Below are 144179 nucleotides of genomic sequence, written 5' to 3'. Positions count from 1 at the left end.
GAAAGCGGCAACTTAGTTTAGCGCAGCGGGACGAAAGTTGTCACTTTCCGCCCGGTGGGCAAAAGAAATAAATAAAGTATTACTTACTGCGAACAACTGCTTGATCAACAAGGATTTCTTATTAACTGTCAACGAACAATAAATATTTACCACTAGTTACTATAAAAATATCTGAATGAATAAAACAGTATAAACAAACACGAGGTTATAAAATACATAATAATAATAATATTTAAGAGCAGTGTACCTACAGTCTAAAATACAACGCATGCGCACATGAAAATAATATTTCTATAGTGTAAAAGTATAGTTTTCCTTTATATCTTTATCTTTTTCTCTCCGACTACGTACATATATGCGTCCTTTAATGTGACGCTCATATTATGATTATTGTGACGCTCATATTATGATTATTGTGACGCTCATATTATTATTATTGTGACGTGACCTTGAAATTTTACCTTCAACGCGCGCAAAGAAGTTTCACTTCAAAAATATATCAAAAATGCATGTGGGTACTCAAACGAAAGCTCTTGATGAGTGTAACATCGGGATGAGCTTATATCTTCAAAAATGTAAATAGTTTACCAGATACAAAGTCATTTCTTCATTATGTATCTAGACACAGAGCATTTTCGAATGCAGCTTAAATTCTTATTATAATAAATTGACTATTTTGGTGAGAATGATATGAAACCTTGAAAAGGCACAACTCCAAGCAAAAACCCATTTTATCACAAAAATACACTGGCCACAAAATTTTCCTTATTCTCTTAATAATATAGATTATTATTATGATTATTATTATTTAATTATTATTGTTGTTTGAACTATTATTGCCTACAACATGAAAATCATGTGGCTGCCCCAATTTTTTTTTCCGTGTATATATTATAGGAATCATTTCGAACTCACTCCGCACGAAGATTTTATCTTTATTTTATTTTGAGAATGATTCCCATAATGGTATAGGAATGATTCCTATAATATTCTAGGAATCCTTCCTATACCATTATGGGGATAGTTCCCATAATGATATAGGAACCATTACTATATCATTATGGGAATATTTCCCCTGTCTAGGAATCATTCCTATAATTATGGGGACAGTTCCTATAATTGCCTGGGAACTGTTCCCATAAAATTATGGGAATAGTTTCCATATTTTTCTTTCCGTGTAATTCTATCAACAATAAATAAAAATTTTAGATAGTTATTTGGATTGTATTCAATGCTTAATTTCAAAAATTAAATTAAAAAAAAAACAATTGATAGTAGAAAATATTGCTTTTTTTATCGTTAAAATGTTCTTTAATCTATATATTAATATTTTGTCTGTATCCAGATTCAAATATTCTAAATTCTAAAAGTTAACCAAAATTTAAGTTTGTACATCAGTTAATAGTATATTACACACCTAGGGAAGTAAAGTAAGAAATGTTGTGTAGAATATTTAACATTTTAATATATTAATTAAACACAATTATTTGTATTGTTAGATTGATCCGTTTTTTAATGCAAAATAAATATTATTCGATACTTAATAAAACTTTTTAAATGTTACTTTAATACAGAGCTGTGCTATTTTATCGTTACACACACGAATTGTGATGAATGAACACTGAATTTGTGTAAAAAAAGTTATCATAAAACAAATTTTTATGTTGAATGTAACGAAAAAATTTTTACTGTGTGAGCATTCTTTGTACTTAATAAAAAATTTCATTTTGATTAGAGGTATCATTAATTATAAAGGAATAAATATTAAAAATTACAGATTTATACAAGAACACATTTTGTACACGATAAATTATTTCGGATAAGTATGATGCAACCTATAGTCACCCTAGTAAAAAATACTTACCCAGTTTACCAATCGAGAATACTAGAAGAATATAAATATAAATATAGTTGCTATCCATTTTAATAAAAAAATTCGATCACAAAAAAAATTTAACAATTTACAACTCACAAAACTTTTTACGTCTTCAAAGACTAACTGAATAAAGACTTCTTCTAGGCTGGTATATAAGATCCGCTTCTTCTTGTTTATCATTCGTAATCACGCTACAAGACAGTGATTCATGTGTGTCAGAGTCATTAAAGAATGAAGATAATTTTTTAATCTACTATCAAAGCAGTTTAATAATAGAACATGATTGTATATATGTATATTTAAATATATTTGTATAGTACAGTATTTTTAAGCATGTTTGTGTTTTTGAGGCTTCTATTATTATGTTCACGTGAACGCCCTTTGTTGTTCACGTGAATGAACTAGAACAACTTAGTTCATTTTTTAATAAAAGCATGCTTGTAGCACGTGGGCCATTAAATGATTAGTATACTATCGGATAGGCAGTGGTTAGTTTAATAACAATTAAGATCGCTTAAAAAATATTAATATTGGAAAAAATATACAGAAATTTTGAGTCCTTATAAAAGTTGTGATTTGCCGGTAATAAATATATGTATTAAGAAATATTATTGCATACATTAGCAGAGTGTTTATGCTATAAGAGTAAAAACAATATTGTTTACGATGTGAACTTTCAATATCAACTTTTTGCTTCACACCCTCTTATGTCGTCATTTATCATTGATTATTACATATTAAATGTGCATAAAAAAATATGAGATAAGCATGAGTTGCGATAATAAAACATATTTTAATATCGTTAAAAAAAATCGTCATACTTTTCTGTTACGCCTGACCGTCACGCGTTATGATGGTTACCAAAATTCAGTAGTGATTAAAAAAAAAATATTTTCAATAATAAAGTGGTATGATAGAAGGACTTATTTAAATTCAAATGAATTTATAAGAGTGATAATATTTTTCTTTTAAGAGATCCAACACGTATGTGTAATTATGGTATTTTATGTTATCCTCATTTTTTGATTGTAACTATTACACAATGTATATAAATCCATTGACATTAGCCAGTATTATTTAATATGACTGTAAATCTAGTAGATATTATTTAATTTTAAAAATAATAAAAAAAAATTAGGAAAACGGTTGACCCTGAAGGCTATCCCTGCAACTTCCCGCTAATTCCATACTTAGGCGCTTAAAATTGCACCAATGATGTTTTTGAGCTCTTTGAGCTTAAAAATACAATTTATGGGTTATTTTGAGCTCTCCGAGCTCAAAGAGATTGCTTTCCTATGCTTTTGAGCTCTTCGAGCTCAAAAGTCTGACAGAGATTTGATAAGACACTATTTTTTGAATTTTTAAACCGCAATAACTTTTGAATGAATAAACCGATTTTCACGCGGCTGGCAGCATTCGATGCAGTTTTTTAAGCCTCGCAAAGAATTTTAAATTTTGAATTGATCGCGCTAGGAATTTCGGAGTTATTCCGAAAAAACACTTTTTTCGGTTTTCTTTCGTTCACGATATCTCTCGAACGAATCAACCGATTTTGACCGGACTGGTGGCGATCGACGTGGTTTTTTGAGGTTAAGAGCTGATTAGTTTTTGGAATTGAACCTTTAAGCCGTTTAAAAGTTATTCCAAAAAAACCACATTTGAAAAAAATTTTTTTCAGTTTTTAAGATTTCTCAAAATCTATTGATCTGAATCGGTCCAAATAGTTTTCAAAATCTAAGTTTAGTCGAGCCCTTTCGAATGGCACCAACTGCGATGAAATCGGTCATGCCGTTCAAAAGTTATAAGCGGTTCACATACTTTCACACACACACACACACACACACACACACACACACACACACACACACACACACACACACACACACACAGACACCGTGACAACCTCGCGGGGATAGTCAGGGAAGCTTCCTGTGACCTTCAAACGTCGAGATCTGATGAAAACTCGATTTTTGCAAAACGGGGTGAAAACAATAACTTCCCGATTTTTGAAAATCTTCGATTTTCTTAGCGGGAAGTTAAAAATCATAATGAAACTATGTATACATTGTTTTGCTTAACCCTTTGTTGGTCGCGCTATGAGCGAATCGCCGCCTAACAACTACTCAACCTATAGAGACTCGCTATAGTGCGAGCAAGAAACTAAAAAAGCGCGACAAACGAAGGGTTAAAAACTGCGTCGAAAGCTTTTTTTAAAATGAAAATCGAACGACGCAATTAAAAGTTATAGTTGTTTAATAGAAATTAACAAAATTTTTTTTTTCGATATTTTTTTAAGATATTTTCCAGTTTCTTCAACCGATCAATAAAAACTTGTACATTTTCTTTTTGTGCTTTAAAAACTGCACCGAATACTTTTTCAAAAAACAAAATCGAACGATGCATTCAAAAGTTACAGTTGTTCAATAAATACATTTGGAGCTTGAGGAGCTCAAAATGTGAAAAACTGCGCTTTGAGCTTGAAAAGCTCAAATATTAATCAAAAAACACATTTTAAGATGCTTGAAATGCAAACTTAGCAAGAAATTCTAGGGTTGACCTGCACACTTAACCAATTTCCAGATTTATTTAATTATGTAGAAATAATTTTTTCATGATATTTAAATAAACTTTATTTAACTAGACAATGCGTTATAATAAAACTTTCAATGTATTAAATACCTTTTCTATTATTAGTGTCGTTTTTCTACAAACGTAGAATTACGCGATAGATAAAATATTTAGAAAGATTTTTATCTTGTTACGTCAAAGAAGTATAACTTCTAACGTGCGTACATAAGTACACACACACTATTTTTTTGTTTGTTTTCTTTTTATTATTATTTTAATTTTCTTTATTATTATTTATAATTTTTGTGTGCTAGGATATAAGGTCGGGCATCCGGATCTTGAAGGCTTTGGTGCGCCCAATTAATCCAGCTAAGGGGGCTGCGTTTAGCGTCTTCCCGACTAGAAATTATATTGGGAATACCCAAGGTATACATCTGGGCCCCATTGGGTTCCAATGGGGCATGCCCAATAGGGAAATCCCAATAAAGCCTCAATGAAGAACCCAATTGGAAATCCCAATTGAAAACGAAATAAATTATTGTCAATTTCTCTAGTTGGGATTCATATGGGATCTAAATGGGAATACCCAACGTGAAAACAAAAATTTTTGGCACTTTTTCCAGTTGGGATTCATGTGGGACCAAAGTGGGAATGCCCAATGTGAAATTAAAAATTTTTAGAAGTATTTTTCTAATTGGGATTCATGTGGGATTTAAATGAGAATACCCAACGTGAAAATAAAAATTTTTAGAACTTTTTTCTAATTGGGATTTATGTGGGATCTAAATGGGAATACCCAACGTGAAAATAAAAATTTTTGCACATTTTTTCTAGTTGGGATTCATGTGGGACCAAAGTGGGAATTCCCAATGTGAAATAACAAAATTTTTAGAAGTTTTTCTACTTGGGATTCATATGAGACCAAAGTGGGAATACTTAGGGTGAAAATGGAAAACTATCAGTTTTTCAATTCATCACTTGCAAATGCATTATGTGAGCTTATATTCTTAGCATATATTTGCTGTAAATTAATTAGAAATACAAATAAAATTTGCCGTTAAGTATAGAAAAAAATTAGAAAAAAATTCATTCAACATTGTCAAATAAAAACAATAAAATTTAGTTAAGCTTTTCAAATTTTTCATAACTATATATTTTGAAAAATTTAGTTTTACGAGATTAAAAATAAATTGTAAAAATTGGGATGAATTCGAAGAAAATTTTAATCCGAATTGAAATTTAATCCCATTACTCGGAGTTTCGGAGTGAAGTAATTAAGCAATTCGCGCACGGAGTGAATCCGGAGTTTTTAGCAGACTCATCCCAGATTAATTTGGGATCAATTTCAGATTAAATCCAAATACTAAGTTGTTAGACTGAAATACACTTTATGTTGTTGAAACAAGATTCATACGTGAAATTTTTTCTTCTCACTACAAAAAAATTTTAATTGAAAAAAATTTTTATTATCAATATGTAAAAATTCAATTTTTGAAGAATATCCAACTTTTGAGAAGATTCACATTTGCAAAATAATTTATGTTGTAAAAATAATTAAAATTTTTGATAATGAAATTTTTATCCATATAGGAAAATTTGGTAATTACTTACAAGTGAGGTCAACCCAAGCAAAGCTGTGTTAAATTTTTTTTTTTCATCAAATTGAACAATTGTTTTTTAAATTGTTCGTTTTTTTATGTACTTTAAAAAAAAATCAAAAACATCAAAAAAAAATAAAATAGAAATTTTATCCAAAAACATGAAAGCCAAAATTTTTTCTAAATATCAAAGGCAAAAAAGCTATCGAAACCTTTATTTTTTCTTTCACTACCTTTTTTTCATCATAAATGCGCCGTAAAAACAAGCAGAATCAAAAATCGAAAATGTAATGTTTCACCTAGTTATGGCCTAATATGGGGTTGACCCTACTTGTAAATAATTACCAAAAATTTAAAAAATAATTGCGTTTCAAAAAATTTTAATTTTCTAGAAAAAATTTTTTGCTAGTAAGGTAAAAGCTTCAATAGATGATCATGTACCAGTATATGATTACTCCATGTATTTGTATACCTATATTTATGAATATAGATATACAAATACATGGAGTGATCATATACTGGTACGTGATCATCTATTGGGGCTTTACCTTATAAGGAGGATTCCAAATTAATCGGACAGTTTATATCAGGAAGAGGAACCGCCGCAGTGCTTTGGAAAAATTATCCTGGATTGTTAAGATGTGTACGTTTCCGTCGGGGGTTATGGGTAGAGGTTCTACCGTGTCTATACTAATTTTTTCAAAAGGGTTCGAAAGGTGTATCTGTGATGGACATAGACTGTTTTGTTTTTATTCGCGTAAGTTTATTTTTCTGGCATATCTCGCATGCTCGGATGTAATTATAGATTTTATCTTTCATTTCCGGCCAGTAATATTTTTTGCGAATACGCCAATATGTTTTACCACACCTTTGTGGCCCCTATTAAGCTGTTATGATTTTCTTCGATTATTTTTGTTCGAAGGGATTCGTCTGGTACTTCAATGTTCCATTCGCACAAAGTGATCGTTATCGGACAGTCTCTTAATTCATGTGATAAATAAGCTTGAATATCAAGATCATCGAACTCGTCCCCCTGTTTTGCACAGCGTAGCGAATGAATGTCATGTTTGTGCATCGACTGTCGAAGATTTCTCGATCCTTCGATCAAGTCGATTGGGTCTAATTTTTCGAAATGTTTTGTTTTGATAAATACCGTAAAGATTTTGCAACGACCTAGCTTGGTGACAAATACGTCTCCTTTTGTAGGTTTCGAAGCATGAAGATCGTCGGCATTTATAAATTTTAAGTTGCGGAGCAGCTTAGCTACGGGTTTTATTATTTCGTAATCGGCTGCTAAAAAATGTACTAAATGATCTCGGGCATAAGTAAGCCCGTCTCGGCTGATTGAAAATTTAATTTTAATTTCAGGACCTTTCGGCGGTATACTTTCGTCTGAACTGGAGGGTGAGGATATCCTTGGCCGATGACGTCTTTCGGCAAAGATATCTTCCGCCTCTTCAAAAGTTGGAGTGTCAAAGGCGACAAAGGGTGGCCCGACACGGCGGTTCCTTACGTCATCCCCCACTGTAATGTTCCCGCTTGTAGTTGGTCTATCGTTTGATTTTTCTGAGCTGCTGTGCGATTTATTATTGTTATTATTGTTTTGTGAACTCATCAATTTAGTTATATTTGACGATTTTTCGCTTGATCGTCCCCGTTCCGATTCGATAAGGGTGTTATTGGGGTTAGCCGATTCGGTTTCGGCCGTTTCATTTATTCCTTTACCGTTTTCGTCTACGATTTGGCGGCTTGCGTGGTTATAACGGATACCCATAGCCGCTAGTTCATCAGGTATGAGGACTCTTCCAAAGATTGGGGTTCGGGGTTCTGGACCGTCTCCTAAATACCCTGTGAACCGAGATCGATTTGCGTTTCGAGGAGTTAGAGTATTTTTGTTTGATTCATTTTCTTCATTGCATGTATCGATGACGTTTCTTGTATTGATGTCGTCGGCTGAGGTCGAAAGGTTCTGTCTCTATGATGATGGGATTCTCCGCTTCGCTGGGATCTTCGATTCTTCCGGTTTCTTCTGGGCTGATATCGCTACTTGATCCTTTCTCAGGCTGATCGCTGTTATCTCTCAGAAATTCGTCAACATTAATTTAAGGTGTTGTGTCTTCATTTAACGAATCTTCTTCACTTCGCCAGAGAGGTGGGTGTTTGCTTAAGGATTGACGAATTGTTTTTGCGGTCTCTGAACTAGTTCGTTTTATTTCAGCTAACTCTTGGGGAGTATGACTAAATATTGCTTCTTCTCGACGAATTTTTTCAAGAGCTCTCTCCTGGTAGGTATCTTCCGATGGGGGTCGCCTTTGGAGGAGTTCATCGAACATCTTTACTAGTTCGCGAGTTTTTCACCGTTGTTTTTGTGGAGCGATCTTTTCGATGTCTTTTTCTGCTTCGTCGTCCCCGTCTTGGCCAATGTCTGGAGTTGGATTACTCGTTGACGGTCCTGGTGTGGGGACTGGTAAGAAGACTTCGTCGTCCCTCTGTTCTTCATTTACGGTTGGTTGTGTCTTGGGATCTTCTGAAGTTATATCAAGATTGCTAGTTTCACGATAATTTATTTTTGGTGGGACTCGCGTTTTTCCCATCTCCCTTTTCCTAAGACGAGAGGTAATTGTCTCTCTTACTTCCGGAGCGCTGCTGACTCTTGGTCTATTTTTAGATCCAAGGGGGCGACCAGGGCGTTTGACCGCTTGAATCGCCTCTGAGTCAGAGAGTTTTCTACTCGACCCTTTTGATCTTGGTATAGCAGAGATTGGTAATGCTAGAGGATTATTTTCGGTGTTATTATTTATCGCGTTTTCTGAAGGTTCGGGACAACCTTCTGGGTTATACGAGAGCCCTTCGGCGTATTGTTCGGTAATTTTATGGCTGACTACGACATTAAATTTGTATCTACTTAATTTAGAGCGCTATTTAGCTCGTTTTTCAGTGACAGTCGCGCTATCTCTTAACCAGGTTACGCAAGGGCTACTAGTTATGAGAGTAAAATGTTTCTGGAGATACGGTCTGAATTGTTGAATTGCGTAGACTACCGCGAGGCATTGTTTTTCGACGTCTGTGTATCGGGTTTCAGTGTCGTGAAAGACTCTTGAGACACACGAGACTATCTTTTCTCCGTCTCCTTCTGGGTCATCGTCCCCCACTGTCGTTGCTTGACTGAGAATTCCGGATATTCCCGAGTCTGACGCGCTGACGGCTAGGGGAAGGGTTTATTAAAATTTGGATATTTTAGAAAAGAGTCTTCGCAGAGGGCAATTTTGATATCGTCAAATGCCGTTTGCACTTCCTCTGTCCATATAAAGGGTTTAATTTTTCGCGTAAGATCTGTTATGGGCTTAGCCCTTTCGGCGAAATTTTGGATAAATCGACGGTAATAATTGGCAAGTCCCATGAATTTTCTGGCTTCCGTATGATTTCTAGGTCGCGAGGCATTTTTAAGTGATGAAACCTTTTTCGGGTCGGGTCTTATGCCGTCTTTTATTACATGACCTAAATAATCTACTTCCGGACAGAGAAATTTACATTTTTCCGGTTGAAGCGTGAGACCTGCTTCTCTCAATCTATTAAATAATCTTTGTACTCTTACCCCATGCTCTTGTAAAGTTTTGCCGTAGCTAACTAGATCATCGATATAAATAAAGAGTTCCGTCCCTTTTTAACCCGCTTAGCGTGGAGAAAATGCCGTTTTCGGCGCATCTTCGGGATGCATTGGGACCTGGTGGAAACCCATGGCGAGATCAAAGACGCTGAAGAAATTAGCGTCGCCTAACTGGTCTAAAATATCGATGATTAGGGGTAGAGGGTAGGCATCCCCTCTAGTTATTTTATTTAATTGTCTAAAGTCGATAACCATTCTATATTTTTTTATAGAAGGGTCACTAGATTTTTTTGGTACAATCCACAAAGGTGAATTATACGGAGAATTAGATTTTCTTATTATTCCTTGCTTTTCAAGATTTTCAACCTGCCTGGCGATTTCCTCCCGATGTTCTGGGGGAAATCGATGCTGTTTTATTCTCACCGGTTCATTGGTGATAGTTTCGATCCGGCAGGTGAAATTTTTCGAACAACCCAGCTTATCTCCAGGAAAATGGAAGACATCGTGGTTGTTTCGAATAAGAGTTTGGACTTACTCTTTTTCTTCCTCAATTTAGATGACCTAGAGGTAATTTCTGAAGTACGGTCTTAATACGTTCTTCCGGGTTGGCTATACGACTGGAATTTTCGATGAAAGGATCATCGGACTCGTCTTCGTCTGAGCTAGGGTTACTGAACTCGAACTCTTCGAGGGCTTGAGGTCCGATATTGATGTCAACTGAATTTGAATTAAAATTGATAACCATACACGTGGCGTATCCATCTTCTACCTTGACAACAGCCTCTCCTCCGAGCACTCCGTCCGGAAGATTCATTCGAGGGAGGCACCCCTCGTTTTTCTCGGAATCTTGGACTGGTACTACCATTTTCATACGAGGCGGTAATGTGTAGCTTGAAGAAGGCTTTGTTTCAAGGCTAAAGGATGTTGTTTTTGTTGGACAAGATAATAAAACTAATGTTTGATTATCGTAGGAAATTTCGGCTTTTTCGGTTTCAAGGAAATTATTTCTCAGGATTCCTACTCCGGGGAATGGTAAATCCTCTCGACAAACTTGAAACTCGACTTCGATATTAAGAATTTTTTAATTTAACTACTCCTAGGGTCTCAAAGGTACTGTCGCTGAGACCTCGGAATCTTCTAGCTTTTCCAATATCGATAATTGCTTCGGGTTTTAAAGCGGATGCATTGATCAGACATACATCCCCCCGCCCCCCGGTATCGATGAGGAATCGCTGATAATTACTATAATGGTCTTTTCACCGGCACTGGCGTCGACAGGGCCGGAGAGCACCACCTAAAATGGCTTACCTGGGTTTCGAAGGTAGTTGGGCATCAGAAACTTACCGTTCCACGATTCGAAGTCGTTGTCGTTTGTCGTCGGGCGGCGGGTCGATGACGAAGAGATTTAAAATTCGAATGAACGGCGAAACGTAAAATGCTTAAATCTAAGGAAGCTCGGGAAAAGAAAACAAAAAAAACAGTAATCGCCGAATGTCTAGTCAACAATTTATTTTAACAGTCGCCAGGAATTATTAATAACTTTCCAAAAGTTACTATAATAACAGTTAATTCTTCGCCGAATGAACGAACAATAATAACTAAAAGAAACAACAATAATATTGATACGTCGGTGGCTCGCAGATAATAATTTAAATGACTTATAATTAATACTACGATGACGGAAGCAATTAATCGATCTTCAAATTAATTAATCATAACCAAAAATTAACTTCGGTCCGTCACCGGCTCGTAAAAATCCCGAATTAATTTATAATTACTTATACGATGAAATAAACAATTAATTTTTCTCAAATTAATTAATAATAAAACAAAATAATAAACTCAATTCGGTCCGTCGGTGGATCGCAAATGCTCAAGAGCAATTTTACTTCATAATACAATACTCTAAATAATTAATTTATCTCAAATTAAATAATAATTACTTATACGATGAAATAAACAATTAATTTGTCTCAAACTAATTAACAATTCAATCAAAGCTTAGTCGGTCCGTCAATGGCTCGCAAATTTCCAAATTAATTTATAATTAATAATACAATGGAATAAACAATTAATTTTTCCAAAATTAATTAATAATTAAACAAATAAATAACAAAATTTAAATTCGGTCCGTCAGTGGCTCGCAAATTCCCCAATTAATTTGCAATAGCAAATTAAACACCATGTAGCTTTAATTCGACGATGATTCGCAAAATAATAATTCAAAAATTCAACAATTTGGCGGGCTCGTGGCGGATAAATAATTACGGTCGGTAAATCGACTAAGCTTACGGGTAATTGAAGCTCGAGATAAGTTTGGGCCCGCGCTCGGAGATGGCGCGTCGGTCGGGCTAGCTGTCTTACACAGCTCCGAATTTCTCGGGCGTTACGTTTAATAACAACAACAAAAAGAAATCAAATTCAATTGTCGGCATCCATCAATGTTCCAACCAAGAAGACCATTAACAATAGTAATAATAATGTCACACAGTTAGTTCAATGACAGCGTCTCAAACAAAAAAAAATAACAAAAAAAATAAATAATAAGAAGCGAACGCTCGACTTTGAATCTACGTTTTAATTTGCGAACACACTCACAAATGCACCCCGATGGTACCGTGCCTCTGAGTGTCGTCACATATGTCTCGATAATCCGAAAGGAATTCAATAATTACTTTCGTAAAAAAAAATTAATAAAATTTAAAAAAAAAAAAATTTACACCAAAAATCAAACTGGTGAAATTTACTAAAATCGATCGCGATATCGCGGTGAGGACACCCTGGGGCTAAATTAGCGATCAGACTCACCCTGCGGCAGCAGTGAACCCCTCGGGTCGGTACTCGTCCAGGTAGCTGACTCTCAACGAAGTTGGCGGGATAGCAGGCGGAATAGCGTCGATGTCTCGGCGATGGCGTCTCCCACGTGCACGTAATAATAATAATTAATCGTCACTCGGCAATAATCCACACAGTGGTCGTGAACAATAGCTTCGACAAGGTACAATCGTAAAATAAATCTTAACAATGTGCAATATTTAACTCAGTAATGGTGGTTAATTGCGTTGTAAAATATTTTAATGCTTGTAGCGGAATTTGTGCGACTAACAGGCACGGCATCCAGATCAGAATCCCTCAATTATGGCTGCCTCCTCGGCAACATGTGTTCTCTAGTTTTCCGTTAGTTCAAAAAACTCGCATCCAATCAGCTCACGGCTTCTTCTAGCCGGCCGTTGTGTTACGGGATGCGTTCAGTACTCCGTTGCGATCGATGATTGGTCGATATGTCACTCGGTTCGGCTTACGGCATCCAGATGGTGCCTCGCTCGACTTAAGTTGCTCAAACGCCGTCGTCATTCGTCGGTTTCAAATTTTGCTTCGCTCTCGCCGAGGTCCTTCTCCAGATGTCACGCTGGTCGTTGATGGCTCTGTGTAAATTCGCGGGTTCGTCTGATCACTTAAACTTAATTTCGCTCTCACTCTCACATACTCTCTACAATAGTCACACTCATTCCTGCATACTTTTCAAATTCAGCGCGGTTTCAGGTATAAGCCTTATCTCGAGCTTCACACTCTGATCAGGAGGTCGCTTGGGGCGACACAGTCGCGTCGAATCTCCGCATTCCTTCAGCTGAGCCAAAATAATTAATAATGATAAAGAAAATTAAAATAAAACAAATAGCCAAACTAGTCTTTTAACATGGGGAATTTTTCTCGCATATTCTAGAGCGAGAATCTTTTGCTCAGGAAACCTTCGTGGGTTAATGATCAGTATTGGTTGTATAGGTCTATTTTTCATCACTAAAGTGTTCTAGTAAAACGAGATGGTTACACGATTTTTAACAAAGAATTCATTTCCGAGGATAGCTCTATAACCGCCTGGTGGTTCTGGTACGAGATGGAACATGATTTTTACTCCGAATATTTTTAGATTTATTGAACGGGTTAAAGGCATTGAGCTCGTAGCAATATCCCCAATTACTCCCGTATTTTCGATGTTACAAAGGGCCTCGTCGCGTAGTTCTTCTATGCAGAGTAAGTTAAGGTCAGAACCGGTGTCGAGAAGGGCGCTTACTCCCCCGTTTCGAAGTGCTGGACTTCGTAGATGGACTGTAGGGCCTCTTCCTGTTGTTAGACACTTTGGTTCGTCCCCGCCTGGGCTCGTAGCTCTCCTGCGGTCATCAATTGAGGGTTCTGCTGTCCTGGTAGTGACGTCGTGTTATTCTGGACTGGTTGTTGTTCCGGTCTCGGAAGAGGCATTGGTTTCGTCATAGTCGATTGATGTTTTAAGACTTGTTTCTAGAGGATTGATCGGGGGTATTGATTCTGAAAACCCCGATATTGACCCCTTTGATACTGTTGATAATTGTTGGGAGCCCTTGTTGAAGTAAACGGAGACTGGACGGGCATACTCGCCATTGCCTCCGGTTGACGAGCGCCCAACCCGTTTAAAGGATCGTACGCGTCTCGACGTTCTCCCTTTGGGCAGAATGGACAGTTACAAATAATCGAGAGGTCAGATTTATGCTGTATTTTTGCTTCTTCCGAATCTTCGTCTTCTTCGAAGCAAACCGCCCTCCTAGTGGGCCTTAGTACTCCCGGGTGATAACGGTTTTGATTGTAATTTGGAGAAGTTCGCGGTTGACAATAATTTTGAGCTCTAGACATATATTGAGGGTTTCGTTCGGTTCCGAACGCGAAAGTGTAAAAATATTGCACAAATATAAATAATACTGTGAAGCGGGAAAGAATAGGAGTTACGGTAATTATTACGTGAAGCGTTCCACATTCACGTAACGGGATATTGGTAGAAAAGGATTGAGAAAGGAATGTGGAGAGGATCATCTTAACCCTTCGTAGGTAGCGTGTCTTTTCCGAACTAAGTCGGTCGCATGATGAGCGCTCCGCCGCCGTGTTAAAACGTACGCGCTGTTGCCAAATGTAAACTAATACTATTTCCTTGTGAGATAAAGTATTTTTTCAATGTTTTATGATTAAATATAATTTTACTTTTATATTTTATCATAAATTTAATTGAATAACAAAATTTTTTTATTTTTATCACATGTGACATAATTAAATTTAACATCTAAGACCAGATTATAAAATTATAATATGACATTAAATCTAGCTGTCACTTGACAATTTTTAATTTTTTAACAAACAAATTTCTTCAAAAAATTATTTTTAAAAATTGCATCTTTAATTTCTTAAAACTTCTGAATGTAAATTTTTTTTATAATTATTTTTGTCATAATTTATTTATTACAAAAATTCTTAAAATTATCAAATATCCGCTAAATTAATTATCATAATTATAATTAAATTCAATCAAAAAAAATAATTTGAAAAATTGGTATCCATTGTTTTTTTTTTTTAATTCGTTCACCTGAAATTTTTTTGTTTTTTCATTATTTAAATAATTAGTAATATATAAAGCCAGACATCTGTTAATCTTAGTATGGTGTATTATAAAGTAATTTATTTACTAATTGTATTATTATTACTATTTTTATATAAATAATATTTAATATGAGTGTAATTATTACATTATTTTGAACAAATCACAAGTTATAATGTAAACAGAAAAAACTAACCTCAAACATTACTTTATTTTTGTACCTCACATGCGGTAAAACAGATTGAAATAGTGGCGGTAACGACATTTGGCAACAGCGCAGTCAGAAAATCTCCCGGAGGCTCACTCGCACCGGGCGGCATGGTGCCGCCTAGTTCCGAAAATTGATTTTTTAAATTACTTCGTAAATATTTTTATGCTTTTTGATAACATCACAATTTTTAGAAAGGTTAAAAGAATGCACTTATTTTTTTTCAAAATTATCAATGAACTCAATTTCGAGAAAAAAAAAAAAATGCAAAAAAGACGGCGCCGCGCTCATTATGCGACCTACGAAGGGTTAATGTGAGTTTATAGAATATGCGAGAAAAAATTATTAGATAGCTCGGACTGGGATTCGACCCCAGAACCTTCCGAAGACATGTCGGCTACTCTACCATTTGAGCTATCCGGTCTGTACTAAATTTCCTTTCGCTTATTCTATATACATTAAGCCACACCGTCCATCTTACGGTAGGCATTTTTACAAATATAAATAATGCTGTGAAGCGGGAAAGAATAGGAGTTACGGTAATTATTTTATAGCTAGGTAAATGTGTAAATTCTGTGAGAGTTTTTCCAGTTAAAGAAAGTGCTAGTTAAAGCACCTTTCTGAAACTAGAGAACTTTCGTAAGTGTTTTGTAAGAGAAGGTGCTAAATTCAAAGCACCCTTCTCGTAAAATTTAGTGTAAGTGTAGTAGGTTTAAAACAATTTTTAACCAAAATAATACTTTGTTAAATAAATTTTTTCAAATAAATTAAGATAATAAAAGACAAAAATAAACTTCTATAGATAAAATAAAAATAATAGAAGTTAAAAATAGTATCCGTAAACTGCTTAGTTAGCAAAAGTTCTTTTACGGGATGTATAATATTTTTGCTAACAGGAGATGCACGTGTGAGTTCAGCGCACCTCGAATAAAGAAACGTCAGTGAATCTTTATTCTATTATTAGGATACGGAAAGAAAGATATACTCAAAGGTAAAAAACTCTTTTATAAAAGAAATTTTGTAAATTATAAAAAAAAAAGGAAAAAAAATGGAAACACCAAAAAGAAAAGTTTTCAAGCAAGAGAAAAAATTTTCTGGAGTTAACCGTATGTAAAAAAAATTTTATAAAAATTTTCAGAGCTTTTAAATAAAATTTAAAATTTGTTTTTAGGAAAGAAAAAAAATTTAAAGATGTCAAAATTGAATACAATTAAACTTGAATATACTTTGAACAGTGGAATTTACTTGATTTTAACAAGAGATAGATTTGAAAGGAAAAAGAGAAAATATTTAAAGATTATAAATTTTCTCAAACGAAAGTTAAATAATTTCGTATTCGAAATCCTACCGCTGCCACTAGTGTTCTTTATGTTATGTCCAAGGGCGTTTTTAGGGCGGTAGCGTAAACGGTGGAGATTTGGACTAACAGTTTAAAGAATACGCAACGGAGGTTTTAATTCCGTTGTTTTAATTATTTATGTGGGACGTTTTCGATGTACGAATTTACCACGCCTTTGTTTGAGACTGGTGCACGGATTTTAATTAAGAGTAGATGTACTTACTACTTGATGGATTATTTCTTATGATCGGATCCGTGATTCCAGGGCTGCTGTTAGCGCCTTCTCTTTGAATGGGCCCTCTGTTGGTCTTTGCAGCGAATGGATTTGGGCTGCTTATCTTAAGGGCTTCTAATTTTATGAAATTAGCAAACTCGAATGAAATTCACTTCTTTTTAAGATTTATTTTTATAAACATCAAAACTTTTACACTTTCACAAATTTTATTTAATCGAAATTTATAATAATGAATTTTATTTTAATTTGAGCTGACATCCTCTAGTCCCCCATAGGGTAAAGTGCGCAAATTTAGCTTTTAAGAAATTTTAATGTACTTACTGACCGAACTCTCGCCTAAGTGCAGAGCAAATTAGAACTTTGAGATTCCTGTTCTCTATGATTATATTTAATACTTATAATTAATACGTGGCCTGCCGGTTAAACCGCGTCCAAACTTCCTTTAAGTGCGGTGCAAATTAAAGCAAAGGACTCTACAAGGCACGGACCCGTCAAATTAAACGCGGAAGTCGAATTAACTAACAAAGACGAGGCGTTGGCTGTTGATCGCCTTTTTAAAAACTCGCGGTGCTGAGCCTGCAGAAGTCCCCGCTAGTCGACCAGCAGTCGCGTAGCTTATATTTTATTGTGGCTTTCGCGCATGGAGAAGTCTTCTATTTGCGCGGGTGATTTAAATTTAAAAAAAATTGCGGGTGGACATAACAACGTTAACGAGATTAATAAAATATCAATTTACTATAAACTAAAGAAATTCAATATAATTTTTTTCCGTTTCTAAAGTTCTAATAAAAACACGTTTAAATTTAAAATTCATAGGAATAATTTATCTTTAAAAACATTCGCAGAGAATGATTACGAGGTTTTTTTGACGCTGAAAAGTTTTCCCTAAAGAAACAAAAACTTTATTATTTCAAAGTTTAAATTATATATTATTAATTATTATTAGAGGACAATCTTATCTGCTACAAAAGCTTTATTTGCTGATAGAAGTCATTAGTACTATGTTCAGTGTCTTAGAAGTCGAGGTCGCGTAGGAAAACAGTAAAGGCTTCGCTAAGTCTTCACAAACTTTAAAGAATTCTAGGATATACTGTTTTTTATTGTTATTTTTCGATTGTGTTGGAAGTGTCCGTAATCAATACATAAGTTTAATAAAATTCCAATTGTTTACGCGCAACGATAGATTTCCCAATCAAGAAATAGATATGCTCTTTAGATGGATTTATAAAGATCTCAACAGTTGGTGGGCTACGAATTTTAACGTAAATAATCCGACAAAAATAATCGTCCATGGGTGGCAATCAGGACCCGATTTCTAGCCACTAGTTGCTATAAAGGAGAATTATTTGACCCAAGGTGACTACAACGTCATCATGATGAATTGGTCGGCTATTGCTGCCAGCGATTATGTAACTGCGGTAGCAAGCCTTGGATATGTTGCAATTGATCTCGCGAAAATGGTTTCAATGTTGAGAAGGGAAGGGGTCCGAGACATCCATGCGATTGGTTTCAGTTTAGAGGCTCATGTCACAGAAATCGCAGGCTACTACCTAGGAAAAGATACGTTCAACAGAATAACTGGTTTGGATCCAGCGAAGCCATTTCTAATGAATGTTCCTTTAAAAGATAAATTAGATGCTACCGACGCTCATTTCGTAGACGTCTATCACACAGAGACGATTATCGAAGGGAAAAATGAAAAATGTGGACATGTTGATTTTTATGTCAATTGGGGAGGGATACAACCTGGTTGTGGTAGTCTTAACATAGTTTGCAGCCATCTTAAGGCCCCGATCTACTTTGCAGAGTCCATCATTTCAAACATCGGATTCTGGGGATTCCCTATTGATTTTCTTAAACTGATACAAACACGGAGCCCATGGATACTTGCTGGTGAATATGTTGATAAGAACGCTTTTGGAAGCTACTACGTTGGTACTAACTCACACTATCCTTATGCCAAAGGACGTAGCTTTTAGACAATACTATATGTTTTTTACCGAGTAAAGATAAAATTATGTCTACTTTTTTGTATCGATTAATAAATTCACGATGTAAAAAAAAGCTTCTTATGATCGAATCCTTTAAATTTAATCCTAAACTTATAACGTAAGTTATAAGTTTAGGATATTAATGCATTTTTATTTGTTTACTTTGCAAACTACTGTTGATGGTCGGATTTTTATTGTATCTTGATAATTTGAAGAGCTCAAGTGAAAACCGCATCTTACCAATAAGAAAAAAAATGTCTTATAATTAATAAAAAAAAGTTTGAAAATCAGTTTATCATATAATTTTTATAAGTATTAAGTTGAATTGTAGACAATAAAAAATTTGTTGATTTTTATGAAAATGAAATTTTTTTTATTAAAATACTGTTCAACTGTTTTATTACATAAAAAAAAATATATTGTTATCTTATAACTTGTACATACATAACTATCAAAATGTAACGATCTATATTCTATTTAGTTACAATACATTATAAGCAAAAGTTTACTGATTAATACTTCCGAGACAACTTCTTACGATAGGAAAATTTTTGATTAAATTATCCAGAAAATTGAAAATTTAAATAAATATTACATATAAAAGTAGAAAATAAAAACTATAAACTATCAAAACAAAAATGTAAGTATAAATTTTAATACAAATAAACTATTCAGCAGTACCACTGCCGTAAGTTCTATCCCAGACGACATAATTGACCAAATCTCCTTGCGCGACGCTAGGTCTAACTCTCTTGAACGCTTCCAAAAAATCATCAATAGTGGTGCCTCTGACGTCTTCCATCCTAATGTTCTCCATCATATCAAAAGGAATGCTTCTAATCGGACCCATGCTTGCTTCTTTGCACAATGTCGTCATATCAGCACCCGAAAAATGATCTGCCTTTTCCGCGACCGTCTTAACATCTTCTTCCGTCAAACTGTGTTTCTCATTGGCTAACAAATTCCTGACAATCTGCTTTCTTGCTTCCAATTCCGGCAGTGGAACATACAATCGCTTAACGAATCGTCTCCTAGCAGCCTCATCTAGCTCCTGGGGCCTGTTAGTAGCTCCGATCAGCAGAATCTTATCATCATCACCCGTAGTAGCTCCATCTAGATGAATCAGAAACTCAGTCTTGATCCTTCTGGAACTTTCATGCTCTGTATCTGAACGTTGACTTAGCAAGGAGTCAATTTCGTCGATAAAAATTACCGACGGCTGATAAACTCGTGCAACTGCGAACAGCGCGCGCACCATTTTTTCGCTTTCTCCGACCCATTTTGACGTCAACGAGCTAGAAGAAATTGCAAAGAATGTCGATTTGCTCTGCGAAGCGATGCACTTTCCGATAAGTGTCTTCCCAGTTCCAGGTGGCCCGAAAAGCAGAATTCCCTTTGGAGGACGTCTGAGCCCAGTAAAAATGTCAGGACGCAGCATCGGTAAAACCACAGCTTCCTTAATGATATCTTTGGCCTTCTCCAGACCTGCAACATCATCCCACGTGACAAAGGAACCCGAGTCCATGATTTCATTGCGTATCAATTCAATCATCTTGGGATCAATATTCTTCAGACGTTCATCTTCACAGTCTATATCTTCTTGACTATCAGGGCGATCAGATTGTTCAGGTTTATCTTCTGTATCAGGTTTGCTAAACACATTGACAAATCCTTTGCTGGCACCAGTCTTACCACCAAGAGTCTTTCCCTGATACTTTGATTTGTTCGCTTTTTGCTGCTCTTGAACTTTAATCTGACGCGCGTTTCTAAAGGGTTCCATTTTGCGAGTATCTTTATTGCCGGTCAACGATTTAGGAAGATCTTCTTCGTCATCGTCGTTGTTACGATTGTATTTTTTGTACAAATTATCAAAATGCGAACGTTTTTCTTGGCGCTTTAGTAAATTGAATTCTTGAGTGGCTTCTGAAGGAAATGACGTTGATCTAGATGGAGCGATAGCTGAATTTGAGAAGCCGGAAGCTGAGTTTGCTAAGTTGGAAGTTTGTTTGTGTAAAGGACTACTACTGCCTGGATTCGCGGAAAATTGAGGCATTTTTCGACGACGTGGAGACTCTGTTTTACCGTTCCAGTAGCCGATTATGTTATTTACGTCACAATCGTTTGGCAAAATTGATTTGCAGGACGCAGAAGCGTCTTTTTGACACGGTAGTGGTTTGATTAAAGAAAGAATGTCGGAGTTAGTTATTGATGATGAAATCAAGGCTTTTTTTGTAAGTTTAGAACTTCGGGATTGATGATCTTTGTCGACTTCCATTTCAGAAATGTAGTTGTCTAGATCGTGCGATAAAAGACGTAGCGCCAATTCGTCGGAGCTGAAAAGAATTTGAAATTTTAAAAAATCGTAACTATCGTTATCGTTAAAATAAAGTTTTTTTAATTAAATACTGCATAAAAAATTGATTTTGAAAATTAATTTCGGTAATTTTTTGCATTATTTCAAAAACAAATAAATATCACTTTTAAAGTTTTTTATCAAAAAGTGAAAAAAATGAAATAGATTTAAATCAAAATTTTCTGGAAAACATTAGAGTTATTCTAAAGGAAAACTAAGTTATTCTTAATTTCAGAGAATTGCGTTAATAGTTTTTTCAGCAAGTAGTAAATTCATTCACATTCTTAATAATAATTTTTAACTTCCCGTTAAGAAAATTAAAAATTTTCAAAAATCGGGAAGTTACTGTTTTTACCCCGTTTTTCGAAAATCGAGTTTTCATCAGATCTCGACGTTTTGAGGTCTTAGGAAGCTTCCCTGACTATTCCCGCGATGGTGTCTATACGTCGTGTGTGTGTGTGTGTGTGTGTGTGTGTGTGTGTGTGTGTGTGTGTGTGTGTGTGTGTGTGTGTGTGTGTGTGTGTGTGTGTGTGTGTGTGTGTGTGTGTGTGTGTGGATGTATATAAACCTCTCATAACTTTTTAACGGCTTGACCGATTTCATCGCGGTTGGTACCATTCGAAAAGGCTTGACTGAACTTAGATTTTGAATATAATTTGGACCGATTCGGACCGGTAGATTTTGAGAAATCTTAAAAAAACTACAAAAAAAATTTTTTCTAACGTGGTTTTTTTTTTAATTACTTTTAAACGGCTTAACCGATCAATTCCAAAAACTAATCAGCTTTTAACATTGAGAAACCACGTTGATCGCCACCAAGCCACCAAGTAAAAATCGGTTGATTCGTTCGTGAGTTATCGTTGACGAAAGAAAACCGAAAAAAGTGTTTCTTCAGAATTACTTCAAAATTCCGAGTTCGATCAATCTAAGCTTAAAAATTCTTTATGAGGCTCAAAAAACTGCGTCGAATGCCGCCAACCGCGTGGAAATCGGTTTATTCATTCAAAAGTTATTGCGGTTTGAAAATTCAAAAAATTGTGTATTACTAAACGTGTATGAGACTTTTGAGCTCGGAGAGCTCAAAATGGCATGAAAATTATTTTTTTTTAGCTCAACGAGCTCAAAAACGTAATACGTGCAATTTTGAGCGCTTAAGTATGAAATGAGCGGGAAGTTACAGGGATGGCCTTTAGGGTCAATCGTTTTCCTAATTTTTAACTTCCCGCTAAGAAAATTGAAAATTTTCAAAAATCGGGAAGTTATTGTTTCTACCCTGTTTTTCGAAAATCGAGTTTTCATCCGATCTCGACGTTTTGAGGTCCTAGGAAGCTTCCCTGACTATTCCCGCGATGGTGTCTATACGTCGTGTGTGTGTGTGTGTGCGTGCGTGCGTGTGTGTGTGTGTGTGTGTGTGTGTGTGTGTGTGTGTGTGTGTGTGTGTGTGTGTGTGTGTGTGTGTGTGTGTGTGTGTGACTATGTGACTCGCTTATAACTTTTGAACGACTGAACCGATCGAAACGTACTAAACAGCATTCTAAAGAGTTCCCTCAAACTTAGATTTCCTGAGAATTTGAACTGATTCAGATCGATAGATTTCGAGAAATTTTGACAAATCTCAAAAAAAATAAGAAAAAAATCATTTTTGAAAGTGGTTTTTTTGGAATAACTTTTAAACGGCTTTATCGATCAACTTTAAAAACTAATCTGCCTTTAAGCTTGAAAAACCACGCCAATCGTCGCTTATCCGGTCAAAATCGGTTGATTGGTTCGAGAGATATCGTGAACGAAAGAAAACCGAAAAAAGTGTTTTTTTGACATAACTTCGTCATTTCTTCTTGGATCGTTTTTGATGGTATAGAATAATTTCAGAGCTTAAAAAACCACGTCGATCGCCACCAAAAACGTGGAAATCGGTTGATTGGTTCGAGAGATATCCTCGATAAAATATTTGGAAACAAGTGTTTTTTTAACATAACTCTGACATTTTTTGGAATAACTTATAAACGGCTGCACTGATCGATTTCAAAAACTAATCAGCTATTAGCATAAAAAAATTACGTTGATCGCCGTCAAGCTGGTCAAAATTGGTCAGTTCGTTCAAGAAATATCATGAAAAAAAGAAAACCGGAAAAAGTGTTTCTTTCGGAATTACTACAAATTTCATAGTTTTATCAATTCAAACTTGAATTTTCTTCATGAAACTAAAAAAATTGCGTCAAATACTGCCAACCGCGTGAAAATCGGTTGATTCATTCAAAAGTTAGTGCGGTTTGAAAATTAAAAAAATATTGTTCTATGATACTTCTATCAGACTTTTGAGCTCGAAGAGCTCAAAAACTTCATTAGTGCAGTTTTATGCACCTAGGTATGGAATTAGCGGGAAGTTGCACGGATGGCCTTCAGGGTCTACCGTTTTTCTAATTTTTTTTTATAATTATTTTTTGTCATAATTTATTTGTTATAAAAATTATCAAATATCCGCTAAATTAATTATCATAATTATAATTAAATTCAATCTGTGACGGGTGGGCTTACCCTCCCGTCAATACTGAGATAAATCATATATATTTCTATAAATCGATGGGCCAACTTGCCCACCTGAATTGGACACCGAATTTCCGTTGTATTTCTAGCCTGACTCTGGTTACCGAGAATCGCTGCTTGCAGGTGTTGCTGAGGAGACGCTTTCGCATGGGAACCGAGCGAACAGGTACTCTAGCACAGGGAACCGCTTTCGGCGCTTTGATACCATTTTCTGCTGACTAGGAAACTTGACAATAACCACCTAGTTCCTAAGGGCGGAATAATCTGAGTCCAACCGCGGAATAATACAAGTTCCGCGCAGTGATACAGGTGTTTGGCGGCATCCGCGACCGAGGTTACATAAACCTGGGACCTCCAGGAGGAGCGGCCACTTGTAATCAGTCAGTCGTTTAGTCTGTCCGAATCTATGTCGAGTCTGAGCTGTCTTGCATCGTGATTAATTGTCTCCTAAGACTCTCATTCTCGTTGCTGTCCCATCTCTCTTTCTCTCAGTTATAGAATCAAAAGTATCGCATCAAATGGATTATTGTACTGGATTAGATTTGCTTTTATAAATAGAATTATTTTGTAAAAGAGACTCTCAGGGCCATTTCGGGCAACTCCCATGCTTTGGGGACGCCCAATAAACAATTAGTACCGTAATTCACGAGTATTCTTTATTCACTGAGCGACCCACCCTCTTATCAACATCTAAATATTTTTCAGTGAGACGCTGAGCTAGTCCAGAGGTCTGTTTACGTGACAGGTAAATAACCAGGTGTAGGCTCACACGTAACACAATCAAAAAAAATAATTTGAAAAATTGGCATCCATTGTTTTTTTTAATTCGTTTACCTGAAATTTTTTTGTTTTTATTTAAATAATTAGTAATTTATAAAGCCAGACATCTGTTAATTTTAGTATGGTGTATTATAAAATAATTTATTTACCAATTGTATTATTATTACTATTTTTATATAAATAATATTTAATATGAGTGTGATTATTACATTATTTTGAACAAATCCACTTTTATAATTTAGATGAAAAATTTGAAAATATGTCATGTAAACAAACTATTCGTAACGTGATTGGTCAAATATATCATAAGCATGGAAATATAGATAATTCCATTCCACCCTTATAATTTAGATGAAAAATATGAAAATACTAGTATACGTTGCGCGCGCAATGCACACTTGTCACAAGTTATAATGTAAACAGTAAAAACTAACCTCAAACATTACTTTATTTTTGTACCTCACATGCGGTAAAACAGATTGAAATAGTGGCGGTAACGACATTTGGCAACAGCGCAGTTAGAAAATCTCCCGGAGGCTCACTCGCACCGAGCGGCATGGCACCGCCCGGTTCCGAAAATTGATTTTTTAAATTACTTCGTAAATATTTTTATGCTTTTTAATAACGTCACAATTTTTAGAAAGGTTAAAAGAATGCACTTAATTTTTTTTTTAAATTATCAATGAACTCAATTTCGAGAAAAAAAAATCCAAAAAAGGCGGCGCCGCGCTCATTATGCGACATACGAAGGGTTAAATATAAATAACATAAAATATTGATCATCATCAAAAATTTTACATACAAACATGGAAAGGTGCAAATTCAGATTAAGATATTTTCAATGATACTAAATTTTACTAAAAATAAACCCATCTTATCATATAAATTTCCTTAATCTCTTATTTATATAAATTGATAACAATGATGGGTGTCGATGATTGATACATAAACTTTGAGCTACGTCATATTGAATGTAAATTTAAATAGCATGAAAATTTTTTGTTTTTATAATTACTTTAAAGACTTTCTTTTGAAATAGTAAAAATAATTTTAACAATAAGTCATAGCTTAATATTTAATATCAATATTTAACTTATTATTTTAAGTTCAGTAAAATAATGAATTTTGGTTATTGTAGGTGTCAATAATTGGTACAATGTTATGCTACTAATTAGATCCGATGATTCTGTCAGGGTGTCAATAATTAGTGTGTGCAGGTAATTGACATTATTAATTAAAATAAATAATTAAATTTAAGAGTACTATTAAAAAATATGGATTTTTTAGTCAAATAACTAAAACAATGTTTAAAAAATTCAATAGACTGAAAAAAAATAAACTAGATTCAAGAGAAAAAATTTTGAACTAAGAAATTGTTTTTGATTTAAGGTTGTTCGGACAGTAAGTCACAATAGAATCTAAATTTTTTTTTTATTAAAATTTCCTTGGCGGTTTTGTGGTCACGGTGAAAATAATATAGAAAGTCGGTAGTCCCCTCTATGGTCAACAGTGAGAACTTAGTATTACAGTAGTAATTTCACGCTGAAACATTGGTGACTTGGTTTCATTTTACTACTGTCAAAATATGGTATGTATCAGATTATTAGACCTTGGTAAAATGGTTCAAATGACATTTTTATATGGCAACTATGGAGTGAAACCATAGTAAAAAGTTTATAAATGTATAGTTATTTGACAGTCAAAGCACTGTTGTTACACAGTAAAATAGGAGTGAATCCAAAGTCGTTTCACCGTCGTTTTGCTGTCGTTTCATCGTTGTGCCACTGTCGATTTATCGTCGTTTCACTATCCTTCTTTTGTCGAATAACGCTCCTTTGACCGCCTTTGAATAACCTACTCATAAAAAATCCCATTTGAAAATGCTAAAATTCTCCAAAATGAAAAATTTAGTATTTTTGGGACAATAATAATTTTAAGTAGTATTTACGGATTTTTTTTTAACTTATTAATTACTAACTCATTGATACACTACTAAGCCTGTACAGCCCGGCGTGAGTTATGAGCACTGATGTTCACTGAAAATTAAATTTCAGCTCACACCGGGACTCGAACCCACGCCTCACCAGTCTCAAGCAAGCATGACAAGCGTTATACCGCTTAGCCATGGGACTGTCTACTAAATGGTAATGAGTTTGAATGAATATTTTTAGACAGGGGCAGGTAGTTTTTAATTAAAAGTTGATGAAATTTTCTTTTATATTTATACCATTACTAGCTGACCCGGCAAACGATGTTTTGCCATGTGAATAATTTCTAGAGAATTTCTAGTGTAGAAAAAAAATTACTAATTTATTGGAAGTGTATAAGGATGTGGAATATGAGTGAAAAAGGCCTGGAGCGCTGTGAAAGATGAGGGAATGTTGTTTAAAAATAACAAAACACCAAACATTAATTGTTTTAATTTATTAAAAGTAATAATTATTTATATAATTAATTAATTACATAATATTAATCTCTTAATGCTGCAGCGTGAACAATATTTTTTGTTAGCCCGTCTTTAGCTAATACAAACAAACTTGATGGTTTACCCACTCGAGAGCATGCAACGTATAATTGTCCGTGTGAAAAACATGGTGTGCTCAAATCTAAGCTACACACAGACATTGTTTGGCCTTGGGATTTATTAATAGTCATTGCAAATGCCAATCTAATCGGAAATTGAATACGCTTAAATTGAATTGGCACATCTGTGGGTATAATAGGTATTCGTGGTATCAATATATTTTCACCTCAAAACTTGCCATTTAAAATGGTGCCTTCGATAACGTTTTTCATTAATTTTTTAATGACTAATCGCGTACCGTTGCATAGCCGTGGCGGGTTCAAATTACGAAGCAAAATAATTGGAGATCCAACCTTCAATTGTAAGTTATGTGGTGGCATGCCTGGCAAATCTAGTGAGTTCAAAAACTCTGTTGGAAAATTTACAGCTTCAGTGTCATCGCAAACTGTATCAATAGATTTATATGATACCAAGTCCCCTGGCAATAAGTGTTGTATCTTCAGATTTAAAATGTCAACGTCCACATTTTTTGCAGCTAACATTGCTCTTTCTGCAAGCCACTCGAGATTTATGTAATTCGTGTGTACATCGGGAAATATTTGTTCAATGAGAGCATCTTGCGAATCAATGATTGTGCAGAAATCATTCGCTAATTTTATGTATCCAGTTTCAGCTATAGTGACTTTTCCATCGCCGATATCTAAGAGTTGTTTTTAGAATGTTTCAGCGGATGGATCTTGAAGTATTTGAACACGCATATTTACTTTCAGCTGTACTATTTCAACATTACGCCACAATGTCGATGATTTTAAGCAGGCGTTGATTTCATCAGCGTATGTTGAACGTGGAATGACGGGAAGTGTTTGTCTGAAGTCACCTCAAAGGACTAACAGAGTGCCACCAAATAGTTGATTATATCGTAAGTATCGTAGTCGTTCGCCTTCTATCTTCGCGTACATGTCGACCATGAATTGTTGACAAAGCTCTCGAAATCGTAGAATGACGTTATCCAGCCCGCGTCTAATCATCAATCTATATGCATAATAATCCTTCGAGCTGAAGTTCTTGTTTGTTTCGGCTCCTGTAATAATATATTCATAAATATTAATTTAAGTTAATTGCGTTTAATAATTTAATTGTTTTGTTAAAAGTGTAATAGTCAAATTCATAATAAATGAAGTACCTGATACGGGATCTCGTTGTTTAATATTTATGCTATATCCGTCTTGTCCCTTCCAGAAGATTAGCGGATATTGGAGAGCGTCATATGAACGGTGTGTATCAGCAATAAACTGAAGATTATTAATTCTCCTACGAATCACAATTTCTCGTGCACCTGTACGATCGCCAACCATGATTCCAGCAACGTCGTCAGCAACAGGTGCATTGAATCTACGAATGTGTTCTCCAGCTGGTGTTTTATCAGGATTAATAACAATAGCGTGATTATCGCTTTCTAATTTGTGCATGTGGGATTTGAATATTTTCAACAATTCATTATGCTCATTCAATAGAGCATCCAGCTCGCTGACGATGCGTCTAGCAAAGAATGAATCAAGGTTATTGTAGCCATAACGTGCATCCACCCGATTGGCTAGTGCGCTTCCGGAGTCCTCGCCGCCCATAAAGTAGATTTGTAAAAATTTATGTGGTTCGTTTGGCATTGGCAGCAATGAGCCTATTTTATGATAAACTTGGCCTCTGATTTTAAATGTAGAATTGTATTGTTGACCATTTGCATTAGTATTTTGAACTATTTCTGTTGCTCTGAACGATGTCATTTGAAAGCATGAGTTGAATGTTTGAATGGACTTCAGGAACACGTTAGAATCTGGATCTGTGCCGATAAGCAAACCGTTCAATGGTTCCGGTGGTGTTTCAATTACAGGTAGTTGTACCTTCCCTGACGCGCAACACATCCCGGCTGGTTCATTTTTGAATTTCAAAGCATGACAATACGGGCATTCTTTATCCATAGCACCAATTACTACTTTTGAATGAGCATAATATTCAATATCGGGCTCATACTGAAATGCTAGACGCAGAAATGATGTAGCTACAAATGCTCGATGTGCCTGTTGGCGTTGTTGGTCATTCGCTCTACGTCTATTGACAGTAAAACGGTGTGATTGTCGTTGTTCTAATCTCATGACTTCATTGCGTTCAGCTCGTGTATCGTCTGATTGTTCTTGACGCAATTGCGCCACTCTCACACGCGCTCCAGTATTTTCTTCCTGAACTTGTTCTTCGGTTCTTTGGGCTCTTCTATTTCGAATGCTTCTAGATTTATTTGTATCACGGCTCAAATTGGCTCCTTTGCGTTTTGTTGGCATTGTTCACTGTACAATACAAAACACACATAAATAGAACTGATTGAATTATTTAATTATTATATTTAATTACTATATTAGTCATTTATTTTATCTTTGATTACATTAAATATTCATGTAAAAATTAGATAGTTTCACGAAAGCGAAAAATTTTATGTTTCTTAATTATATCAAAAATACATATTGTTAGAAATAGTGAAAAAAAAAAATTCTGTCGAAGTTAGAGCTCTTATAAGTAAACACAAAAAAAAAATTTCCCAATTGTAATAAAAATCTAACTTTCACCGAATTCGTTTTTCACCATTCCCAACAATATTTTCCTTATAAATAAGAAAGAATAATTTTTGATTTTATAATAAACGTAAAAAATAATTTATACTTACAACTCAATAGCCGTTGTTTGCGGGAACTCGTGACACGCGTTGAGTATTTTAGAGGTTATGTAAGTCACTTAATTAACTGATCGTGCGATTTACACTCAAAATTAATAATTTTATTAGTTATTAATAATTAATTATATTCAATAATATTAGTTATTAATAAATAAATAATAAAGTTACTCGAGAATATATTTGATATGAGAGTTACACTGAGATAGTAAAAATGTTTAACTACTACGCTTGAAGCATAAACACTAATAATAGCCGAAAACTGTAGAGGTAACATCCCTACTCCGTGCTGTTTACAGGGTGAGAAGTGACACCGGTAGACACATGGAGGGGATAACTTACCAAGTGATAATAATTGATGTTATCTAGCGAGATAGAAAATGGTAAAATTATGAAAATGACTATTAAAAAGCAAGGGTTAGTGATGCCACATAATAAAAAAATTAAAAAAAAAAAAAAATTTTATCAAAAAAAAAAAAAAAATTTTTAGGGTGAACACCCCTTATCACTTAGAGGTTAGAAAAATAGATAGTAGCCGATTCTCAGGCTTAATGAATATGCATAAAAAATTTCATGAGGATCGGTCAAGCCGTTTCGGAGGAGTATGGGAACGAACATTGTGACACGAGAATTTTATATATTAGAAGAAGAAGATAATTAAGGACGTTTTTCATGGTATCTTGAAATATCCTGATTCTGTAAAAAAAACATATAGTTAAAATTTTTTATTTCATAAGATTTCCTTCATTTGTGTTTGTCATATAAATATTGATGTAATTATTAAATTTATCAACTGTCGAATAGTGTTAAAAAATAAATATTTTTTTCCTTACTCTGTAAGTTATTATCTTGTTTCAACTTTTAACGCTGACATTTTTTAAATATATTTCTGAACAGTTGTTTGAAATAAACTGTGGCCTTGCATTGATGATATACATGGATTCTTTTGAATTTATTATCACCGTGATAAGTGACGTGTTATTTTTTTTAATCGAGCGAAAAAATATTAATTTGTAAATGAAATTTTTTAAAGCGTTTATTTGAAAAATTTTTTTATTCTCAAAATTAACTACAAATAACTAAATTTAATGTGAAATATCAATAGAGTTCAGCACTCTACATTGTTTATAAAATAATAATTGAACAGCATTTACATCATTTGTACGGAAGAAAACGAACGAGTATATACGGTGAAAAGAAGGTGATTTTACCGTGAGTTGACGGTCGAACGATCGTCGAACCGTAGTAGGTCCACAGTGATATCACTATGAATTTATGAGGTGTTCACTTTGAAAAAATCATTTTTCCGCAGTTGAAGCATGCCATACTGACAACAGAAATGCTAAAGTTCCACGAATTAGGAACGGTCTTTTCACCATAGAACTGCTGATAAGTCAACATTTATTTACCATCCGTAGTTAGTGACGCAACAGAACGAATATACTGTTTTTCGACAGTGATTTCACCGTACTACAACCCTAACTAGATAGTGAAATAGCCGTCACGTGAAACGACCGTGAATCGACCATCTTTTCACTATGGAGTCACCGCGGATTTACCGTAAGCATGAAACCGCCAGGGTTGAATATGAAAATTCATTATTATAATTTGGCCGTTACCTACCATTGTTATTAATTGGATTAATTAAATAATTTAATCAACAAAAGCAATAAGTAGTCAAGTAATCAATAAGTACTCGCTGAGTAGTGTTGAGTTGAAAAACACAACCCATAAAAATACACAGAAATTATTAGAATTCGAAGTTGGCACGTTCTATTCTGTGCAACGTTGCTACACTACGCTGAATCACGTGGTTTGTTTATTTTTAAGTAAAGTGGACCGATATTTTCGTAAATTTCTTGTTTTTTGCATTAAAAGATCTTTAAAAGCCTTCGTCAGAAAATCTTCATTTTATTTTAACGTATAATCTATTACTAAAGCTGATTAATCGAAATAAAAGTTTTTTGTTTTTTAATCTTTATAAGAGGTAGTCACATAAATTGATATATGTGCATCTCTCCAATATTCTCCATAGGCTTCATGTTAAATTCAAATTTTTTAATAATTTATTTAACGATAACCCTTCGTCAGATTTATTTCAAAAAATTAATTTAGACGTATGTAATAGCAATTCATAACATATCAAAAAATTAGCTTTTGATCTTTAAAAGTGTATTTATGTTCGAATAACCCTAAGTCAATTTTACTTGATTCAAAAATCTTTCATCTTGGTTTAAGATAATGAAACTCTTCAAAATGATTTTTATTATTTAAAAATTTTTTCCATAAATCAATTTTTTTTTTCTTAATAATTCTAAAATGATATTAAAATCATGATACTGAAATTAACAGACATCTGTCATTTTTTTGGATGTTTGTAACTAAATTAATTATGAAAAAACTTTAATAAAAAAAATTCCACATATAAAAATTAAAAAAAATACAAGTTCAAATTCAAGAAAAAAATTTTTTTTTAATAATTAATTTGTAATAAAAATAAAAAAAAAACTGTCAAATGTCTGCTGATTTCAGTATCACTTAAAACACACTAGTTGCGGGATTTTCCTAGATCAGTTAACATAAAAACAAATTTCATTAAATTCGCATTAATTATATTTTTAAATTTTGACATAGAATTTCTTTATCAAATATTTTCAGTTATATAACAGTAGTTACAATCTAAAAATTTTTTTAATAGCAATAAATTTCGGTATTAAATTATAAATAAAAAAAAAATTCTATTGCCAGTCAAATTTCTTCAAGTGTCAATAATTAGTGCTTTCATTGTGTTTTATTAAAAATAATTTATCAAAAATAAGAATAAATAAAATATTTTACCTTTTTTTAGCGATGTGATATTTCAATGCCATGCACTTGCGATCTTTATCAGAATTATTTTTTTCAGACTTTGAAAATTTCAGCTCCTGAAACGCCGCTAAGTAATTGTGTTCCAATAAATCTTCCGAAGAACTACTTGATTTTAATTTACTCATTTTTAATATTGTCTTTAATTAATTAAAACTTTTGAAATATAAATAAAAATATCAACTAAGTGACCGAGTGTTAAGCCCAAACAATTCCGGTAGTATGTAAACAAAAAACACGCATGAATTTCTGGAGGTTAACGAAGAAAGCGTATTCTATTACCGGCAGGGTGGAACTAGTTTGAGTTATCCTACGAGGCACGAAATAGCGCTACTAGCGCTAAAATTCAAAAATTTGTATTTTATCTTATATCTTTGGGTTGCGGTCAACCAGTCAGATTGACAACATTCCGAATTATTAAAACTCTAGAAAATTTAAAATTCCGCTACATTCAAAGTTTATAAAATACATTAGCATAAATAGAATACCAGCCGAAAAACAATTTTGTAAATTATAAAACACCGGGTTATCGAATATAAGTAAATATAAATCTTATATTCCTCAAGAGTTAAAATTAATTTGATTTCGAAAGAGGTTCGTCCCGACGTATATTCATCCGAATACTCATCTATCCGAATGATTCTGCCAAAAATTACGCATCCAAAAAATTGGAAATTTTTCTTAGATGATCCATCTTTACAAGCATGAAATTTGAGTGTTTTCCATACATGCTTGTAAATTAAAATAAAATTAATTTTAAAAAATTAATTAAAATAATTAATTGAAAAAAATTTATAATCTAAATATAAAATTATTTAAATTGTTCGGCTAAATGAGTGTTCGTCTGTTCATTCATTTTGGCGTACAAATTTTCGTTGTTATGTTTTTTAAATTATTGAGACTTTGTGACTTTTAAAGATTCTATTAATATAGCTTTAGTTTTTTATTTATTTAAGATTATATTTTTCGGAATTTTAAAATTTGTAAAATTAATTATTTTAAATTACATTCAATATTTACTTTTTTGTTATGTCCAGCAAGGTCACTAGATTGCTCGTACTGCCTCCTTTTGGACTGAGGTGTGAGTTGTAGTCACGCGGGATCTATTTAAATTTATTGTTGTTTATTAATTCAGCTTTTAATAATGAAATTTGTTGGGTTAAGTTGAAGAAAAAGAAAAACTTTAGTTAGATGGACTGTTTTAAATGATAAACAATAATTAACGAAGAGCTTGATTTTATTCGGTGGTTTCAGCTACAGCAAGTGCTCAGTTAAAGTTCTCAGGGAGAAGTGTAGTTACAAAAGTATCGGCTCGAAGTCGGTGGTTCCCGGCTTCACTTCCCCCTCTATGTTTCAAACCAATATACTTAGTCTATTACATCTTATACTTATTCTAACATATATATACTAATACTTATTTTAACTTATACACTAATACTTATTCTCGTCCATGTCTGTGCCTACATATATTTTGCTTGGTACATACACAATGTATACCTGGGCTCACAATTATATCTTAAATTCTTATGGTTTATCCATTAACAAAAGTATTAACTTTAGAACATTATTATTATTATTATTATTATTATTATTATTATTATTATAACTTAATTATTATAAATGTTATAAATATAATTATGTAAAGTTTATCTATCATAGCTATAAGTTTAGATATTAATTTATAAATGTTACTTATTAAATTATTATGATTAAGACGTTTAAATTTAATATATGTGTTACAGATTTTGGTTTATTAATTTATATGAGATATTGTTATTTTAATTAAATATTAACTATTATATTTAATATTATTAAACGTAACTCCAATAGTTTATCAGTTATTTATTTAACGAATAGTATTATTGTTGGCTTGGTTCTATGGTCTTATTCTATTTTATAATTTACGACCTCTTGAAAATGCTTAACGAGAATGTATATGTAACTAACAAACCCTTGAAGGACATTTAACACATGGTTTTTCTTTTATTAGTTTTCACAAAGGTTTAATTGTCGAGTAACACAAGCAAGCTTGTTCGGGTACTTTTATAGTTCTGAGAAATGTTGACAAAGTTAGTTTGTTGATTGTTTATTTAAGGAGATTACTATACCGAAGCTTATAAAAATTTTGATTTATCCAAAAATAGTTCTTATTTAGATACGGTATTAAGCACTAGACTTTTTAAGTATAATATTACTTTTAAATTATTAAAAAGTTCATATGATAAGAATAACTCGAGTTTTTACATGAATCCGACAATTGTTAATGCGTTTTATCTCGTTAATTATAATCAGATGAGTAAGTTAGTTACGCAATTTTCAATTAATAACGATTTTTATAATAATGAACTATAACTACCTTATTACGTTCATTATTTTAGTTTTACCTGCAGCTGTTCTTCAAGGTAATTTTTTTAACGTCGATCGCCGGCGATACATGAATTATGGAGCAATTGGTTTTGTGATTGGCCATGAAATTATTCATGGTTTCGATGACACTGGAAAAGATTATGATAAAAATGGTAATTTAAAGAATTGGTGGGGATCATCAACGAATGGGGAATTTTTCAAAAAAGCATCCCCAGTGAACACATGACTTTTATCTGACGTCAGTCGAATGTCATAAGAATGTCACAAGATTTTGACATAAGTTTGACGTAAAACTGACCTTCCCTAGCGGTATCGACGACTCAGAGTAAACTCGGAGTTTACGCGGAGTTACTATGGAGTATACTCCCTCTTGGAGTTTAATCGGGGTATAAGCGGAGTTTACGCGGAGTTTTAGAGGTGTATGCAAGGAGTATTGTGTGCAGTTACGACACGGAGTCACAAAAGTGTATTATTGGAGTTTTCGAGAAGTTTTTGACGAGTTTTTTCGGAGTCGCTATGGAGTTTTCCTCGCGTTTTTGTCGAATATTTTCGGAGTTGCAGTGGAGTTTTTTTGGCGTTTTCGTCGAGTTTTTGTTGAGTATTTTCGGAGTTGCTAGGGAGTTTTTGTCGAGTTTTTTTCAATGTTTTGCGGAGCTTTATAAGAGTTTCGCTGGTGTTTTTTCGGAGTTTTGGTAGTGTTATTGTGGAGTTTACTCGCAATTAATAATACTTCACGGCATGAAAATTAATTTTAATTTCACAAAGATGACTATAAATAAATCATTTTTCAATTACGGTGTACTTTTTATTAATTAATTTATTTATTTACAAGTTGAAATATATTTATCTACATAGAATATGTTATTTAATAAATATATTATGAAGTTTATAAGTAAAATATATGATATATAAAAAATATGACATCATAAAGAAATTGTCAAAAGTTAACAGTTGTTACACTGAATCAATATTATCATAACTAAAATTAGAATTTTATCAATACATAAAGCGATTCAAAACTTTTTCGGTTTCCGTAAGATAGACAGTGTTGTTGTATTACTTGGTGGGTCTTATTATGTGACTAAATAGTTAATACTGATAATGTCTAAGATAGCTTGACCGATTGAGCCCTTGGCTAGAAATCAAATAGTCCGGGTTCGAGTCCCGGTCTGTACGAATTATTTTTTTCGGTTTTTCATTCATTATCCATCAAAAACTCCAATGAAACTCGCAAAATACTCTTGGAAAGCTCCACAAAAGCTCGGTAACGACGCTGACTAAACTCGACAGAAAACCCGTAAAAACACTGATAAAACTCGGGGAAAACTTCATGAGAACACCAGCAAAATTCCAACCAAACTCCGTAACGATCTCAATTAAACACCTATTAACCACTATCGTCTTTATGTGTCACAACTGCACACAATACTCCGAGTTTACTCCCCATATGCGCTGATTATACTCCGTCGTTACGCTGAGTTTCGGACGAGTTTCTACAGAGTTTTATCGGTGGCACTGAAACCGCTAGGGTTATTATGATGTCAAAACCTGTGATGTTATTTTTACATCATTCTGATATAAAAAATGTTATGTCGTATTAAATTCATTATTGTACGTCATAATGACGTAACTTTACCATCATACATTTACGTCACTGATAAGTCACGGTTTTACGTAATACTGATGTAACTTTCAAGTCATACATTTTATGACCCAGATTTTACTTTTTGTATTTGAGTATTTGAGTATTTTGGTTTATTTTTATTAATTATTTAAATATTAATAGAAACAATTATTAAGATTATTGCGGTGATTATTATTTAATTATTGTATTTATTTAGTTAATAATAATATATTGTTGTTACCAAAGTTATGATTAAATTAAGAAATTAAGCGTATGAGAAATTATTTTGAAGCCAAGCGAATTAAGCGAGCAAAAGAAACGAATTGTAAAAGAAATTAAAAGAATAACAAATTATTACTCGGTGAGAACTTTCCTAAGTTCCGAGAACAATTTAGTATGGGAAAGCGGCGAATGGATATAAAATGAAAGAAATGACGATTATTATTTTGTAAGAAATAATTCAGGTAAGCGAAAATTTTATAAGTCCCAAGCGAGATTTAGTATGGGAAATCAACGAATGGATATATAATGAAAGAAATTGCGATTGAAATAATAAAGAATTGTGAATTTGACGAAGCGAATGGATGGATAATGAAAGAAATGACGATTATTATTTGAAAGAATTGTGTTTGGGAAATAAAAACTTAGAAATTTTCGACGAGTGTTAAGCTTGCGCGAGCCTCGATAGATGGCGAAGATGTTTCGTTTGTAGTGATGGCTCAAAAATATGTTAAGTTCCGTTTTGAAAATAATTTTGACAAGCAATTCTTTCTCGGGTGAATAATCTTCACCAAGTAATTCTAGAGGATGATACTCTACCTGGAGTCTGAACAAGGCCCAGGTAAGTATCGTGAACTGACCGGATGAAAGTGCTACTCCCCGTGCCGAAGCCTTCAGCTGAGGTACGGTAGGTGATCATAAGCCGTGTAAGTGGGAGCGAGGAGGATACTCTCCACTTGCTTTCAGGGTAGAGTTTAGGACCCCACAGGGATGACGGCTAGTCGCCCTGAAAGGGAGGGGGGGGGTTTATTGGAAAATTAGTTAGTATTTTGTAGACCGCGTTTTTGAGTTTGAATCGTGAATACCGTCGTGTATGTTTGAATAGAAAGTTTCTATTGTATTAGTGTATATTGCTTATATTGTTTCTTGATTTTGAACCGCGTTAATGATTTTGAACCGCGAATATGTGTGAAAAGAGTGTTCTAATGTATTGTTTAGATTGTTCAATTTGCTTATATTGTTTATATCGTTTATTAACATGTTCAGGCCAATAAAAAGGTTTCCTTTTTCTTTGATTTATTTAAAATGAAGTGTTTTGTTTATATTTTGTTATTTATAATGTGATCCTCGTTTATGACCCTGGACTCCGGCGAGCAAATTTCGAGCCGGGGATTAATTAGAATAAGTTTGATTAGAAAACGTGGACGTTACAATTTACGTCACTAGTAAGTCACTGTTGTACGTAATACTGATGAAACTTTCAAGCCATACATTTACGTCACTGGTAAGTCACGATTCTACGTTATACTGATGTAACTTTCAAGTCATATATTTACGTCACCGGTAAGTCACGATTCTACGTAATACTGATGTGAGTTTCAAGTCGCTATTCTACATCAGTTAAAAGTCACAGTTGTACGTAATATTGACATATGTTTGAAGTCATCTTTTTACATCACTGAAAAGTTCTGATTGTACCTAATACTGATGTAACTCTGAAATCTTTTTCTTACATTAGTGAAAAGTCACAATCGTACGTAAGGCTGATGTCATTTTTAAATCATCTTTATACCCTTTTAAAAAAAAAAAGTATTGAAGATAATAAAAACCATTTATGAAAAAACCAATACTTTTCAATTCTTTTGCCATACTTGTTTTTATCAGGATACGTCAGTGTTAAGTTACGGTTTGACATGATATTGTTGTAATTTTGGAGTAATGGTTTTTCATCATAGATTCGTTGGAATCAAGCAGTAAAAAATTCATTCAAAAAAAGTATAGGACAAGGGGGAGGACAAAACAGAATATACCTACGGAAATATTAAGTTTTTGGGGATCCAATGCCGTAAATCGTCTTCATTTTAATTCTGTTCAAAATAAATAGCACTAATTTTTAACTGCCGTTTAGAAAAAGATTTTTTATTTTTGCGGGCAAAACGGGGTACTCCTCAAAAAAATTCAAAAATAATTTTTCACAAAATAAGTATCTGCTTTGACAAAATCAAAACCTGTTGTATCTCAGTGAAAAATGATCGTATTGCAAATCTAAAAAGATGCATTTTAAAGCTATAAACTTCATGATTATAGTTCTTAGATTTTCTGACAAAAAAATTTGGCTAAAAATGGCATGAAGAAGGATTTTTTCAAAATTTTTAATTTATTTTTTTTTGTCTCAGAGGCTTTTGTCTCAGAGCACACGCCAAGATTTTTCAACTCCAAATCTTCTTCTTCAGCATGTAATCAGTCTCGAAATTATTATTCGAACCCCAAACCACATAATTAAATGCTATTTTTTTTTTCAAAAAATTTTCTTCCGCGTAATTAATTTTGAGATCAGTTGTATATCATAAGGACGTCATAAATGTCATATAAGCGTCACACTTACATCATGGGTACGTCATACGTATTACGTAAGAATCTTACGTCGGGAAGTGGGAAATTATGAGTCATATATGACTTACATCTTACGTAGCATGACGTCATTCTCACGTCAGTTTGACATAATTGTGTTCACTGGATCATGTTTAAAAAATTAATACAATAACTATACTGTGAAAGAAGCTGGAATTAACGTAAGTTCAACCTATGTTATGAGTCAAAACAAAAAAAAACATGTTACGTTTCAAATATCAAAAGCATGTAAATTAATTAATACACCCTTTTTATTTTGCAGAAGAATATTACAGAAAAAAAAAATTTTGTCTACGATTCACCCTTCAGACCCTCACTTTTATTTCAATTTAAATAAATTCACAAAGTGAAATATTTCATATTTATTGTTGAAACTACACATTGTTTTTTATACAACGTTTTGGACGTTTTTAGGACGTAATACGTTAATTGAGTTTTTGTCGCTTTTGGTTAAATTAGTTTATTTTTGTAAATAAATGGATTATCCACAATTTCTGAGAATGTTGCTGATAATGGAGGAGTTAAATTAGCCTATTTAGCTTACAATAATTGGACTAGCTCAAACAAGCCAGAACCTCGGCTTCCTAGACTTGAACGTTTTTCACCAACTCAAATGTTCTGGATAAGCACAGCCCAAAGTTGGTGTACTTAGCAACGCCCTGAAATTACAAAAACATATTTGTTAATTGACAACCACAGCCCAGCAGAATTTAGAATAATAGGATCCCTTTCGAATATGAAAGAATTTTCTGATGATTTTCAGTGTCCGTCAGAATCTCCAATGAATCCGAAAAAAAAGTGCACTGTATGGTAGTTCTTATTTTGAAATATCGAATTTGTCGACGTAGTCTGTTTAAGTAACTGCAATCCTGGTTGTAATTTTATATACTTCTATAAAGTCTATTTTACTCACATAGTTTTATAGAGTTTATGAAATTTTCATAAAAATTTGTAAAAATCCATAAAATGTTTATTTTGTACCTTTTATATAAGTGTTACGTCCCGGTTACCTCACGGGTTTGTAAGTAACCAGTAGAACAACTAGAGCTGGAGATAAAGATGTTACGACCTCCAGAGTCGTAACTAGAGGTTCTCGAATTAACTCCGAAATAACTAACTTCGGTGAATTTAATTAACAAATGAATTTATTTAACTATTTAAAATACACTTGGAAATTGTACGGTTTGACAACTGCCGTGAAGTACGTAGTGGTATTAGATTTAATAGTATCTCGACAAGAATTAATTATCAAGAGTCTTAAGTTCGTAACTTTAAGATCAAGAAGAGCCCCGAACTACCCGTGCACCCTCCTTATATCACCTCGTCCAAGGGCCGCGCCCTAGGAAGAGTAGGGTTGCGTATCGGGCCCCAAATATCCTGTTCTCCTAAGTTGATGTGCGTGACATTTCCGAGGCCCACTCGGATGACGCGCGCTGACTCAACTCTAGAGTCCAGGACACGCAAGCGTTCGTTATCGTTTGTTTATTTAGAACATTCGTCGAATGTTCTCGAATATACCTGGTGTACTCAACGCTAGTTGTCTTACAATGAATCATTCTAGTTTTTCCATTAACATTCTTCAAGAGAAAATGTTAATGCGAACTTAAAAATATTCTGTTAACTCAGATGTTGGCTGAGTTTCACATTTTCTTATCATTTTCTATTTCTAATATTTTATGTTTAATATTTAACATTTGGAATTCTTTATTTATTATTTTACATTATTATTTATAAAAAATGAATATTTATGGAATTATTGTATAATTATTAGAGTTTTAAATTAGCGCGCGTATTTGCTATCAGAGACATCTGCGAATGCAGGTGGGGACGTAACATAAAAACTTTTGCAAAATTTTATAGTTTTCCTAAAATTTGATGAAATCTCCTAAAATTTTCTAAATTCTCCGTAGACTTAAATTTCATGCAATTCCATTTCTCAAATTCAATGAAATTCCAGAATAATTTATGAAACCAGTACTTTTCACCATTCAAGGTAATTTTCAAAAATCATAATGAATTACTTCAAGATAAAACAAAGAGAGACTGATTAGATGATTAAAAGCCACAAAAATGATAACTGACTTAGGCAATTGTACTCCATTATCCTCTATTTTACTCTTACAAAATTTACAAAAATAGGAATTGTGTTCTAAAAAATAAATCAGTTGAAATTTTTTCCCGGAAAAAAACTTTCATTTTTCACCGAAGTGGAATAATAATCAAGTAGAAAAAGTTAGCCTGCCGTTAATTAGCTTTAATTGCTTCCAATAAAGTCAACACGTCATTTCACACGACTTCATCAATAAAAAATTAAGCGAAAAATAAAATAAATAAGTTGAAATTACCATAAACATCAAAGCAAGAAATTTTAATAGTTTCTGGGCAAATGTTCCGTAAAAAAACGATCATTTTTTCGCTTAGAACAATGATATTGCATTTGAATGCAAAAATATATAAAATTATGTTAATTAACACTTCGAATGCAGTTCTTGACAATATCTGTATCGGATCATTAATAAATTTATTCAAATCATACAATAATCACGCAATGAACGAGAGCTTTGATATTTTATCATAAAAAATATTCCGTTAGTCATTATTGTGATAGCTCAGAGCAAACACTATTGTATTTCAAGACATGCCTTATCGAAATAAAAATACAAAACGAGTGTCGGAAAATTCAGAATCCGAAAAAACTACGAAACACTTGAAAATAGTAGGGTTCATATATTTCCAATACTTTCAGTATATTCTGTTCAAAATATCTGGATTGTCGCCGTGGAAGCAACAGTTTTCTGCGTTTCGAAAAATTGCTACCGAAGATGATTCTAAAAATTTAGCTTGGAATTTTTCTCATACTGGATCATGTTACAACATCTTGCTGTTCATAGTAATCATCTCAATGACTTTAATTGAAATTTCAAAGGGAGAATTGGAGGTTATTGAAATTGATACCATGTTCGGAGAAGTATCATCAAAATTCATGGTGATTTCAATGCTGTCAGCAAGTATAATCTTCATAATTTACGTTGTTCGTCAAACAATTTTGATAAATGTCAACAACCAATTTAAAGTTTTGGACGCCGAATTGAAAAATTGTGTAGATTATCGCGCAGAAGCCGATACCAATTACTCGATTTTTACTCTTAATTTCTTGATGACCATCTTTATTTTGGCAGCACGAGGAAATATCATCCAGTCAGTAGTACGAACATTAATTTGGAGTACACCTTTCTTAATTAGTAATTGGCTTATAATTCAATATACATTGTTGTTGTTTATTATCGAAAAGCGGTTTAAGAGAATCAATAGAGCTATTTCCAAAATGGGGACTGTCAATAGCAATATATCCCATTCTCGTGAATCAGTTCTTCAAGATATCGGTAGAATCAAACTTGCATATATTATTTTGTGTGACATGTGTGACCAGGCATCTAACTTTTATGGATTTCCCACTTTGATCTCAATTTTTGTGCTGAGTATCAGAAGTATATTCATGTTGTACTATCTGATTTTGAATTTGATCCACTTTAAAGAGATAGACGCATTTATATGGTTGTACGCATCATTTCTGCTGCGAAATATTTTTATCTTCACTCATCTGACAACTTATGTTACAAAAACGATAAAAGAGGTAAAATCAATAAGTATTACTTTCTTTCGAAATATAAGAAAATTTTCCTAGGAATTAAAATAGCTAAATAAAATAGCTATTTTATTGATATATAAAATGAACCAAGTATAAAAAAAATACTAGTTCTTATTTATTCCTTTCTAGCCAGAGATTTGATTAATGATTCCAAAATCAGATTTGTTTTTTTAATATTATCGGTACATAACTAAATAATTTTTTAACATGAGTTATTTTTTGTTTCAAGTGAGTGACTTTAATGAATTATTAAGATTAATTATTGGAATGAATTATCATTCAATCGAGAAATTTTATTTCAGTTTCGTTAAGCCTTATTCTTCACGAAGGAATTCATTTATTTTTAGATTATGAAGAAAATTTCCAAGAATTCTATACATAAATAGAGTCCAAATATTTTTATTTTATTCTACTTAAAAATATTTTATTTTATTCTACTTACAACAAATAACGACACTTTAAAGTTTAGGTGCAAACAGTTACTTGAATTTTATGTTAAATTTTAGAAATGAAATGGAAGAAGAAAAAAATAATTGACAGCTGACAATATTGCTTCTTTCTATGTTAAAAATTTATAAAAATTTATTTTTTAGTATTCTCTGTATGTTATAAGAATACCATTCAGCCTTAACCGATATAAAAGGTGGATTTCTCAGAAATAAATTATCTTTATATTTTCCCAGTAATTTGTGGAGTAAGGTAAAAGCCCCAATAGATGATCACGTACCAGTATATGATCACTCCATGTATCTGTATATCTAAATTCACAAATATATCTGTATATCTATATTCAAGGTATTCATCCAAGGAATGAATATACCAAGTTTCATTAACATTTATCCAGAATTGTAGGAGCTATCATGTTTACAAGCCGCGTTCTATTACATATATACATACATCCCTAGTAGAAATGTAATCAAATATCTGGCCAGTAACTGGCTAGTTTAACTAGACTTAAGTTAAGCTAGGAACTGCCCGGGGAAAAAGGTTTAGATCTGACCAGATATAATTATATCTGGTCAGATCTATTTATATCTGATCAGATATGGGATTGCAGACATAATCAGATCTAGTCATATCAGATCAGATCTAAATAGATATAACTATATCTGAGTTGAAAAATACATCAGACATGAACAGATCTAGTCATATCTGATCAGATCTAAACAGATATAACTATATCTGAGTTGAAAAATACATCAGATCTAGTCATATTTGATCAGATCTAAACAGATATAACTATATCTGGGTTGAAAAACACATCGGACATAAAAAGATTTTATTATATCTGGCCAGGTATAACTATATGTGTTAACTATTTATAAATACTTATAAACTATTTTAATAAATATACTTTTCTCTCAAATAAATATTTATTGAATGTTAAAAAATATTTATTAAAATTTAATAAATTTAATAATTGTCTTCGAATAAATTAATTTGTTGATAGTTAATAAATCTTTTTATCAGCGTATATTGATAATTAATAACTTGCAAATTTAATAAAATTCGATCATGGATACGATTTGCATTACTTGTATTTATTACAAACTCTACTCTTCAAGAAAGCCTCGTAGGTAAACAGGTAATCAATTAGACTTTCAAGCGCCAGGTGCAAGGTTCAATTCCAGCGCGCGCCGTTTTTTTTTTTATATACAATTATATATAATCTTATTATTGTATATAATTATATATAATCGTTTTTACCCGGGTAATTTAAAGATCTGACCAGATCTCGTCAGATAAAGACAATTTAAAGATCTGGCCAGATCTGTTTATATATGGCCAGATCTAATTCGTTTTTCTTGGGTGGCTAGTATAATATCCAGTAACTGTCTAGTTACTGGCCAGTTTTACTAGACATCAAATAAAACATGGTGACACTTGTAGATTTTGAGGTTGTTTCAAATTAAATATAGATAAGTTTATTACAATTCAAAAGAATAATAATATTAATAATATAAATAGTGATAATTAATAAACGGAATAATTATAAAATGTATTTATGAATTTAACATTCAGCTGGTATAAAAGTTTCATTTATAAAAGTATTAAGAACTATGAAATAAGTTATTAATTTAATATATTATATTCTTAAATATAAACCTCAAAACATTAATAAATTAAAAAAATAAAATAACGGTTATTTTTAAAAGTGTCTTTACACGTATTGGCAAATCTGGAAGAACTCGTAAAATTTTTAATAATTCATTTAGATAGTCTGGAGTTTTTGTTTTGATTGCCCACAACCGCAATTCGGTTATTATGACGATTTTTTTAAATATATTACAGATTATTTTTATATTTAAATACTCAATTTATGACTTCCCGCTAAGAAAATTGAAAATTTTCAAAAATCGGGAAGTTATTGTTTTCACCCCGTTTTGCAAAAATCGAGTTTTCATCAGATCTCGACATTTTGAGGTCCTACGAAGCTTCCCCGAAGCTGACTATCCCCGCGAGGTTGTCACTATGTCGTATGTGTGTGTGTGTGTTTTTTTTTTTTAACTTAGGGGGGGGGGGAATCCCTTTTACGGATTCCAGGCATAGCTGTTCGGCCTGGATATGTGGCGACTCGACGCAGCGTCATATTAAAACTCGACGCTAACGCCCTTACCCACTAAACCCTAAACCCCTTTTCTTCTTTCCTCTAATCCCTCATGGAAACCGCCGTCAGGCATTACTTCGTGAGGGGAGGATCTAGCTACTGCTATTCCTTCTGGTGGCTAAGCTGTTATTTTTCCTTCCTTCTAGTTTCTGTCATTTGCCCTTTTTCTTTCAATGGAACGCAGCTCTGTAAGCACTTCGGTGGTAAACGTGCTTGTGGCGTTCCAGGCAGCTTCGGATGACAGCATTTCTTCTACTATTGACTCTGGTGTGATTTTCTTGTTCAGGATCTTCTCTAACTCATCACGCTGTGGGTTAAAACAAGGGCACTCAAAGAAAACGTGCTCCGCACTTTCAGCAACTCTTGGGCAAGACGGACACTCTGGGGGATTATCGTGCTTAAAGCGATGAAGGTACTCCCGGAAACAGCCGTGTCCTGACAACATCTAGGTCAGATAGTAGTTGGCCTCGCCGTGATTCCGGTTAAGCCAAACGTCAATCCTTGGTATAAGTCGATGAGTCCATCTTCCCTTCTCCGCAGCATCCCATAGTTGTTGCCATCTTGCTATACTATGTTGTCGCTCTTCAGTTCTCAGTTATTCAGCGCTCAGCGTAGATGACCTCTTTCGGTGGTATAGGTTCCATCTTTCCTCAGCTAGAACTCTAAGAGGCAGAGTTCCAGAAATGACGCACACTGCCTCCTCGGATATTGTGCGGAAGGCGCTTGCAACTCTCAGTGCACTTAATCGGTAGACCGGTCCGGCTTTCCTCCATGATTCTTGGGTCTCCAGCGCGTCTGCCCAAACGGATATTTCATATGTGAGCACTGATGTGACTACTGACGACAGCAATAGTCTCCTGCTCTGCTTCGGGCCTCCAACATTCGGCATTAGTCTTGATAGACTAGTTACCACTGTTGATGCTTTAGCACTTACGTGTTCGACCTGTTGCTTAAAGTTCAGTCGGGCATCCAGCGTCAACCTCAGATATCGGATAAATGGTTGCGATGCGATCTCCTGCTCGCCGACATTCAGCTTGATGTTTTCTACGATCTTTCTGCTGGTGATGAGCACAGCTTCAGTTTTGTGCTTGGCTAACTCCAACTTCATCATCTCCATCCATAGGTTAATCCGGCTAAATGTGATATCGAAAGCCAGATTGATCTCTTCCAAGTGTTTCGCGACAATCACTACTGCTACATCATCGGCATATGCAACAAGTTTCACCTCTGATGGTAATGCAACTCTCAGGAGACCATCATACATGATGTTCCACAGCAAAGGACCCAAAACCGAGCCCTATGGCACTCCTCCGGTTATTTCGTACTCCTTTGGACCGTTTTTCGTGTCATATTTGAGGACTCTGTGTTGGTTGTTCTGCCTTGTGAGGTTTTCAATAACTTTGTTAAGCTCAACTATGGTGGACTCCAAGCTTTTTAGTTGCTTGGTAATTTTGTCCTCTGGTGATTCTGTTGTTTCCATGTCTATTGAATTTATAGGGTCTGTATCTACTGAATTTGATGTATTCTTAGCTATTGGAGGTGAGGTTTCCCCTTTTAGATTCGCTTTCCTCTTCATAGAGGAATTTTTCACTATCCGGTTTGTTGACTTTTTTACAGGAGCACTTATACTAATGTTATTGTTTTTGAGTTTATGAATCACAATTTTTTGCGATAGATTATTGATATCATCTACAGAGATAGGATTGTTTTTCGCTTTTTCCACTAATTTTTTGATTTCACAGTTTAATGTTGTGTTATTAAATGTTGGAGTCACTGCACTGTTTTTATCGGTTGATGGATTTGTACTACTCACTTTGGGAGAAGCCTCCTGCGTTAATGACTCGTTTGTCATTGACCGGACTGACTTCTCCTTGATATTAGTTAGGTTAATTAACTATATAACTTCACTGATATAACTGGTAATTTTATTTAAATTGAAGATGAATAATACTGAGTATTTAATCATTTCGGAAATGTGACAAATTACTAGGTATAGGCCCTATTGTGTAGGAGTGACACTTCCGAGCTTAGGTCCTTACAGGTCAGTGACCAAAGTAAGAGTGACTGCTCTACCCTTAAGCTATCCGAGACACTGTCCATAACTATCATTCAGTTATCTATTAAGACCCACTGAGTAATTCTTGTATATTGACAAATTTTTAATGATGTATTTTAGATGTTTTTAAATACGTAGACTCTAATCTTCTACTTGATTGCATGAAGATTGTAGTCCGTCTGGCCAGGATTTTTCGATAATTTACTATTTTTTCCGAAGATCGGTGTTTTTACTAATTAAAGAGTTCTATATTTCAAAGCCATTAACCCCGATCCAAATTGATGTTAGACTAATTTTAAATTTTACATTAAATTTTTATTTTCACCACTTTTATTGTTGGTATGAGCACTCAATACCATATAAATAAATAAAAATAAAAAATTTTTAATTATTAGATATATTCACCCGAAGATGGTATTGGGTGCTCATACCAACAATAAAAGTGGTGAAAATAAATTTAATAAATAAAAATTTAACGTAAAATTTAAAATTAGTCTAACATCAATTTGGATCGGGGATAATGGCTTTGAAATATAGAACTCTTTAATTAGTAAAAACACCGATCTTCGGAAAAAATAGTAAATTATTATTATTATTATTATTATTATTTTTTTTTTTAATTGTAACAAACTTATCTATATTTAATTTTAAATAACCTCCAAATCTACAAGTGTCACCATGTTTTATTTGATGTCTAGTAAAACTGGCCAGTAACTAGACAGTTACTGGATATTGTACTAGCCAGTTACTAGATATGATCGATAGCCAGATACTAGATTTAATCGAATAAAAACTTGATCATTTCTACGAGGGATACATAATCTTTGAAGCTAATGCCATTGTTGAGCCTCACTCGACTACTTAGGTGATATTTTGACTGAATTCTGAGTGGGTTTCGACATGAGGACCAATACAAAAGATAGATTTCTACCAAATCTACCTCTAAAACTACTTTTTAATTGAAAATGTAGTTAATTGTCAAAAAAAAAACATCAAAAACTCTACAAATTAGTCTGATAGTTTAAGGAAATTTCGAATCATACATTTACACTTTTTTTAGAATGAGAAAACCATCGGGGTCATCAATGAGCTCAGAGATCGGTATTTCATGGACGAAAAAATTGAACAGAAGGTAAGTCTTTTTTTTATAATTTTACATTTGTATCTTACATTGTTCTGATGAATCTTTTTGATTAAAGCTCAAGAAGTTTTCAAAAAATCTTCTTTACATGAGGGTCAAATTCACCGTTTGTGATGTCTTACCTCTCGACAGAAGTCTTCTTGCAGTCGTAAATTAAATTTATTATCTAAAATCATAGTTTTCACACGATTGAAATAAAAAAAATTAGGAAAACGGTTGACCCTGAAAGTCATCCCTGCAACTTCCCGCTAATTCCATACCTAGGCGCTTAAAATTGCACTTATGATGTTTTTGAGCTCTTTTAAATGAATGAACCGATTTTTATGCCGTTGACAGCAATCAACCCAGTTTTTTTTTCAATTTCATAAAGAATCTTCAAGTTTTAGTTGATCGAATTAGAAATTTCTGAGTAATTCCGAAAAAACACTTTTTTCGGCTTTCTTTCGTTCACGATATCTTTCGAACGAATCAACTGACTTTGATCAGCTTGGCGGCGATCAACGCACAAATAATGATCCATGATTAATTTTCGGATGATGTTACCGTGTTGTGTCTGTCCGAATAGGGCTTTTTTAACTTCCTGCTAAAAAAATCAAAGATTTTCAAAAATCGGAAAGTTATTGGTTTTACCCCGTTTTACAAAAATCGAGTCTTCATCAGATCTCAACGTTTTAAGGTGCCAGGAAGCTTCCCTGACTGTTCTCGCGATGTTGTCACTATGTCTGTATGTATGTGTGTGTGTGTGTATGTGTGTGCGTATATGTAAGTATGTGAACCACTTATAACTTTTGAACGACTTGACCGATTTCTTCGCGGTTGGCGCCATTCGCGCCAAGGGCTTGATCAAACTTAAATTTTGAATATACTTTGGACTGATTCATACCATTAGATTTTGAGAAATCTCAAAAAAATAACGAAAAAAAATGTTTGAAATGTGGTTTTTTTTAATAACTTTTAAACGGCTGTATCGATCGATTCAAAAAACTAATCAGCTCTTAAAATTAAAAAACCATGTTGATTCCCGCCAGCCCGGTCGAAATCGGTTGATTCGTTCGTGAGTTATCGTTGTCGAAAAAAATTCGAAAAAAGTGTTTTTTCGGAATTACAGTGAAGACCGTTTATTGACGACATTGAAGGGACCTCCTGTTAATAGTCGTTATAGCCGACAGTCATTATAAGTAAAAATTAGCAATGCATAGATTATATTCGAAAACAAAAATGCACGGATTAACTTAAAAAACAATACTTGATGAAAGTTTATTTAATATTTATTAAACTACACATAAATTAATTTATTCAACACTGTAATAAAATGGTTTTTAATAAAACCACGTATAAATTTCAATACTACATTTAATAATATAGATTTAATAACATAATTATTTTTGAAAATAATCAGTTACTTTGTCGGAGAATTATTTTAAGATTGTAACGAAATTATTTTCTACAACTTGTAAGACCATTAACTAAAATGAAAATTGTGATTCTCATTAATTTGAAGCTGCAAAAGAATTTGATGACATCATAAGTATATTCATTGCTAAACGAGTGAAAGTATTTATCAGGTGCTATAACCAATGTATTTTACTATGAGTTTACTACTATAAGTACTGTGAATTCAGTTGCTATAAACAATTTGTCGCTATAATCAATGTTGTTATAAGCGGTTTTTGGCTTGAGAATTTTATATGTAATAGAGACGGGACTAAAAAATTTTGTCGTAATAACCGACACGTCGCTTTAAGCGAAGTCGCTGTAAACGGTTTTGACTGTACTTCAAAATTCCTCGTTCTATCAATTTAAACTAAAAGATTTTTAATGAAGCCTATAAAACTACGTCGAATGCTGCTAACCGCGTGAAAATCGGTTTATTCATTCAAAAGTTATTGTGATTTGAAAATTCAAAAAAACAGTGTTATATTAAACTCCTATCAGTTTTTTGAGCTTGGAGAGCTCAAAATGACACGAAATTAATATTTTTGAGCTCAAGAGCTCAAAAACGTAATAAGTGCAATTTTAAGCGCTCAAGTATGGAATTAGCGGGAAGTTGCAGGGATGGCCTTAAGAGACAACCGTTTTCCTGATTTTTAACTTCCTGCTAAGAAAATCGAAGATTTTCAAAAATCAGGAAGTTATTGTTTTCACCCCGTTTTGCAAAAATCGAGTTTTCATCACATCTCGACGTTTGAAGGTCACAGGAAGCTTCCCTGACTATCCCCGCGAGGTTGTCACTATGTCTGTGTGTGTGTGTGTGTTTTTTTTTTTTTTCCTTAGGGGGGGGGAATCCTTTTTACGGATTCTAGGCATAGCTGTTTGGCCTGGATATGTGGCGACTCGACGCAGCGTCATACTAAAACTCGACGCTGACGCCCCTACCCACTAAACCCTAAAACCCCTTTCTCTTCTATCCTCTGATCCCCCATGGTACCGCCGTAAGGCATTTCTTCGCGGGGGGAGGAATTAGCTGCCGCTCTTCCTTCTGGTGGCTAAGATGTTATTTCTTCCTTCTAGATTCTGTCTTTCGTTCTTTTCCTCTCAATGGATCGCAACTCTGTAAGCACTTTTGTAGCAAAAGTGCTTGTGGCATTCCAGGCAGCTTCTGACGACAACATTGCTTCTACTATTGACTCTGGTTGGGTTCTCTTTTTCAGAATTTTCTCTAACTTAAAGCGGTAAAGTTACTTCCGGTAACATCCGTGTCTTGATAACATTTGCGTTAAATAATAGTTGATCTCACCGTGACTCCGGTTGAACCACACATCAATCCGAAGTATGAGACGGTACGTCCACCGACCTTTCTTTGCAGCATTCCACTCCTGTTGCCATCCTGCGATGCTGTGTTGCCGTTCTTCCCTTCTAAGTTCTTCAGGGCTCAGTGTGGTTGACCTTTTTCGTTGATATAGGTTCCGTCTTTCCTCAGCTAGGACACTGAGAGGCAGAGTACCGGAAATAACACACTGCTTCCTCTGATATTGTGCGGAAGGTGCTAGCTACTCGTAGGGCACTCAGTCGATATACTGGTCCAGCCTTTCTCCATGATTCTTGCGTCTTTAGTGCGTCGGCCCAAATGGATATTCCGTAGTGAGCACCGATGTGACTACTGATGACAATAATAGCCTCCTGCTCTGTTTTGGGCCTCCGACGTTCGGCATCAGTCGTGCGAGACTAGCCCTCACTACTGACGCTTTGGCACTGACATGTTCCACTTGCTGCTTGAAGTTGAGTCGGGCATCAAGCATCACTCCCAAATATCGGATATAAGGTTGTGATGTGATTTCTTGTTCGCCGACTTTCAGCTTAATGGTCTCTACCACTTTTCTGCTGGTAATAAGCACTGCCTCAGTCTTGTGTTGCGCCAGTTGCAGGTTCACTGCGTCCATCCACCGCTTAACGCGCTCAAAAGTAAGATCGAACATATGGTTTATCTCGTCAAGGTGTTTGGCAACGATCACTACGGCTACGTCATCTGCATATGCTACGAGTTTGACGTTTCTTGGCAGAGTTAGTCTTAATAGACCGTCATACATAATATTCCACAGGAGCGGGCCTAGAACTGAACCTTGTGGTACACCTCCAGTAATATCATACTCCCTCGGACCGTTCTTCGTGTCATACTTCAGGATCCTGTTTTCAAAGTAGCTTGCTACGATCTTAAGAAGGTATTCTGGTACATTCTTCTCTTGGAGCGCCTGCATGATGCATTCCCAATTGGTGGAGTTGAAGGCGTTTCTGATGTCTAGAGTCGCCACCAGGCAATACTTCTTCGTTCCACCCTTCCATCTGGTTCCTGCGATTGCTTCCTTGGCCGTATCAACAACCAGTTTGATTGCGTCCAGGGTTGATCGTCCTTTCCGAAATCCATACTGATTGTCTGCCAGGAGTGGGTCGACTACTACTTCAATTCTCTGGTGAATTATGCGTTCAAATATCTTACCCACTGTATCTAGCATGCAAAGTGGGCGGTAAGATGACGGTTCATCCGGTGGCTTTTTCCCTTTAGGAAGCAGCACTAACCGTTGCTGTTTCCACTTTCGAGGAAAAATCCCTTCTTTGAGGCAGGTGATGTAAACATCCAGAAATAATGCCGGTGCTGCCTTTATAGCTGTTTTTAAGGCAATATTAGGGATTCCGTCTAATCCTGGTGCTTTATTATTCCCTACGCGGTTGCAAGCCTCCTTTAGTTCTTCTTCCGTGACAGGTGGAATGTCCTCCAGTTCGCCTTGAGCTAACTGGTAATGAAGCTCGCGTTGCTGCGGAAACAGCGCGGTAACGATTCTCTGCAGAAGTTGTGGGCATGTGGGTGCCGCATTTGTTTGACTTTTAGGTGAGTCATGATCACCTTGTACGGTCTACCCCACAGGTCTTTGTCCACCTCGTTGATGAGCTCTTTCCAGCATTGCCTCTTACTATCCTTGATGGCTTTGTTCAATGATCGACGGGCTTTTTTGTACTCTGCGACCAGCTCCGCAGAATTAGGTCGTCAATAGCCACGCTGGTATATTCTTCTTTTCTTTAGACACTCTTTCCGAAGAACGCTGATGTGGTCATTCCACCAGTGTACTGCCGGGCGTTCGCAAGGCGGTCTGAATATTCTCCTTGGTTGTGGTATCGTCAAGATCTTGGATTTCGACGTCTTCCTGTGGTCCTTTGCAGGTTACCTTCGCGTCTTCTTGGAGGATGCCCGCGATGGTCTTCTGTAAGGCTTGGCCTCGGTCAGTGCTCTTCCTCGAAAGCGTAATCAGCAAGCTCCCGGTCCTAGTTCTTTGGATCTTATCCACTGTAGTACGGACCTGTTCGTCAGGGACGTCCTGCTTTATTTGCTTCAGAATCGCAGCATACTTTGCCGTCTCTGCTGGGCGGATGATCAGTGCGTCCGGCCTGATCCGTGTGCGCGGTTTTTTCCGCTTAGGCTCTGACCTGGGCTCTTTTGGCGGTTGCTTTTGGAGCCTTTTTTTTTGCTTGCTCTCTCTTGAACTTCATTGACTAGACTTTTTGCCACTCATTCACCTCCTTTTTTCCGCCGTTCTGTGTTACCGCGTTTTTCGGAGGACTTGGTTTAAGGTCCTTCTTCTTCTTAGTACGGCTGATCATTGAGTCTGGGGAATTTCGCTCCTTCCTTTTCCCAGGCCTGATATCGGTTCCAGTTTCCTCTCCGTCATCGACAACTGGCTCGACGTCATCCTCGCCACCTGTGTCCATGTCTTCGACAAACGTGTCGGCTTTTGCAGGTGAAATCGCTGTCGCACTCGTCTTCATCACGACATTACCGTGTTGCTGTTGGATGTCTTGCCACTCTTTGTCCAGTTTCTTGAACCTTCTCAGGGCACTGCAGATGTTCGTCGACTTCGGCTTGATCTCCTTGTGGACATTGTGCTTGGTTTGGAGAAAGTCCTGCAGTCCACTGACTAGCTTCTCCAGATGTACCAGAGAATCTGTCCTCTTCATCTTTGCATTAAGTAGCAGTGCGTCTTGCTGGGCATGAGGCCCGTTTTCACTCTTGTTTGTTTCCTGTGAATTACTCATACTTTTTAATTTACCAGCGCATCGTACGGAGTGGAGAGGGTTGCCATAACAAGGAACGGGTGTACTCTCGGAGATAGTACTCCTACCCCAGTTCCCTGAGGCCTAGCCGACACTTAGCCAGTCCCGGAATACACGGACGGACTAGACTCGCTCAGAGTGGTGAAGATTCCGATCTCTAACACTCACTGCGTACTTCCTGATCAAGGCCCGAAGTGGCTGGCTCCTGATCCACTGCTGCAACTTACACCTCGGCAGAGCAAGCTCACATCAGCCGTGGCCTGCATCGTCGGAAACTACGATACAGGTTCCGGTCACTCCCAGTAGGTCACAGCAGAGAACGATCATCTTGCTAAGTCAGTTAGTGTGACCAACCCATTACAGGTGAGTTTTGTCCACGGGAGCTTATTTTGTTTGGTTATTTTGCTTGGCTCCTACCCGCTGTACCTCATCAACTAAGAGATTAAGTGTCATCCAAGGACAGCGAGCATCCTCCCATCCGCTCGGGGAGACGCGTCCGGTAGCAGTTTCTCCTCAGCCCCGAATGTGTGTGTGTGTGTGTGCGCACGCGCGCGTGTGTGTGTGTGTGTGTGTGTGTGTGTGTGTGTGTGTGTGTGTGTGTGTGTGACTATGTGACTCGCTTATAACTTTTGAACGGCTAAGCCGATCGGAACCTACTAAACGGCATTCTAAAGAGTTCCCTCAAACTTAAATTTCCCGTGAATTTGAACCGATTTGGATCGATAGATTTTGAGAAATTTTTAAAAATCTAAAAAAAACTAAGAAAAAAAATTTTTTTTAAGTGGTTTTTTTGGAATAACTTTTAAACAGCTTTATCGATCAACTTCAAAAACTAATCCGCTCTTAAGCTTGAAAAACTACATCGATCACCGCCAATCCGGTCAAAAACGGTTGATTTGTTCGAGAGATATCGAGAACGAAAGAAAACCGAAAAAAGTGTTTTTTTCACATAACTTCAACATTTCTTCTCGAATCGTTTTTGGTGAAATAGAATAATTTTTAGAACTCAAAAAACCGCGTCGATCGCCGCCAAGAACGTAAAAATCAGTTGATTGGTTCGGGAGATATCCTCGACGAAATATTTGGAAAAAAGGATTTTTTTAACATAACTCCGACATTTTTCGGAATAACTTTCAAACGGCTCTACCGATCGATTCCAAAAACTAATCAGCTTTTAACATAAAAAAACTACGTCGATCGCTGCCAGTCTGGTCAAAATCGGTTCATTTGTTCGTGAGTTATCGTTGACGAAAAAAAAAACCGAAAAAAGTGTTTGTTCGGAATAACTTCGAATTTCCTAGTTTTATCAATTAGAACTTGAAGATTCTTCATGAGGCTGAAAAAACTGTGTTGGATGCTGCTAAACGCGTGAAAATCGGTCAATTCATTGAAAGTGATGGCAGTTTGAAAATTTGAAAAATTGTGTTTTATCAAACTTCTATAAGACTTTTGAGCTCTAAGAGCTCAAAAGCATAGAGAGGCAATTCCATTAAGCTTAGAGAACTGAAAATAACACATAAATTGTATTTTTGAGCTTGGAGAGCTCAAAAACATCATTAGTGAAATTTTAAGCACCTAGGTATGAAATTAGCGGGAAGTTGCACGGATGGCCTTCAGGGTCTACCGTTTTTCTAATTTTTTGTTTTATTTTTCAGATTTTTGGTACAATTACAACGTATCTTATGATTATCATCCAATTTCGGTTAAGCAGTTTATCTTATTAACCTATATATTGATAAAATTAGTCCATGTCTATAGTTCATAAAAATTCTCAAACCGAAAAAATCGGTCGAGAAAAAGGAATGTTTCAAGGCACATACGGAAAAGCTGAAAAGTTCCAAGTTCGTTTGCTACCCACCCGGGTAAAAAAAATTACATATATATAATCATTTATGAAAAATGTCCCTATATAATTATATATGATCATATAAAATTATATATGAATCACATATAATTGTAAATAATTATGTATAGTTTTTTTACCCGGGTGGTTCATTGAGTTCACCAAGGTGCTTCCCAAAGAAATGGCTCAATATCAGGCTGAACATGAAGATAAATACTTATGAATCCTGGAATATTGAAGCTGACAATCAAGGGATAAAATTATTGGAAGCAAGCAACGATATTAATGACAGTTTTTTAGACTATTAGTAATATTTTTCTTGCTATAATGTTTGAACTTTTTAAAATGATTGTTTAGTCTTTACCTGAGTTAAAATTTAATTCATAGATTCAACGTATTGAACGTTCAAATCGTAATTTTAGCGTATTAGACCTTGAAAACGTAAGTTTAACGTATTGGACGTTAAAATCGTTATTTGAACGTATTGTACGTTAAAAACATTAATTGAACGTATTCAACATATTGTTCCACTTATTGACTATTGATTTATTGACTTATTGACTATTGTTCTATAGTATTAACTAGCTGTACTGCTGATGAGAATTGCAAATTACAACGTTCATTAAATACAGCGATTCGTTTTATTTATAATTTGAAAAAGGATGAACATATTACACCATATAGACGAGAGCTTGGATGGCTGTCAGTAAAAAGCCGCCGAATGTACTACCTAGCATATTATTTTTATAAACTGTTGAATATAGATAAACCTAGCTACTTATGAGAACTATTTATTGAAGATATTGATACTAGACATTCTGTAAGACTTGCAGCAAAAAAGAATTATGTAAATTTCAAGTTACCTAAATTTACGACAGCTATTTATGAGTTATCATTTGTAGTTACTTGCATTCGTCTTTGGGAAGATTTACCAATCGATATGATAAATGCTCCCAGTATAGAAATTTTTAAAAATAAGCTTTATGATTACCTTTTTAATCTAGACATCTAAATTCAAACTAAATTTTCAGTTAAATCTCTAAAATTATTAAAATCAGTAAAATTTATTAAATCACTAAAATTATCAAAACTAAAATCTTTAAAATCATAATCATAAATATTGTAATCTATTAGTTATAATTTTCACTTAAACAGTTTCTTCAAAATTAGCATATAAGCAATATTACCTTTACTAATATTTTATTATGTATAATTATATATAAGTTCTAATTATTATGTTTAAATTAAAAATTTAAAAATGTATTGTATTCACAAAATGTATATTTTTCTTTTGCCATCTGGCCAGTGAAGGCTTTGGCATAAATCAATAAATTCAATTCAATTCAATATTGTGAGTTTAATTCAAACCGATAAAGAGTGAAAATAACTAATATCAAAACTATTCAGATAACTATGCTTTTTAACAGAAGTACGATAAAATAGTTATTTTCGATACGTATGCGCAAAGGCAGGGATTTTGACGGCTTGAAGTGACGTCACGAGTTTGAGGCTATGGCGCATTCTTATCAAGACCGAGTTATTTATCCGGACGAGCGTAGCGAGTCCGGATATAGTACGAGGTCTTGATGAGAATGTATCATAGTCTCAAACGCGTGCCTTCACTTCAAGTTTGTCAGGACCCCTACCTTTGAGCATAAGTATCGAACATAATTTTTTGTCATATCAATTGTGAAAGTTGGATTTGAAAGAACCGTGAAAAATGTTTTATCATTGTTTATTTTATTTAAAGTAATTGCCATAGTAGTTAAATTAAGTGGAGTTAATGTTTTTGTTATTAGTTCACTCATTTTTATTAATAACTTTATAATTTAAACACAAAGCCTGTCACACGAGATTAAATAGCGACGGATTAAATCTGCGTATATGTTGAAGTCGTTTACAAGATTCGACTGTCACTAAGATTTTTTTTGCGACTTTTACTCCACCAAGCGGACGTTTGTTGAATTAAAAAATAATTCGACTCATCTATAGCGTATTTTAGCAGCCGTGCAGAAATGTAGAGACAGATAGAGAGAGAGAAGTTACTTTTCGATACTAGTACGAGGTAAATTAACTAAACTATAGAGTGTCAGAAATCGTATTCTTTGCGCCCTCTGTGTGTTGCTTGAAAATCCAACTTTCACGGTTGATATGTCAAAAAATGTTTTTTCAATTCTGTTAGGGAAAATTTCATTTTTTTGGTTGAAATTTCACCATCCGATCGATAAAAATACTAAGTCCGAATTTTTTACTTGTGGAATGATTTCCAAAATGTTTTTTTCGAAGGTTGTAACGTGGTAGATTTTTATTCGACGCCCAATACTTGGGGTATAGCCTTCCAGGCTCGAATCCAACATCGTGAATGTTATGAGTGAATGAATGAAAATGTTACTAATTTTTATGAATTATTTTGTATAAATACGTAACGCTGGACGAGTAACGATGACAGAGCGAGTCACAGCGAGTACGAGGCTATGCATTGGAGCGACAAGGATAGAGCTACGACAATAATAAGCGAGTACCGAAGCGAGCGAAGCACCAAGTGGCGTAAACATCCGAGAGGTCTGAGGACAATCGATCACCATCGGTTTCAACATGATCCGCAGAAATAGAGCAAAAAAAAATTTTCCAAATTTTTGATTTTTTTTTCGCTCTACTCCCTGGTAGGTCTACGGTTACTAACCTTTTATGTTTTGCACAGTTTATTCATGACTCTTTTTTAGCTGGTTTACAAGTTGACACGTTATATACAGACTTTTCTAAGGCATTTGATAAAGTCAATATCTCGAAGCTTTTGGAATCTCTTGTTGAACTGAATCTTCCTGGAAGCCTAATGTGTCTATTAAGTTCCTACCTGTCTAATAGGAAAAATAGAGTTGTCTTTGGAACTCACTTATCAAAAATATATCTTTCCACGTCGGGTGTTCCACAGGGTTCCAACCTAGGTCCATTGCTTTTTATTATTTTCCTAAACGTCATTTTATTACTACTACGTAGTTATAACTCGGAATGTTTATGTGATGCATATGCTTCACATTTAGATGATACTAAACTCTACTTAGCAATAAAGTCTGTCCGTGACTGTTCGAGACTTCAGAGCTTCATCACATTTTTTGAGAATTTATGTACTGATAATGAATTATTTCTGAATCTTGATAAATGTAAAATAATGTCTTTCTGTAGAAATAAGTCACACGGATCTAGGCGTTACATTCGACAACAAACTCACCTTTCAACCTCACATTAATAAGGTGGTGACAGGCTCTTGGAAGATGTTAGGGTTTGTTACACGATCTAGTCGTAACTTATATACCATAAAGGCAATAAAAAGTATCTACTATTCTCTAGTTAGATCCCGTTTAGAGTATGCCTCGATTGTATGGTCTCCAATTTATGATGTTTAATTAAATTTTTGCAAATCTAGAAAAATCATCTAAAAACACAATAATGTATTTGTAAGCACCTGGGAACGAATTTATTTTAAATTGTCTCATAGTGTCCACATGAATTGTGTGTAACGGTCTATCTGCTATTAGTCTAGATTCTTTAAAGGGTAATTTTTCCATCTTAGCTAGAATACAGGTTTCACAATCTAAAATATTTTCTTTAAAGTTTACATTACACAACGACTGCTCAGATTTTTTAAGTTCTTTTAGATAATTCAAGCTTGGATGACCTAGTCTTATGTGCCATAACATACCTTCATCTATTTTTATTATTTTTAATTGTTGTATATTATTTTCAGCACTTTTAATATTATTAAATTCTTTTAGAGCATCAGCTGAATTAAAATCTAAAATTCTTCTATTTAAAGTTTGTTCATCTAATAAAAAATCTGTGATTTCTGCTTCTATATTATTTCTATCTTTCTCCAAAAGACTTTTCTTCTTACTCTCCCTCCTAAGCTCAGATGATGTTGATTTATGAGAGGAAACATCTAAATCTCCCTTCATCTTTTGCAAATTTAAATCAACAGGTACCGTCTGAGATTGTTCGGAAAATTCATTTGGAGAAATAATTTCAGCAGTACAAGAGTACGTTGTGTAATCTGACCTATTAACCTCCTCAGCATATTTTACCTCGAAGGTAACAAGCCAGTTAGGTTTAACATACTTTCCTGTTAAACATATTTCACCTGTTTCTTTATCGAATATTTCTAATTTTTTATCATCTAAAAATATTCTTAATCCAGCATCTACAAATCGTCTAAGAGAAATTAAATTATTTGCGATATTTTCTGCAGATAATACGTTCGTTAATTTTATTTTGCTAAGATTTGATTTTAAGTAAAGGTCACCGACTCCATCTATTACTATGTCAGCTGACTTATTTTTATTTGCACTTTTAATTACCTCGCCTGTGCAATGTTTAAAATTACTTAAAATCAAACTCTTGTTAATTATATGCTGAGTTGCGCCTGAGTCCGCAATAAACGTAATATTATCTACATTATTTATATTTTCAAAATTCATACCTGCTTGTCGTGCTTGTGGTTTCTTTTTATCTCCATCCTTTGGTGGGGCTGCTTGCTTTTTGAACGTCTTCGACTTGGATTTGGTGTATTCTTTGGATTTGCCACCAAAACCTCCTTTGAAGAATCCCAGTACCTTTTCTAAAAGCACCTCTACCTCTACCTCTACCACGACCACGACCACGTCTGTATTCAGACCTGCCTGAATTTTGACTGTCCTCATTTTTTGGACAAAAATTTGTATTGTGATCAGTGATCACTTTACAAATATAACAGTACCATTCACTAGTTGCTGCTAAAGGACACTGTTTGACGTAGTGACCCGTCTTATTGCATCTATAACAGTTGTCATGGTGTGATTTAAACCGTTTTGCTTGGTTTGCACACGCGTCTTGTTCTTGAGAAGTTTCTGACTTCTTCTCAGCTTCCAGCTGCAGCAAATGAGACCTCAACTCAACCAGAGTCATTGATCTGCCTTTAAATTGCCTATGCAATAAATCAGCAGTTCGGGCTTCTGGAATTACTTTACTGACAGCTTGGTAAAAAGCTGACCGTTTCTCTTCATCTGTCAGAGGTACTGCGTTATCACAGCTCTCGTATTCAACGATGGTGTTGTCGAATTTATTCCAGAACTCATCAATACTCTCTTTTGGTTTCAGTCTCATGCCGTACAGCTTCGTTCTAACAGAAGTGTGAGTGACATTCTTTTCGACCCTCTTAGCTTCTTTTAGACTTGATATTACTACAATACGGTCTGTTATAGTGAGAACCCTCTTATAGTATTTATCATCTAAATGGCTAGTAATGATTTCTCTTACTGCTTGCTTTCTTTTTGTAATTGTTTGTACATCTAAATTATCAGGACCAATGACCGTTGGGTCAATAACATCTAATAGATCTTTTGATGATAATTCAGATTTAAGTTTATCCATCCAAATGTTGATGTCACTATCTGAATTAAGAGTATACTTTCTTGGTACCTGATAATTTTTAGATTTTTTCGTTTGACTCTAATGTACTTTTTAAAGCAGTAATCGAAGCATTAAGAGCCTTAGTTACTTCTATGTTAATATCTTGCGGGCTGGATTGAGCATCTATTCCAACACCCGTATGAGTTGAACTTTCGTCTAGAAAAGTGATCGAGTTAAGTAAATTACCTCGAGTACCTTGCATTCGAAGCCGTTCTGCAGCCAATAAATTTTCAGATGTCTTATTAATTAGGCTCATCAAGGTTTTCATTGCCTCAAAACCTTTGTTTTAAAGCTCGATGTTTTCGCGCTGTTTACAAAAGAACTGTAGTAGTCCTTGTTGTACAGTCTGTTCAGTGGTAGGGGTACTACCACTGCTGCCACTCGATTGAGTTGTTGTGAAAATCGGTGGATTTTCAAAGGTGCTTGACAGAGTTGTTGGTGTACTCATCTGAAAAGCAGCAATTGACTGAGTCGTTGGTGTACTCGTCTGACTTGCAGTAATTTTTGACTGCGTTGTAATTGAAGGAGTAGTTGTCGACATTGCTGGGCTTTCAGATACTCCAGGCCCTTTATAAATAAAATAATTTTATTTTTAGTTTGGATTTTATTTTACGATTAATTAAATAAACGTAACTTCTAATCATCTATAAAACTTCTAAACATCTACAGAACTTCTAAACATCTATAAAACTTCTAAACATCTATAGAACTTCTAAACATCTATAGAACTTTTAAATATTTGGATCCACTTCTAAAATAAATTTAAAAACAAAATTACCTGTTTTTAAATTTTTATCTAACGTCTCAGATGGAGTATCTTCAGTCTCATTATTATCGCGCATATGTTTATCGTTCTGCTCATTCATTGTTCCTTTGTTCATATCTTCTAGATATCAGTAAACTTCTAATTATGAACAATCTGAAACATAACAAACTTATCAGAGACTGATATTTCACCCCTATTCACAACTGCACTGCAAGTTGTAAATAAAAAGTGAAATCAGCTGTAACCCCCGCATGCAACAGCATTGCACACGTGCTCCCTCCCACCTCGTGACAAACGGCACAGCTCGTTGAAACGTTCGGGGATGGCCGTACGTACACGTGCGACATACAAATCACACACCAGAGTAACAACCGATTAAATTGAAACAAAGCTTAGTGCTGTACTACAGACTTTACTTTGAGACAATTATTAGATTAGTTATTATTTTTATTTATATATTTGCAGTCTTTTAAAAAGACTACGTAATAACTAAATTTAATGTCGAGATATAGTTTATAAATATTTATTTCGGTAAATATTTATTTCAAGTTTAAACTTCTAAAATTTCCTTCTTATCTTAAAATAATTATAATTTTAAACTATAATTATTATCAATCTTACAAAACCAACTATATCTTAAACAAGTCAACTACTTCAACTGTATTACTCTATTTATTTTCTTGAGAGCAATATTATTTTTCGTCTAAAATATATACATCGATATCCGATTCTCAGAATCTGAGAGTCGAAAACCGTCTAACTTGTACGCGACAAGCGCGCTTTTGTTCTATGATATATACAACTAACACAATGTGTATAGCTATATAATATTACTCGAGCCGGGCGGCTTCAACAAGTTTAAACTTGACTTAGTGTAGCATACACAACAGTCAAAAAAATTTTTTTTTTTTTTTTTTTTTTTTTTTAAATAATTTTTCTCAAGCAACAAAGAAAAATAATTTTTTTTTTTTAATTTCTTCTAAAATCAATTTCATCTAAATTTATTTATTTATTTTTTTTTTCTTTTAAATTTCAATTTCTTTTAAATTAAAATTCTTCTAAAATTTAATTTCTATTAAATTTAATTTTCATCTAAATTTATTTTCTTCTAAAATTTCAACTTCTTTTAAATTAAAAATCTTCTAAATTTTAATTTCTTTTAGTTTTAATTTCATCTAAATTTAGCATCCAAAATGCACTTCTCAGGATAAAAAATCAAAAACTTACCAGTTTATTTGATTTTCTTCAAATTTTAAAAAGCTTAAGCCTTTTAAAAAAAAAAACCCTTTATGCACAATTCGTTGCACTACACAAAGCCAATCCTTTTTCTAATCCCTTTCGAGATAAGAAAACACGTCCTATGCATGATGGGTCCTTAACCTGAAGGACTTTTATAATAATTTGTGGAAAATAGGAAGGATGGCTATTCTAGTAATAATATAACACTTTGATTATATATACGTCTATACGTAGTTGCAGCTTTATTATGTCTTGTACACAGAACTTCTAGATGTACGTGTGATCGGTACAGAGCTATAGTCAAGAGTGAGTATGTCACAATGTAAGAGACTACTCTAGAGGCCTAGTAATTACTTTAAACGTCTAATAGATGGTGCCTCATGTATGAGCAAAGTAAACTATTTCTGACAAAATGTAATCTCGAAATTTTAAATTAAAAATGAACGCATAGAGACACCTATAAACAGCTTGAAAACAGCAACGATACCACAACAACAACTACTCCACCATCGAGTACAACGGCCAAATGGGAAATTTCCCAGTTCCAATCAGTGTGCCCAGATCGTGCGATTTTTTTACCCCCTCTTAAACGTAATTTACTTGTATGCTAGGCGCGCTCGGCGCTATAGAAGCGGTAAAAAAAGAGCACGATCTGGCCACACTGGTGCCAATAGCAATAATAAAAATAATATATTGTTCTATACTTATTAACGAATTACTTTTTATAAAAAAAAAAAAAAAAAAAAAAAAAAAAACAAGTATTAAATATGTATATGATGAGTAAATCATATATTTAAGTTAAAGACTGTTAACTTGACTAAAATTTAATTTAATTTAATTTAATTATTACCTTAATGTGCGTATTTAACGCTAAATATAAAATTAAAAAATTAATTGTACCTAAGGCGTGTCTACGTGATTTAAACCACATCAAATCGGCTTTTAATTTAAATATTTATTAACATTATAAAATAAGCCTGATTATTATTTAATCACAAATACAATTTTAGTTTTATTGTATTTCATTTTTTTTTCATTGTCATTTTTTTTATATCTTTTATGTAAAAATTACAATTAAGAGCAATTACAAATTATTTTTTCTCATTCATTTTTATTTACTCAAATATTTTTTTCTCTTATTTTATTTATAAATTTAATTATTACCTTAATGTCCGTATTTGACGCTAAATATAAAATTAAAGAAATTAAATAAACTAATTTTCTTGATAAGCGTGAAGATTTATTTATTTTTAATTGATTCCCTAACCTTTATATTCAATAAACTCAAATAATAAGTGAGTTGACACTTTTTTTGTGTAAAATCAACACAATTTTAGTGTTAGATACAGTCGACACTAAATTAATGTTAATTTTGACACAATATTTGTGTTAAAAATTCAACACTATTTTTTGTGTGTCATTAAAATTGTGTCAACGGATTCTAACACTAGGATTGTGTTGATTTTACACAAAATTTTTTACTGTAAACAATAAGTTTCTATTCAAATGTCATCCAACTTAAAGAGAATAATACAAATATTTGTAGTTTAATGTTATCCAGCGAAGAAAATTATAATTTTAAATAACACATTAAAACACATCTAAAAACTATTGTTGAAGTTCAATTATTTCTGGTAGGACGTGAGCTCAAAGCAAATTGCACGCCGATAACAAGATACGTTGCAATAGTTCCTGTTACCTGAAAAATTGAAAAAATTAAGTTATGGTTAAAAAAGAATACTTAAGTTGCATTACCCTATAAAAAAAAAAAAAAAAAAAAAAAAAAAAACAAAAACAATTTTACTCAAAAACGAAAATATTTTTTTGAAAATTTTACTTTTTTTCAGAATACCGAATTTTGATTCAAGAAATTAACTCTTTTAAAAAATGAACTCAAGAATGAACAAAAAATTCTCTATAATTATTAACCCATCAAAAGAAGTCACATATATACGTTTCAGAATACGTCGACGTAATGATTTCGTTTTTTTTCTTTAAATGTTTTAGATATTTAGATATTTAGGTGTAAGAAAATTAGTTCTTGAAAGAAGAATATCAATCCAAATAACCACTTAATATCCAACTGTCATCTATCTGTTGACGTAATTTAGTGTTAATCTAAGGAATAGATTAGTTTCAGACTGACTGCAATAGTAGGAACACAACATTTGCGTTTGATTTGTTTGTAAACTGCATACAGATTGACTGAAGCTAGAGAATTTCCCGTTTTATCAATGAAAAATGGACAAGTCAGGCTAAGTCAGAATGCCAAACATTGATGGCTATTTGAATGCAGATTGATAGCAGATTCTGGCTTTCCAACTTTTGTATTCACTTTACCTGAAATTTGCACCTCACATTAATACACCTCACAATCTATAACAGTAATATTTGAAAATTCTGGGTTTATTGTCAACTTCACTTCCAATTGACACCAATCATTGGATAGTGTTACGTTCTTGCTAAATTTAAAAATATTAAAATTAAAAATTATGAATTTATGACTTTGACAATTCTTGAAATTATTACACTGTAAATAGAGCGAGGTTAAAAATGGACTTATTTTAACACCGCGCGGTGTTAAAATAAAATAACACCGGCGTAACTTTTCCGGTGTTAAAATACCGGTGTTAAATCGGTGTAAAACGGAGTAATACCAGTGTAAAAGAGGAGTAACCATTCTATTTAAAATATCAAGATTATAAAATCTATAAAACATAATAAAATTTAGTTTTTAAATTAAAAAAATTAATAGAAAATATATTAAAGTAGTATTCATTATACTGGCCCACAAAAAAAAAAAAAAAAGTGGTCTGTACTTTTAACCAGACCTATCTTTATGTATTTTGACGCGCTAAATTCGAATCTGAAGTCAGTTTTGCCTGTACACCCTCAAAATTATGAGTAAAATGCAAAAAAAAAACCCAAAAAAGCAAAAAATTGCGAAAAACTGCAGTCACAGCGATGAATAAATTTTTGTGAACCCAGATCAAGTATGATTTTCATGTACGTCAATTCACTGAATCTAAATCTAAACGTTAAGAAGCCCCTTGATCCGTCAAAATTTGAAAAAATTGCAAAAAACCGAAAAAAAGGCAAGAAATCATGAAAAATCGAAATTATCGAGATGAAAAAAATTTTTTGGATTCAGATGGAGTATGATTTTTATGTACTTTGTTCCATTGAATTTGAATCTAAAGTTTTCTTGTCCTATTGACGTTTTAAAATTAAAAAAAAATCTCAAAAAATAAAAAAAATCGAGAAAATTGCAGTTTTAAATATGAGAAAAAATCTATTAATTACGATTGTTAATGACTCAGGTGCATTTTAATGGATGAAATATGATCTTAGAATTGAAATATTCACAAAATTTTAAAACCTATAAAAAATGAAGTATAAGTAGAATGAAGAGAACGATGACTGCAGTTTTTCGCAATTTTTTGCCTTTTTTTGGAGTTTTTTGCATTTTACTCATAATTTTGAGGGTGTGCGGGCAAAACTGATTTCAGATTCGGATTCAGCACGTCAAAATACATAAAGATAGGTAGGTCCGGTCAAAAGTACAGATCACTTTTTTTTTGTGGGCCGGTGTAATTTTTATGATTTTTACTGAAATAATCAAAATTGTGCCTATAAAAGTTAAGAAAAAAATGTATGACATAAAAAAATATAAAAAGTCTATGAGTATCATCCAGAACAAATTTTAATTTCGGTTTGTAGTTATTTAAATTGTTACCTATGTAATACAGACTTTGTTTAAAAATTATACAATTTTACATCTACCATTTCAATAATTAATAGTTTTATGAATTAATAAATATACTGCCCAATAGTAGTAATTTAGTGAATAAAAGTATTCACAGAGTAAAATATTTTCAACATCAAAAAATATTTTAACACCGCTTTCGGTGTTGGAATTTAACACCGCAAATTTTAAGACCTACACCGCTTTGGACTTACCCCGGTTTTTTTACAGTGTGCTGCTTTGTTGGTGATGAATAAAATTCATCAACGAAGTAATAGAAATCGCTTCTGATAAGAGTCACCGGGCTCCAGTCTAAACATCGTCCCGACCAAAAATTCAAGTTTGGCGGTGATTCGTTCCGAATTAGGCATGCCAAGTTCCAAACTCACGCTGAATCACGAAGCCAAAGTCAGCCCACACTGAGAAAAAAGTATTTTGCTACTAAGGATATTTTTTTTGATAATCGGAATACTTGGTATTGTGCTACTAAGAATACGTGGTATTTTGATTATCACAATAAGTATACTGATTTTCACAATACCTAGGTATACTGATTATCAGTATACCAATGTAACAGGCTATTAGATGTTTATAACCTCACTTTACTGGCACAAATCAATTGACTTATAAAGCTACCAAAACAAATTAAAATTAAAATTAAAAGTGTAATAATAAATTTTTTTCAAGCTAATATAATAAATATTAGTTGAATTCTATTTTTACCAGTGCATAAATCAAATAAACAAACTGTTAGTGTTAAAACGTCGATGGCAGTGACAGCGCATATATTATAGTTTACTGCGCAGAGTATAGGTCTTGAACTGACTTATATTCTGATAATCACAATACTTAGTATTTTGATTATCAAAATACCAAGTATTGTGATTATCAAAATACTTTTTTCTCAGTGCACATAACTAAAGTAGCGCAGTTGTGAGTTGCTGCCTAATTTGGCTTCCGACTTAGGTGAAAGTTTAGAAACCCCACCTGCTGGTGACTATCTAAACCTCATTCGGTCCGAATTTGGCTACTTAACTAGGTAGCACTTCGAACGGAAAGATTAGAACCCGACTGGTTCGTGTTTTGCACCAGACTCAGTCATGTGCGGCGCCAGAGTGGTTATTATACACGAGTGAGTCGTGTGCGCACGCGACTCTTTCTGGTGCGCACACGACTCAGTCTGGTGTAAACTAATTTTTCTTCCATTTTTTCTTGCACACGACTGAGTCTGGTGCAGAACACGAACCAGTCGGGATCTAATCTTTCCGTGCGGAAACCAAATTCGCAAGAGAAGCTGTCCAAGGCGTCCAGTCTACGGCGTTCAAAGGAGGCAGTCTAAGGTTCACGAGACTTAAAAAAAGACAACCCGAGGAGTCTATAGTCAACAGGGGTGACAAGGTCATGTACGCTACTAGTCAATTCTTACAGCGCCACTCCCGTTGAAGATTTTGAAACATTTTATTATACTTATTTGATTATATTCAAGCTGCATTGTAATTAATAAACGGCTAAATTAGCCACTATTACTAATACAAAGAAAGGTGGTTGCGGTGTAATAACAATACCCTTCTACTCACTATCCCCGTTCTGAATTCTGGCAATCCGACGAGCTAATAGCACTAGTGATTAAGGCGTAGTAATTTATTAAGATCGAAGAATTACTAACGTTACACCAAGATACATATTCGTAGTCATCTTTTTCTTTCTATCGTTAATTTATTGATAAAAAGCATTTACGCTTTAATAAAAATTGACAAAAAATCTGTTTCACTTCTCAAACAGAACACTTAACCTCAGACTGGTAGCCTTTTTTAGTTTCTCGCTCGCACTCTAGCGAGTCTCTACAGGTTGAGTAGTTGTTACGTGGCGTCACGCCATATGGGTGACCCGTCTAGGGTTAATATGATATACGTATATTTTTTATCTTGAATGTACATAAAACGTCTATATCTATTAACACCTGAAAATATATTTTATCGACGGAGAAGTTTTACTTACTATTGACAGAAGAGTACGATCAAGTGGTATAATGTTGCAAGCAGTTACTTCAATCTTCAAGTGACGAAGGTCACTTGCGAATTTTAATAGCTGTAATCAGAGAATTTTTAATTTTATTTTCATAATTAACGAAATAACAATAAGTTTCTTACATTTTTCTCAACTTTCTCATCGATTTCAGGTAGATCCGTCTGATGGTTAATGGTCAATGCCAATCTTTTATTCTAAAACAAGTAATGAAACTCAAATTAAAAAATTTATGGAAAAAAATTTATTCTAACTTTAACAAAAGCCGAAATTTAAATTACCTGTTTTGCTATTGTGGTTACACTGCAAGTCAGCGTCGTAAATAAAAAAATCGCAAATATTATACGTATTGTCAATAGATACCATGAGATGATAAAAAATTGACTTTTTACAATTGACAAAATCAAAATGTAAACCGTGAATAAAGCCCTAACAGAAAACGAAAAAATGGCAATTAAAATTGGAATTCCGTAAAAGTCGGTAATCATTTCACACATTTCACACAGTTCGATGTACGCCTTCTTGGTTATATCAATCGCAAGAATAAGTGCGCGTGATTGGACTACCTGCGTCTCTGACGGCACATAATTAATATCAGACTTTAAATTGTGATTTCCCAGCTTTGAAAACGCTGAATTGATGCTGCTGAATCTTCTATTCATTTTATTTAGCTGAATTGCGTATTGGATCATCACCCCGCTGCTTATAATACTGGGTATGCTTTCGAACAAGACACTTATTACTGAACTAGTGAATAGATCCGAAGTAATTAGACCAAAATTCATAAGCACATTGATGGCATAGATTACGTCATTGGTGTAATCACTTTCTAGCGTATAATCCTTGCACTGATTCAATAGAAAGTCCACAATTTTTAGATTATTAATCGCTTTCATCATGGACTTTTGCTGAATGAAATAAATCAACGGTATGAAGCTAGCATTTATCAGTGTCACGAACAATAATTGATAAATTGTCATTGCAAGCAATGAGTTACTGAATCGTTGGTTCATTGCGTTAACAATCATTTTATAGATACCAAACGAAGCGATACCCAAAAAAAGAATAATGTTGTACACTATTCCAATAAATGAAGAAGAATAAGTTATATTTCTGTTGGGAATTTGTTCACGATCTGAGAAAATACTGGAAACTTTTAGTGTCCACGGCGCTAAACCAATTATTTTTGAAGAGACATGCTGAATTATTTTGTAACTTCCAAGCAACGATTTTCGGTTTTTATTATACATTTTTTTGTTTAAATTGTTGGAGCTTACGTGTTTCATTACCAGAATTATTTATAAGCTACCTCAAACAACTGGTTCGCTGACGTGACTATGTTCCACTGCAACAATTATGACAATCACGAGAACGTGTCACGATTGCTACCTATATTCAAAGCTCTAGTTTATGGCGTAATATTGTAGTTTTTTATGCGCAATACTTTATTGATCTATTTTGCACTTGCTAATTAAGTTCAAGGTCAAATAAAAGAAGATATATATATATATATATATACTAGCGGTTTCCCGCCCGCTTCGCTGGGCGAATTGAAAAGGAAATAAATTAAATTTTATGTTTTATTTTTATTTATTTTTTTTCATATTTTCTATAACTCAAATTTCTTTTCTATATCTCATGTGTTTAGAAAATGCAATGCTTTTAATCTGTTATATTTTCGCAATCCCGTAATGAGAACAATTCATCGATTATATGATCAGCAAAAATAAAATGTATGTAAAATTCTTAGTCCGATGACTGAATAGCTATATGTAATGTTACATTTTGGAAACGTTACAATGACTTTTTTGCCGCTGCCATAGAGACGATTGTTTTAAGAAAATATCACTATTAAGTAAGAAAAATATTTAAATCCGTTGACCTTGGAGGCCATCCCGGTGTCTGTTTCTCTTGAGATTCTATCAAATTTTATATTTGTAGGAACTGTATTTGAAGAATATGAATTTTTTGATAATTATCATTCCCGCACTCCTATGTGGGGGAGGAACTTCGTAAGATCCTATTCGAGATGATTTTTACATTATAAATAAAAGATTCCAACAAAACTTCGAGTCAATAAAAACTATCGATTGGAAATGAGAAATTTTCATTGTTAACGCCCCTACAATCCCTTTTGGGGTTAGAATTCGAGAAAATCCATTTTCAGCTGAACTTGACACTGTACACGAAGATTCTTACCAAATTTAGAATCTGCAGCAGTTATAGTTTGGAAAAAAAAATTTTAGATTTTAATACCCACCCCCGCAATCCCTATCGGAAGTAGAATTTTTTGGAATCCGTTTTGAGATGATCTCCTCATGACAAATGAAAGATTCCGACCTAATTTCGAGTTTGTAAAAGTTACAGTTTGAAAATGGAAATTTGAAATTCTAACACCCAGCCCCGCAATCCCTGTCGGAAGTAGAATTTATTGAAATCCGTTTTGAGATGGTCTCTACATGACAAATAAAAGATTCTTACCAAATTTACAGCTTTTAGAAGCTATATTTTGGAAATTAAGATTTTTTTTTGTTAACATCCACCCTCGCAATCCTTATTGGGGGTGATTCGTCGTTAAATCCGCTCTTAGATTATTTCTACATAATAGAAGACCTCTACTAAATTTGGAGTTTATAGGAGCTATAGCTTGGAAATTAAAAATTTTAATTGTTAACACCCACACCCGCGAACTCCTGTGAGGTATCTTAAAATTCGTTCGTATATTATTTCTACATCTCTTAGCGAAAATTCTTACACAATTGGAGTCTGTAGGAGCTATAGATTGAAAATTAAAAATTTTCATTGTTAATACCCACCACCGCAACCCCCTGTGGGTTGAGATATTCTAAAATTCGTTTATAAATTATTTTTACATCACTTACAGAAAATTCCTACAAAATTTGGAGTCTGTAGGAGCTATAGTTTGGAAACTTTTAATTTTCATTGTTAACGCTCACCCCCGCAATCTATATTGGGAGTAGATTTTCATAAAATCCGCTCGTAGATCATTTCTACATCACATATAGGAGATTCCTACTAAATTTGGAGTCGATAGGAGCTATAGTTTAAAAATGGGAATTTTCCATTGTCAGTGCCCCCGCAACCCCCCTTGTAGGTGGAATTTCGTAAAATCCGTTCTTAGCTGACCTCTACTGGGCGAAAGTAATATTTCAAAATTTCAAATCTCTACGCCTTATGGTTCCAGAGATATCGTGATGAGTCAATATATAGGTGGAAATCTCTTATATATATATATAGACATATATATATCTAATATATAAAATTCTCGTGTCACAATGTTCGTTCCCATACTCCTCCGAAACGGCTTGACCGATTCTCATGAAATTTTTTATGCATATTCAGTAAGCCTGAGAATCGGCTACTATCTATTTTTCTAACCTCTAAGTGAAAAAGGGTGTTCACCCCAAAATTTTTTTTTTGTATTTTTTTGATAAAATTTTTTTTTTTTTTTTTTTTTATTATGTGGCATCAAAAAATATATACAACTCTAAATTTGCACTTTTTTATCACCAACCCTTGCTTTTTAATAGTCATTTTCATAATTTTACCATTTTCTATCCCGCTCGATAACATCAATTATTATCACTTGGTAAGTTATCCCCTCCATGTGTCTACCGGTGTCACTTCTCACCCTGTAAACAGCACGGAGTAGGGATGTTACCTCTACAGTTTTCGGCTATTATTAGTGTTTATGCTCAAGCGTAGTAGTTAAACATTTTTACTATCTCAGTGTAACTCTCATATCAAATATATTCTCGAGTAACTTTATTATTTATTTATTAATAACTAATATTATTGAATATAATTAATTATTAATAACTAATAAAATTATTAATTTTGAGTGTAAATCGCACAATCAGTTAGTTAAGGGGTTACATGGGTTTCGTGGGTTCAAAAAATCGATTTTTTTTTTTGGCTCATTGATTTCTACAACATCTCAAGAATATTGTCCTAAATTTTCAAGTCGATCCGAATAATAGTTTTGGAGATACAACCTTAGGAAGGTGTGCGCTCCAAGTCAGGTATAGAAGGGTCAGCGCGCCTCAGGTATAGTGAGCAGCTGCTCGTCTATTGTTTGTCTGTCATTGTTGTATATTACTTTCACTTCCTAAGGAAAACTAGTTTGAAATATTTTATTTGGTGATTACTTCTTGAAGCACGAGGTTCATTTGAGGTTATCTCAAGTTTCTATCATATAATTTATTAAAAACGTGGTATTATTTGTGGTTATCTAGTGTCATTTATGAAGTTGATAAACAATGCATAAAATTTCAAGAAAACAGTTAACCGTTGGAGCTCGTAGAAAAGATAGACCGAGAAAAAGGAGACAGTCCTTTAATCCTAAAGATCCGGAAACTGATGATAGTTCCTTCACGAGCACCTCAGCAAAAAAATTAAAAGGTGATGATAAAGAGCACGTGCCAGAAGAGGATACACTCCAATATTCAATCATAGATTTTGCCTTGGTTTTCTCAACTCTCTCATCGTTTGTGCGGTGTTCTAACATTATTGACGATGAAGATAAAGATCAATTGTGTAATGGTAAAGTACAATTTAAGCAATGTTCGAAATTTGGTCTGGGATATAAAATCGTAGTAGAATGTGAACGATGTGATCCAAAATATATTTTATCTTGTCAAAAATCGGAAGAATGTATGAACTAAATCGCCGGTTCATTTTTGTTATGAGAATATTGGGCTTAGGGCTCGCCGGATGCAAGAAATTCTGCGGTTTGATGGACATAAGCAGTTCATTTTAAACCAGTCTACATACGATTTTTATATTGATAAAATACATGAGTGTATTGAGACAGTTACTCAGACTCTATTCTCATCTGCTGCTGAAGAAGAAAAACAATTTACAAATATTGAAAACGATTTACAAGATACGACAGATGTGAGTGTTTCCGGTGACGGTACCTGGAAGAAACGTGGTTTCTCATCACTATATGGTGTGAGTTCACTAATCGGATATTATTCGGGAAAAGTGTTGGATGTGTTGGTGAAATCTTCTTATTGTAAGTTATGTGAAAGCTGGAAAAAAAAATTAGATACTGCAGAATATGAAGAATGGAAAGAAGAACACATTGAAACAAATCAATGCACCGCCAATCACACTGGAGCATCAGGAAACATGGAAGTCTCATCGATTATTGAAATGTTTAAACGCTCGATTGTCAAATATGGACTGAGGTTCGTAAATTATATAGGAGATGGGGACTCAAAAACCTACTCTGGTCTTCTCAAAGCCCAGCCTTACGGTGACGATTTTGTTATCACTAAAAAAGAATGCGTTGGACACGTGCAAAAAAGAATGGGTTTGGCGATAAGGAGAAACTGTGAATCAGTAGAAAAAATGAAAGAGGCTATATGGGCTACCTATTATCACTATAGCTCTACAGATACAAAACCTCAGCACGATAACTGCCCAAAAGGTCCAGACTCTTGGTGCGCTTGGCAACGAGCATCAGCTACAAATACTCTTTCATCATTTAAACATGAGTATACTCCATTACCAGATGAAGTTTTGATTGCTATGAAACCAATATATGATGATCTCAGTAAGGATGAGCTTCTTGAACGGTGTGTTGGTGGTTTCACACAAAATAACAACGAGAGCTTCAACCAGTTGATCTGGAAAATTACTCCAAAAATACTTCCTGCTGGTTCAAAGATTGTTAATATTGCGGCATTGGTCGCTGCTTGTATCTTCAATGAAGGAACATCAGCTTTATTATTGATTATGCACGGTATGGATTTAAAATTAGGCCGAAACTCCCACGAATATGCCCGAATTTCGGATGAAAACCGTGTATGCGCAGCCGAAAAAAAATCTGCGAGCGAGACTCGCGAAGCCAGAATCCGTCATCGACAGGAGCAAAAGGATGCCCTGGACATTGCAACTGCTGCAGGATCTTTACTTTATGGCCCAGGAATCGACGATTCACTGTAAGTTACAAAAAACATTTTTTTTTCCACTTTTATTGTTACTCAAAACTTTAAACGCGTTTTTCTCGGAACCGTGTTTTCAATGTCGGTTGTCAAATGTTCTCGAAAACTACTCAACCGATCTTGATGAAATTTCACACAGGTGTTCGAGATACAATTTACTCGTGCTTGGACGAAGGATTTTTTTTTTTTTCAATTACAACTATTTAAAAAAAAACAAAATGTCAAGCAAATTTGACCGAAATTTTCATTTTTTTGGAAAGATGTCTGCCAAAATTCCAATTTTTACTTTTTTTTTCTTTCCTTCGTTCAAGCACGAGTTTATGGACTTAACTAAAAAACTTATTTTTGTTTTTTCGTTTTAGATGATTTTGTCAGGAGTTATGCTGACAACGCAGACGCACCTTTTTTCCGAGGGGTCACCGGAAATGACGTCACAATGGAGGAGTTTTAATTTTTTTTTTTTTGAAAATTTTAGAAATTATTCTTTAAATATGTATCTATAAGACAGAAAAAATTTGAATTAAATAAATAATTTTTACATAGAAAAAAATATTGAAAATAGGCCTTTTACCCGACGAAACCCATGTAACCCCTTAAGGTTTAAGGTTCAGGGGTGGCGACCGAGAAGCATGTTCCGTGTTGGTAAAATGACCTGAGGTAAAAATAAGTGGTAGCATGGTCTGTAAAGGCAAAGTGTGAGCTCAGTTTCCTAACTTGGCAATATTGACTGTCATGTCTTGGACTAAAAAAATACAATTGACAAGTAGGCGGCTCAAACACTATGCTATTGGCTTGAATGGAATGTATCCTACGCTAGTAATACATTGATGGAGTTGTTTTCAGTTCCAGAGTTTTTATTTCTAGATTCCTTGCTTTGGTCCATCGAATGATTAACTCTTGACTATAAATAAAAAAGAAAATTTTCTCAACCTAAAAGTACCGGGATACTTTCTTCTCAGATTTAACACAAAAAGAAAAACAAACTAAAAATTGATGTTACTAAAAAATGAGGTTCTGTATTGCCATTTTTTCTGTTTACCTGGTAGGGTTTAACTAACAGCTAGTGATTATAGGATTCAATATTCTCTACATAAAGTATTGATTGATTTTCCTGCCTAGTCAAGTCCAAAAAAAGTCACAAAATAATTTCGGTCAATGACTTGTAATTTACTAAAAAATGAGGTTCGGCACTACTGATTTTTTTGCTGACTGATTAAGGCTTATCTTCTAGCTGGAAATTATAAAAAATAAAGTTCTCTATAAAAAATATTTTAATTTTTAACCCCAGATAGCCAAAAAAAAGTTAGACAATGATTTCGTTCAAAAAGTTGAGTTTCACCAAGTTTAAAGTTCTGTACTGCCATTTTTTCTGCAGACCAGGTACGGCTTGACTTATAGCCGGTAATTGTGTGACCCTTAGGTGTCAGTTTAGTGTCTTTCGGGTATCGGTGAAATGTTGCTTAACCCAAGTGTCGCTTAAGTGTTGCATATGTATCGCCCCAATGTCACTCTAGTGCTGCATCGGTATTACTCAGGTGTAGCATGTCGCCCATATATTTCGCGAGTGTTATATAAGAATTGCTCAGGCATTGCGTAAGTATCGCTTTAGTATCAGACAGATACTGCTCAGCTGTCACATAAGTGTCGCTCCGGTGTCGCGTATGTGTCGCGTATGTGTCGCACGAATATTACTTTAGTGCTGCATTGAGATCGCTCAAGTGCCGCGTGTCGCTCGGGTGTCGCAACGGTATTGTTCGAGTGACGCGATAGTATCGCTCAAGTGTCACGTATTCGTCGCCCCAATGTCGCCCTAGTACTGCATCGGTATTGCTTAAGTATACCGTATCGCTCTTGTGTCGCTCAAATATCGCGCGAATGTTGCATAGGTATTACTCAGGCATCACGTTAGTGTCGCTTGAATGTCGCCCAAATATCGCTTCAGTGTCGGACATGTATGGCTCAAGTTTCGCGTGAGTGTCACTGAGGTACCACTGAAATGTCGCTTTAGTATCGCATTGGTATAGTTCAAGTGTCGCATAAGTGTTGCTCCGGTGTCGCGTATGTGCCGCCGAAATGTCGCTTTAGTACCACATCGGTATTGCTCAAATGTACCATGTCACTCATGTGTCGCTATAATATCTTGCGGGTGTTACACAGATATTGCTCAGATCTTACGTAAGTGTTCCTCAAGTGTCGCTTGAATGTCGCTCAAATATCGCTTAGGTCGGATAGGTATATTATTTACTGCTGCATTGGTATCGCTCAAGTACCGCGTGTTGTTTATGTCGCTCAAATATCGCTTGAGAGTCGGATAGACATTGCTCAGGTGTCGCTCGAATGTCACTCGAGTGTCACATAGAAATTAAGTGTCGCACATCACTTAAGTGTGTCGCTTAGATGTCGCGTATGTGTCTCGTAAACTTTGCTTCAGTCTCGTCAGGAGTTGTATATGTTTCGGTTACTTGCAGCTTAGGTATTGTCCTTATATCGCTCCAGTGTCGCATAGATATTCATCGAGCGTTACGTACTGCTCAAGTGTCAGACAGATGTCGCGTATGTATTGCTTCAATGTCACATTGATATTGCTCAAGTGTCGTTTAAATATCACTTGAGTATAACATAGGTATTGCTCAGGTGTCGCGTGAGTGTCTGAGGTATCACCGCAATGTCGTTCCAGTCCCGAACAGGTATCACTCAAGTGTCGCTCAGGTGTCGCGTATGCTTCGCCCAAATGTTGCTTTAGTACTGCTTCGGTATTGCTCAGATGTAGCTTGAGTGTCGCTCAAGTGTTTCTTATGATTTGAATGCTTGAACTGTGTCTACTGAAGTAGTCACAAAAAAATTTTAAGCAAAAAATTGAATTAAAATAATTATTTATTATTTTCAAAATTAAAAAAAAAATATAATGAACTGGTATTCCATTGCCGGACTTCTCTAAAAATTTGTACTTTGGGGAGTAGTATTTTTGAAAGTTTTTTTGAAAAATTCTAAAGATACAATCAGGCCTAAAATTTTTATTTCAACTTCAAAACAAAAAAAAATTAGGAAAACGGTTGACCATGAAGGCCATCCCTGCAACTTCCCGCCAATTCTACACCTAAACGCTTAAAATTGCACTTATGACGTTTTTGAACTTTTCAAGCTCATAAATACAATTTGTGTATTATTTTGAGCTCTCCAAGCTCAAAAAAATAACTTATGTATTAGGGTGGGTCAAAAAAAATCGAATAATTTTTTTTGACTTTATACTCTGAAAAATAGGTTCGTAGACACCTAAAAAGAATTCTATCCAAGTATGAACTCTTAATTATAACGGGAAGGTCCTCCGCTTTGCGGGTTTCTATTTTTTCGAATAATCAGATAAAAAATTTATATCTCGCTTCCAACTGCTTGGAAAAATATTCCGTGGCATAGACTTTGTAAGAAATTGAACGCTCTACAAAAAAGGTCTCTTATGATTTTTTCAAAAACCTAACCGATTAAAAGATATTTCTAGTTGAAGTTTGGCTATTTTAAGGAAAATATTCGTTTTATTATGAATTTTACAAGTCGATGAAAAAAATTATTTCGGATTGCGGAACTCATGATTTTGTAGGAAATTTACTGCTCTACAAAAATGGTCTCTTATGATTTTTTGATTAAGTGAAGCCGTTACGAGATATTCATCGTCAAACATTAACGAATATCAATATTTCCAGTTTTTGATCAATAATTCGATAAATTTTAATTTAAACTATGAGTTTCAGGAAAATTTACATAAATTTGAGTTTCGATCGATAAAGAAATGTTATAAACAATTTTTTTAATATTGTTTTCAGTCTTGAGCTTGTTTGATTGCATTAAAACAAGAAATTCGAGCATTTTTTTCGACATATAGCCGATGATTAGTTTAATTTGAAGTGAATGACATATTTCTTTGTCAAATTTAATATGAAAAGTATTGAATCAAGTGAGAAACAACCAGTATTTAACTTTTTTATAGATAAATTTTTTATTGAATTATCAATTGCAATATAATTGTCTATATTTTTAACATAACAGTACGCTATTACTATAAATAATTTCTTTTATTACAATTTGGGAATGTTTTTTGATGTTCTTTGACAACTTGCAATAAGTACTGGAATTGTTCTTCATTTTTTGTCAAGCATTGATTATATTCACTGACTAATGCAACAGCTCGCTCTGCTGAATCATTGACAACTTTTAGTTGTTGAAAGTATTCTTTATTTTCGAGATAACTCTCATTAGTAGGCCATAATTCAACATCGACATCAAGAAAGTCATACGGTAGATCGAAGATTTTGAAAAGATTTAATGACTTTTTAGACACAAAGTCACTCAGAGTTCTCTGCGCCAATGAATTTAAATCTTTTTTAGCAATTACAAATCTTTTAGCTTTAGAATCTGTACCTTCACGAGTATTAACAGCTTCAACAATACTTTTTTTTACTTCGAATGGAACGCCATCGTCAAACAGTGATAAAATGGCAAGTTCATCGCTCAAATACCATAAGTGCGAAATCATTTTTCACACGTAGCTGAAGAAATCAAAGGATTGATATGTTTGTACTCCAATAAATTTTTCATAAACTGCAAGTCATGATAAGCAGCAGTTGTTGCAGAAGTTGATGAAAACCAAGCTTTTAAATACAATGTGACTATAAAAATACAGAAATGACGAAGACCATGCAATTCTTTCTGAGAGAGTTTGAATTCATCTCTGAATAGATACATTTTCAAACTATAAATGGCCTTAGCCATCCATCTAGCATGATGAACAGCACCAGGACGTTTGAAAGAAATCTTTTCTTGAGGCATTTCTCCAAGGAAAATCAATGATAATTACAATAATTCTTTATAATCATCTCGGGGTTGTAGTAACTATCAAAAATAAAAATTTGTCAAAAATAACGAAATTTTTATAATTTAAATCACAGTTAAATCATACCTGTAAAGATTTCGTAATAAAACTAGAGATTTCATCTTTTTTATTCGAAATGATATCAGCAACAACAGCATCTTCAACACCAGATTTATAATTAGTTATATCTATATCATCCCAAAATTTTTTAAACCTTCCAAACATCTGTACATTTGGCCCAGATGACACAGGCCAAAATACTTCAAATGCGCCCCTTAATACGATCTCAAAAATGTGATGACGACATGATAACCAGATCAACTCTCTTCCCAAAATCTTTTCAATTTCCTTACATGTACCGTTGTGAATTCCTGTAGAACAATAATAGATGACTATCGTTAAATTTAGTATTTAAGAAAAATCAATGGTTATATTTCAAATCCAAACGAGTAAACGATTAATACATTTTGATAGTAAAATTCAGTAAGAAATAGAAATTAAACTAGAATGACAACAATAAAATATTTTTTGTAATTGATTGATTACCTGTATTAACAGCCGTAGTGTCAAAACACATCGCCTTGACATACTTAATAATACCCCATTCACTCAATGTTGATAAAATGGCGGATGTTTGATTAACTGCCGTCCCAGAATTCATTTTTGGAACTCCAAGTAATTGTTCAGTACCATACGCAGTTAAAAGAACCGGTAGTCGTTCCACAGATTTGGATTCAATTAGATCATTCAGCATTTTACCATCCCAATGCACTACGTATTTATCGTGTGTTTTAAAATTGTCTTTTAATCCTTGAGCAATGTCTTTTCTTTGAACCATACGAGCTCGTTGGATGGACCTATAGCTGAGCGTTGTATCTTCAATTTTTATACCAACAGCTGATAAAACCGGAGCAATAATGAACATCGCGTTTCTACTGCTGACATTAGCTCTGTCAAGTGCAGAAACGACTTCAGGAGTTAAGACATTTATTTTTGCTCGTTTTGTCGGAATTGGGGGTTCATACTCCAAATCAGATCCAGAATTTGTAGTTCCACTTAATGTATGCGTCGAGAATGATTCTGATTTTCCACTTAAAACAATCCCATGACTGGTAGACGGTTAATTCAAATCTGTAATAAGAATTTATTTTTAAATTAAACAGACAAAATTTCCAGCACTTATTCATTATGATGAGAAGCAATTAAACATGAGTACCAGAAACCGTCGAGTCAAATGTCATACGTAGGAATACTGATATTTATAATGCAAGTAAAGTAGAAAAATGATATTCTCATTGTTTATAATAAATATAAAGGAAGTTTTACACTCCTACCTGAATTTATAACAATTATTTATCTCAGATACTTACTGCTTTCATCTATTTCCATCATATCTGTAGTTGAGTTTGACGCAGGTACAATATTCGAAAGAATCTCTTTGTGTGTACAGAATTTTTGATCCAAATACAACTTCCTAATGTTATCATCCACCCCTTTTAGGGAATTTTTACTTACAATGTCGAATAATTGTTCAAGATCAGTCTGAAACTCCTTTTCTTTTACCTTATCACTTTTCTTATTAAAATCTTTTAGTAATTTCAACCACTCACTATGAAAACGGAGAATTTTTTTGACTACATTAGAAGCTCCACTCGTAGGGATCTGATTTATTTTCCACAATTCAATAACCTTGTCAGCTGAATTTTTTGCACTTTGTTTGATTGAAAACTTTAAAACTTTAAGTTGATAGAAAAACACTCTCATAACCTCTTTCACTTTTGGTAACTTACGTTCAGTGAGTTTTTGCACAGGTATACCGATTAAACGTATTTCTTTATTCATTGTAGAATTATTGATAATAAATGAATTTATATGATGAGAAAATGACTTATTTCGAAAAAATTGTTATTATCATGTATACGAAATGATGAGTTTTTGGAGCACTGAAAATGTACTGATAAAAAAGTAGACAACGAAGATAGTTAAGAAAAACAACATAGGTGGCGCTAGCGTTAGAGTACCAACAGAAGAAGTAATGTAATTCAGAACAAAAGCCTCTCTCACAAAAAATTTATGTATAATTGGTAGAATAAAATTTGAAAATACATACTAAACAACCGTAATAATATGAAATGCCAATGCAATTGACATTTTAAATTATTACAAATAAAGCTTACAAAAAATATCATTAGAACAAAAACTTCTTAGTGAATTTTTGAACAAATAACTCCTGTAGGAGTGACTTTTATGATAGAAATTTAAATTTATGTAAATTTTCCTGAAACTCATAGTTTAAATTAAAATTTATCGAATTATTGATCAAAAACTGGAAATATTGATATTCGTTAATGTTTGACGATGAATATCTCGTAACGGCTTCACTTAATCAAAAAATCATAAGAGACCATTTTTGTAGAGCAGTAAATTTCCTACAAAATCATGAGTTCCGCAATCCGAAATAATTTTTTTTCATCGACTTATAAAATTCATAATAAAAACGAATATTTTCCTTAAAATAGCCAAACTTCAACTAGAAATATCTTTTAATCGGTTAGGTTTTTGAAAAAATCATAAGAGACCTTTTTTGTAGAGCGTTCAATTTCTTACAAAGTCTATGCCACGGAATATTTTTCCAAGCAGTTGGAAGCGAGATATAAATTTTTTTATCTGATTATTCGAAAAAAATAGAAACCCGCAAAGCGGAGGACCTTCCCGTTATAATTAAGAGCTCATACTTGGAGAGAATTCTTTTTAGGTGTCTACGAACCTATTTTTCAGAGTATAAAGTCAAAAAAAAATTATTCGATTTTTTTGACCCACCCTATTATGTATGCTTTTGAGCTCTTCGAGATCAAAAGTTTGATAGATGTTTGATAAAACACTATTTTTAGAATTTTCAAATCACAATAACTTTTTAATGAATGAACCGATTTTCACGCGGTTGGTGGCATTCGACGCAGTTTTCTAAGCTTCATGAAAAATCTTCAAGTTTAAATTGACAGAACCAAAAATTTCGGAGTAATTCCGAAAAAACCTTTTTTTCGGTTTTATTTCGTCAACGATAACTCACGAATGAATCAACCGATTTTGACCGGACCGGCGACGATCGACGTGGTTTTTTTATGTGAAGAGCTAATTAGTTTTTGGAATTGATCGGTAAAGTCATTTAAAATTGATTCCAAAAAAGCACATTCAGAAAAAATTTTTTTTTTGTAGTTTTTTTGAGATTTCTCAAAATCTACCCGTCCGGATCGTTCCAAAGTATATTCAAAATCTAAGTTTAGTCAAGCCCTTTTGAATGGCACCAACTGCGATAAAATCGGTCAAGCCATTCAAAAGTTATAAGAGGTTTACACACACACACACACACACACACACACACACCCCGTGTCGGGCTTGCTGGGTCCCGCATCGGGCGCCTCCTCAGGTGGCGGATAGGGGAATGCCCGGCATATCTGCACGTCAGATGCGTCGGGTACCGAGGAAACAGAATACTCGGGGTGGACCAAAACCTAGCAAAAGATGATATGGAAATGTCAGAAGATTTTCAAACATCGTTTACAGTACAGAGGATGGATACCTCAGTGCCGGCGAGAGAAGGCGTGCAAACGGGCCTAAACTTGTCGTTATCAAGCGACCGTTTGAACAGTGGAGTAGACCCCATGGCTCTGCTGTCTAGCAATGCTAGCAAGGTTACAGGGAGTACGAAATCAGCCCAGATGGCAGAGAACGGACAGCTGAGCAACATTCCTTCAAAAAGTGGAGGACCTTTTGCTCCTGCCACTAATCAAACCCACCGAGGAAGAATGAACTCTCTACCGACCGTCACCGGCCAACAGTCACCAATGGAGAGGCTCGGCAACAAGATTGATGAGTTAGCCGACTTCATAAAAGACAAAAAGAATCTCCACCATGAGATCAGAAAATTGGTTTCGTCTATTAGTACGGCATATAGGCTGGCCAACAAATCACCAACGAAGTCGGCGTCAACGACTCAAACATCTCCGAGTCTGAACAAAAATCACAGCCACCTCTGACCACTCCTAAGAAATTACCACAGCAAGGAGATGGCAACAAGAAGAGGCCGCTGTCCACGCCCAGCCCTTCCTCAGATATTGACAAGCCAGCACAGAAAAAGACAGCCCGGGATGATACCTGGACCAAAGTGACTCGGCAAAACAAGAAAAAGAAAGAACAGGAGCCAGTGACTCAAACTGCTACAGCCCAAGACCAGCCAAACAGCGGTGGCTCCAAGAAACCAAGGAGGAAGAAGACAAGAACTAAAGCTGTCCTAGTCCAACCAGCTGAAGGGCGAACATACGCCGATCTCCTGAAGGAAATCAAGGCCAAGGTAAGCCCTGTCGAGACGGGCGTAGACATAAGGTCTATTAAAAAGACGAAACACGGAGGCGTTCTCCTTGAAATGGCTCGAAAGTCCGAAGACAGCAAGGCATTCACCGATGCAGTAAGGGCAGCCACTGCAAACATCGGCACAGTCAAGACGCTAACACCAACAACAACGATCGAGATCCTCGACTTAGATGAAATCTCTACCGAGAGCGAAGTCCGTGAAGCACTCAAACGTGAATTCACTGACAACCTGGAGGTCAAACGGGTAAATTTGACAAAACCCACACCACGAGGTAATCGGGCAGCCTTCTGCGAACTAGACGAGCCCAATGCGATTAAGGCCCTTGACAAGGCCCGTATACGGATCGGTTTGGTGAACTGTCGTATACGCCCAGTAGTAAAAGTAACACGTTGTTTTAAATGTCTTGGTTATGGACACCAAACACGTCAGTGTGCGGGACCAGACAGAAGCAGGTGCTGCTACAAATGTGGCGGAGAGAACCACAAGGCCGTAAACTGCACGGAGAAGTTAAAATGCTTCCTTTGTGCTTCGGACAAAGATGCCCAGGATAATCTATGCCATATTTCTGGCACTGGAGCGTGTAAGGCATTCCGCAAAGCACTTGCAGAAGCCATGAAAGGTCAGAAATGACACGCATACTACAAGGCAACCTGAATAGGTGCGCCTTGGCGCAAAACCTGCTGCGCCAGCGTGTTTTCGAAGATAAAATTGACGTCTGCTTTATCTGCGAGCAATATCTAAACATCGAAGGTAAAACATGGTTCGCAGACGAAACGGGCACGGCAGCAATTTGGATTGTGAACACAAAGAACGTTACCGTCAACAACAGCGGAGGTGGAGCAGGTTTTGTCTGGATTCAAACCCCCACAACCTACTTCATGAGCGTCTATCTCTCACCTAACGAAGGGATTAGTGTGTTCCGACAGAAACTCGCAAATATAGAAGATGCGGTCACTAAGTTCGACAGCGAAGTTATCGTAGCTGGTGACTTCAATGCTAAATCGGCTGAATGGGGCGCTGATTTCTCCGACACCAGAGGCAACGAGGTCGCTGACGTCGTGGCTAGACTCGACCTCATAGTGCTAAATACTGGGAGCACCACGACTTTCAGAAGACCGGGGTACCAAGAGTCCATCCTCGACATTTCGTTGGCGACTCCAAAAATTGCCAACATGATTGAAAACTGGACAGTATCCGAAAAATACAGTGGCAGTGATCACCAGTTCGTGACATTTAACGTTGGATTGGCATCTGCTCCGGTACCACAACACGACCTTTCTAAGCGAAAGTGGAATGTCAGGAAGCTTGATCCAGAGGCACTGCGAGCTTCACTTGCACGGAGCTGGTCTACCCTTCAGAACAACCCGACTCCGGATACTTGCAGCGAGACAGAAAGGACAGTACTAAATACGATGAAGGAGATTTCCGCCGCATGTGACGCCTCTATGCCGCGGTTGAAAAACCGGAGTTATCGCAGGCCGGCGTACTGGTGGTCAACAGACATAGTGGAACTTCGCAAAATGTTCCATCAACTACGTCGCCGTGCAACGAGAGCCGCCAAACGCTCCCCAAGCCAGGAATTGTATTCAAAAGAGTACAAGCAGGCCAAAAAGATGCTAAATCGAGCCATCAAAGCAAGTAAAGCAAAGTTGTGGAAAGAGATCTGCAACGATCTCGACAATGACATCTGGGGTAAAGCCTACCAAATTGTCGCCAAACGACTTGGAAAGGCTTCACCAGAGGCGCCGAAGTCTCCAGCCTTAATGGATAGCATCGTAGCGGAGCTTTTCCCCAAACACCCACCGCGGGAGAAGAAACACTACACTAAAAACAACGAAGTAACGCCCTTCACAACTAAGGAACTACAAGACGCGGCCAAGTCACTCAAAACAGGAAAGGCACCTGGACCTGATGGCATCCCGGCATCGGTGATCAAGATTATAGCCCTGGAATACCCAGACTTACTCCTGAACACCTACAACGCATGCTTGGCAACTGGCACCTTTTCCGCGGTCTGGAAACGGCAGAGATTGGTTCTCTTAGACAAAGGTAAGGGAACCCCCATAACACCTTCGTCGTTTAGACCACTCTGTATGCTAGACATTGCTGGAAAACTGCTCGAGAAGCTCATACAAGGGAGACTTCGCGACGACATCGACCGTGCTGGAGGTTTTGCCAACAACCAGCATGGCTTCCGGAAAGGTCATTCGACAGTCGGAGCGATCAAGAAAGTCATAAAGACAGCAACACAAGCATGGTCTGGTAGCCTCAAAGCTCGTAAAGTATGTCTTCTCCTCACGCTAGATGTCAAAAACGCATTTAACAGCGCAAATTGGGGAGACATTTTAGACGCTCTGGAGCACAAGTTTGACGCGGAGCCAGAAAATCTGGCACTAGTCGACAACTACCTTGACGATAGAAAGCTAATAGTGGAAACTACTGAAGGCCCACAAGAATACGCCATAACGGCTGGCGTGCCGCAAGGCTCAATAATAGGGCCCGATCTATGGAACGCAGACTACGACGAGCTTCTTGAAATCCCGCTGCCAGAGCAAGTAAAGCTTTGCAGACGACGTTGCGGCCACTATAGTGGTGGACAGCGTGGGAGAGGCCGAACTGCTAGTTCGGGAAACCATCGACATAGTCAAGACTTGGCTTGATAAGCATCACCTGAAACTCACTAAACAGAAAACAGAGATGGTCGTTTTGACACGTCAAGAAAGGTTTCCAAAACCATTCGCTAAGGACATGGGAGGAACAACACTGACGTCAACAAGGGCCCTGCGCTATCTAGGGGTAATGATAGACGAGAAACTATCTTTCCGTGAACACCTCGACAGTGCATGCAAGAAAGCCAGCATGACAGTGTTGCCTAGCACGAATTATGACCAACACTATGGGACCAAGAACAAAAAAGAGAATTCTTCTACAAGCAGTCCACTCGGTACTGCTTTATAGAGCGGAAATATGGGCAGACATATCAAAGCAGAAGACCTACTGGCGAAAGATAGCAGCAGTACAGTGGCGAGGCACTCTCAGGGTTGCCTGCGCCTACCGCACAGTTTCCGAAGCGGCTGTATTGGTCATTGCAGGAGCCGCGCCCATCGATCTATTAGCGTTCGAAAGAGCAAAACTCTATGACGCTAAAGACAGTGATGATAACATGAAGGACGCAAGAACGAGGATAAAGGCGGAAACGCAGCAAGAGTGGCAGGACCGATGGACATCGGGAGAGACGGGCAGATGGACGGCGCGCCTGATCCCAAACATCAACGTCTGGCTCTCTCGGAAGCACGGGGATACGGACTTCTTCCTGACCCAGCTATTGACGGGGCATGGGCAGTTCAATGCCTATCTTTTCAAGATGGGTTTGCACAGCACACCAACGTGCAAATACTGCCCGGATAAAATCGACGACGCCGAACACACATTCTTCGAGTGTGCTCGATGGAAGGACTACAGAAGAAGCACCGAAGAGATCATAGGCACCAGGCTCTCCCCCTCAAGCCTGGTGACCTATATGATCAAACAAGAAGAAAACTGGTCAGCTGTTGCAGTTTATGCACAGCACCTCCTGAAAGACAAAATCGCAGAAAGGGACCAGTAGCCAGGAGTAGGCGTCGTGAGACGCAGCACGACTGGATTGAAGTAATGCTAACGCGGTTCCAATCCAGTCCTCCCCGTACCATCTAGGGGAGAGGGGAAGAGGAATGTTTTTTTTAGTGGGTAAAATCTCCACACTACCGACTATCGATATCTGCCGGAAGATGGGCGGCAGAGTTAACGATACCGGTGTCTTTTGAAGATCTTTTTCGTCCCCTTTAAAAAAAAAAAAAAAAAAAAAAAAACACACACACACACACACACACACACACACATCGATACAGACACCATCGCGGAAATAGTCAGGGAAGCTTCCTAGGACCTCGAAACGTCGAGATCCGACGAAAACTTGATTTACGAAAAACGGGGTAAAACCAATAACTTCCCGATTTTTCTAAATCTTCAATTTTCTTAGCGGGAAGTTTAAAATTAGAAAAATGGTTGAACCTAAAGGCAATCGCTGCAACTTCCCGCTACCTCCGTACCTAGGCGCTCAACAATTCACTTATTTTTTGCGTGGCACGTCATTTCACCCGCGACATTTTGGGGTCACTGTGTCCGGAATATTTGTAATTTTTAACTTCCCGCTAAAAATCTCAGATTTTCAAAAATCGGGAAGTTATTGTTTTCACCCCGTTTTGCAAAAATCGAGTTTTCATCAGATCTCGACGTTTGAAGGTCACAGGAAGCTTCCCTGACTACCCCCGCGATGTTATCACTATGTCTGTATGTATGTGTGTGTGTGTGTGTGTGTGTGTGTGTGTGTGTGTGTGTGTGTGTGTGTGTGTGTGTGTGTGTGTGTGTGTGTGTGTGTGTGTGTGTGTGTGTGTGTGTGTGTGTGTGTGTGTGTGTGTGTGTGTGTGTGTGTGTGTGTGTGTGTGTGTGTGTGTGTGTGACTATGTGACTCGCTTATAACTTTTGAACGACTGAACCGATCGGAACGAACACTTCAGCGACACATATGCGACACATATACGATACTTGAGCGAAACATAAGCAACACGTGCGTTACTTACGCGACGGATGTGCGACACGTTAGCGACACCTACGTAACACATATGCGACACTTGAGCGACACACATGCGACACATACACGACACTTGAGCGACATACATGCGACACATGCACGACACTTGAGCGACACATGTAAGACACTTCTGCGACACATATACGACACTTGAGCGAAACATAAGCAACATGTGCGTTACTTACGCGACGGATGTGCGACACGTTAGCGACACCTACGTGACACATATGCGACACTTGAGCGACACACATGCGACACATACACGACACTTGAGCGACATACATGCGACACATGCACGACACTTGAGCGACACATGTAAGACACTTCTGCGACACATATACGACACTTGAGCGAAACATAAGCAACATGTGCGTTACTTACGCGACGGATGTGCGACACGTTAGCGACACCTACGTGACACATATGCGACACTTGAGCGACACACATGCGACACATACACGACACTTGAGCGACATACATGCGACACATGCACGACACTTGAGCGACACATGCACGACACTTCAGCGACACATATGCGACACATATACGACACTTGAGCGAAACATAAGCAACATGTGCGTTACTTACGCGACGGATGTGTGACACGTTAGCGACACCTACGTGACACATGTGCGACACTTGATCAACACCTTATTAACGCTTAGCAACACATTAGCGATGGTTGAGCCAATTAAAGGACACCTAAGCGATTCATAAGTGAAGCTAACGCGACACCTAAGTGACACTTGTGCGTCGCCTACGTGGCACATGTCTAACATTGAACGACACTTACGTGACACATCAGTGACACATATGCAACAAGTGCGACATTTGAGCAACACTTATTCCACATTTGAGCGAAACATTTGCGATACTTGAGCGGCACTTGTGGATCATTAATTGTGATCAACATGTGTGTTACTTACGCGAAGAATGTGCAACACGTTAGCGACACCTACGCGACAATTTATCGACACCTAAGTGACACACGAAGGAAATATCAGCGACACATGAGTGACACGTAATCGACATATTTACAATACCTGGGAGACAATTACGCGATAATGATGCGACAATCAAGCGTCACTTGATCAACACTTAAAAGACATTAGTTCAACACCGATCCGCCACTCATGGAACACTTTCGCGAGACCTGAGTGTCACCTATGTGACACCTATGTCCCAAATTGACGACACTTCAGCGACTCTGAGGTTGCATCGCTTTTATTGCAGCGAGAATTTTTTTTTTATAAATCGTAACAAAAATGTAAGCATTAACGTATCTGTATGAAAATAAGTCCGAAATAAATTTTCATTTCTTACACAATCTAATTTCTTGACTGAGCCACATGATTATTTTCTTTTGAACTTGTCAGTGCTAAAAAATGATTCTATACTTTTTAGTAGAAAAAATTATTTTCCATTATTACTAGCAAAAACCTTAGCTTTAGAAAAAAAAATAAAATTTTTTTTTTTTTTTTTTCTTAATTTGTTTAAAGTCGTATAAACTACTAAGGTCATGAGCGACTACGGTAGGGGATAAACTTTTGAGATTGGAACTCGTTTTTATTACTTGGGCTGAGCAGAATAATACACTTAAATATTGAAAATATTCATTGGTGTACGCCGGACTCGAACCCGGTCCAATGCTTTGGTAAGCAAGGGCCGGATGCGATAGGCTACTGCGCGCCTAAAATTCCTAGTTATGGTGTCCAATTCAGCACGCAATTTCCTGAGATAAGATTGCTGTGTTAGAGTGACAGGCTTCGACTTCAATAATGCTAAGGCGACAGTGGATGACTCAGTTTGTATCAGCAGTGGTCGACATCGCCACGTCGCTCCATCTTTATTGATGTACTTGGCTAAGTTCTTGAATTCTTTAGTTGACAGCCCCGTGCATTTGAAGTGGATTCAACACCTGCACTTGGAACACATGACACTAGATGTATTTTCCCTAACAGCTAAGGAGCAGTATCCACATGGAAATTTTTTTGGCGGCATAGCAAGTTATTGATATTGGATGGACAGTTTCACTTGGAGAAAGATATTTGATAATAATATAAATTCTGGTGGATATAAATAATTTTTCACTTTCTGTTGTGCAATTTGTCATAAATAACACAAAAAGAGTTTTACAGTTGTTTATTTATGAGGAGCGCTACAGTATAGGTTAAGCAATAATACCCGCGGAGCGAAAATGGATATAATTGTACTATTTACACGTGATATAGTGAATTGTATCCCAGATTATTAATTACTGCATTTACTATTATGCAAGACAAATATAAATAAGCGAAAAAATAATAACAATTATTATTTATTAGTAATAATAGCCAAATGTAAAAAATAGTAAGTCAGCACAGTAGTCCTCTATTGGAGAATTATATATTTTAACCCAAGCAACGCCGAGTTTCGTTGCTAGTAGCCTTAAAAATGTTGTAATAGCAAATAATTTGATTGTCTTTAAATATATTTTCGTTTTATGATTCAGGTCGTTCTTACAACGTCGAACAACTTTTAAATATAGTGAAGAGGTAAATATTGAAAATTTTCATCCATTGAAATTTAATCTTTTAATTAAACTTATTTGAGGGTTAAAAATCTTACTGTTTTTTTTTTTATCTTCAATTTTTTATGTTTGCATAGTGATCCTGAAATAAATTTCGAAGGTGGAGAAGAAACCTTGAGGAAAATCCTCCACGACTCCGATTACAACTGGAGAAAGAGAGATGGTCGCCGATATTTAAAAGGACAGCCTGATATTCAAATGGAAAAACGTGCATACTTACAAGGCTACATGGAGAACTACATGAAGCCTGAAGATGAACGACTAGATCCAATATTTCTGGACCTTTCAAAACGGTACAGGTAAAACCAAAGATTGGCAGAATGAGGATCGACGTAGTTGTTCATTGAGAAAAGGATCATGTGGGGCTTGGTACATTGTCGCTCATGCTGGTGGTAAAGATGGCTTCGTTGAAGGAGCATCTTTATTTTTCCGTTCGGAAAAGAAACCGAAAGAAGAAGATGATTACCACGGTGACATGAACGCCGAAAATTTTGAAAATTGGTTCCGGAAAGACTTTGTACCAAATTTAAAGAAACCGTCGCTGATCATTCTAGATAATGCACCATATCATTCAGTGCAGGTATTTGTATAAAATTGGTTAGTTTCAAGTGCCACGAATTTTTCCATTTATTAAAATTTTTTCAGTGCCATCAATTTTTAATAAAAAATTATTTTTACGTGTTTTTTACGAATTCTATTTAAAGGTGAGCCGAATTCAGTTTCCACATATCAATTATTTGGAAAATGCATTCATTTTAATCAGTTACATTTCCGCGATCTCGCAATAAGAACAATTAATCGCTTATAATATACAAAAATTCCTACCAAATTTGGTGTCAGCAGAACTTAAAGTTTAAAAATTGAAATTCATTATTTTAACACCCACTCCCGTATGCCATATTAAGGATACCTACAAAATTTGGATTCTGGAGCTATAGTTTGGAAATTAAAAATTGTAATTGTTAACATCCAATCTCGCCATCCATTCTGGAGGTGGACTGTCGTAAAAAATGCTTTTTTGTCATATCAATTGCGAAAGTTGAATTTTCGAGCAACTTGCAGAGGGCGCCAAGTATACGATTTCTGGAAATCTATAGTTTAGTTGACTTACCTCGCACTAGTATTGAAAAGTAACTTCTCTTTCTCTCTCTCTCTTTCTCTCATTCTGTCTCTACACTCCTACAAGACTACTATAATACGCTATAGATAAGTCGATTTATCTTTAAAATTTTTGTTCGAACTCAACCTATAGAGATTCGTTATAGAGGGCGAGCGAGAAATTAAAAAAGACGTGGCTAATGAAGGGTTTATTTTTTAAACAATAATAAAAAATTATATGAAATTAAAAAAAAATATCCTATCAAATACCTAGAATTGGTGGTAACTTCAACGTAAGGGGCTGAAGGGGGGTTAAAAAGTATAGATGGTCAGGTAGAAATAAAGCCGAGACAATACTGAGATACGGTTACTAACAAGAAGAGCAGATACCTATTCAAGTTTTTAAATGAGAGAGTTGTCAGAGGGTAATGTAGAAGAGGTTCGGAGAGAACTTAAAGGAAAAATAAAGAGAGCTTAAATACTAAGAAATACAGTCGACGCTCTCTGTATTGGACCCCTCTGTATTTGACCGCTCTCTGTACTTGACGATCCTGTCTCCCACTATGATTTGTTGTCCAACCAATCAAAAAAAAATACAGTGGCGGGTATATTTAAATGCAACGGCGGGAATATTCAAACTTCAAAAGTTACAAAGTACTTTACAAATACATGATTATTTAGTAATAACTTACAAAAAATATCAAATATCATTTTCTTTATTTATTATCATTATTATTATTGCAATTCTTATTTAAATTTGAATAAAAAGTATTTAATATATTAAAAATACTGTAAGGTTTTCTCTTACATAACATAAAATCACATTCTATTCATTAAGTATTTTTAAAATTATAAAGAATAAATACAGTAATGTTAAATTCAAGACAAATTTCAAATTACAACATATATTTTCTAAATTTGTAATCTAGATTATTAATCCACATAGATAAATTATTTAAAAAACTAATTTTTTTCTAATTTTCAACTTACGATACAATTTTTTTTTTTATTTGTGAATCACAAATCCGACTAACTCTTGACTAGCTTTTTGGCAGGCATTAAATACGTTCTCCAGCCTTCAACCTCTCTATAATATTTAAGCGCTGCTCTATGGACAAAATATTTCTTTTTTTCTGTAAATAAAAAATGTTTAGATTAGATATTAAGTAATAAAAATAATATATTTAATTTTTTTTATGTATTTTCAATCTTCAGATTAATTAAAAATCTAAAATGAATCCAACATTGAAGGACAGTAAAAATTAATGATACCGAAGTTAGCAGTCAGCTGTCAATTTTAAAAATTTTTATAGTAAATCAATTATAATTAAAAAATGCTTCTTAAAATTTTCACTTGTAATTTTTATTAATTTTTACATTTGGAATTTTTTAATTAAATTATTTTTATAATCAATTATAATTAAAAAATGCTTCTAAAAATTTTCAATTGTAATTTTTATTAATTTTTACATTTGGAATTTTTTTATTAAATTGTTTTCATAATTTAATTGCCATAAAATTCTAAAAAAATTTTTAATGTCTGTCAACTTCAATGTTGTTACGGCCACGCGTAACACATTAATGAATAACTAATCAGTAAAAATCCTTAATTAATGATGGAACTACGAACTACTGTAACACCGTACCCTTAAACAACTCTTTTTAAAAAACATTTTTTTTGTTTTTACATAAGACGAAAGGAAAACACAGATAAGAATATTACTCGAGCGAGATTTGAAAAAGCTTATCGTCTTAGTTGCGACTACTCGTTACCAAAAGGTTCTGAGAGAAAAACATTATTTTCGGTTGTCCCGAAAAACCGCCTGTAAACGCCGGCAAATAACTTATCTAGGAGCCCATCGCGTATGCAGCCATGGGGGAAGTAACCAGCTGCTAAACATGACCTTTAATAGAAATAGCCAGCGGCCAAATCCCACGAACATGACCTTTAATAAAAATATTCTTCGCGCATTCCTGCATAGAAATACTACAGATTATTAAAAATATATCGTACGATGTATTGCAAATGAATGACGAATGTACGGTTGCATGAATGGTATGATCGTTGATGTATGGTAATCCATGCATCATCTGCTATATCACCAGCACATGAAACTATATGTGCTGTATATCATGTGCAATATATGAAGAATATATGTAACACCGTATATTTATCGATACACATAAGAATCGTGCATATGCGAAGTAACATATTGATGAATGTATGGTTTATGCATAAAGATAATGTATTATTGATGAATATCCTATATTAATAATAGAATAATTAATAATAATGGAATATGAGATGATATACCTTTAATTGCGATATATTTTTTATAGATATCTGTGGTCAATACGGACACGACTTCGTATATCGCATTATAATGCATTCGATTATATATTTGACGCATATAAACCCTTTTTCAAACGAGTTACGTAACACGGCAACGCCTGAGCCTGGCTACGCGACCAGCCACCATGGTACAATGGCGGATCCGCGGATATAAAAACCCCAGCCGCGGAAGCAAAGGCGGCACTCATCGGGAAGTCGGTAACCAGTATTACGGTCCGTGATATTTTTCTTACATTAAATATTTATTTAATTGAATTTACCGAGTGCCCAAATTCAATAGACAAGCCATCGACTTTAATAAAATAAATATTAATAATTAGAAAGTTACAAATTAGCTTAATTGTATTAAGACAGAAACGGTTAATTATTTCTACGTTTTATATTATATTGGTTGACAAGTTATCGGCTTAAATAATTAATTCACATTTAAAAATAGTTATTCAAACAATTCCTTGGATCGAGAAAATAAATCAAACAAAAGATATTTCAACTCTCGAGTGAATAATCTGAGCCGCTGCATACGGTTATCAGCTAGCCGGAATTTAGAAAAGAAAAATCATTACGGTTCGACCATCGTGAAAAAAGGGAATAATAACTATCAATAAAGGAATCTCGAAACAACAGAATACGTACGGTACGTGAGCACAAATCGCGATACCTCACGCGTCCTAAATAAATAGCCGCCAAGTCGAAAATAAGAAATAGAAAATTACAAAACCGAAAACCACTGGACAACATCAGCCACTATCGAAAATCCAACTATTCAGTTCGAAAACATGAAATTTTGTTGTTGAGATAAAAAAAATCTCACTGTAAGAAACTTATTCAGAAAGGTAAGGGAAAAGTTAGACGCGACAGTACAGAACAAGTCCATCACGAGTATCCTCACCTCAGCAAACAACCGCTGAGTCACGGGGCGAGGCCCGGAGCCACAAAACTATCGTAGGCGATCGGAATTAACCCGGTCGCATTCAACCTTCAGAAAGTAGGAAAAAGTTTTCATGCTTTAGCATTGCTATTGCATAGTGATTCCCAAACGCCGAATTCCATAGCCGTTACCCAGATATTACATCAAAATTCTATACTAAGGGTTATTAAAATTTCAAATGAGTAGGAGGGACTTACGCTCGTATAAAAACCCAGCCACGGCAACCGAAAAACGCCAGTACTCCCTATAACCACGGGTGTGATTAGTAGTTCAGTGTTCTTCTGAAATTTACTCAGTAATTAATAAATTCTGAATTCCAACCAGTCAATCATCGATAATTACTCTTGTATTCAAAATTTATCATAATAAACAATCGTAAGTTATTCGAATATTACGGATTTGTTAATGAATTACCTTGATTAACTAACTTAACCATTTACTTAATTAGTCGCCAATCATTACCATCGGTCAACGCCCTTAGTATTTTGGACGCTCAGGTACTTGGATGAGGACCCAACGACAACAGTATTTATTCATACAGGTATAATTCTTTCTCAGTTCTATTCCATACAAACTCACTTGTTTTCTCTTTCGCTTGTGCCCCGACCTACCCCAACAGGGATACCCCAACAGAGCAAGAATTTCTCACGGTTCATTATAAATTCGTGAATCCATTGTCCATTAAAAACCCGCGTGCAGTTGCCTATAGGCGCGGTTCCCGCCTCCCGAGATATATAATCTTCAGTGATTAGTCTCAAATTTAAGGAACTGATTAATTAATTGTGTTATCGTCACCCGGACGTAACAATGTCATAAAAATTAAGGTGTTGTTAATCAAATGAACTTATTTATAGCTATTACTAAATTTTGAATACTTTGACTTACCTTTAAATTTTCTGAATCACTAGACATTTTAAATTTTATATTTTAGTATCACAAATAATTAATAACATTTATTTTAGACACAAAAAGTGAGGTTAGGTACGGACGATTGCTGACGTATATTTTAAGAACACTGCGCATGAAACCGCGCAGGCCTGCGCGGACGACACTTGAGAGTTGGTGTGGTGGGGACAAAAGGACGAGTCAAATACAGAGGATGGTCCTGTACGGGCGACTCAAATACAGAGAGCGTCGACTGTATTCTTAAATGCTAAGAAATCCTTCTAAAGTCGTCCCAGTGAGAGTTTGGACCTCGGGTTTTTTCGGATTTTTACCCCCACTATAGCGCAATATTCATGAACGCTCTAAAAAATGGTTACTCCGCCTGAATGAAATAGTCCTCATGTAGAGAGCCTAACAAACATGTCATTTTTTGTAACCTGCAGGTGACGACAGTGGTTATGGCAGCTGCGAAGGTAAGGTAGGTTACAGCTGACAACTATATAGTGTTTCGTAAATTAACAATTAAACTATGATTCAATAACAAATAATAGATAAATGAATAAAAAATTGTTAAAAAATTTTTCAATTTTATATAAAATATTAATATATATTAAAAAATAATAAGTATTTATATTTAATTTTTTTCGTAGATTTAAAGCAAAAAATGAATCGTAGCTATTCCTATCTTTTGTGGTATTTAACAAAAATAAAGTAATAATTAAAACAAATGTAATATTATTAATTGCGTTTTTATCTATTTTTTAACTATTATTAATACATTGTACATTGTTGTACTATTATTGTACATTGCTAAAATATTGCATTGACTTCGTTGATCTTTGTTAGATTTTAATTGTTAAATTGTCAATAATCATAATTTTTGTATTAGATAGCCAGCATCAAATGAAAAGAGGGAGAAGACAAGTGGTCAAATTCGTTCAAAAAACGATTGTAACATTTCAAACCAAGGATATTGAAAGCAAGAAAGCAGAGGAAGTTCACGAAATGTCATAACTCTGATGGAAAAAATGTTGTGATAATATTGCCTACTAATTTTCAAAAATTGTTATTCAAACGAAATTAAAATATGTATTCACATTTGCCATGTCTTTCATTTTTAAAATTTAACAATATTGTAAGATAATATAATATAAATGTATCCAACATTTTGTAAGCAGTAAACGAAAAAATATCTTGACTTAAACTTTAATTTTTATTCTCATAAATATCATTTTTTATTTTTCATAAGCCTCAGTTATTACAGTTTTATTCCAGTTGATATTTTAATTAGTATAATAAGTATTTGTTTTTCCTGCATTGAATAACAAATAAAAATTGCACTACAATATTGTTGTAATACTTTTGGTATGACATTATATTATAAAAAAAAATATGTCATTCTCATTAATATATTTTCATGAGTAACTCCACAACCAGATTTATTGTTACTCGAACTAATAAAAAATTTTTGTGAGAGCGAAGTTCTTTTGGAGCGAGATACTATTTTATTATGTCAAGAAAAATTTTACTTTGTTCAAAACAAGAAACTTTAAGTATTTCAAAATATTCTCTTGAGTTGAAAATTTTTATTTTCTATGCAGAATTTAATATGATATGAGTTATTTTCATTATCACTCTCTATTATGATAATTTTTTACAATAATGAATCAGCTCTGATTTGTTTCTTTTTTATTTGAATACTGCAAACTTTATTGCAAATGCTAATAATTAATATCTGTTGACAGTAATTGGCCTATGTTGTAAGTTAGATGTGTAAAATATCAGGTATATTTTTTTAGTTAAACTAAGCGTAATTTTATGAAATGTTATACAATGGTCATTTGATTTTATAGAGTTTCACAATTGAAAATTGCCAACTATTTATTATAATTTTCTCCAATGTTGTTGAAGACCACGTGATGATTTGAAAAAATTATCACATTATTGTATGATATCTTATAATATTTATAATATCAAGACTTGAATTTTATAAAATTGCATAAAATGTAACGGTACAATCAAACTATGTGAGAATTTTTCTTTGTAAATATTTTGGTCCAACCTTAATTTCTTAAAAAGTGCATTACATTAAAATAAATCCCGATATTTCAAAAATTATCTGTAAGTTCATGCGCATTATAGTTTTCTCTGCATTATACTTTACTGATTTTTAATAAATTTTTTAAAATTTAAACCATTACTATGAAATTCGATGATTTGTAACAAACTTCAACGAATTTTTTGGAGAGTATATAAAATTTCATACCAATTGGTATTATTAATTGGAGTTATTAATAACTCATTCAAACAATAAATCTACTTCTGTATATTAATTATTTCTTCGAGTTTTTCTTCTAATTTTATTAATTTTTATGAAATTTCGTAGGTAAAATTTTGTATAATTACATATATTCTTAAATTAAAATTGCATGTAAATTATGATTGTTTCTTTTTTTTTTTTTTTTAATTTTATAGTTACATAATTCTTTGCGCAATTTTCATATTTTGATAACGATACAATTTATAGTAGCGCCAGCTATGTAGTGCTAGTGGATGAACACCAAACTACATAGATTAACTGGTGCCAAAAAATTTCACCCTTTCGCGAATGTCAGCAGGGGGCCCCAAGTTGAAGACACACATTTTCTTTTGTATACGCGTATGCTAATAACCTTCATTTTTTTATTACAACTTTTTTCTGACATATCTCACATAAATTGTTACAACTGCACTTTTCCTACATTTTTTTATAAAAGTTGTAAGTTTTAATTAATAATAAGTCTTCAAATTTAAAAAATATTTGTTTACATCTGCCAATAAATAGTCAGCTCATTACTTTGATTTTCACACTGATAATTCTATACTAAATTGAATTATCAATAGAAAAACTACAGAGCTTAAAAGATACAGAGCTTTTTGTTAGTCAACATGACCCGTATGAGGAGAGTCCTCAACGGCAAATCCCTAAAAAAGGCTTCTGACCGGAAGCCTTGGGATGGCAACACTCGCAATAAGCGAGGTCGTTCATTCTCCAGTCAACACCAAGCTGCGATATTTTCTGCATATAAATTTCTTTTAAAAGAATCGGAGAATATCAAAAAGTTCCAAGTGCCTTTAATTCCGTTCTCGAAAGTGAGGTAATTTTTTACAAAATGTTTTATAAATTACATCTGTTACCTTTTATTGCTTAGCCATTGGCCTTCAGGAATCACTTAAATGCGAGTAGTGTGTCGCATTAATATATTACACCCCTTGGGAAGGAAAATAAGAGAAGCCTCAGATCACATGTCATTGTTGGTCGAGGCGAAGTCGAGGTCAACAAACATGTGATCTGAGGCTTTTCTTTTTTACTTCTTAAGGGCTGCATACTATTTTTTGATCAGTGCTAAACAAGTGTTTCATTATTTCCTCTACTATTCTTCACTTTCTACTATGTTTCATTTTTCCCAATCGCATACTATTACAGAGAGAGAACAGCAGCGGCTTTACAAATATCCCATACTACCGTAAGTAAGTACGTGGCTATTGGTTACAGTGGTGTACCATATTGTACACCTGGTAAAGAGCGACCAAGAGATTCCAAACTTCGCAACGTGTCCATTGAAGTCAAGGAACAAATCAGGCATTTGATTTATACAGCCTGTGACGAAAGTGAGTAAATCTGAACAAATATTTTCATACGTTTCTAATATTTAATGTTTAATCATAATAAATAAACAGCCGATTTAATTTTTGCTTTTTCGATATTTGTGTATCTTTTGTCATATAACATGACAGGGGACTGTTTGCCAGGGGACTGTTTTTTTTTATCAAATTGAGAAAAATCAAGCAAACTATTTCAATGCATTGAACTTTTCAAGTTCTCAATGAATGTTTACATTAATTACAATAATATTAAGACTTATGGATCCAATTTTATAAATAAATTATAAATAAAAATTGCGTATAAAAATTATACGCCCTTATGGCATCTGTTACGCGATATATTATGGACGAATAACTTAAAATTTAATCTTAAAGTTTCAATTTTGGGAATGGAACAGCCTAGGGGACTGTTATTTCGATAGTTTACGAATGTACAGCAAAAAAACCAAGATTTATTTCATTTTAGTTTACAATGCTCCAAATTCAAATGTTTTTTTACTTTCGTAATAAATTTTTTTTAGTAACAAAATAATAATTTTTCTAATAAAAAAATGCCTGGGACAGCAAAAAACATCCTTGCAGAGAATCACCCATATGCACAATCCCGCATAGTCAAGGATCGACTAAAGAAGAGTATGTGGCTTGCTATTGAACGCGAAAATTTTAGATATATCTTTAACATATTACTTCGTAACTTTCTTACGCTTTTTGCCGAAAAAGATTGTTGGAAGTGTTTCAGCATGGCCAAAAAAGGTTTCATGTTACAAAGAAATTCTAATTCGTATGTACAGCTTCCATATAACTTGCAATTACAATGTGCCACAATAATCTGTATAGTTAAACGAACTATCGAAAATTATTATAAGTTTGCTCAGGGACAGGGGTGGGGGGAAATAAAGTGAAGCTTTACAATTTTTGGAGTTTGGACATTATGCTATTCGTTCTGCGCATCTGGGCGGAGCATGAAAGTCTCTATGTTTCTGAGTATATAAGAGGGTAATGTATTATACTCAACAATACATTCATTGCTATTTGTCCAATTATCTTCATTTACATCTGTAATGAAAATATGAGCAACTTTAATTTTTTTTCTTCTTTTTCTTTTCAGGACGAACCATTAAAATCTCTAAATTACACCAACAAATCAGGTAATGTTATTGTTGTATGCATATTTACATCACACTTTTCGAACTTCAGAAGATAGTGCGGAAAGTGTTAAGCTACTAAAATTTACCGGAGGCGAAAATTTGAAAATTGGAATGAAACTGGAAATAGCTGCTTAATACTACTTTTGAAAATTTTCAAGTACCATAAAAAAATGTATTTAAGATTAAAACAGAGTCGAATGTACACTGATAAAAAAATTGACTTGACTCAAGAGCCAAACTCTTGAACCAAGAATTCCATTTTGAAGAAAGTGATTTTCTTGAGTCAAGAGAATAAATTCTTGAGCTAAGAAATTATTCTTGGTCTAAGAAAATTTTGTTAAGTCAAGAATATATTCTCTTGACTCAATAAAATCATTTTCTTCAAAATGGTATTCTAGATTCAAGAGTTTAGCTCTTGAGTCAAGTTCATTTTTTTATCAGTGTAGCAGTTTAAAATTTTTAATATCTTCAGACTCAATTTATATTGCTGAAGATAAAGCTTGTCACATAAACAAATATTTTGATTTAGTTTTCAAAATATCATCTAAGTATGAAATCAGTTTGAATATTTTTAATTTGAATTCAAATTGTCGCCTTGGATTATATTTTTGTCTTACGAAACTTTTTAATGTTATTTATCTCTTTACAGAAGTCACGGTATCGCTTTTTACGGTTCACCCGAGATACTCAGGAAGGTTCTACATGATATAGGCTTTACATATACGAAGCGCAACAGTAATCGGTGGCTTGTAGAACAGCCCTACATCATTGCCGCTCGCATTGAGTTTCTAGCGAAGTACAAAAGAAACTTGGACGCTCTTGAGGCTGCAAGAAACTTGGACGCTCTTGAGGCTGCAAGAAACTTGGACGCCCCTGAGGCTGCAAGAAACTTGGATGCCCCTGAGGCTGCAAGAAACTTGGACGCTCTTGAGGCTGCAAGAAACTTGGACGCCCCTGAGGCTGCAAGAAACTTGGATGCCCCTGAGGCTGCAAGAAACTTGGATGCTTCTGAGGCTGCAAGAAACTTGGACGCCCCTGAGGTTGCAAGAAACTTGGATGCCCCTGAGGCTGCAAGAAACTTGGATGCTTCTGAGGCTGCAAGAAACGGCAATGATATAGAAAATGAAGCTAAAAACTTCATTTTCCAAGATGAAACGTGGCTGTATGCAAATGGTACCGGTAAAACCCGAGAGTGGCAAGACTCTAGTACCAGAAGTGTTTCTGTTAAAAAAGCGTCTACCGGAGCACGGTACATTATATGCCACGCTGAAGGTCGGGATGGTTGGGTTGAGGGAGCTTCTATGTGCATCAAGTCGAAGAGTAACCCCAAGAGTCATGAAGACTATCATGGGGAAATGAATAGCGCTACCTTTGAGAAGTGGATGGAGAAAGATCTTCTGCCCAACCTGACTAAGCCATCGATGATTGTTATGGACAATGCTTCGTACCATTCGACTAAGGTAAGGTTCCGGGAATAATTTGATATTATTAATTATTAATTATTAACCACATTTGCACATATCACTAGTATACGATATGTTAAGATATTATTCATTGGAAAATTTTCATAAAGTGAGGTGAAAATTACAGTCTTACTTTCCACATCGTGGGATCTTGTGATTAATTGCACCTGGCAAACAATGTCGCCGGAGTTTTTTATAATTCTGAACCAAGCAGTATAGTTATGGTGAGAGTAACAACAATAAATACTTTTTGAATGATGTATTTTTTGCTATGCCTTTGTGTTTTATATTTTTCTTTGGTATTTTTCTATTACGGTTTGGATATCTACTATATATTAAAATAACTACCGTCCACATTAAAGAAATTTTGATTTAATTTGATTTTACATGTTAAGAGTAATTTGACAGGACTAGAAATGATCAAATAATTAATCTTTCTTAATCATATCAAATCATTTTGTTCAAACAGGGAAACTACAAATAAATTTTGTTGCTTCAGAAAATTTTTAGATTTTTCAGCAAAAATGCTATCTTCAAAATTAATCCACTTTTTACACTTGCATTTAAATTTTCTTTCATGAATTTTTACTTACAATTAAAAGAAAGCTCTCTCATTGATGATTTTATTGTATTGTATATTTGGTTCTTCATTAAATCTTTTATTGTGGCATTCAGCCCGGATATATTATTTTCAATTTTTTCTGATGTTATGAATTTCATTAAACTGTGTGTTAATCCTTTTCTTCTTTATATTTTTTAATTGACATTTCGTATCATCAGCTTTGTGAGTAATTACCATCCAGAACCAATAAATTTTTATTCTCGTTATTTTATTGTTTTTCTTTTTCCGTTATCTTCACGTCTTTTCTGACTAACGTTTTCTTTTTTTGGTATATTTCCTCTTTGTGTTATCGTATTTATTTTATAGTTTTCATTTATATGTTACCTGCTCAACTCTTCTTTATTATCGTTGTCTAATCATATAATAATCAAAAATTCTATAAATGTTATTTTACGTAATATCTGTTATACAATGTTTGTCGTATTATCTGATCGATTACTAAAACTTTGAGTCTTAGAATTAAATAAATCTTTTTTAGCTACAAGTAATCGGTTAATTGACGCGAAATTTGAGTGAGAAGTAAAAAAGAAGATAATAATCATATGTCGAAACTTTTTTTACATTCGTAGAAATAATAGCCCTGATATAAAATCCTAATTCAGTGTAAATATATGTGAAAAATAAAATGGAGAAATATTAATATATCTGAGACGTTATTAGAAAACCGAGGGCAGTAAGTCTGAACGAGGTGCCATTAGAACACCTTATAAAGTTCCGCCCTATTAGGCTACTCGGTAGACGGAATATCTACTAACAAACTTTTACTGGACTATTCGCTATGAGTGTGACTGCAGGGACAGTCAAAAGATGAAGTACAAGAGGCTGTCAGAGTATGTTATTAGACGTATGTCAAGAGCAAGAAACATAAAAATAAATAAATTTTATAAATAATTGTAAAAAGTTATAAAAATATGTGACAATTTTATACACCGATAGAAGGATTTGTTTGTTAATGAATATTTTTTAACTGTTAGCAAATATTTATTTAAAATCAAAAGCAAAAATAGCATTTTCTTTTGACACTTTTTATAATCCTATAGCTGGAATACATGATAATAATTCAATTCACTAAATAAATTAACCTTTTAATATTTATAAATACAAAAGATAATTATGAGCTATGATAGAATTCGGTATTTTACAATAAACGTTATTATAATGTAATATAATTAATACAAATAATTTATAAAAATGATTTTTGTTTATAAGAAATCTTCATATCATATGATATTACAAGCAAAACAAATTCACTCAACAAAATATTTATTAACTGTTAATAAATATTCGTTAACTATTAATAAATAGTTATTAACTATTAATAAATGTACTTTCCTACCAAATAAATATTTATTGAATGTTAAAAAATATTTATTAAAGTTTAATAAATTAAATAATTGTCTTCAAATAAATTAAATTATTAATAGTTAATAAATCCTTTTATCAGTGTAATAATTGCAGTTTTGTTTTTAGTTAAACGAATCAACAACAAGTACGTATAATGATAAAAATAAAAAAGAATGCAGTAAATATTTCTGCTGGTATTTTTAAAACACAAAAACTCTGGTGTCTAATTTTTTTTAATTTATTAAAATTAAAACAAAATAAATACTTCCACGTGTACTTGCTTATAATTGTAGGAATAATAGCCTCCCGTAACTCCGAAAGTAACCACTGCGAACGCTTCAGTCGATTTCATTTCCCCTACCATGGCTTCACTCAGAGCGAATAGTAGGACCAGCCCCAAAGTACGACAACATCTCGGTCTCCACATTAACGGATTCTACTTTCACTCTATACTGACTGATATATATATAAATCAAAGTAGGCACTCGAATTTTTTTTCTTATAATATAACTTGCAAGGTTTGCAATAAATTTCAAAGATTTATAATATTATTAATGATTGATGAGACGAGCATTTTTCAACATCTGTAAATTTTTTATTTTTCTTTTATTAAAATGCATATTTGTACTAAGGTAAAAGCCCCAATAGATGATCATGTATCAGTATATGATCACTCTATGTATTTGTATACCTATATTTATGAATATAGATATACAAATACATGGAGTGATCATATACTGGTACGTGATCATCTATTGGGGCTTTTACCTTACTGGAATTATTGTTTTCACTGACATACTTTTTCATCAGACCGAGAAGCAGCCGACGAGCAATTGGAGAGTTCCTGAACTTAAAGAATGGTTAACGCAGGAGGGTATCCCATTCGACGAGAAGAGCAAAAGGACGGAGCTTTATCAGTTATGCAAGAGGCACAAAAAAATTGTTGAATGCAAAATCGATGGTCTCTGCAAAGGAACTGATCATATCATTCTGAAATCACCACCGTATTGCTTTTTTTATAATCCTATTGAGTTAGTTTGGGGTAACTGCAAAAGGTATTATGATGCACATTTAGCACCCGGTGGTGATTATTCAGATAAAATGGTTATTCAGGTGTGGAATGAAGCATTAGCTAGGATCACCCCAGAGATCTGGAGCAAATATGTTGACCACACGGAAAAAAAGATTCTTAGTGACTACAAACGTTTTCATGAAGAAAAATTTGAAGTCAAACTGGTTGATGACACGAATTCCGATGAAAGCGATAGTAGTGATCCTGATGAATCGGACATGGACATGATATCAGTCCATGGAAGTTATGAAGGAATCGATCAGGAACCCGAATCAGCTCAACGACGACTTTTTGATGTTATTCAGGTACAGACCACATTCTATTGTATATATACAAACATTTACATCGATCGACCCAGGAATTTTATATATATATTAGGGTGTGCCAAAATGTAACTTCCTTGATGGACCTCTTAAAATTGGAATTTTGAGTTCTGCTTTTAACAGGAATTGTGTTTAGGCATTTCCTGACAAATTTTGGGCGTATAAAATAATCTTAAGAAAACTACCGAAGAAAAACATTTTCCGAATTTTTTCTTATCTAAAAAAAAGGTCGACGGGCTTCAAAAAATTTATTTTCATTGCTTACTTCATAACCACTTTTAGAAAATTTAATGCCCTTTAATTTGACGTAATCAAAAAGCCTGGACGATGATTTGCCGCGGAGTTATCGTCAATCAAAGCAAAAAAGTTCTTTTTGCCTTTGATAACCAATAAACTCTAGAAATAATGATCGTACAGAATATCGAAGGAGGGTTTTGAAAACTACACAATATCTTCTTCGAGATACCGTGAAGGGCTTTTAACGAAAAAAATTTTTTTTTTTAATCAAAAACTTAGACTGCAAAAAAGACTAAACTCGCATAATTAAGGATATTTGGATAATTTGATATAACTTTGGATAAAAAGGATGAACGAAGGATATCGTCGATAATTTTTAAACCTTTAAGTGTCTCCTGAGATCTCTAAAAAATTTAAAGCGCTGCGATTTTTTTTCATTGTGCCCCGAAGCTTTCGATTCTTTGCTTACGCAAAAATCACCAGCAATTTTTCGATTTTTATTCATTTCTTTCAGTGAAGCAATTTTTGTGACATAAATTTTTCATAGAAAATTATTTTTACATGTTTTTTACGAATTCTCTTATAATAAGTAGCCAAATTTCTTTTCCACACCTCAAGTGTTTAGAAAATACATTCATTTTAATCTGTTACATTTCCCGTGATCCCGTAATAAGAACATTTCATCGGTTATGTAATCAGCAAAAATAAAATGTATGTAAAATTCTTAGTCCGTCTGAAATTGAAATCTGTTGACCTTGGAGGCCATCCCTGTAATTTCTTGTTTTTCTTGAGATTCTATCAAATTTTATATCTGTAGGAACTGTATTTGAAGAATATGAATTTTTTGACAATTATCACTCCCATAAGATCCTATTCAAGATAATTTCTACATTATAAATAAAAGGTTCTTACAAAACTTCGAGTTCATAGAGACTATTGTTTGGAAATGAGAGATTTTCATTGTTAACGCTCCCACAATCCCTTTTGGGATTAGAAATCGAGAAAATTCATTATTAGCTGAATTTGAAATCATACGCGAAGATTCCTATTAAATTTCGAGTCTGCAGAAGTTACAGTTTGGAAATTAAAATTTTAGATTTTAAAAACCGACCCCGCAATCCCTATCAGAAGTAGAATTTTTTGAAACCTGTTTCGAGTTGATCTTCTCATGACAAATAAAAGATTCCTACCAAATTTACAGCTTTTAAAAGCTATATTTTAAAAATTAAGATTTTTTATTGTTAACACCCACCCCCGCAAACCTCTGTAAGGTGAGCTATCGTAAAATTCATTCGTATATTATTTCTACATCTCTTACAGAAAATTCCTACCCGATTTGGAGTCTATGGGAGCTATAGTTTAAAAACGGGAATTTTTCATTGTTAACGCCCCCTCAATCCTCTTTAGGGTAAGATATCCTAAAATTCGTTCATAAATTATTTTTCATTACTTACAGAAAGTTCCTACAAAATTTGGAGTCTGTAGGAGCTATAGCTTGAAAATTAATAATTTTCATTGTTAATACCCACCCCCGCAACCCTCTGTAGGGTGAGATATCGTAAAATTCGTTTATAGATTATTTCTACATCTCTTACAGAAGATTCCTACCAAATTTGGAGTCGATAGGAGCTATAGTTTAAAAACGGGAATTTTTCATTGTTAACGCCCCCGCAACCCCCCTTGTGGGTGAAATTTCGTAAAATCCGTTCTTAGCTGACCTCTACTTGGTGAAAGGAATGTTCCTGCCAAATTTCAAGTCTCTAGGTCTTATAGTTCCAGAGATATCGTGATGAGTGACTATATCTATAGAAAGTCTCCTATATATATATATAGGTAAATAATGAGTCCATTGTATCACGGCACCTTTGAGAGGTTCCCCCTCTCCCCACCTCTTCTTTTTTAGTAACGCTATAAGTATTAGAGGTGGGCCTAAAATCTAGCGCGCGAGCTTTGAACCAATCCGGATGATCGTTTACCAGGCCCTGCGGCTGTCAGACCGAGACACACATGTACAGCGCTTGAGAGCACGTATTGTTGAGGTGAGGAGATGTCCGATGTTTCACGCGGTCCCAGGTGGAAAAATATTATAATGTCATTATAATGATTTGCCCATTATAATGTCATTATAATGTATTATAATGTCATTATAATGCATGTAAAAATATTTATTTTTCCAAAATTTCTCAAAAAATCTAAAAAATACCAAAAACTCTGCTTTAAGATAATTAGGTTTGAGCTGGAAACAGTCAAAACCAGAAAGATATATTATGATAATTTCATAATAAAATTTTAGGAAAGATTGGGATCTCAACACCAAAATTTTTTTTTTTAAAATATAATATTTATTAGTCATAAATTAACCAATATTTGTATAAGATGAAATGATAACCTAACATATTAAAGTTAACTTTGTAAAGTTAGTGGTAGAAGCAAGCAAACAAAATCTTGAATTTTTAAAACTTTCCCTTCAATATCATGTACTTGAACAGCTTGAATTTGAAATGAATCTTGTACTGCAATTATATAATCCAATTGAGTTCTTCTGTTGTTTGATAAAGTAACTTCAATATTATTAACAGAGCGCGAAATGAACTGTCTAATGATTGCAAATGATAAATTCCTAAACTTGACAAAAAATTCAATAGTACCAAACGACTGATTGTTATTCCATACTATACAAGAATTGCACCTTTTTTTCTCTTAAATATTTTTCCGAATTATAAATAATACCATTAATTTTTGCTTTTGCATAAATAGCATAAGGTTCTCGCTCTAATACATCAACGTCAATCAATGTTTCATTATGTAAAGCTGATATTACTTGTCTTGTAATTAAATTGTTTTAAAACGTTCAGCAACGTAATTGTTTCTTCTTTTACATTATTATTTTCAGTAAATTTAGATTCCATAATATTCATAGCATTAGAAAATTCTAAAGTATTAGCAATTTCAACATTAATTTTGTTTGGACCATGGCCGCATTTCAATAATTCTCTGTTACCATCTTCAAACGGATAGGTTGACCAATTTGACATTGGTCCCCATAATTTTACAAATCGTGGTAAATGAATCAGTTGATGGGTAATGAAGGTACATTTGTTGAGTCCATATAGTTGTTCAAATTCAATACAAAATTTGCGAATTAATTCTTCTGCAAAATCAACTTCTTCTACTTTTATCATTTTTTGTAATAAAATCGACGTAGCTTTTGCTAGAAGTATATAGTTCTGATAGTATTTATCTTTCAATTTTTCTCGCAATAAAATTGGAAAATGAAAAAGGCTAAGATTTAAAATTTCTGAGCTCTTATAGAACGATGCATACTTTAAATTTCTTGGTACTCTATGAATAATGTCTGGAACTCTTATGTCAGATATTTCTTGATTTAATTTTTTTATCGAACCTTTTCGAGATACTTTTTGTTTCTTTTGACCACATTCCTATCATAGATTTAAATACGCCGATAAGACCATGCATGTATTCAGGGACAAAACCGATGGAAAGATCAAAATATGGTATCAGTGCAGCAATAGAAACTCCTTTAATACCTTTTACATGTTCACGGCCTTCTTTGATAGCAATTTCACCACATCTAAGGATACTTGCGTCTGTACGGATAGGATATTCTTTTGAAAATGTAAATGAATGATTATGTCCTGACCCAATAGCACACGTTTCTCCTGGATGCGTACAGTAGGGACAACTGTAAGTACCGTTAAATAACATAATGTCTAAAGCAGCAGCACAGAGCAGGAGCATCTAAAGATGCTATTGGAGCGATAGCAATATTGTGTTGATTTCCTTGATCCGGTGGACCCACGAAAACCCCTCTGTAATTAGCTTTTGTAGAGTTGTTACAAACGGTTTCAAAAACGAAGTTGTTTTTGGTTTTGGTGATTACTGTAAAATAAACCAGCTGTTATTTGGAACGATCGACGATGTTTTGAATTAATATTTAATATTTGTAGTTGAATGGGCCACAATTGACCATTCGAGCTTTTGGAAACTGGAGCACCATCAAAGTTCCATATTAATAAAAGATCATATTTTTTCAAATTTGCAGAATGACAAATTTTTTTTAATTGCTCTCCATCCATGATATCTGTTAAAATATCATCATTTTTATTCCTTGTCGCTTCATGTTCATCTATTAGAGAATACAATTTTCTTCGCTCAAAAAAATCAATTATGATCGGTACTACATCATATTCAACGAAGATATTGATTTTTGAAGTTAGTTGACAATAATTACACAAAACATCGTCGTTATGCGTAAGTAATTCACCTCTGTACTGTCCACATTCTTCACAAATCGCATGTTTGTGTATAGCCGTGTCAAAAGATGGTATTTCAGATTTTAGAAACTTTTTAAATTGATATTTATTCCTCGGAATATTATTTGGCTGGGGTAGAAATTCATGAAACATTTGTAATAATTCTTCTATCGCTTTTTTTGTCAATGAATTTGAGAGAGAAAATTTTAAAACTTTAAGAAGAAAATTACCACATTTTACCGAGGAATCATTATAAATAGGCTTTTCTGACCACATTAATTCTTCGTCATCTTCCCATTGGTGATGTGAAAAATCATCATTATGATTTGAACCATGATTGTCTGAATGAGATGAACTTGAATAAACATTTTCTTGAGGATAATTATTTGTTGATTTATTAAAACTATATTCTTCACTGTCTTTATTTAATAAATTAATATTTTCATCTGGAACAATTGTTTCATTGTGATTTAATGAATTAGTTATGTTTTTCCGCCGACTCAGAGTTCTCCGGGGAATTGTGAACTGTTAAAATAATAATAATAATTTAGTCGTTACATATTTAATATACCCAATACTAGATATATAATAAATTATTTTTACATTTTCTGGTTCTGTAAGATATTTATGATATTTTTCCATTCTTATTTTAATATTTCAAAATAACCTTTACTTTAAATGATAAATAATTGAATGTATCATATATACAAAACACCAGTAATTCGATCTTCAAATTAATAATAAACTGAAGTAAGTCAAGATAATAGTCATCTGTTATAACATTTGCTGTTTATACGTAAACAACATACAGACAATTTATTTAATTATCTGATATAAAATATTAAAAAAATGCAATATTTGATCTGCGGAGAAGATTCCTGTTTGTACATTCGACAATTAACATCAATTGCAAAAGAAAGTCAAAAGATATCACTGTTGGATCAAAAGTTCTGTTTTATGATCCCGAAAATGTGCAACCTCGAAAGCAAAATAAATTAAGTGGAACGGTTTTAAAAATTTCAAGTAAGTTCATTTAGTTATTAATAGACTATGATACTTTTTTTACTATGATAGTACGCAAAAAAGTAAAGTATTTTTTCAATCAAATTTTGAATGATTATCAAGTTGTTAAAATTATAAGTTAATATTTCAGAATCTGAAAATGTATTAAAAAAAGAGATGGACAAAATAATATCACAACGGGAGAAAGTTGGAGACAAATTAATAAAAGGTAGCACTAATCGATTAAATGATGGAAAAATTTTACAGTCGGAAAAAGGAAAAAAAATTAATGATAAGGTAATAACTCTTATACAACCGGGATTATTAATAAATACTCGTAAAATAAATATATATAATTGTATTTTTTGTGTAGAATTTGACAAAGAACGTTCAACGTGACGACAGCGTTAAAACCATGGAGTACCTTCAAAAAACAAAACCACCTTGGAGATTTAATCTTCCATCTGCAACAGTAGTGTCAACAGAATACAGCAAACAAGTAGAAAAAGTAATATTTTATAAATATTTAATTTGTTACATATAATAACCTCTAAAAAATTTTTTTGAAAGGAAAGAGAAACTCACGAGCACAATGCAGAATTACGTAGACGTTTAGTAAATGAATTAAAGCCGCTCTTAACCAATGCTCTATCAAAAACCAACGACCTTATTGATTTCCTCAATTTTCCTGATAATAACTCTTACAATGAGAAGTCCGGACAATCTTATTCGCAACAAAATTCAGCTGATAATGGTAATTGTTTTATAAATAAATTTGTTGTGAGAATTGCTTAGTATGCTGAGAATTTCAGGTAAAAATATCGGAACATCCATTTATCAGCAATATCCAGCTTTATATGAAGGAGATGAACTCTCAGATAATCGCCACGCATCACGAGATTTTGTATCAACATCCACACGATTTCGAGAACCCCATGTACAAGATGAACAATTTTCGCCACCGCAAATTGTCCAGGGTGCTGAAGAATCTAATATCAAAATTAGATGTAACCCACCTCGAGTTATCAATATTTATCCTCCACCTGCTCCACTTCTACCTAACAGGCCATTATCGAATAGAACTACATCTAATAACAACTCATTGCCTCAAAATCGTCAACAGCTGTCAAATTCCAATATTTCATCATCAGTATCACGCCATAATCAATTTGATGGTTTGCCAATTAATTACCTTTTTTACAAAACTATGATTATATTATAATTTTAAATACCATAATTTAAACTAAATTAATACTATAATTTTAATATATTTCTAGCAATATATGCCAATGATTTAACAATTTCATCAAAGGATGAGTCACGAGCTCTCTACAGTCCAAAATTTACAAACGTCGCACAAGAGTCGTCCACCAGCTTTATCTTCAAACTTAATGGCTCGTGAAATGCGATATCAACCTTATGATCGAGTTCAAAGATCATATGGTCAAGAAGCATCCCATCAAAGTCGATCATTAGCTGTCACAAACAATAACATACGTTTCCACCATCAACATACACCAATGCACCAAAACTCATCTACAAAAGATCAACTTTATGATTTCCCGTTAGAATCGCTTCGATATGAAGATGAAGTAACTGATGAATATCAGCTATCGCCGTCATTTGATCTCCCTCTACCAGAAAATCATAGACAAAGTAATGAATTAGTTTAAAAATTTTACAAACTCTATTTTTATAATTTTATTTCTATCAAATACTTTACACAGCTTTAAAATCGTATCATGATTTGGAGTTTCGTTCCGGTAATAATTTAAGAAACTTGAATGATCTTGAAAAGTCTCCCACGCGATACGATCCATCGCGATCTCCGACACCGCAGAGTAGATCATCTTCCCCACTTCCAGAACCACATCACAGAAGTAATCATATTAATTTTACTTAAAATCAGAGAATATAACATTTAATTTATGTAAATGTTAAAGTATTTTATTAAAGTTTTGCGTAGACAAGTAAAATCTTCTGATGACGAAGAATCCAACAACGAAAATGATTTTCAAGTACCGGCAGAGCAAATAATGCATAAGTCTTCTTCAAATACAACACCATGTGATACTCTCTGGACACTTCGCTATCCTGATGGAAAATTATCTGGAACGATTGAGTTGATACCAGAACGAAAAATATTTGTGATTAAACGGGGACTTGACAACTTAAAATCTGTTGCTACTGATATGAGGAGTTTTGCTCGAGGCTTGATGACACTAATTTTCACTGAAGAAGCCATGAGTGAATGTACTCTCTGCAATTCGAAAGGGAAAGGGAAAGGAAAAAACAAGGATGGCGGAGTTAAAAATTATTTGGATGAACGTGGTTTGAAAGTTTTAATGGGTAATTTCACGAAAAAATCTATTGGTATAATTAGATTTAGCATACAAATTATGCACAGAAAAAAGGTTCCCTTGAGCCAAGAAAATATTTTTCTTCTAACTATTTTCTTGAGCGAAAAAAAATTTTTAACACAAGGAATATCACTTATTCCAACAAAATTAATTCTCTTGCTTTAAGAAATACGTATCTTTATTCAAAAAAGTTTATTTAAGTCAAGAAAATCTTGTTGTTTCGAGAAAATTCAGCCTCTTGCTCTAAAAAATTTAGTTCTTGATAGAAGTAAATTTTTTTGTCTTGAGAAAATTTCTTTCTTGCTCCAAAAAATTGATTTCTTGATAGTAAATTTTTATAAATATTTTTATTGGTTAACATGTTAAATGGGAGGATCAAATAATATTTCATCATTTTTTTTCATTCAATATGTGTAATGGCACACTAAAATAATATAAAATGGGTATCAAATATTCATGAGAAAAATTTTCTCAAGGTGAGAGAATATTTTTCTCAGCTGAAGTAGGTGGCGCTGCTTCCCTAAAGTATCTAAAAATCTTGATTAAATATAAAAATTTATTGTATCAAGTATTTATAATAATTTGAATTGAGAAAAAACGACTTCCACCAAGAATAGAATTTCAAGAAAAATTTTTACTTCGGCCAACACAACTTCGGTCTTCCTTCAGGCACCCGAAAATTTTCTTGAGCCAAAATTTTGTTCTCCAGTCAAGAAATTTTTTTCTGTGTAGTTCAGTAGTTAAGTTAATATCAAATTAAATGAATTATTCAATTTTCAGAATACACAGCCGCTTTTGGAAAAGAACGAGGCTGGAAGAAGGTAGACGATCAAACTATTAAGCAAAGTCTCCGAAATAAATTATTAGAGTATAGAGATTAATAATAACTTTCAGATAAAATATTATTTTTAAAAAATATTTAAATTATTGTGTTCTTTTTCTTGTTCTTCAATAAACAGTTATTATAAAAATTCAAGACGATGTAATAATTATTAATTAATTAATTAATTTAGCTCAAATTTCAGCATTTCAAGGTCAAGAAGAAATATTTTGGCGCAGTGTTCCCGAATCGTTATACAATTTTAACTTCCCGCTAAGAAAATTAAAAATTTTCAAAAAACTGGAAAGTATTTGTTTTACGCCGTTTATCGAAAATCGAGTTTCCATCAGATCTCGACGTTCTGAGGTCCTAGGAAGCTCCCTGACTATTCCCGTGAGGGTGTCACTATGTCTGTATGTGTGTATGTATGTAACTTTTAAACGGCGCTACCGATCGATTCCAAAAACTTATCAGCTCTCAACTTTGAAAAACCACGTCGATCGCCACCAATCCAGTCAAAATCGGTTGATTCGTTCGAGAGATATCGTGAATGAAAGAAAACCGAAAAGTGTTTTTTCGGAGTTACTCTGAAATTTCTAGTTTGGCCAATTAAAATTTAGAAATTCTTTATGAGGCTTAAAAACTGCGTAGAATGCCGCCAACCGCGTAAAATCGGTTCATTCATTCAAAAGTTATTGCGGTTTGAAAATTTCAAAAATAGTGTTCTATGAAACTTCTATCAGACTTTTGAGCTAAAAGAGCGCAAAAGCACAGAAAAGGTATCTTTTTAAGCTTGGAGAGCTCAAAATAACACCCAGATTGTATTTTTGAGCTCGAAGAGCTCAAAAAAAAGGCCATGTATTATCGGAATTAGCGGGAAGTTGTAGAGATGGCCTTTAAGGTCAACCGTTTTCCTAATTTTTTTGTGAAATTTGTGTAAACCTCTTTTGATTTAATCGTTTAAGTAAAGCTTATGGAAAAAACGTTTTAGTGCTGAGTTCCTGATCCTTCAGAAAATTTTTATTTTAAAGTTATCAATTGACCTCTCTCGCTATGACTGTTTCCAGCTCAAACCTAATTATCTTAAAGCAGAGTTTTTGGTATTTTTAGATTTTTTGAGAAATTTTGGAAAAATAAATATTTTTACACGGATTATAATGACATTATAATGACATTATAATGACATTATAATGACATTATAATGACATTATAATGACATTATAATGACATTATAATATTTTCCACCTGGGGTTTCAACTATATGGCCGCCGATGAATATTATTCCTCTTATAAATATTCTATTTCTTTTCTCTCAAATCATATATGTTTTTCCCTATACAGTCTGCGCTTAAGATAGAAAAACAGATAGTAATATTTACCCCAGCAAGGTTTGAGCTCGAATTTAGAGTTTTAGCTTCGACCGTCCATTACCTTAATAAATTATCCAATAAGCTAATATTCTGTTTGAACAAGTATTACCGTGGCCGCTCGGACATCTGACGAACAATCCTTTATCTAAGATTCGATCTCACCCGTGTTCGGCCTGCGACTTATGAACGGAATAATTAATATTATTGGAGAAGGCCCCTCGAATAATGCCTTATATAGAAGTATTCACTGCATATTACCTTGTAAGGAAGAATTTTGGCCGGCTACGTCGCCGACCATTAATGCATAATGGCGGATCCGCGGATATAAAAATTACAGCCGCAGAAGCAGAGGCGGCACTTATCGCGAAGCTCGGTAGCTCGTGTCACGCTCTGCGATTATTTAACGTTAGATATTTTTTTATTTGAACCTAACCGAGTGCTTAAGTTCAATAAACAAGCCATTGGCATTAATAAATAAATAGTAAAAAGTAGAAAATAACTAATTTATTTAATTGGATTGAAACAGAAACGGTTATTTATTTTTACACCATTCATTGTACTGATTAACAAGTCATTGGCTTCAAAAATCAATCCACATTCAAAAATAGTTATTTAAAAAATCCATCGGATCGGGAAAATAAAATGAAACAAAATATATTTCAACTCTCAGGTAAGCAAACCCCGAGTGGTTACGTGCTGTTGAAAACTTATAAAACTCATTACGGTTCGACTGTCGAAACTAGAAGGCTATCCAGAAATAAATTTATCGAAGTAAACATTTTCGAAAATAAAACACTTATGTTTACGTGGGCATAAGTCGTGGTATTGCATATAGCTCGGCTCACGAAAAACTTTTGACTACACGGTGAGAAATTTCCATTATTTTTTATTCTGCATGGATTTTAGATATTACAATGGTGCATACTACTAGTGAACCTTATTGACTCAGAATAAAATTTTACAATGGCCCATAGTAATTTCCGAAACAAATGAAATCAGACATAGTAAATGGTAGAAATTGAAATGTACCATAGTAAAATGAAATATGCAATAATTTAAATTTCCGAATGTACTATAGCAAAAAAAATAAGAAAACGTTTGTAAAAAATAAAAAATTTTAGAGTAAAAAATGTTTTTAGCAATCAAAAAAAATATCAAACCAAACAAGATTTTTTTTGTTTGCAATAATTTTTAAAAATATAGTTTTTTTATTTTTTTTTTTCATTTTTAACAATGAACGTAGGATTTATTTTGGCAGTTAATTTTATTATGAATAATTATAAACACAATATATAACTTTTAAATTATTTTTTATTATTATTAGAAGTGTCGGTTGCAGGTTAACCATCAAATGTTTGTTTTCATTTTAATTTTTCACGGTAAATTATTAAATATTTTATTATTTATGAATCTTACAAATTTTCATTAACTATTCATGTGTTGATGGATTTATAAACTAATATTTATTTAAAACTTAATGTTTATTGCAATTTTCATAACACCGTTAACCACTACTGATAGCGTCTGTAGACTTATGTTGACAAAACAAAGCAGCACGAAAAAATGAAAGAGCGCGCGTCGCGACTGACGCGCATACGTTTACTATGGGACATTTGAAAATTTCATAGTCACAATTTTAAATTTAAACCGAGTACACGTGACTAAATGTGAAACTTTTTTATAAATTTTTATTGTCGACTGAGCAACAGAAATTTTACTATGGAACCATAATGAAAAGTTTTAAGCACACTAACAGTTTTTGTTCTGTCAGTTTACGAAAATTTTTTATATATATTTATGTAACAGTTGCATGGTCAAATTTACTATGGTCCCTAGTAAATATTGATTGGTACAATATGATATTCTTAAATTTTTATGGTAATATTTTGAATTGAGTCATTAAGGTTCAGTCTTATTATGTATGCATAGTAAATTTCTACAGAAATTTCTCACCGTGTAAATGAACAAGTCAACAAACTAAGTCGTGAAAAGATAACAAGCAATTCTAACGCGCAAGTAAGAATATTTGGAGCGATGTATAATGTCACTAAAACAGTTGAGGTTTCATACAAATAGAAGAGACCCATTATTGAAATAAAAAGGCCACCCAGTGTTAGCATTTATAGTAGGGGCCAGTATGTTTTCAGGGCCGTAAAATTATCGTTTGCCACCCAAGATTATCGTACACCAAAGAATACTGGATTTATTAGTTCTATATAAAGTAAACACTAAAAATTCTTCAATATATTATTGTTAATAATCATGTGATAGAATATTTTTTACAATTTTGTTTATTAATTAACTTTGAAACAAATGACTTTACTTGTTGGTACTTTTTGAATGACACACGATATAATTTTCAGCGCTAAAATACGAATAAAGATTTATCCAATAAAATTATTTCTGTTGAACATATAAACTTTTTTATTTATTAAATCAAATTTTAATACAATTATCAAAACAGAAAAAATAAAATTATTTGAAATTATTTTTGAGTAATGAATCACAGTTTTATCGATTTTATTATTACTCAGTACAATTTTTAAATTATTTAAGTAATTTTTCGAGCAGATTATTATTATTATTATTATCACGTTTACATTTTAATTATTAAACCTTATAAATTCTTTTGATTAATATATTTTACTAAAACCATCAGTATTTCTTAAATTCAGTTTTAATTAATATCAACATTATCATAATGCTTTTTTGACTAATTTATAAAAATAAAAAACTTTTACAATTCGGTTTTTTAATTGAAAAAATAATTTTTTTTTTTATAATCATAAACGTTAATAAAAGTATAAGATAATAAAATAGTTAAATATAATATTGTTATAAAAAAGTATACTATAATATTGATAAGAATATTAAAATATCAATTCCAATTTCAAACGTAAAATTAAAAAAATACTATATCATTAATGAGAATCATGCGAAGTATTTTTAAGTAAAGTATGACATTGACATATCATCGAGATCAACATTTAATGTGGCATCGAAAATAACACTCATATTATTATTATAATTATAATTATAATTATTATTATTATTATTATTATTATTATTATTATGCATATTGCTGTTGTCATTATTTCCAGAAGTCGTAAGGGTATATAAAGAAGTCCTCATCTTGCTGTATTCATCTTTAGATGGTTCATAACCGATGCAATTGTGATTTACTCGTTGACTAGATAGCAATAGCCCGTTGAGGGTATTAGTGACTAATTTGTTACGCGCTTGACATTTGATTAAACCAATTTTGCTAAATATTCTCTCACAATCCGCATTAGCATGAGGTAAAGAGATAATGTTCAAGAAAAATTTAGCTAAATTTCTAAAGCTCCAAACTTCTTCTGTATCACCATAAATAAAAATTTTATGCCAAAAGTTATCAACAGAGACATCAAGCTTGATATCATCTGGTAATTCGAAGTTATGAAATCTTCGCCATTCATTATCGATAATTTGAGGTTCACATGAGTTTAATAATCGAGGTAGTTTATTCATCAACGGTAACAAACTTGGCATAGTCATTACTGTTTTCTTATTCATTGCTTCTCTAGGATTAATTACTGATAAATTTTTTAATATTAAATCATCAAAGTCAAAACGTTTTTTTATTTCTTCACATCCTCGAATTAAAAATTTTTTACAATTAGTAAGAAAATTTATTTTTTCCTCTAGAAGAGGAGGTTTAGTGAATTCCGGCTTGTTAAAATAATTAAATGCTTCAATGCCTACATAAATATTATGAATGTTGTAACGGGGTGGTTAGCCCTGTCCAATTGGTCACCCCTTTCCTCTTTGAAAAGGGCGCCACTGGGATTTTATACTCGGTGTCCCAGAAACCGGGGAGCATGAGAAGGAAAGATCGGGTCGTGAGAAGTTGAGAAAGGCTGAAAAATTAATACTGAGAAACAATTATTAACAATTTAATTATTTATTCAATATAAACAATTTTATTTTAACAAAATTCCTTAATAATATTACCCTTAAAATTAACCTATCAATTACTTAATTGTGAGGACCTCTCACCTACGCAGGCACTTGCCAAAACTTATAACTAAATATCCTTAAATTCTTTCAACTATAGACCATTACGCATCTATCCTTAATTTCCTAATTCAATCATAGACCATTACGCATCTAGATTCCTAATTTCTAAATTTAATCATAGACCATTACGCATCTAGATTCTTAATTTCTTAAACCCTCGTCCAACTGACGGAATAACAAACAACATGTTTTACCCAATAAAAACTTCTTAATTATTCAATTATCTGAACTAATTTCACATAAACAACCTCGTCTACCTGACGGAATACCATATAATCTTATTCAATTCCATATAAAATCATCCACCGGACGTTAACTTCATTTCTCAAATTTTCTTAAATAAAATTTTAAACAATTTTTCTTAAATAAATTTAATCTCCAGATTAACTAAATTTACCAAATTCACCAAATTTTCTTATCGAATTTATCTAATAAATTATCCTTAATTCAATCAATTATTTAATAATTGATTTAGTACTTTTCTAACTTAAACAATTCAATTACATTTATCCACCGGCCTAAATTTAATTTTCCAAAACTTTACAATACTATCATAATCTACTAAATTTTACGTCAACACTTGTTTACTGCAAATAAATTTTACTACATTACATAATCACTAAATTTCTGTACTAGTTCACTTACTAAATTTTCTACTAATATTTTCAATTAATAAATTCTACTGAACTCATTACAGGATTTACTAAATTTAATCTTCCTAGACAAAATTCTAAACATCAACTATTCGAATCCTAAGCGTCTCAATACAACTCTTAACTACATACATTCTAGAATGACCTTCACTGACTTAATTACGCATTTTCATTTCTTATTCAAATTTACTTTTCTTTATATCTCGAAAATTCTTAACTAAAATTAATTTATCATAGCCAACAGGCCTATAATAAATTACTTATAAATTCTCTACAGTAAATTCACAAATAAACTATTAATCTCATTCTTTTAAAATAAATATCCAATAACAAAAACTAGCTAAATGACCTTGGCGCATGAATTTCTAAAGTACAAAACTTGCTAATATAAAAATGACCGCTCGAGAAATTAATTTTAATTATTTCAGCCTCTTAATTAAATTAATAATCGATTTTGTCCGATAAAAAGCGAAAATACCTGGAGACTCAATTATTGTTTTATCCAACGACGACTGATACCCGGTCCAACTTGGCTGGCTCCGCCGCTTGACGTCTTGTCGTCTCAAACCACTATGTTAGCTTCCGGTCAGGGCTTGTCCAATTCCAAATACCGTAATAAACTCCTCAGTAGTTGATTTCTATCGTCGGCGTTCAAAACTGCACTCTCTTGACTTATCTAATCTCAACAAGGTCACTGATTCACAAAAGGCAAAAGGCCACTGGCTTCCAGAAGGGAAAAAGCCTCGATGTTTTTCGTGCTCGCTCTTTTATAACCCTCAGCTCAGGCTCTCGAACTTTCCTATTGTTACGCCCCGCTTCATTTTCCGGGAACAGTAGTGGGGAATCTTGATTAGCACGCCCGGTGACAAGTCGAAACTCTTGTCAAAAATCGAAAAGTAAGGGAAAACCATTACCTACCGTGCGTCAATTATCGGGGTCGATAATGACCCCGGGAAGTTCGATTTTCCCTGTTACAATGTTCTTAAATTTAGCCTCATTCGATGGATTAATATCTTTTAAAGAATTCATATTGATATAGTTATGATCCATAAAAGTTTTTAAGAGATCTAAGTATGTCAAACTTATTTTTTTATGAACTGCCGTAATTAACGGTTTTTCAGATTGAAATAATTTATTTAAATCGGTAAATTTCGGTAAACTCCACAATAAGAAATGATAGTACAACTTCATGGTTGGATTTTGCAGACAGCGAAGTATTCTTGCAACTTCAGATTCATTTTCTTCAGTTGCTATTTGGTCACTAGCATCTTTCTTCTTTTTATTCATATTTTTACACTCTTCTTCAAAGTACAACTTATTAAAATACAAAAACAACCCATCCCATTGTTCAAGAAGTCGCTCTACCACTGCTCTGATAGACAACCAGCGTGTCTGAGCAGGACGTAAAATTTTATGAGCTTTTAAATCCAAGATTGATTGAATTTCTTTGTACGCAAATTGTCTTTTTAAACTTGAAGAAAAATGATTGTAAACTAGGTGAGGTAATTTTTCACATTCTGCTGGCAATTCAGAGCATGCATTACTTGCGCAGAGATGTAATGAGTGACATAGGCACTTCATAATATATATATTCCAGGACAGCTTTGCTCGAAACGTGTCCGTACCGAATTTTTATCACCCATCATAGTACTACATCCATCTGAGCCAAAGCCAATAATATTTGTCAAAGGAACAGAATATTTTTCAAATGATTTTTCGATGCAGTTATAAATGTGTTGTGCCGACGCTTCAGGAGAATTATCTTCTTCATTAAATATTTGATACAATTCCCAAAAGCAACTGGTGACTCTACCTTGATCCGAATCATAAAATCTTACTACAATGCATAGATTTTGAGTTTTAGAAATATCAGTCGACTCGTCAATTAGAACACTAAATAATACATTCTTTAACTTTATCGATAAATCTTGTTTTTCAGTTGCTCCAATTACGTTCACCACTACAGCAGCCGACTTTGATGATTTCAATCGCATATCTTGAAGAATTTTCGAATCTGGAAAACAATCTTTTAGAAGAGGAGTTAAGTGGTCCATCAACCGAAACGAAAGATTATGCTCAGCTAAAAATCCGCAAAGTTTAATTTCTACCCGTGTAGCATTATAATCAAAAGATGGTACTGCGTTTTTCTGAGTAAATGTTCGAATCGATTTTTGATTAGAAGCTGAATTCATTGCTGACATATGATTTTTACACTTGCCATGATTTTTAATCACCGTCAACTCTGCAGTGAATGTTACTTTACATAGTTTGCATCTAGCTTTATACTTATCAGATAAATCTGGCATTAACCATGTATTAAAATTGGTATTGTTTAACCACTCTTTCAAAAATTTTTGCTTTCTACGTGTATAGAGTTTCAACTTTTTAGCCTGTAGCCTTATATACAAAAAGTAGCCCAAATACAAAAAAAATTTTTTTTCATAGTTTTACCGGATGAAAACGTTAATAAAATTTTTTTACGTGTCATTTCAATGGGAAAATAAAAATTCATTGAGCTTCATGAACAGTTGAGAGATCAAGCTGCGCTTTGGAGAGAATTTTTTTTATACCTTAGAAAAGTATTTGAGACAGCAGCACTTGAAGAAAAAAATAAAAATGTTTTTTTTGGACCACTGTAATATATATATATATATATATATATTATGAATAATTTATAAATTTAATTAATAAAAAATTATGTTCATTACAAATCGATCATGTATACGATTTTCGTTACTTATAGTTATTGCAAGCTCTGAACTTCAAATAAATTCTATAGAATTATATATAATTTTATACAATTATATACCATTTCTATCCAATTTTATCGGGCCATTTCTTTTATATAATTTATACATAATTGTATCTAATTATATAAAATCTTTTTTACTCGGGAAGCATATTCTACATTTCTTTCCAAAAATTTTTCATTGCTTCAAGAGCAAGTCTTCTTTAAATTAAGAAGCCAAACGATTCTGAGTCGGAAGTACTGAATTGAAGACGAAAGTTTCCACCATTTTTTTCACGTTGAACTTTGAATTATATTATATCATTTCACTTACATTTTTCGGTTTTTCCTTATGCATAGCTTTGCAGTTAGAGAGTATACTGCATAGCATTTCGATTCTGAAGTCGTTCATGTTGCTGCTAAATTTTTGAAGAGATTCAGACATTATCAACTGCTTCGCAAAGAAGCAGGTATAAACACCACAGTCATACGAATTGGTTTGCAATGCGATATTCTGAAAAAAAAAATTATATAATAAACAGCTTTAAAAATCATATAGTGTACGCCTCAGTCACCCATTTCATTACCATGGAAAAAAATAAAAATTTGAAAAAATTAGCAAAATGCTCGTCCTTACAGGCCATCCGTGCAACTTCCCAGTTATTACAACCACAAGTGCTTCTTTACAACATTTTTGCGCTCTTCCAACGGAGCTTTAGTTGGACACTTCCGGCCAAAATTTAAAATTTCAGCGGCAATGCCCAAACTAAACTCCTGTTAAAAAATTCTATGAAAATTAAATAAACCGTCTCACCCCAAAATATTTAAAGAAATGCCCAAACACAGCTCCTGCTAAGAGCGGAGTTCAAAATTCTAATTTTAAAAGTTTCTTCACAGAAATTGAATTTTGACACACCCTAATATCTATACTAATAAATGGAGAGCCGGTTTTTTGTCTTCTTATACTACGAAAACTACTGAACCTATCGGAATAATACTAATACCATAAGATGCAGCGTGTTCCGAAGATGGTGATTACTTATCCGGAACCTATATTTTTTGTCTTAAAAATGATGAATTTTTATTGTTACTAAATTTATTTTATTTGATTCTCATTTGTTTAAAATAAATTTTCATATAACCTGCATTGAAAATGCGAGTTGCAATGCCTGTTGAGCCAACCGAAACTATTAGACAATTTCAGACCAATACGACTGTTGCCGAGCAGGAATTAATCATTTCTTCCCGGCGGACAGAAAATGATGATTTTCTACCCGCGAGATGAAGTTGCAGCTTAATTTTCAATCCTATCAATTGTTTGTTTATTTTATACCTTTATAATTGTCATTCTAACCCCTAGCTGTACTGACATATTATAATTCTATGATTATATATAATTATATATAATTGTATATGGAACTATATATAATCCTGCATGGCTGTATAATAGGGTGTGCCAAAATGTAACTCCGTGGATGTCCTTTTAAAATTGGAATTTTGAGTTCCGCTTTTAACAGGGGCTGTGTTTGAGCATTTTCTGAGATATTTTGGGGGAAGACGATGTATTTGATTATTCATAGGATTTTTACAAGGAGATTTAATTGGCCACTTCCGACCAAATTTTGAATTTTCACCGGAAACGCCCAAACTAAGCTTCTGTTGAAAAATTCTATGAAAATCAAATACATCGTCTCCCCAAAATATTTTAGGAAATGCCCAAACTCAGCTCTTGTTAAAATCAGAACTCGAAATTCCAATTTTGAAAGGTCCTCCACGGGTGTTACATTTTGGCACACCCTACTGTATTGATCCATAAATAGTCATATATAATTATATATACAGTCGAACCTGGATAAGCGAGAACTGGATAAGTGAGAAAACTCTATAAGTGAGAGCATTGTCTCTATAATAGCCAGGACCCGTCATTTTAAGCTCCCAAAACCTCTATTAGCGAGAAACAGAAACCTCTGTAAGAGAGAGTCGTTTTTCTCTCATGGACCTCCGTAAGTGAGACTGCTGCTTAACCATACCTCTATAAGCGACATTCGAGCTTTATTTCTTTATATTATTTAGGAGGAACTACAGCTACAATAAAAATACATACATACATAAAAGATACACACATACACACATCCAATGAAGCTAGCTTTAAATGCGTTGGAGACGGTCCATCAGAATTTTTAATACGCGGCGGTTGTTGATCAAGCAATATTCGACAAAATTTATGAGTTAGAGAAAAACGTTCAAAATACAAAAACAGAAACCTAAACGAAATTGACGGATTTTTTAAGTGTAAACAAGTGCTAGGGGAAGGACGGGCAAAACGGATATGTTAATTTGAAAATGAAATAACAAATATATATTACAATCATATCCATTCTTAACTTTGGCTAATAATTTTTTGGGTAATTGAAGTTTATAATTAAAGTAAAATAAAAATAATAACAAAGAAATTCTTCTTCGAAATTAAAAAAAAAAAAAAAAAAGTCAACATTATCCGTTTTGCCCTACCAGGGCGGGCAAAATAAATACTCAGGTCGCGTAAAACGAATACTGATTGGAAAATACATTTCAATCAAAACAATCGTCGCAAAAATATCAACCGCGTCCTAAATATGAAGAAAAAAAATCAAATCTGCATCGTCCTTAACAACATTAAACTAAGTACTGTATACTTACGATTTAAAATTTTTTTTTCCTAAATTTCAATATTTATAAAAAAATTCCCACAAGTATGCAAAACCAATGCTTTATCGATAACGGTAAGTGTAGTTACATAATAGATTGATAGATTGCTGTCTAAAATGTTTCTATCGACCGACCAGCGATTTAAAACGATTATTCATTTTACCCGCCCTCTCCGTCTTGCCCGTCCGTCCCTAAATAAAATAAAATTATATAGTGCATGAATTTTTGTTTTGTTTTCGTAAGCATCTTGATACTTACTCTTTTAAAGTACTTAGATTTTGAATGTGACTTGTTATTGCTGCGTACCTCTATAAGAGAGAAACGCTACCCATATACCTGCATTAGCGAGAAACTCGGGTTAGTGAGAAACCTCTATAAGCGAGAATGAGATTGTGCTCCCTTGAACTCTCGCTTATCCAGGTTCGACTGTAATCTTATATACAATTCCATATATAATCATATCGACGGTCTAATTAGTAATTTGTCTAACTCCATATTTTTAGAGGGTGATTTTTTAACATTTTGATGTAGCCATAATCGAATTATAAATTATTTGAATGATTCAAATCTAAATATTATATCTCTAATAGATAATAATGATATTGAATGGTTTCTTAAAGTGATAATGAATTTTGAACTAATTGTTTTTTCGTACAAACAAAAGATTTTCTAAAATGGAGTTAGACAATTTACTAATTAGAACGTCGATATATGATTATATACAATTATATATGATTATATAGAAAAATTTTTTCTCGGGTAAGCATAAATAAGAATGATAAAAGAAAACTATTCAATTTATGAATAATGTTTAATAAAAATAAACCATTACTTTTTATTTTATTATAAGTTTTATAATAAAATGGTATTTTCGCTCTTCATCTGAAACTATCTAGTTCTGGTTGGCTTCAGACATTGAAACTAGCATTTTTAATGCAACTTATATGAAAAATATAATGTGTAACGCGGGATGAAACACGATTTCAGACCAAAAGTGATGCCAGCCCTTGCTTCCCATACAAAGTTGCCGATGCTCAACAATTTCCGTTCATTGGCCAAGGCACGGCTACTAATGCTCGGCCAAGTATCGGCGTTTTGTATCGGCCTAGCCTCGGTAAACCATCGGCTTTAATGTTCGGTCAAGCATTGGCGATTTGTACTGGCCTAGTCTAGGTTAGCCATCGGCTACCGCACGATATTTATTATAATATAATGGTATGTGATTTGATTATCAGCCATTGCTTGGCCGATGCTCTGGCTAATTCTTTATTACACTTGAAAACAATTAATACGTATTAGTCATTACTATGTTGTATTATTGTTTTCAATTTTTTCAATTTAACGTTTGACCAAATTATAAACTAATATGTATTAAAAATTAGTAAATCAATTTTTAAAAAATATCTTAAGAGATTTTCTTAGGAGAAAACACCAATTTAAATTATTAACAATGTTTTTTTTTTTTTTTTATAAATATTATATTGATCATTTTTTAGTTTTTGATATTTTTATTATTCAACAAGCTCGATTAGGATTAAATCAACATTGGTTTTCACTAAAACTAATTTAATAAATTAATGAATATTTTTTTGGAAGACTTTTTCGATAAATTTGTACATTACCTAATCAGTTAAAACTATTTCTTTTAGTATTAAAAAAAAAATATTTCAGCAAGAAGCTAATGATTTTTAATAAATGATTTATTTACTTATAAATAGATTTATGAATATAAATAAAAATATAAAAATATAAATATATAGATTTATTTACTAATAAATCAATTATTTTTAATTAATTTTGAACTTCTTGATTAAAAATGAAGTTTTAAAAACTGGGAAGTTATTTTTATTATTAAAATTCAGAAATTGTGCAATTATGAAATAAATAGAAAAATTCGTAACAACAATCAAGTTAACTCAATTATACTGAGAAAAATTGATCGTTGAACATTGAAATGATTAAACTAAGAACACTACACTCAGATCAGTTAGCAGCGCCCGTGACACCGCTCGAGACTTCCACGCAGACGGATCAGGTTCAAACCCCTCCACACCCGAATTTTTCAGAATTAATTTCTATCAACCAGTAGTCCATCACCTCAGAATAATAATAATTCAAAATAAACAACGAAAAAAATTTTTTTATTATTTTACCTAAAATTTTATTTTTTGCCTATGCTTGGCCGATGCTCGGCTAATGCTTGATTACTATGTTCGGCCGACGCTCAGTCGCCTATATCGGCTGGGTGTTACCATCCGATACTCGCCCAGTCTTGGCCCAACGATATTTCACGATACTCGGCCGATACTTAAAGATCGGTTACCAGTCTTGGCCCAGTATCGGGCCGATCTTCATTTTTGTATGGGTTCGCTCAGGCAGGCAACTTCACTCTGGTCTGAAATCGTTTTGATTCATCCCTAGTCACACAATATACTATTTTTAATTCTATTGGTTATGTTTATATTAGACCAATCATTTTATTGTAGAGGCTACTTTCGACTAATAGACAAGGACCTGGAGTTTCTTTTTAAAAACTAAAATATACAAGGAATGAAATTCGAAGTTTGGCAGTAAATCTGTGAAATGGAAAATTAGTTATAAACAAATAATTGTCTTCATTTTCTTAAGAAAGACATGGGAATGTTATGTTAAAAGGTGCATGCCAATATGATAGAATTGAGAATCTATGCAAGTCAAAGCAATAGTCTAATTAAATTTCAAGTCTAGATCTAAAAATGTGATTCTATAAACCGCCCAGCGGAGCGAGCGAGTAATAACTAGTATATTATTATTATTATTATTATTATTATTATTATTATTATTATTATTATTATTATTATTATTATTATTATTATTATTATTATTATTATTATTATTCTTATCGAAGAGCTCAAAAAAGCAACCAGGTATTAACGGAATTAGCGGGAAGTTGCAGGGATGACCTTTAGGGTTAACCGTTTTCCTAATTTTTTTATATACGTTGACATAAGATAACTGACGAAATTAAATTAATTGAAAATATCAATAACTTTTGTTTACCTTCTCATGAATTTTACTCCATCGCTTCTCTCCCAAACTTTGCAGGTACTTTTCAATAACCTGTAATTTAAGAAGATATTTATAACATTGACATCTTATAAGTGCACTTATAAATTTTTATGCTTTAACAGTGAATAGAATTTCTGACTTTTAAATTTGAACATATGCCATACAAAGAGAAAAGTATGAGAGATGTACATAAATCCGTTTGTCACCAACGGAAAGTGATCACTAATATATTAAATTAAATACACCAATGTACTTATTTATTATATCTGTATACTCACCTCTAGACATTTATCATTGTTTAAGTGCAGGCTGTCGTAATATGTGATGGATTTGTTTATATTATCAACAGCGCACAAACACCAATGAATTCCTAAATGAATAGGTATTAAAACCAATCTTTTTTCAAAATATCAACCTAGGTAAAAGAGTTAATATTTGCATGTTATCGCAAGTCTACATGAATCATAATACAACACACTTACATCCTTTTTTAGGCGCTTAGCTGACACCTTCTTATTGATGGTATTATACCAGAAAGTGTCGACAACTCTGACTGTGAAATTCGAGTCTCTTTCTAAAATCTTCAAATATACATTGATGATCTACAATCATTAATTAATTTATTCCTTAAATTTTATAATCTAGAAGATTTACTATCAATTTGGATAAACAAAAAGGTTTTTGTTGTTAGATTGATTTTGATTTTTGTATTAGACATTTTATTACTCGGATATTACTCAGATTTTAAGGATTTTGTTTCATCAGCAAGACTTAGCATTGCAAATACAGCCTCATAAGAGTTTATTCTACGAAAAATAAAGTTTGAAGAAAAATGAATGTCTATGAAAATAGTTCATATCATTTTAAAAGAAAAAAGAAAACAATATGTGTGTGTACCAGAGTATACAGGTAAGAAGTGAAACTTCTTTATGAGATATCATTTTTCTATCATTTACAACTTCACAGAAATTGGGTGGATAAGTCTTAAGAAAAAAAATTTTTCCCTATTAAATTAAAGTTATTTTAGTACTATAGACATGCATACAAATAACATCAGTAACTTATTTTATCATATCGCTCTTATTATAATTATTGTATTTCATCAATTATGATCGCATCATTATTACTATAATTGTCATTATTTATACTCTGCCATTATTGAATCAAGTTATGTGAAAATAATTGAAATTGTCTATTCAAGGTAATACAATTGTATGCAATGATTTCATAGAATTCAAAATGAATAAATAAATCATTAAAAACGAATAATTAAAAAGATGAACGTACCCGCATGGAGAAATATATATGTCAAAAATATATGTCGCATATATAATATATATGCCGCATATATTTACGCAAAAAAAATATGTCAACATATATTTTTCACATAGATGCTGACATATATGCAGAGATACATGCTTACATATATGTAGACATATATGTAAGCATACACTGAAAAAAAAATTTCTAAGTTTGAGAATTTTTTTACTCAAATCAAGAAAGTTAAATTCTTCAAAATTATTTTCTTGATTCAAGTTAAATTATTTTCTGTGTATCTCTAGACATATATATTGCACTTATATGCGCGCATATATGTGAACATATATCTATGCATATATGTGAACATATATCTACGCATATATGTGAACATATATGCGGACATATATTTAGCGCAAATATATATGTGAAAATATATATTTGCATATATTTTTCGCATATATATTTTCCATGCGGGTATGCATATTTTATTTTCTAATTGTGTTTTGCTTTATACTATTTGATTTTTTTTTAATTGTTTTTCGAATTAATAAAGTTTACTATATTTATTCTTTACGTCGCTATACTGAACTTCGATAAAGAAAAAAACCACATGGCGCGTAACCGAAAATCGTGACGATTTTTTCTACATTGCTATAAAATTTCTCTCTTACGTCGATATAAAGAAGTTTCACTTCAAAAATTTTGTAGTACTAACTATTAAAAACCATGAATTCTTATTTTCTCTGCTACTCATCATAAGGTATTCATTTATTTGATTAATTATCAGTAACAACGCTTGCTTATTATTTTCGTACATGAATGACTCTTTTAATCTATTAAAAATAGCGGCTGATTTATATTCTTTTTGATTGCAAAATATTTATACAAATAAGTATTTATTAGCTTCAAAGATAATAATTAACGTAGTAATATTTTATTAATGATTTAAAACGTACTTCGTCCTTTAAACAATTTGGAGAAAATAATCCTGTCAAACTTTGTTTTGTAACCTTGAAATTGACGGTTGACACATCAATATGTTCGGCATTTCCTACGATCGGCTGGAAAAGAAAAAAACAATTTTAATGCATTGAAAATTGTGCTCTCCTATATTTAAGGAAGTAATTTCAAGATTTTCACGGTTGCATTTGACAGTGTTCCACAGTTTTCAACGGAATTGTTGTTTTGATTTGATTGAAGAAAGTTACAAGAGACCATTAACATCAGTTCGTTTAAGAGACATTGCTATCAAAGACATTTAAAAAACCGTTCTTCTAATACACGTTCAAAATTCCTTTCCGGGAAAAAACAATTGATTTGATCAGCCATGAGCAGGCTAGAGGTATCAAAAAATATTCGGAGCTGAGAAAAAATCGAACCATAAACCTTATAATTGCTAGAATGACTCTTTACCAGTTGACCCAATAAATTACCGTGGCAAAAACTTATTTCTTCAGCTTGTTCAAGTAATTAAAATGTTATAGATGATATATTGTTATTGTTTAAACATTTATTAAGCATTGTTAGCTCAGATACAGTGGTTACTTCTAGGGATCAACTGCAGGGTCATACCTTTCTCTAATTTATTTTATTCAGAATTGCTTACCTCGTATATTTTGAAGAGTAATTCCATTTGATGATTCACTTCCTGTACAGGTCCGTTGTTCGGTATCTTTCGAGTTGATCGGGAAGACGGCTTTATGGAAGAAATATTAGCTTCAGAGTTAATGACAGAAGATTTTTCTGTCATCAAGGCAGTCTCGGCAAGAGATGAATCGACTTCGAAAAGGAATCCATCAGTTTCATATTGAAGCTTCAGGAGTTCTTTTACAGCCGATTCTGTCTCATTAACCATGGCGTTTTTTCCAGAAGCCTCTTTTTCTGCTCTAGCATTTTCCATGATTTGATGTACGACTTTGCACTCCTCTTCGTATATCAAATTGATAAAGTGTGGAGGCTTCTCACAGACGTAAGATAAATGATCAGATGCACTCATTGCCTCTGTTTCTATTTCTATTTCACAGCCGATAGAAAGATCATAGATAGAAAAATCGCTGGTGGGATCGATTTCAGGGGTTCTCGTTGAAATAACATCTGTATTTTCAAATACGCCTAAGTCGATATCTTCATTACTATCCTAAAGAATAGAAACAATAAAAATAATTAAATTGATTTAGTGAAAAAATAGGTCTGTACAAAATAAATAAATAAATAAATATATATATATATATATATATATATATATATAGCTATATATATATATATATATATATATATATATATATATATATATATATATACAGAGTGTCCCAGAAGTAACGGACGCCATTGTAGCATCTGATAAACAAAATAATTCTGAGACGAAGCCCTTAGCCATTTTTAATCAGACGCATAGATAATTAATTATTAATTAAAATAACGTCCTTTTATGCGTTAGAGAGAGAGCACTAGTGTCAAGTCAAGTGCGTTCCAACGAAGATGCTTGCACGTGTGAATGTGTAAGTAAATATGTGTGACTACGTTAGCTATAGAAACTAGTTAGTCATACAGTTAGTTGTGTCTTTGTTTGGCACATATTTTACTGGACACTGGCGTTCTCTCTCTAATAAATAAAGAGACGTTATTTTTAATTAATAATTAATTATCTATGCGGTTAATTGAAAAATGGCTAAGGACTTTTCGTCTCAGAATTATTTTTTTCATCAGATGCTACAATGGCGTCCGTGACTTTTGGGACACCCTGTATATATATATATTAGGGTGTGCCAAAATGTAACATCCTTGATGGACCTCTTAAAATTGGAATTTTGAGTTCCGCTTTTGACAGGAGTTGTGTTTGGACATTTCCTGACAAATTTTGGACGTAAAGGATTTATTTGATTTTTATAGAATTTTTTATCAGGAGTTTCGTTCGGCCATTTTTGCTGGATTTCAAAAATTTCAAAATTTAGCCGAACAAAACTCCTGTTAAAAAATTCTATAAAAATCAAATAAATCTTTTATAGACCCAAACATGATAAAAAATTTGAGCCAAGAATTTACTAGCAAGTCGAAATTTTTTACTTTCTATGTAAAAATGCAAGGAATATAATAAATAAAAGCATTCGGACAAGCTTGTTTCTTATGAATACATTAGTTTAACTTACATTACGATTGTTATAGAAAAATCGACAGCCCAACAACAGCTAAAGAAAAGGAAACATCCAGAAGTGGTTAGAGAAGCGGAACATCCCTTACGCTGCCAACTCTAATAAAGACAGTTTATTAAATTTGTGCCACAGCGCAAAAGAAGAAAAGGCTTATGTACTGGAAGAGATATTAAAGGAAATAGCACCACAACATCGCATTTTAAGAACTCCTCCATATCATTTTGAGTACAATGCTATAGAACTTATTTGGGGTATTGCAAAACCCAAATACGATAACAGAATCGGTAAGGATAACAAATTTTCGGAGAAAGCTGCAACTGATACGTGGGCCGAAGTACTGTCTGAAATCACACCAAAAATGTGGGAAGATTGTGTTTTAAAAACCGAAGCACGGATTTTAACAGATTATTTAAAAGAAGTTAAAAATACAGAGCCAAGTACTGCGTAATCTTTATTCCCCGATTCCATCTCGGACGGTGACGTAAGTTTTTATCAGTTTTTTTTACAAAACACTTAATATAGTCATAATTATTATTGTGTAATGGTTATTTTTTCGTGGACTTTAATTTGAACCAGATTATAATTGAATCTCGTTATTGTATAAAACATAAGCATTCCGTAAATTTTACAAGACAAAGATAACTTAAGAAGACGCGACGTATACTAATTGTATCGTCAGCAGCAATACTCGTTTTCCGCCGATGTAGCAACTCGCGAAGTTATATTTCTACCGACCAGCTTCCCAATTGAATAACGACATTTTCTGGCGGAACCTTACAATCATTCGAACCCGGGTCAACACGTAAAGTTTTCTCTTCGTGGCCCTCTATCGAGGCTTGCACAAGCTCAACAATCGACTGCTCCGCTGCCGTAACTGCACAGGTCGGCCGGCTAAATTCGAAGTATTTTTCATTTATTTTTATTCTTTCAAAATTATTTTCCCTAAGAAACTAAAGTTGCCGGTACTTGTAATAATTTTTACATTTCATTAACAAAGACGCTCGAGACTTCGTAAATTTTGTCATGTCCTTCACACCAGTAAATTCTTGTAAATTTCAGTAAACAATCATCATGATGTAATAATTCTAATCGTAATAATAATCCTAAAAGTGTAATAAAAATAATAAACGTTGAAATAATCATAACAATTAAAATGATATAATGATAATTATTTACAATAATCGTCGTGACAAATCATCAGAATTCTCAGAGTAATTATAATATTAAACATAATATTGGTGCATCGCGTAATGGTGTTGGCTCTCGACGGCTTGCGATACCCTTTCGTTCCCCGCACCGGCTATGTTTTACACAATTGTTGTGCATATTATTATACTTTTACTTGTCTTCATTAATGAAAATATGTCGGTTCTAGTATAATCTTATGATCTCCGTAACTATAACAATCTTGTGCTCCCGTTTATTTAGTTAAGTTAATATAATAATCTAACCCGTAAAATATTATTTTATTTGTAACAGAATGCCTCCATGCAGACTGAAGAGAGCGAAGAATGGCTGAATATGTCAGATGATGAAGCAGCTTATATAAGCTATGTAAACCAATGGGATGCTAAAAAATCTAGAGTGCCTGAAACTGAAACTCAAGTACCGGAAACAGACGTATGAATATTTTTTTATAAACTCACAATTATAATAGTATATAACTCTAAAACTTTTGAACCTGTGCATAACCTATTGCTTCATAACCTATGAAGCAATGTTTGTTCAATTAAGCCACTTTGTTTCAGTTCTTTTAAAGTAATGTTTTATTCGAATAGAAAAGATTACTTTCTGATATAACGCCAAATGAATCGTCGTTTCTTATTACGATTGACCCTTTGAGGCTTCAGGGCGTTTCTCCAACTTTGTTGACTATCTACCGGGCGGCCCGTATTTGCATTAGTGTGTTTCCGTGTGCTCTCATGAGCAGTAACGTACCTATTATAGTCTTGAATAATATTAGGATTGCGATCATAGGAGGCATTAATCATTAAAATTTTGAAAATTAAAAAAAAATAGTTAAATACAGAAATTATTGTGACTATTATAAATCAGCTGTTAGTAACCTGTCCGTGATTTGGCAACGCTGTATTTCGGTTGCTTGCATTTTACTTTGTACAATATAATCTTAGTCACGTTTAAGTTTTTACAGTCAGTGCACTGATAAAAAAATTAATTTGACTCAAGAGCCAAAATTGTGAACCAAGAATACCATTTTGAAGAAAACGATTTTCTTGAGTCAAGAGAATAAATTCTTGAGTCAAAAAATTATTCTTAATTTAAGTAAATTTTTCTTCTCAAGAATTTATTCTCTTGAGAATAGTATTCAAAATAGTATTCTCGGTTCAAGGTTTTGGCTTTTGAGTCAAGTTAGTTTTTTTATCAGTGTGTAAATAAATTAATTAGTTTGAATTTATTGAATGGTCTGAAGCTCGCGCGCTACGCAACATTGCATAATGTTTTGACTCCATTTTAATGTAGGTTACTTGAGAATTTCTTGTGATTTTATAATTTTGATTTCTCCATAAATTCCACGGCAACCTATATATTTTATTGTAAAAAATGAAATCTAAATATTTCGAAAATCTTATTTTGAGTTTTTATTTACCCCATCTAATCGGTAGTTAATACCATAATTCGAGAAAGTTGTTACGGTCTGACTTTTTCGTAAGACTCGGAAAGAATACTAACATTTTTAGATTTTTTTTTCAAAAATTTGTACGGTGAAGAATAAATTAAACTTCACTAGTATATAAATAAGGACTTTAACGATCAGTTAAAGATTAATTTAATGCATAATCTAATATTTTTTATTTAAAATTGATGGCAGAAAGAACTCCTTAAAGGATTAACATTTTTTTAGCTATAATATCCTTAATGAAATAATTATATCAGTAATATACTCCCAATTGATCTTAATCGAAATATTAAATTCTTTACGTGCTGACGTAACTAAAATTTTTTTTACTGAAAAATTTTCTCACAATCTTTTTTTGGTATTGAACTTTATTCTATTATAGTGGATACATGATTTAAGCTCGACAGGCTGAGTGTTATTTTTAATTTTTCAGAAAGAAATTTCAACCTGTCCTCCAGAAACTGCTATTAGTACTTCTAATGATGGAATAAAAACACAACAATGTGACAATTGTGAGGTAGTTTGTTTCCATATATATTTATTGAAACCATACACTGAAAAATAAAATTAACTTGAATCAAGAAAATAATTATGAAGAGTTTCATTGTCTTCAATCGAAACGAAAAATGATTGAATTATAAAAAATATAGTTAAACCATGAAAATTTATTAGTTTCGGAATTTTTTTCCTGAAATCAAGACGATAAAGTTCTTCGAAGTTATTTTATTGATTTAAGTTAATTATTTTTTCCACATGTATCAAAAATAACGATTGAAATGTTTAGTTTTGTGGTAATTCACAAAAATGTATCAGTGATGAAGAACAAGCTACTGCAGTTATGTCATTGTTAGAAGATACTGAACGAAAACATGAGGAAGAAAAGAAGACATCACTTGAAAGCAACGTTGAAACGAATATGTCATCTTTATTGCAAAGTAATGAAAAAATAAACCAATACACTAAGGTCAATATCAACAATTTAATGTTACTTTTGAAATAAATCTCACACAGTTATAATAATCTGGGTAAAATTTTCAGACATGACCATGCCTATTTATGAACGGTCAGGTCTGAAATTGAACATGATCATCGTTCATGCGTGATCACATCGAAGGCATTCAAAACTTCAGGCCTGATCATAAATGAAAACCTCTAACTCGGGTCGGGACTGATGTGTTGGTTCATGTCAGATTTACCATGAATAGACATGATTATGTGTGATGTTAAAAATTGTTCCAACCATAATTATGCATGACGATTTTTAAGTAAGAATATAGTAAGGAAAATAGTACTTTTCACAGCTATAAAATTGATGTTATTAATTTTCAAGAAAGCTTAGGCCGACCCAACAAGAAATATAAAAGTCAGGTCAATATCGATTTCATCGCAAGCGATGTATATTGTTTATTTGATAACAAGTGGCTGAACGACCAGGTATGGATAACAGTATATATATATATTAAATTGAAAATGTATATAATGGTTTATCCGTTATAAAGATCATCCCTGAAACTCTTCCTGTTATATTCGAGGTCGAAAGGTTCGAAAAGACTCTATTACAATGTCTGGAGCTCTTCCAGCCCCGAAGAAAATTTGTATTCATTTTCTAGATCCCAAGCAAGAGGTCGTAATTGAAAAGCATTTTTTGAAAACTTTGAATTTTGATATCTCTTGAACAAACGAACTTATTTCAATCTGATTTGCATTACTCTACGTTTTTCAATGCTAAAAAATAACTCATTACAACAATAATAATCCAACAAACAATTAGAATTCATTTAAAGAAAAAATTTTGTTTTAATTTCTCGGTATTGAAATATTACGAATCAATTAATACGAATACACTGATGTTACGACGTAGCTTACAGTAAACGACGTCATTAATTTTATTAGAAAAAAAGATTAGACTGATCGGTAGAGCTATCTACAAGTAATTTAAATACCTTCTAAATTTTTTTTTAGTTGTCAATGTTCAATTACCTGCAGTTAAAAACAAAATATTTAATAATTTAAAAAATATTTTTAATTTAAAAAATATTTTTAAATTTTATTCCTCAAGGTGATAAACATATATCTTCAGTTGCTCGTGAAGAAATCAAATCTATCGGTACACGTCTACGACACACAATTTTTCACCAAGTTGAGCATGGAGTCCTACAAAGGTGTAGCTCATTGGACCAAAAAGGTATTAATTTTTTATGTACCTCGGGTGAGCCACTTGCAAATACAGTCGAGGTGATAAATATTTTCAGCAGGAATAGTATAAGGCTGAGACCCGATAGGTCGTTAGACCGAGGTTTCATATCCCTGCTGCAAATAATTATCATCTCGACCGTATTTGCGCGTGGCTTGTGCATTCCTTATTAAAAAAAAAGATTTGAAACGATTCTACCCATGCAAAATGTATATCTATATGTTTGTCACGTTGAATCGTTTTTAATCGCTTCGAGTCATTTCGAATCGTTTTAAATCTTTTCTTTTAATCCGAGATGGTGCTTAAAAAATTTTTCGTTCTGCGGCGGACGTATGCGGGTTTTTACGTGCAGGGAATGCTCAATTTATGAATAAATATGTAGCGTAAAACGGCATAACCTTCTACTCTTCTAAATAAAAATACATGAAAGACTTTAAGTTAGTCATAAGCGCGCTGTTTGATTAAAATGACAGTTAGAACGTAAGCTATTCGGCTGTTTAGAGATTGATGGCGTAAGGTAAAGGGCCCAGTTTTTGACACTCTAATAGTGACGGCAGAGGTTATAACACAATAATTATTACAATATTTAATTGGGGTATATAAATGATTTTTGCATCATAAAAAAATTTAGAATTTTTTGAAAAGATTATCAACGCGAAAGAATGATATGAGATCAGTTTATAATTTAAATTAATGTTTTAAACAGTAACGTTGTAAGACCTAGTTTCTGACACTCAAAATTTCTTGTGTTGTAGTTTCTGACACTGACGTCGGCCTAGATTCTCACACTCATTTATAAAAATAATTCATTATTGGTTAGGTTTACATTATTTAATTAAAATAAAATAAAATCATTCAATAAAAGATAAATTAAACTTGTATTATAATTAAAACAATTTTTTTATGTAAAAAAAATGTTTAATGTTAATTTAACTCTACGATTATAAATAAAAGCATATTATCTATATATACAGAATGTCCCAGAAGTAACGGACGCCATTGTAGCATCTGATAACCAAAATAATTCTGAGACGAAAAGTCCTTAGCCATTTTTTAATCAGACGAATAGATAATTAATTATTCATTAAAATAACGTCCTTTTATGCGTTAGAGAGAGAGAGAGCACTAGTGTCAAGTCAAGTGCGTTCCAACGAAGACGCTTGCACGTGTGAATGTGTAAGTAAATATGTGTGACTACGTTAGCTATAGAAACTAGTTAGTCATACAGTTAGTTGTGTCTTTGTTTGGCACATACTTTACTGCACATTGGCGCTCTCTCTCTAACAAATAAAGAGACGTTATTTTTAATTAATAATTAATTATCTATGCGGTTAATTGAAAAATGGCTAAGGACTTTTCGTCTCAGAATTATTTTTTTCATCAGATGCTACAATAGCGTCCGTGACTTTTGCGACACCCTGTATAGATAAGAGATTTCCACCTATACATTGACTCATCACGATATCTCCGGAACCATGAGGCGTAGAGACTTGAAATTTGGTAGGAATATTCCGTTCGCCGAGTAGAGATTAGCTAAGAACGGATTTTACGAAATTCCACCCACAAGGGGTGTTGCGGGGGCGTCAACAATGAAAAATTCCCGTTGTTAAACTATAGCCTCACACGCTCCAAATTTGGTAGGAATCTCCTATATGTGATGAAGAATTTATCTATGAGCGGATTTTATGATAACTCATCCCTAATAAGGATTGCGGCGGTGGGTGTTAACAATAAAAATTAAAAATTTCTAAACTATAGCTACTATAGGTTCCAAATTTGGTTGGAATCATTTATATGTGATCCAGAAATGATCTAAGAGTGGATTTTATGACAACCTACTTCAAACATGGATTGCGGGGGTGGGTGTTAACAATAAAAAATCTTAATTTCCAAAATATAGCTTCTACAGACTCTAAATTTGGTGAGAATCTTCGTGTATGATGTCAAGTTTAGCTAAAAATGGATTTTCTCGAATTCTAACCTCAAAAGGGATTGCGGGGGTGTTAACAATGAAAATCTCTCATTGCCAAATAAAAATTTCTATGGACTCGGTTTTGTTGAAACCTATTGTTTATAATGTAGAAATTCTTTCGAATAGGATCTTACGAAATTCCTCCCCGATGTAAGAGTGTGGGAGTGATAATTGTCAAAAAATTCATACTTCTCAAATACAGTTCCTACAGAAATAAAATTTGATAGAATCTCAAGAGAAACAGGAAATTACGGGAATGGCCTCCAAGGTCAACAGATTTAAATATTTTTCTTTCTTAATAATTATATTATCTCACAATAATCGTCTCTTTGGCAGCGGCAAAAAGTCATTGTAAGCTTTCCAAAATTAAACTTTACATGTAGCTATTCAGTCAACGGACTAAAAATTTTACATGCATTTTATTTTCGCAGATCACATAACCGATGAATTGTTCTTAATAAGGGATCGCGAAAATGTAACAGATTAAGAGCATTGCATTTTCTAAACACATGAGATATAGAAAAGAAATTTGAGATATAGAAAATATGAAAAAAAAATAAATAAAAATTAAACTTGAAATTTAATTTATTTCCTTATCAATTCGCCCAGCGAAGCTCGTAAGATGAAGGCTCTTACGTAAACTGCTTAGAATATAGCTTAAAAATGGCTTTTACAGTCACTCAAGACTTAAAGAATTTTTTTTATTAAGTTATTTTTTTTTCACGGTTGAAAATATAATTAATTACGTACATAATTAATTAATTTTAATTTAAAAAAAAAACTTATAAAACTATCTAATGAAATGTTCTTTTTTTAATTCAAAATAACGTTAGAAGTGTCAGTAACTGGGTCAGTGTCAATAACTGGGTCTTTTACCTTATACGTGATATTGTCCTTGACTGTATAAAGTTCTACACTGATAAAAGAATCAACTTGACTCAATACCGCGTTATTCAAATTTCTAGTACTATTATCAAAACGTTGCTCTCTAAACTTGAATCAGTGAAATTTTCACTAATTCATTTAATGAAAAATTTTTCACTTTAAAAATAGTGATTTCAGCGGATCAATCAGTGAATTTTTTACTGATTTGTTTAGTAATCCAAATTTTCATTGATTTAATAATGAATTTCATTATTTTTTCGAGAGATTATCATGCATAATATTAGTGATTTTTAAAATCACTGATTGAGCAATGATTTTTATTAAAAAACCAGTAAATTTCTCACTTTAAGCAGTGAAAATTCAACATATAAATTTAATAGCTTGAAAAATCACTGTTTTATTGATATTTTTTAGTCAAAAATAGTAACTTAGCATTAGTGAGGCTCATAACAAATTATTTTACAATTCCTTCCGTAGCTTCTACAACGTAATTCAGTAAAATATCTGCATGTGAATCTGTGATGTTAGTTTTGAGTTTCATGTAAGTGAAACACCCTATAATTGCAGTGCAAAAAATTGTAAATGAAGAAAAAAGAAATATCGTCTTGAATGAAGATTAACAGCACATCAGGTAAATATTATTTATAACAATTATAAGTCAACAGTATGTTTAATAAATTATCTCACAATAATTACCAATATATGATTCGAGAAAAAACATATGACATTCTTAACCAAAACTTATGTAACAACCTATTCTCGAGTTAAAATTTATATGAAAAACTGCTTTTTTTAAAAGATAAAAATTTTATAAATAACAACTTCACCTAAGAAAACAGTGATTTTTGACAAACTTCACTTCCAAACCAGTGAAAGTTCGTTTAATATTTTGCCGTGTCGTTAAGAGCGCCACTTGAAATTCCGTCATCGGTCAGTGTAATTGGAGTGCTATAAGTTTACTCAAAAATTTGTTCATTTTTCGTTGAAAAACTAATAAGATATTTTGACTTGTTAATTTTTTGTCAACAAGCATTAGTTATCTTAAAATTTTAACATTTAATTATACATTTTAACTTATCGCTGTCAAATGGAATCCATATTGTTGTTCTAACCTCAAAAAATTCTGTTTATTGGTTGACTCTGAAGTTTTTATATTTTTAACATAATTGGTACCATTTCAATGTATTGAGGTAAAAAACAATTTATTTACGTAATTTTTTTTATTGCTACATACATAATTAGAAGAATAAAAAAAATATTTTAACATTCTCTTTCTACTGAGAAAAAACAGTGAATTTTGACAAACTTCACTGTCAAACCAGTGAAAATTCGTTTAATATTTTATCGTGTTGTTAAGAGCGCCACTTGAAATTCCGTCATCGGTCAGTGTAATTGAAGTGCTATAAATTTAATTAAAAATTTTTTCATTTTTTGTTAAAAAACCAATAAGATATTTTGACTGGCTAATTTTTTGTCAACAAGCATTAGTTATCTTAAAATTTTAACTTTTAATTATTACATTTTAAATTATCGATAACAAATGGAATCCGCATTGTTGTTCTAACCTCAAAAAATTTTGTTTATTGGTTGACTCTGAAGTTTTTATATTTTTAACATAGTTGGTACCATTTTAATGTCTTGAGGTAAAAAATAATTTATTTATTTAATTTTTTTTTTATTACTACATATATTATTAAAAATTAAAAAAAATTTTTATACATTTTCTTTTTACTGAAGAAAACAGTGGATTTTGACAAACTTCACTGTCAAATTAGTGGAAATTCGTTTAATATTTTATGGTGTTGAAAGCGCCACTAGAAGTTCCGTGATCTGTCAGTCTAATGAGAGTGCAATCAATTTGCTAAAAAATTTTGATATTTTCTGGTGATAAGCTAGTTGTAGAGTTAATTTATAAAATAATTGATTTGTATTTTTCTTAAATTCTTCCATTTAATTTTTTCTAAATTAGTATTAGTTTATCTTAAATTTTTATTTTTCTTTTAAAATATGTTTACTAAAATAAATTTTAGATCTAACAATCAATATGGACAAGTTCAAAAGTTTAACTGTTGATGAGTTAGTCAATGAGCTTGAGGATCTAAAGGATGATGATGAGACAGTGAACATTTTTACAAGTAAGTTTAGTTGATCGTATCAACCTGGCAAAAATTTGATTTTATAGTTGATTATATTGGTTACGACTCTATAAAGTAATAAATTGTTACTAATTATGGTGCAATTAATTTGCTTTCTATGCCACGATGATGTTGGT

The 144179-nt window shown here is 33.4% G+C and overlaps 10 protein-coding genes and 3 long non-coding RNA genes across 14 annotated transcripts in view; 7 read left to right on the top strand and 6 right to left on the bottom strand.

Moving 5' to 3' along the window:
- LOC123262480 overlaps nt 1–2039 on the bottom strand; it is a 9489-nt gene extending 7450 nt beyond the window's left edge. The window contains exon 1 of the mRNA XM_044724718.1: nt 1865–2039. Within this exon, the coding sequence (XP_044580653.1) occupies nt 1865–1922 (58 nt within the window). The 5' untranslated portion in view covers nt 1923–2039. The remainder of the gene's footprint in view (nt 1–1864) is intronic.
- Nucleotides 2040–17838: 15799 nt separating this feature from the next.
- On the top strand, nt 17839–18849 carry LOC123262489 (pancreatic lipase-related protein 2-like). The gene has a single exon (XM_044724730.1). The coding sequence runs from the start codon at nt 18203–18205 to the stop codon at nt 18806–18808; it is 606 nt and encodes a 201-aa protein (XP_044580665.1). The 5' UTR covers nt 17839–18202; the 3' UTR covers nt 18809–18849.
- A 405-nt stretch (nt 18850–19254) lies between these two features.
- Nucleotides 19255–32859, bottom strand: LOC123262436 (fidgetin-like protein 1). The gene is made up of 2 exons (XM_044724644.1): nt 32579–32859; nt 19255–21153 (listed from the first exon to the last, which is right to left on the bottom strand). The coding sequence occupies exons 1-2, from the start codon at nt 32731–32733 to the stop codon at nt 19488–19490; spliced, it is 1821 nt and encodes a 606-aa protein (XP_044580579.1). The 5' UTR covers nt 32734–32859; the 3' UTR covers nt 19255–19487.
- On the bottom strand, nt 27588–28729 carry LOC123262482. Its single transcript, XM_044724720.1, has 2 exons — nt 28205–28729; nt 27588–28102 (listed from the first exon to the last, which is right to left on the bottom strand). The coding sequence occupies exons 1-2, from the start codon at nt 28683–28685 to the stop codon at nt 27900–27902; spliced, it is 684 nt and encodes a 227-aa protein (XP_044580655.1). The 5' UTR covers nt 28686–28729; the 3' UTR covers nt 27588–27899.
- An 11750-nt stretch (nt 32860–44609) lies between the features above and the next one.
- Nucleotides 44610–57453, top strand: LOC123262543. Its single transcript, XR_006508980.1, has 3 exons — nt 44610–44692; nt 45934–45941; nt 57444–57453. It is a non-coding gene; the product is annotated as an uncharacterized LOC123262543 (long non-coding RNA).
- A 7309-nt stretch (nt 57454–64762) lies between these two features.
- On the bottom strand, nt 64763–70671 carry LOC123262464 (putative gustatory receptor 28b). The gene is made up of 4 exons (XM_044724690.1): nt 69564–70671; nt 69408–69479; nt 69256–69345; nt 64763–65211 (listed from the first exon to the last, which is right to left on the bottom strand). The coding sequence occupies exons 1-4, from the start codon at nt 70566–70568 to the stop codon at nt 65134–65136; spliced, it is 1245 nt and encodes a 414-aa protein (XP_044580625.1). The 5' UTR covers nt 70569–70671; the 3' UTR covers nt 64763–65133.
- Nucleotides 70672–74626: 3955 nt separating this feature from the next.
- On the top strand, nt 74627–75757 carry LOC123262491. Its single transcript, XM_044724733.1, has 2 exons — nt 74627–75251; nt 75617–75757. Exons 1-2 carry the CDS (start codon nt 74659–74661, stop codon nt 75618–75620), a joined length of 597 nt encoding a protein of 198 aa, XP_044580668.1. The 5' UTR covers nt 74627–74658; the 3' UTR covers nt 75621–75757.
- A 4035-nt stretch (nt 75758–79792) lies between these two features.
- Nucleotides 79793–82936, bottom strand: LOC123262456. The gene is made up of 4 exons (XM_044724675.1): nt 81489–82936; nt 80665–81198; nt 80206–80489; nt 79793–80138 (listed from the first exon to the last, which is right to left on the bottom strand). The coding sequence occupies exons 1-4, from the start codon at nt 81958–81960 to the stop codon at nt 80100–80102; spliced, it is 1329 nt and encodes a 442-aa protein (XP_044580610.1). The 5' UTR covers nt 81961–82936; the 3' UTR covers nt 79793–80099.
- Nucleotides 82937–100424: 17488 nt separating this feature from the next.
- Nucleotides 100425–102502, top strand: LOC123262550. The gene is made up of 3 exons (XR_006508987.1): nt 100425–100604; nt 101707–101746; nt 102396–102502. It is a non-coding gene; the product is annotated as an uncharacterized LOC123262550 (long non-coding RNA).
- A 526-nt stretch (nt 102503–103028) lies between these two features.
- On the top strand, nt 103029–109192 carry LOC123264031. The gene is made up of 3 exons (XM_044727075.1): nt 103029–103206; nt 105986–106552; nt 109184–109192. The coding sequence occupies exons 1-3, from the start codon at nt 103048–103050 to the stop codon at nt 109190–109192; spliced, it is 735 nt and encodes a 244-aa protein (XP_044583010.1). The 5' UTR covers nt 103029–103047.
- LOC123262541 lies at nt 104773–105559 on the top strand. Of its 2 annotated transcripts, XR_006508977.1 has the most exons (3): nt 104773–104800; nt 105302–105320; nt 105469–105559. It is a non-coding gene; the product is annotated as an uncharacterized LOC123262541 (long non-coding RNA). The 2 variants fall into 2 exon arrangements; XR_006508978.1 differs by lacking the exon at nt 104773–104800 and having other exon boundaries at nt 105223–105320.
- Nucleotides 109193–113486: 4294 nt separating the features above from the next.
- On the top strand, nt 113487–116268 carry LOC123264030. Its single transcript, XM_044727074.1, has 5 exons — nt 113487–113739; nt 113811–113963; nt 114040–114432; nt 115224–115311; nt 116229–116268. Exons 1-5 carry the CDS (start codon nt 113487–113489, stop codon nt 116266–116268), a joined length of 927 nt encoding a protein of 308 aa, XP_044583009.1.
- Nucleotides 116269–129782: 13514 nt separating this feature from the next.
- LOC123264029 lies at nt 129783–135544 on the bottom strand. Its single transcript, XM_044727073.1, has 7 exons — nt 135499–135544; nt 135201–135321; nt 134950–135109; nt 132676–133206; nt 132026–132130; nt 130292–130411; nt 129783–129860 (listed from the first exon to the last, which is right to left on the bottom strand). Exons 1-7 carry the CDS (start codon nt 135542–135544, stop codon nt 129783–129785), a joined length of 1161 nt encoding a protein of 386 aa, XP_044583008.1.
- Between the last annotated feature and the right edge of the window lie 8635 nt (nt 135545–144179).

The sequence above is a fragment of the Cotesia glomerata genome, linkage group LG4, assembly GCF_020080835.1.
Source record: "Cotesia glomerata isolate CgM1 linkage group LG4, MPM_Cglom_v2.3, whole genome shotgun sequence".
Taxonomy (NCBI): Eukaryota; Metazoa; Arthropoda; class Insecta; order Hymenoptera; family Braconidae; genus Cotesia; species Cotesia glomerata.
Note: the sequence above shows the minus strand (reverse complement) of the source record. Positions and strands in the feature narration are given on the sequence as shown.

Coding starts and splice junctions, on each gene's coding strand:
- LOC123264031 (XM_044727075.1), top strand. CDS start 103,048: ATGTGCATCAAGTCGAAGAGTAACCCCAAGAGTCATGAAGACTATCAT. Junction 103,207..105,985: donor CTTCGTACCATTCGACTAAG/GTAAGGTTCCGG, acceptor CTTTTTCATCAG/ACCGAGAAGCAGCCGACGAG.
- LOC123262436 (XM_044724644.1), bottom strand. CDS start 32,733: ATGAGTAAATTAAAATCAAGTAGTTCTTCGGAAGATTTATTGGAACAC. Junction 21,154..32,578: donor TATCACATCGCTAAAAAAAG/GTAAAATATTTT, acceptor AATTCTTTTCAG/CTCCGACGAATTGGCGCTAC.
- LOC123264029 (XM_044727073.1), bottom strand. CDS start 135,544: ATGCACAACAATTGTGTAAAACATAGCCGGTGCGGGGAACGAAAGG. Junction 135,322..135,498: donor CCGGTGCGGGGAACGAAAGG/GTATCGCAAGCC, acceptor TTACACTTTTAG/GATTATTATTACGATTAGAA. Junction 129,861..130,291: donor CTAAGCGCCTAAAAAAGGAT/GTAAGTGTGTTG, acceptor CTTAAATTACAG/GTTATTGAAAAGTACCTGCA.
- LOC123262464 (XM_044724690.1), bottom strand. CDS start 70,568: ATGAAACACGTAAGCTCCAACAATTTAAACAAAAAAATGTATAATAAA. Junction 69,480..69,563: donor TAACCACAATAGCAAAACAG/GTAATTTAAATT, acceptor TACTTGTTTTAG/AATAAAAGATTGGCATTGAC. Junction 65,212..69,255: donor ATCGTACTCTTCTGTCAATA/GTAAGTAAAACT, acceptor TCAATTTTTCAG/GTAACAGGAACTATTGCAAC.
- LOC123262482 (XM_044724720.1), bottom strand. CDS start 28,685: ATGCCAAACGAACCACATAAATTTTTACAAATCTACTTTATGGGCGGC. Junction 28,103..28,204: donor ACAACGAGATCCCGTATCAG/GTACTTCATTTA, acceptor ATATTATTACAG/GAGCCGAAACAAACAAGAAC.
- LOC123262491 (XM_044724733.1), top strand. CDS start 74,659: ATGAAAGAGGCTATATGGGCTACCTATTATCACTATAGCTCTACAGAT.
- LOC123262456 (XM_044724675.1), bottom strand. CDS start 81,960: ATGAATAAAGAAATACGTTTAATCGGTATACCTGTGCAAAAACTCACT. Junction 81,199..81,488: donor GATGGAAATAGATGAAAGCA/GTAAGTATCTGA, acceptor GTGGAAAATCAG/AATCATTCTCGACGCATACA. Junction 80,490..80,664: donor CACTACGGCTGTTAATACAG/GTAATCAATCAA, acceptor ATTGTTCTACAG/GAATTCACAACGGTACATGT.
- LOC123262489 (XM_044724730.1), top strand. CDS start 18,203: ATGATGAATTGGTCGGCTATTGCTGCCAGCGATTATGTAACTGCGGTA.
- LOC123264030 (XM_044727074.1), top strand. CDS start 113,487: ATGCGATATCAACCTTATGATCGAGTTCAAAGATCATATGGTCAAGAA. Junction 113,740..113,810: donor ACCAGAAAATCATAGACAAA/GTAATGAATTAG, acceptor TACTTTACACAG/CTTTAAAATCGTATCATGAT. Junction 113,964..114,039: donor TCCAGAACCACATCACAGAA/GTAATCATATTA, acceptor ATTTTATTAAAG/TTTTGCGTAGACAAGTAAAA.